The sequence below is a fragment of the Aotus nancymaae genome, unplaced genomic scaffold, assembly GCF_030222135.1.
Source record: "Aotus nancymaae isolate 86718 unplaced genomic scaffold, 86718_ANA_hifiasm-v0.15.2.pri h1tg000057l, whole genome shotgun sequence".
Taxonomy (NCBI): Eukaryota; Metazoa; Chordata; class Mammalia; order Primates; family Aotidae; genus Aotus; species Aotus nancymaae.
The window spans coordinates 63070035-63214213 of NW_026988471.1; the positions used below are offsets into that span (position 1 = coordinate 63070035).

A 144179-nucleotide genomic window follows, 5' to 3' on the forward strand; every position below is an offset into this window, starting at 1 on the left:
GGGAAAGTCTTCAAAGAATCTGTACCATAGTGAAAAGTACATAAATAGTGTGTGCTGAGAAAAATGAGCAGCCCTGTGGGCCAGGAGCAAAACTACTGAAAATAATTGGTAACAGATCATCAGCTTTCTAGGAAAAGGGCATTGTGTTTCTTTATGCTTCACTTTGTCAAGTTTGAGTCGTGCCCATTTCATAAAGTATTTGGCCTGTGCTAGGTGTTGTTCAAAATGTGAAATTCTTGCAAAATGTGAAATTCTTGTTTGATATCACAAGGTGACATGAAGCAGTGGATTAAAGGGAAGAAAACTATCATTTTAGAAGAACAACAGCAATTAAATACCTGAATGTACAAAAAAACATGAAATTACTGTTCATCTCTGGAAACCAAGTTTCATCAGAAATAAGAAAACAGGATACAATTTGAGACAAGTTCTTGTATTTTGGGCCTTTTCTTTGAAGATTCCTTGACTACCAGAGTTCTATAAAGGATCCAAATATAGCCTTAAGGGTTTTGTCTTGTTTGTTAAATTAATTCACCTGATGGCTGGGTGCAGTGGCTCATGCCTATAATGCCAGCTACTCTGGAGGCTGAGGCGGGAGAATTGCTTGAACTCAGGAGGTGGAGGTTGCAGTGAGCTGAGATCGTGTCACTACACTCTAGCTTGGGTGACAGAGCAAGACTCTGTCTCAAGAAAGAAAAAATTAATTTACCTGACAACATGTAGGTTTGAAAGATTAAAGCCAGCTGGGAGGGCTATACAGGCCAGGGATCTATTCATGGTTTCTGAGAGTGGGATCCCTTTTTAAAAACAGCTTTTCATGGTGATGACTAACATGACAGAAGGTACACTATCACAGACAGTAATCCTAAACCAAGTCCTTCGACGCAGCTCATTAGCTTTACTCTTTTGACTGTGATTATGTAAGATGCAGTTGACTTTAAGAATGGCCACTACTGAAATTTATCCTGTACAGCAAGATTTTCTTTAGGTTTCCTTTAGATACCTTTTATTTCTAGCATTAACTTTGGAGGAGGTTTTACTCCCCTAGCAGTGCAGCCAAGCTGACCTTCTCGACCCTGAATCCTGTTATTTATGGAATCAGTGATTCTATTCATTATTAAGTCACAGTAGGTCTGGCTTCACACTAATTTTAGAAGCTCTTTCGTCTTGTTACCAGGCAAGACAACAAATGGCCTGGTTTGCCTTTTGGGAGGTAAGAAACCAAAAGTACTCAGATATGACCTTTTAAAATTTGTGTTATCTTGAAAACTTGAGATCTTTCTTGGAAACATAGTGAAGAGGTCCATGATTGTTTTATAAGATTATCACACAATTGTATATAAACTCCCCAGAATCAGAAAAAAAAAATACTATGACAGTTATCTTAAATATTGAGTCAAGAATGCTTCTTAGGACCAAGGTGCTTCCATTTCCAGATGGCACCTTCAGAATTTCTTTGAGTTTAGCATTACTAACATTTTGCTGCTTTGATTGAAACAAGTTGAAGAAAGCAACTCAATGTAAATAAATACAAATGCTGTTAAATGTTCATTCTTTCAAGTTAGCTTTGTGCTCTTTGATTTAAAGGAAGGTTATGATCTCAAACCTAGAGGAAATATCATGTGTGAAGCCATGTTTTTCACACATACAATTGCAAATATTATAGGCCATATATATATATATATTCCATTTGTTTGTTTGTTTTCTCAAGACAGAGTCTTGCTCTGTTACCCAGGCTGGAGTACAGTGGTGTGATCTCGGCTCACTGCAGCCCCCACCTCCCAGGTGCAAGCAATTCTCCTGCTTCAGCCTCCAGAGTAGCTGGGATTACAGGCGCGCACCACCACATCTGGCTAATTTTTGTGTTTTTGGTAGAGACGGGGTTTCACCATGTTGACCAGGCTGGTTTCAAACTCCTGACCTCGTGATCCACCCACCTTGCCCTCCCAAAGTGCTGGGATTACAGACATGAGCCACCGCACCTGGCCTGGGCCCTGTAATTTAACCCCTTTACTATATTAAAGCAAATAATTAAGGATGTATGCAAAGATTTAGTTACAAGTTGATACAGTCAAAAATGAGAAGTAAACTAAATGTTCAACTTTAGGAGAATAGTTACATAAATAATGGTACATGCAACAATAAAATTCTAGCTATTTGAAAAGATGTTGTAGAGGAATGTTCAATGACATGATAAGATGACAAGATATACTGACTAAAAATGCAGTTTATGAAGTAGCATAGATAGCCTTAGTTTTTAATGCTTTTTGGGTCACATACCTCTTCAAGAATCTGAGTAAAAATATACATTTACCTTGGGCTTCTAGCTCCCATCTTATCTTTCCTCTGGTTGTTGTTTCAGCTTAGATAGGAGCACATTACTAGTATTTTACCTTTTGATCTTTCCAAGCTTTGCTCTTGGCAGTTAACCTATAAAACTTGAGTTTTCCCTGGTCGGCAATTGAGGTTAGGTAAATCATGAAATACTAAACTCTGAAAATTTCCCCTAAATTTTATGTAAACAAAAAGGCTTCATGCATAACTTGTGTAAGATTACATCCACTATTCATTCAGATACTTCTAATGTTCTTAGTGTTCATTTTTGATGGTCATTCATTCATTGTTGCAGATAAAACACTCCACACTGAGCTTGGCATGTAGTAAACAAACATGTAAATGTTAGCTATTATTTTCACTTACCGGCGTTGATTTATTCATTTACATCTTTATTGGACTGCTACCTTGAGCCTTGCTAGCCAGTGGTGAATAAGAAAGATATAGTTCTACTCTCCCTTAGCTTCCTTATGTTTATTGGGGGAAGCAGACCTCAATCAACCACTAGAGAAAAAAAACAAGGATAGTGCTATGAAGTAGTGATGGAATGCACTGGGAGAGCATACACTGGGGCACCCAGCCTCTTCTGAGGTGGCAGGGAAGCTGAGGCCCTCAGGGTGAATTAAAATTAGATTGTAAATTAAGGGTGGAATGGGTGCCTAGGGAACAGCATTCCAAGCAGAGGAAACAGCATGTGAGAAGAGCCCTAAGTCAACTTTTGTCCTGGATTCCTGTAGGTTTTCATAATTTAGAAAAGTTATACTCTTAGTCATTGGCAGTCAAGAGAGTTGAAAGTATAAACACTCCAAGATGAACTTAATTCTGTTTTCAAAGTTTGTCTTCCTTACCTCTGTGTAGAAACTGGAAGATTGGTTGTCTGTTACAATTGTGGCGAGATTCCCAACAGCTCCAAGGCAATATCGTAGGATATATTGTGGGAAGTAAGCCAGCAAGGTTTCAACTGCAGATCTCAAATTTGAACACCTGGCTCTGAGTCCTAAATTGCCCTGGAAATTTTAACAATGTTATCTCAAAATTGTATTTGAAAAATATTAAAGCAAAAGTGGTTCTGCTTGTCCCCATTGTGTGTACAGATGATCTGACTTGCTTCCTTTGAAGCCTGTTTGAACATACAAATAGATGCAAGCTCACCAGGAATTACAGATATGGAAGATAGCTTTGTAGGTGCATGTGATTGCACTGGACCCTCTTATCAAGTTTCACTTATATCGAGTTTTACAGCTGGCTGGAGTCTATGAAACCAGACTTTCTGGAAGCCAAAGTTCAGTGTAAGTTCAGAGGTAATGGATGTGGCAGAACCACTTTGCAAACATGAAAGATAGAAGGAAACATTATTTCCCTGTATTTAAGCATTACCGGCCTTTCAAAAATACTTTGCATTTTTCTCCCTCTTCCTCCGTAACATCATGTAAGATAGTATTGCAAACAAATGCTCAGACGGATGCTGAATTATTCATAAGAACAAGCTACTGATGTGGATTGGAGAAAAGAAATAGCAAAGCAAGAAATAATAATGTCATTGAGACTATAGAGTAAAAGGACAAAAGCAAATGTGAGTGAATGATGTTTTTAGAGAATTTTACCCCCAGGAAAGTTGTGTGCTGTTACTTGATTCATGTAGATTCTTACTTGAGAATAGAATTAACACCCGGAGAATTAGCTGTACTGTATTATTTAACATTTTATTTATAACCTTTCAGCAATTTTTATAATCAACATTATCCAGTCAAAAATGTTTTCCGAATCACGATCCCAGGCTCCAACAGCCATTTTTTTTTTTTTTTTTTTTTAAGAGAGATGATTTATAGTACCTCTCCAATGTTTGACAATTTGGAATCTTCCAGTCCTTGCCTATTCACTATTGTAATTTTACAGCAGACTACGTCAGCAATAGCAATTAAAAGACTTAGAAGCTCTATTCTAGTGCTCTTTCCAAAAGAAATATCTAAAGGCTGTCTGTTTCTAAGGACTTTATTGTTCTATTTTTTTTTTTGGATGTGCTTGGCCAATATAGTATTTAAATTTTGGCTATGAGTCAACAGGAATCTCCGTGGCTATCACTGGGATTGGGGTACAGGAAAGCCAAAACTCTTAGAGGGATCTTTCTCTTTTAGAAGGTTATTCCATGGTAGGTATGTGCTTTTAGAAACACATATATGTGATTTTAGAAGGAATTTACTACATTAAGCCTTCTGGATGAACCACATCTAATAAATACTCTAAATTTTCAAGTACAAAAATCTAATTTCCTTATCATTTAGCAAACCATATTTAAATTAAATGATAGCTTAAAAATTAAAATGTAGAGAATTCTTTTTTGTTTGAGAAAGAAAATCTTTTGTGAATCTTAAATAACTTTTTTTTTTTTCCAGTTTCTAGTCATTAAATTTCTTAGGAATGATTTTCAACCAGGACACCATATTTCAATTAAAACAAACTGAACTAAATGTAGTTAGGTATCCTGGAACAGAAAAAGAACATTAGCGGAAAAACTACTGATAACCAAAGTCTGTGGTTTAGTTATTAGTAATGCACCAGTGTTAATTTCTTAGTTTTGACAGTGTACCAAGGTTAGGTAAGATGTTGACACTAGGGGAAACTCAGTGAAGGGTTGACAGGAACTATATGTACAAAATATTTTATAATTTTTCTATAAATTTAAAATTATTCCAAAGTAAAACATTCATTCAAGACTTAATGTAATAAAATGTAAAGGAAATTGGGACGTAGATTTCAGGCACCAGAACTGAACTAGCTATTACAGTTGATCATTAAGTTTAATGCCAATCTTAGAAATTAAGATAATGCGGAGTGTCAGTAGATTGTATGGTTCTTGTAAAAAAATAATAGATTTATTACCTTCACTTGAAGTTATAAAATTTTCCAGTTTAAGATTTTAGAAGGAATTTACTACATAGATGCTTATGTAAGAAATCATGAGTAACTTAAAGGGTGATGTGTTCAACTACTATTTAAATTAAAAAAAAATAGATTTTTAAAAAACTTTAAGTTCAGGGATACATGTGCAGTATGTACAGGTTTGTGACATAGGTAAACTGTGTCATGGGGGTTGGTTGTACAGTTTATTTCACCACTCAGGTATTAAGCCTAGTTATTTTTACTGATCCTCTCCCTCCTCCTACTCCCTACCCTCCAACAGGTCCCAGTGTGTGCTGTTCCCCTCTATGTGTCTATATGTTCTCATCATTTAGCTCCCAATTGTAAGTGAGAATATGTGCTATTTAGTTTTCTGTTCCTGTGTTAGTTTGCTAAGGATAATGGCAACCATCTCCATCCATGTCCCTGCCAAGGATATAATCTCATTCTTTCTGGCTGCATAGTATTCCATGGAGTATATGTGCCACATTTTCTTTATCCAGTCTATCATTGACAGGCATTTAAGTTGATTCCATGTCTTTGCTATTGTGAATAGTGCTGCAGCAAACTTATGTGTGCATGTGTCTTTATAACAGAACAATTTATATTCCTTTGAGTATATACTCAGTAATGGGATTGCTGGGTCAAATGGTATTTCTGTCTTTAGGTCTTTGACGAATTGCCACACTGTCTTCCACAATGATTGAGCTAATTTACACTCCCACCAATAGTGTATAAGTGCTCCTTTTTCTCCACAACCTCACAGTATCTGTTACTTTTTGACTTTTTAATAATAGCAATTCTAACTGGTGTGAGGTGGTATCTCATTGTGGTTTTGATTTGCATTTCTCTAATGATCAGTGATGTTCAGCTTTTTAAAATATGCTTGTTGGCTGCATTTTTGTCTTTTTTTGAGAGGTGTCTGTTCATGTCCTTTGCCCACTTCTTAATAAGGTTGTTTTTTTCTTGTAAATTTGTTTAAGTTTCTTATAGCTCCTGAATATTAGACCTTTGTCAGATGCATAGTTTTCACAAATGTTCTCTCATTCTGTAGGTTATCTGTTTACTCTGTTGATAGTTTCTTTTGCTGTGCAGAAGCTCTGTAGTTTAATTAGATCCCATTTGTCAATTTTTGCTTTTGTCGCAGTTGCTTTTGTCACCTTCATCATGAAATCCTTGCCCATGCCTGTGTCCTGAATGGTATTGCCTAGGTTGTCTTCCAGTGTTCTTATAGTTTTAGGTTTTACATTTAAGTCTTTAATCCATCTTGAGTTAATTTTTATATATGATGTAAGGAAGGGGTCCAATTTAAGTTTTCTGCATATGGCTAGCCTGTTATCCCAGCACCATTTATTGAATGGGAAATCCTTTCCCCATTGCTTTTTGTTGGTCAAATTTGTTGAAAATCAGATAGTTGTAGGTGTGTGGTCATATTTCTGAGTTCTGTATTCTGTTCCATTGGTCTATGTGTCTGTTCCTGTACTAGTACCATGCTGTTTTGCTTACTGTAGCCCTGTAGTAGTTTGAAATGGGTAGTGTGATGCCTCCAGCTTTGTTCTTTTTGCTTAGAATTGCCTTGGCGCCGGGCGTGGTGGCTCACGCCTGTAATCCCAGCACTTTGGGAGGCCGAGGCAGGTGGATCACGAGGTCAAGAGATCGAGACCATCCTGGTCAACATGGTGAAACCCTGTCTCTACTAAAAATACAAAAAATTAGCTGGGCATGGTGGTGCGTGCCTGTAATCCCAGTTACTCAGGAGGCTGAGGCAGGATAATTGCCTGAACCCAGGAGGTGGAGGTTGCAGTGAGCCAAGATCGCGCCATTGCACTTCAGCCTGGGTAACAAGAGCGAAACTCCGTCTCAAAAAAAAAAGAAAAGAATTGCCTTGGCTATTCAGGCTCTTTTTTTGTTCCATATGAAATTTAAAACATTTTTTTCTACAAGTTTAGAATAGTTTTGAAAAACAGTTCTGTGAAGAATGTCAATGTAGTTTAATAGAAATCTCATTGAATCTATACATTGCTTTGGGCAGTATGGCCCTTTTAATGATATTGGTTCTTCCTATCCATGAGCATGGAATGTTTTTCCATTTATTTTTGTCATCTCTGATTTCTTTGAACAGTGATTTGTAATTCTTTCTGTGGAGATCTTTCAATTCCCTTGTTAGCTGTATTCCTAGTTATTTTATTCTTTTTGTGGCAACTGTGAATGAGAGTTTGTGATTTGGTTTGGCTTGACTGTTGTTGGTGTATGGGAATGCTAGCAATTTTTGCACGTTGATTTTGTATCCTCAGACTTTGCTGAAGTTGCTTATCAGCTTAAGCAGCTTTTGGGCCAAGACGATGGGGTTTTCTAGATATAGGAACATGTCATCTGCAAACAGAGAGAGTCTGACTTCCTGTCTTCCTATTTGAATACCTTTTTATTTCTTTCTTTTGCTTGATTCTTCTGGCCAGGACTTCCAATACTATGTTGAATAGGAGTGGTGAGAGAGGGAATGCTTCTGCCTTTTGCCCATTGAGTATGATATTGACTGTGTGTTTGTTATATATGGCTTTTATCCTTCAATATCTAGCTTATTGAGAGTTTTTAATATGAAAGTATTTTGAATTTTATTAAAAGCCTTTCTGCATTTATTGAGATAATCATGTGGTTTTTGTCTTTAGTTCTGTTTATGTGATGAATCACATTTGTTGATTTGCATATGTTGAACCAACCTTGCCTCCCAAGGATGAAGCCTTCTTGATCATAGTGGATAAGCATTGAAAACAAATGATGTGAAATAGATTTTAAAAAAAATTCATCTTCAAAACTGTCAAGTACCTAACTTTAAAAAACTCACCCATTCTTTTGGCAAAGGGGGTTGGGAGAACTAAGATGATATGCCCTAGGTATATTGCTTTTCAATTATCTTAGCTGAAATATGGAAAGTTAGGATTATTGTTTGGAGAACCTAAGTGAATGAAACTAATATATCCTTCAGGCTGTGTCTCTTAACTAAAAGGCATCACAGCTTAATCAGGGAGGGATCATAAACTTAGTGCTGAGTCAAGGGGCACTGATAAGTTTTAGGATGGCAATAAAACTGACAAAGATGTATTAATTTAGGAAACTTACAGGTGGTGGGTCATCCCTCTTCTACCCCAAGATAGGCTTCATGAGTCCTATTAAAAGAACCTTTATTTATTTTTATCCTAAAATGAATTTTTGCATCTGCTTAAATAATTGAAACAAGCAAATGATTGAGAGTTCTGCACCAGTTGGTATATAACAGGTGATTTTGGCTGAGACGTTTTTGTGAGTAACTATTGCCAGTCAACTATCCAGACCATGAACAAACAAACAAATAAGCACTTTAGTGTGTTCCTGTAGAATAAGGAGTAAACTTGTGTCTTGCAAAGGTTCAATAATTCCTCTGTGGTGGAGAATGCTAGCTGTCCACCAGAATCAGTGCTCCCATTTCCCAGGCTCCTTTGGAGTTTGGGAGCAATTGATTTGGGCAACTTTCAGCCTATTTACTTAAGAGTCATCTCTGGCCCTGGACTGTCCTCTTTCCCTTTCTGGATGGCTGGAATAGAGCAGCCCTAGGAGATGCATGTTAAGATGGCAAGAGGCACTTCCTGTACCAGCTCTCATAGGACTGTGTGGCTCAGAGCTGTCTGCCAAGCCTGAGCCAGTCATTTAAGGCCAAAATATGACAGAGGTGACCTTCTATATTCTCTGAGTTAGTGGGTCTTCCATCATAGCTACTTAGCCTACCTTATCTAATATATCCTCAAAAAATGGATTCTAGCAAATTGTGCTGGGGAGTATGAACTGGACCTATGATCTCCCATCTTTGACCGTAAATCTCTGCTTTAGGACTCACAAAGTCAGGTGTGTCTGTGGGCATGTGCTGTGGAATCTGCAGCACAGATTCCAGCTAACCCAGCCACCTGTGTAGAGGCAAAGTCCATCTCATTCCCCAGGTCAGGGCTGAACAGGGCATGGGGGAGAATGGCTGGCCTCTCCTTGTGAGAGGCCCTTGCTGGTTTTGCTGCTATATGGAAATATGAAGGACGAGGGTGGACAAGAAGAATTTGAACTAGATAGGCTGGAGCCTGTTCCTCCTATTTTGAGACCTATAACTCACCATGCTTAAGAGTGGAGCTCAGTCGGTGTTAAGCTCTGACCAACTGGATCAGCCTTTCCTCCCCTGAGGAGCAGCAGCAAGTAGTAAGGGAGAGAACATGGAGATTCTCTCTCCATCATTCCCAAGAAGGGAGGACACAGAAGCTCTGTAGAAAAGACCTGGGCAGGGAAATGTATATTGATTAGGGTAGGAGAAGGGGTAGAGAAAATATTGCCCTTACTCAAACAAATCAGCCATCAATTGTGCTCTCTGAGTTGATCTGTTGGATAAGCCTAATTGCTGGCATCCACATCAATTTCAGAGAGTGCTTGCCAAATATGAGGATTTTGGTTTCACTATTTGGTAATCCTGGCCTTTTTGGGCCACACCCTTTGGGAGAAGACACAGAAGCATTGAATGATAGATGCAAAGATAATAAATTGCCAGGAAACAGAATCACAGTCACACCCTATTCTTTCCTATGTCCTGTGATGGGTTCCTGGGTAACTCACAGACAGACCCACCCTAACATTTGTGGGGTTTGAGAGAAAAGTATCAACAGAGTTATTCAAATGTTTTGAATTGAGCTAACAAATTATCAAATATGTGCTATTCTTTGAACCTCAAATTGGAATATTTAAAAAAGCAAGAAAATTGTCTCTGAGCACTACTGCAAAGCAATGCTTTCATGCAATACTCTGTTCCATTCATGCTCCCTGAGGAAAGATTGGGCAAGTTGTCTTCTCTTGTGCTTTAGCCATTCAAACCCATACAACCTTTGCAGAACTGTCCATCTCTGAAGTCCGCAGCAGGAAGACCCACATTTCTGATGGCATTTGGATGTGAGGCAGGAGATGTGGGGAACATTTCCCTGAAGCCTGAACAGAGAAGGCGAGGAGATCTAATGTTCAGGTTCAGGGTCTCATTTGCAAGAGCTGAAGGTCAGAGCTATCCCTGTGTTCTTTAACATTATGTCTTTTTTGTGTTTGTGACACGTGGGACCCTCCAAAGCATGGTCCCCTCTTGCCTAGGCCTAAGGGCAGTATGTCTTGCATGTTCTTCCTGGATGCTTACTTGGAAGATTCGCAGTTGTGAATGGAGCCACTCCTGCTCTGCTGTCTGAGACTGTATCTGCTGCTCTGAGAGTGAGCTTTCTTCCTAAGGATTCTTTCATTAGCATCCTGAATGGAGGGCCTTGTCTTTTCTAGTTCCTGACAGCCCTTTTTCTGGGGAACAAGGGATAAGAGCCCCAGGGTTAGCCCAGGGGCTATTTGGGCAGCATTATCCTTTGTATTATCTGGAAGCATCCTTCCACACCAACAGTCAGCCAGAGCACCCAGGCAGAATCTAGGCATCCAAGTTCTTGACCTCTTCCCCAACCTCCCTTCAGTCCCAGAGAATTCTTTTTCATTCTTTTCCTTCAGGGCTGACTGAGTCCTCCAGCAAATATGCAGGGCTCCTTCTCTGCACCCCAGTAGCCAAAGGCCTGAGCTGGGCCTGAAGATTAACCATGGCCCCTTCCCCATCCCCCATTTCCACAGTTTATGCTCAACTGCATTGTCTCCCAATAATCAGACAACAGGTACAACTGCTTCATAAAGCTGTTGCAATTCCCTAATGATAAACTCACATCAGCACCAGGGAAGATGTGTGTCTTTCTATTCCCAGTGGCTGGAAGGCATCTATCTAACTCACACCATGGATATGGCAAATACCAAATGCTCCTCAGTGGGGCTATGTCCTGATAAGCCCTATTTAAGTTGAAAAAAATCATTAAGTAAAAAATGTATTTAAAGTACTGAACTTACTGAACATCATAGCTTAGCCTATCCTACATTAAAAGTGCTCAGAACACTTACATTAGCCTATAATTGGGCAAAATCATTTAACACAAAGACTATTTTATAATAGTGCTGAGTATCTTGGGAAATTTATTCAATACTGTACTGAAAATGAAAAACAGAATAGCTGTATGTGTACTCAAAGTATGATTTCTACTGAATGCATATGGCTTTTTCACCATTCTAAACGCCAAACAACAACAAAAATTCCTGTAGGTTGGGGACTGTTTATAATTTACACAGATGTTTAAAAGAATGGGAGGGACTAGGCTGGGCATGGTGGCTTACGCCTGTAATCCCAGGCCTTGGGAGGCCAAGGCAGGCGGATCACAAGGTCAAGAGATCGAGACCATCCTGGCCAACATGGTGAGACCCTGTCTCTACTAAAAATACAAAAATTAGCTGGGTGTGGTGGCGGGTGCCTGTAGTTCCAGCTACTTTGGGAGGCTGAGGCAGGAGAATCGCTTGAACCTGGGAGGCAGATGTTGCAGTGAGCCGAGATCACGCCACTGCACGTCAGCCTGGGCAACAGAGTGAGACTCCATCTCAAAAAAAAAAAAAAAGAATGGGAGGGACTAACATAGGCTCTACTTTACATCATTTAAAATCAAGATTTCCTCTTGTCAAAAGGTTATTTCTACCTACTCTAGATTTGGGCAAGTGCATTTACACAGGATTTATAGGATTTGTAGCCTGAAATGTACACCATGATTATTCAAGTGGTTTTTTTTGTTTGTTTGATTTTTTTAATGAACTCAAAGGCTAATCTGCAGAAGACCTGCAGATACTGAGATCAAGATGACACACTGTCCTTAACCACAGCTTTGGTGAAATGCAGTAGAACAGGATCATAAGGGAAACCTATCATCCTTGAGCCTAAGCATAATATTTAATATCATTAGACTGGGGGTTTGTCCTTGAGTATGTTGAGAAGAAAGCTAGTGTTCAATTTTGAGGGAAAAGTAGAAGACTTCTCTTGAAAATTGGGGAGTGGGATGACTCCTTTTTGGAGATGGGGTTGATTGCACTGAGAAATTTTCTCCTGAGAAATTCATACATATGTAATTAATTAGGATAGTTCAGCAAGGATTGAGATCCAATTTGAATGCTACATTCCTTTTTTGACCATCTTCTGATTTGTTTATGTATTTTGCTTTGAAATAATAATTGAGCAAAATAATAATTGAACTTGATATGTCCCAGGCACTTTAGTAGGCTCTTTCCCAATGTAATAGCTTACTTACTCCTTACCAAAAAACTTCTGTAAGATAGGTTTAATTGTGTTCATTTGATAGGTGATGGAGCTAAAGGTAGAAGAGGGTAGTCACTTGCCAAAAATCTCACAACTAGCAAATCTCAGAGCTGGAATTTGAGCTTGCAGCTCTGTGGTCCCAGAACCTTTTACACTAAGTCATACTGCCTTCTACAATACTTGCAAATACACAAGTGCTTAACCTCTGCTCCAAACAACTCATGCTAAAGAAGTTCAGGTCTGGGGTGATCAATGGAAGTTTCACTGCAAAGGTGAAATTAGGAAGTGAGAGCTGGTCCTGATACTAGGTAACACAGCTATATTTGAATACAGAAAAACATTTGCTTCTCAGAAAGTCTAGCCTGGGTAGAAACTGTCCTGGACTGTGGCAGAATGCAGTCCTATGGCATGTTGGTTTCATGTTCATGTGTAAAGTTAGGCTAGATTTTTATTTTTAATTCAGGAATTTATAAAACATCTTTTTTTTTCTGTTTAGGTTTATATTTGCTTCTGGGGCAAAATACTGGAACAAATGTGATGCAGCTGAGAAAGAGTAGCAGCTTTAATATAAGCCTTCTCTTTTCTCCTTGCCAGGCCAAAAGTTTCAGCAGAACACTCCAGTGCTCTGATTCCATTCGGTTACAGTTGCTCACCATTCAGAAGCCAAAACTCAAAAGGACAGGAGTTGGTGGGAGCAAAAGCAGGTTTATTTGGAGGGGCAGCAGACTGAGAAGAGGGTGGACTAGTGTCCTGAAGCACCATCCTAAGTCAGTACAAATTTTAGCCTCTTTTTAAATTAAGGGCAGGGGAAAAGGAGGGGGTCAGAATCAAGATGGTAACCAGGAACCACAGACATCTGTGTGTCAGTCAGAATCTGAGAGGGTTGGGAATTTCTTTGTCTTGGTCAGACCACAGTGCTTCTATAAATGTTTAACAAAACATAGTTGTTTACATACTTCTCCTTTAATCCCAGAGTTAGTTTAAGAAACTATATGATAGCTGTTTTTGCATATTATCTCAGTGTTCTAAAATTATCCTAGCCTACATGCAGGACTGGGTAGACGTCCCTTCAATAAAAATGGAGTTAGTTATGTTAGCTCTTTTGCTGTTTCATTGTTACACATTTGCTTTGGGGGCACAGCCTTGGTCCCCCATCCCCTATTTCAACTCTCCTGGGGTTCCCTATGTAACAAAATATACTTGTGAGTTTTATGTCACCAGGGAAAAGATTAGGGAATAGTATGTGTTCCACAACTTTTGGCAACATGAACTTTTATGAGCAGGACATTACCATTGCCTTTTCCATCATTATTGAGCTAATTTTGTGGTGCCAAATAGGGGATGATGATGTCACCTTGGAGTTGAGAAGTGGGACAGTGAAGTAAATTCCTCAGGGCCTCCACATACCTGCCTAGCTCTCCACACAGGACTCTGCATTCTTGGAAAGGATCAGAACATTCACTGAGGTGTTTTTTGTTTTTTTTTTTTAATGTTTCCTTATATCACCTCCTGGTTTTATAGTTATTCCATGTTTGTTTATATCACATGAATTAATCTTATTATAGAGAGCGGAGGTGCAATGTGACAGTTAAACAGGGACCATTGTGGAAGACAGTGTGGTGATTCCTCAAAGACCTACAAGCAGAAATATCATTTGACCCAGAAATCCCATTGCTGGGTATATACCCAAAGGAATAGAAATCATTCTATTCTATTATAAAAATACATGCATGCATATGTTTCTTGTAGCACTATTCACAATAGCAAAGACATGAAGTCAACTTAAATGCCCATCAGTGATAGACTGGATAAAGAAAATATGGTACATATACCATAGCTGTGTTACCTAATTCAGGACAAGCTCTCACCTCCTAGTTTCACCATGGAATATTATGAACCCATAAAAAGGAATGAGATCATGTCCTTTGCAGGGACATGGATGGTGCTGGAAGCTATTATCCTCAGCAAACTAATGCAGGAACAGAAAACCAAATACTGCATGTTCTCACATGTAAGTGGGAGCTGAACGATAATAACACATGGACACAGGGAGGGGAACAAAATACACTACACTGCGGGGCCTGCCAGAGAGTAGGGGATTGAAGGAGGGAGAGTATCAGGAAGAATAGCTAATGTATGCTAGGCTTAATACCTAGGTAATTAGATGATCTGAGCAGCAGATCACCATAACACACATTTACTTATGTAACCAACCTACACATTCTGCACATGTACCCCTGAACTTAAAATAAAAGTTGGAAATTAGAACAAAACAAAAACAGGGATTATTGGAAGCAACTGGATCATTTCTGTCACTTTCTAGTTGTATGACCTTGGGTAGGTTTCTCAGTTTCTCTGTAAATAGTCTATAAAATGGACAAGTAATTCCTCCCATCCAGGTTTACTAAGAAGCTTAAATATAAAACTGTATGAGAGCCCTTAGCAAAATGCTTACCATGTTGTAAATGCTCAAAAAGCGGTAGTGATTATTATTATTGGTTTGTCTTTCATGTTTCTAGTTTCTTGGTGAAAGAGTCATGACTATTTTTTTTCTTCAACAGCAAGATTGATGACAGTGTCTGTGTCTACACTAGGGTTACCTAATTGCCGATGTAGGCCGTGGACGCAAAATGTTCTTGCCTTTGGTTTTCCCCTCCCTTCCTTGTTTCTGGATGGCCTTTCCTCTTTCCCACCTCATCTCTTCTTCCACTGCTTACCCTCTACCACCAGGCTCAGGGTAGAGAATGTAGGCGTGCCATTACCAGTGTTCAGCATAATTTTAATGGAAAAACACTATTCTTCGTAACCCCACAATACTAGGCTACTTCTGTTAACAAAAAAACTAGTTATTGTATAGACCAAAAAACATCTGGTGACTGAATATTCTCAACTTTTTTCAATCAGTCATGCAACATACCCTCAATACAACTCTGAGATGCCTTGATAACAAACTAGCAAAAATGAGGATAAAACATTTTGCCCACTAAAAATTCCATTTAAATCCTTAATATTGACCCAAGCAAATACAGGGGTAGGAATGCTGGATGTTCAAGAGAGTTGTTTCTAACTCCAAGAGAAGTGGCCTGGAAGGGAGGGGGAGGTCATCACCAATGAGGTGTCATTGGCAGTCACGCTAACATGGTCTCAGCCATACTTGCTGACTCCTTTGGAAGAGTCATTCTACTCAGGGCACTGCTCAGGGTCTGGGGCAGCTCACCCCCACTCTCTATTCCTGCTGTGGCCGTCTGCATAGCCATGTCATTGGCCTAGCAATTCCTCTTCCTTTCCCAGAGAATTAATGCTTTTCTGGCACTTAGAAGTGGTAGTAGATCTGGAAAAGGAAACCAAAGTGAGGTCGAGAGGGTAGAGCCCAGTATGGGGAGTCACTAGATGAGTAAATCTGGGTTCAAGTCTGAGCTCTAATATGTCCTGGCTAGGAACCTCTGAGTAAATCATTTAGCTTCTTGAGCTCGATGATCTGTAAAACAATGCTTCCTTTGCTCATCATTAGATTTTGAGTGAGTACTGACTATGTGAGTGAGTTACTAAGTGAGATATTGAGTGAGTACTGACTATGTGAGTGAGTTATTGAGTGAGATATTGAGTGAGTACTGACTATGTGCCAGCACTGTTCTAGGTGCCCACTGGTGTCAGGGATGGGGCTGAGGGGCTATGGGTATAGAGAGTCCAGTTTCAAAATAAGTCAGAGAGGAATTCACTGAGAAGATGACATCTGAGTAAACACTTGAATGAAGTGAGGGTCTCTGGGAAAAGAATGTTCTGCAAGAGGTGGCTAGTGCAAAGGCCCTGCAGTAGGAAGGAGCCTGATGTGCTAGAACTCCCCGAGGAGGCCAGTGTGACTAGAGCAGTTGAGAGAAGCAGACAACAGCAGCAGATGGATCACAGGGGTCAGCTCTCTAGATAAGGCATGTGAAGCCACGTACTCCTGGGAAGGATTGGGCTATTACATTAAGATAGGTTGGGAAGTCATTGGAGGGTTGTGAGCCAAGGACTTACATTTTGCAAGGGTCACTCTGGCTGCTGTGCTGAGAATAGACCATAGGGAGGCCTACCCGGGAAGCAGGGAAATGGGTTAGGAGGCTATTGCCTCTGTGTGACAGGTGGTGAAGTGGACCAGGGAATAGCTGTGGAGGTGGTGAGAAAAGGCTGGATTCTGGAGATAGCTTGAAGGAAGAATGAATAGTGAGCATTTCTGATAGAGTGGATGTGGGTGTGAGAGAAAGAAAATAGGAGAACTCAGAGGTTTTTGGCCTGAGCAATTGGAAGGATTGTGTAGCTATTAGCTGAGATAGGAAAGCCAGGGGAGGAAGGGATGGGAGATAGATGGAGAGCTTGATGATAATAATAACTTTGCCCTGCCTCCCTCACAGGGCTAAATGTGATGATTTATGTATAATTTATCCTGCAAATATGCTCTATGATTACCGGTATTCAAAGGGCCCTCCCCTTTCTATGCAGAAGCAGCCTGTTCTCTGGACATGCTCCTCTCTCTCACTCTTCAGGTGGTGCCAGTTGGTGGGAGAGAATGTTCCTGGCATGTGGACTTGAATCTGGCAGGTATCATCTGAGCTATGTTTAGGTGGATATTTTAGGATAGGTCCTCACCACTCTGACTCAAGTATGACTTAACAGTTAATACCTTTATTTCTCCCTAAAAGAATATTGTTTCTAATTTTTCTTTTATATAGCAACTGATGTTGCCATGCAGATCCCTTGGTTGCTATGAGATGGTAACATCACTCTGCCCCGCAATTGGCCAGTGCCTCCTCGGCTGTGGTGCCTCCCAGGCTGTGTGGTTCTCACACGGGCCACCGACACGGAGCTGTTACTATGGTGAACTTTACAATTTCCTTTGATTGGTGGATTTCCGAAATAGGCCATCAGCGGAATTCATTATATTCAGCTAAGTAAAAATGAAAAATAAATACCATAATGTTCCTCCGTCACCAACATGAAAGAAATGTGACCCTTCATGACATAATAAATCGCTGTTAGGTAACTTAGGATCCTTCAGGGGACTGAAGTGGGACGATCCTCCTATGCCAAATTTGGGTGGGAAATATTTTCCTTGTTGCTTTGAGTCGACTCTTCAGAGTTAAGGGCAGTGGGCCAACCAGAGATGGAACTTTGGGGTTGGGAGGAGGTGTGTCATGGGGCACACACTGAAATGTAAACTCCGCTGTCTCTGGAGTGATGGGTGATGCTGGGGACTGGAGTATGGAGGGCAGTTTTACATCTCAGGACAATGTTTTCTCAGATGCTCTTCCAGAAAGGAAAGCCAGGAGTACTCCTGGCTGGAGGTGGCATGCCTGGGGTCAGAGTCAAAGTGGGGTTTGTACTATCTGAATCCTTTCTCCCACTCTCCCCAGCCCGGCTCAGTTTCTCATAGGCGGATGGGTGAGTCCTGGCCGATGACGCTTCTGCTCATCTCTACTCTTGGCAAATAGGAAAAGAGAGTGAAGGACTGAGTTTTAACCCTTCTAATTTCATAACCTGACTCTATAAGAAAAAGTGGGAGAAAGACGGAAAGACCTGAGAGAAGAGGGGAATTATTTTAAGTGCATCAGATCAACCTTTTTTAACAAGTCTTTTTTTGAGTGATGGGGGTGTGGGTGGGGGGAGGGGAAGGCCCAGGCTTTGAAGGCAGAGAGTCAGAGAACCACAAAAACAAAGCAGGTAACAGATTAGAGTGGTAGGGCGAGTGTTCGACACCCAGAGCGCATCAGTTTTAAAACTTCTTTTGTCTATATGACGAAACTACTTTTAGTAATAATCACAACGTGAAACAAAAAGAATTATGTCCAGAAAAGAAATGTTCTTTTATGAAATTTTGTGTCATTTCAATAAAAACTAAAAATATAATAAGTGCTATAATCCAAAAAAGAAAGGAAAGTTATGGTATAATATTTTTAATTTCATTAATGTACTTTTTTGAAAAAAGGATGAAAACTTATGCCTGTGTATTGGTCTTTCACAGTCATGAATAGTGATTTTCGGTTTCTGTTTTTGTGATTAACTTCAGCAAATTTGTCAATGACTTTGTCAAAGTTATTTTTCTTCCCATATTCATGAAGTTTCTGTCTGCCTTTGATCAAAGAACATTTTTCACTAATTTTAATTTTGAAAGCTTTCTTTCATGTGAAGGAACAGATTAAATAAATAAGAAAAAGCCTTAAACATAAGGCTACATTTGGCAGAGCTGCATAAAAATCCCATTTCACAATAAATTCCAGAAAATTTAAACACAATAAAAAGAACTCCAGGTAGTCACATAGAATGACAGAATTGAAGTAACTCAGGTTCTGTTTGACTTTACCATCACTGAGCTGTTGTTGTTTATTTCAATCAATTGTTTGAAAACAGAAATATGTAGTACAGGACCAGGAAGGCTGAGACATGAATTGTGCCCAAAGCAAGCTTTATTCTGTACTTACTCTCAAAATAAATGCATGGAGTTAATTCTCTGAATCAACTCCCATGTAGAATGCAGTGTTTACTAAGAAAGGCACAATTTTAAAAAGTGCTGAGTTGAAGCATACATTTATATTCCTAAAATTCAACTGCAACTTCAGCGATTGTGTAGAGCTTAGACCAACAAATGATTTTTTTGTTGGTGGCGGGGAGAGCAGTTTATCACTGATATTGTTTAGAATTGCTTGCAGTGGTGATAATAAAAAGCACACTGACTTTCAGTGGGTTTTATTATTGTTTTTAAGTCTCTTCCAGGCCATGCACCCCTTGATTGCCTGCCCTGGGAGGTGGACCCATCTTCTTGCCCTGCCCTTGGGAACCACACAGCAGGAATCAAGCATCATTAGCTTAAATGCCTCCTTTCTCATAAAAATCGTTGGTGATTCCTGCAGTTTTGTGTGCTATTTGTGCTAGCTCTTGTGTAGCCTAACATTTCTGCCTGAATGTTTGCCATTTTGTTCTATTTTGTGACATTGTTTTTGACCTCTAATTTCATCTTGCAGTGAACTCAGCACTGGGTTTATCTTTACCAGTGAAATGTGTGAGAAATGCTTTGCTGAATCTTCATAACTGGTTTAATCACATGGACAGTGGAATCAGAGACACAAAATTGCAGGAACCATTAGGGCATTATAATGGATAAGGGAAAGAGGAAGAAAAAATAGCAGAAGCCATGACTTATTCTTGTAGGTTTCCTTTGTATGATACTCTATTTTTTTTCTGTCACTGCATCAGACAGATATGTTTAGATCCACCATATATTAATAAATGGTTTCCTGGGTAGGGTGAATTAAAAGCTCTGGTGCCTGAAATTCTACCTGAAATTCTGGTGTCTGAAGTTCTGTATATTCCTTTAGGTTAAATATTGTTTGCTGTCCATGGGCCTCTGGACAGTAAGTACCTCTGGGAGAAATAACACACCAAGTCTTTAACACTTTAGTATAAATGAGTGTATGAGATTGCTTCCTGTTATCTGATTAACAGGCTGGGAACCTTGGGTATGTAGTCATGGAGACACCTCTAAACTCAGCCTTAAAGAAATTCCCACTCCTACTTGGAGGAAAACAACAGAAAAAGACCCCCTCTGTTGATGATAGGTCTGAAGGAACTGCCTATGTAAAGGATAGCATATTTTAATTTTATTTCTTTCCCAAGAGCAAGAACATTCTAATGACCTGCAACACAGCCCCTCACTTTGTCCATAGACTGCTGGAGTCTTCGTGCTGTCATTTGTGTCTCATTTTTATTCTATTCACATATGTCTAGGGAGAGGGTCCTTTAAGATTTCTTCTTGGTTCTACTTCAGGCTCCATAATAGCGATGGGTCCACACTTCCTAATACAGTGAGGGTAGGTGGCAGCAAGCCAAAGTCGCCTCTGTGGAGTGTGTGCACAGGAGTGGCATTTTCAGCATACATTGAAAAATCAGGAGCCAGCCAGGACAAAAGCCCAGAGTGACAGTGTGGCCCTGAGAAGGGTGCCTGCACCACGTTTAAAAAAAACAAAGCAAAGCATTTTTTTCTATTGAATTAAGGTTCTGTGCCAGCTTTTGTTCCTAGGAGCATCGTGTGTGGGTGTATGTGCGTGCCCACGTGCACACGGCTAGTTGCTCACACAGCTGCTACCTGATAAATCACAGAGGCAAGTTGTAGAAGTTGAACCCGGAGAGTGTTCAGAAGGCAGCTGAGAGTGCATTCACACGAGACTATCAAGGGCAAATGAAGTGGCCTTGACCTTGTTAGTAATTTGTCTCCTCTCAAGGCTTTAAAATATATTTGTGTCAATATATACCCTCAGGGCATTCACTAACTGCCTATTTGGATGGTTCTGTTAACATGTATTTATGCCGAACACAAGTTGTTAATAGGAAATACTAAAACAAATTTGGGTGTGGAATGTTTTTCATTATTCTCGAGTATGGAACCACATATATGAATACAGTATCGCATACATTCATATTCCATTTCACAAGCCGTTGTCTCTCACTATATGTAGTAGTTGTTTTCCTAGGAATATGTGTCTAAGTTAAATAGTTTTAAATAAAACGTATTTTTTTTTTTTTTTTGAGACAGGGTCTTGCTCTGTCGCCCAAGCTGGAGTGCAGTGGTGTGATCTCAATGCACTGCAACCTCTGCCTCTGGGGTTCAAGTGATCCTCCCACCTCAGCCTCCCAAGTAGCTATGACTACAGGTATGTGCCACCACATTTGGCTAATTTTTAAATATTTTATGTAGAAACAAGGTTTCACCATGTTGCCCAGGCTGGTCTCAAACTCTGGAGCTCAAGCCATCTGCCTGCCTTGGCCTCCCAAAGTGCTGGGATAACCGGAGTGAGCCCCTGCACCTGGCCAATAATCATACTTTAATTGCTCTAAAAATTTGGCATTTGTGTTGCAAAACTTTCCTTTCCTTTCCTTTTAATGAGTTAAAAATGAGAGGGTCATTGGTCATGTCATTTACCTTCTGTGGGCTCAGTATTCTTGTCTATAAAAGATGGTGAGTGTAATGAAAAATTTCTAGGATCCCTTTTCAGTTTTATCATTCTGGGTTCTAAAAACTGTTTTGTAGTGTGAATAATCACCTCATAATACATCCATTATCTTTTTAAATCTGAGGCGTTTACTCTTAGCTGCCTTAAGAGGGGTTCAACTGAATTGGGACTAGCAGGTTGTCTGAATTCGTTATTCATCTCCTTTATTCTTTTGGGATGAAGTGGAACAACTGATAAGTGATAAAGCTGTAAAAGCACACAAAGATCAACAGGAAGACAGAGACAGGAAGAGAAGTAGAGATGTGTCAGCATTTTCCCCAGACAGCTTGATCTCGGAAAGCAGAAGTAGAGTCCCTGTTGTTGGCTCACAGCTTTCGTGTGCTGACCTGTCGGCCACTCAAATGCAAGTGGCTGTGCTGTGGGTTTCTGTGCAGGAGAGGAGTCTGTGAACTATATGAGTTATAGGAAGTGAATCCACAGGTCAGTGCTGGAGCAGGGCCCTCCCATCTTTACCCTGTGAATTTGTCCCTAAACCAAAACATTCATTGAGTGAGTTTTTTCTTAGGATTTCTATTGTGGGAAATTAAAAGACTCTTCCTTGGTGATAGCAAAAATTAAGTAATTTTGTGGCATCTGTGGCTTTTGGTGGTATAAACCTACTCTTGGAGCAAGAGTCTATTGGCTAAAAATATTTATTAACATATTTTGAAGAGAATTGACAGCAGAATATGATTTGTCTCTAAATCACACAAATTACTCAATTTGTAGGTGTGGAACGACACCATTTGTAAAAAATAACTTAATTTAGTTTAATATCCATTTTCTGGGCACCTATGCTGTGTCAGCAGTGCACTAGGGATAAAGAGATCAAACCTTCTTTGCCATATTTTAATATTCCAGGTTGTTCCCCTTAGTGTCAGCTCTGTTTTCCAGACCACATGTTTATTTTCCTACCTAGCATTTTGTAATGTGCAATAGCACATCAGTAAATTCCAGTTTCTCTTTGGTTGTGAAGCAGAAAGCTTGCCAAGATTCTCTGTTCTGTATTTTAACTCTATGCTAGTCAGTAATTTTCTAGTAATGGTTGTTTTCTAATATAGCCTTCAATTCATAGTATGGCACTGAATAATTTGAACACTACTGGCTTGTCTATAGCCTTAGCACAATGATTATGGTAGCTGGTATCATTACCGTAGGAGGGGAGTAGAGTTTACTCTCATTGGTGACTCAACTCTCTTCATGCACAACATCAAAGGCTGTTTTATGTATAATCATTTCAAAAACCATAAACCTGTTATTAATTCTTTTAGTAACTCTTATGTCATCAGTAAACATACCTTGGCTATATTTTACCAACATAATTTTGGCTGAATTGATGGGAGTAAATACTACAAAGGTACAATCTAACCTGAAGTGGGATATACTCCTGAAAATACTGTCAAATGTCAGCATTCTCTAGACACCTCATTATTTATCAGAAATTAATAATTAGGGATCTAAAGCCACCATATGAAATTGTCATGAAAGTGGTAACTAAACCCTACATCCTGTAACAAGATAATTAAAACCTAAATCTGAATATGAGAGAAATAGAGTTTGAAGGGAAATGTGTAGAAAAGCTGCTAGGAAGTTATTGAAGGCAGATTCAATTTGCTTAACAATTCTTCTGTGGACGGCGGTAGTTGCCATCAGAGTGGGACTGCAAAGACATGGCACACCATATACATGTTAGCAGGGCACTTTGTCAATTGAATGCATTTAGTGTATATTGAACCTTTAGTCTGAGGGTCCATTTCTACCTGCCTGCCTGGAGGTCGTGTTCTCAGTGCTGCTTGGTCGTCGCTCGGGATGGAGGTGTGTCTGAGATCAGCTATGCTTCCAGCTAATGCTCCTCCTGCTTTCAGCAGCTGCACTCTCAGTAGACCTTCTTTTCTAGACTCCCAGGCTTAGTTGGAGCTGTTGTTTTGCTCTTGGATCCATTCTTCCTTCAAATCCCATGAAAAAGCTACTCGAAAGGAAGTTGTGAGCTCTTGCTTCTTTTGATTCCTGAGCAGGAAAGGTGACTCTACTATGATTAATGAGCTTGACTGGACTTTACCCCTGGACCTAGGCGATGATGTGGGCTTCCCAGAACATTTAGAGGAGGAGCAAGAGAAGATCCAGCATGCTGTGATGGCAGATGGCCTCCTGGAAAGGTCTGGGCCTGGAAGGGGCACTCTATCCCAGCAGGATGCCCTGTCAGGGTGTGACAGAAACATGCTGAATGGGACAGCTGCCCACCCACTCACCAATAATAATTCCACCCCTCTGCTAGCTGTATGTCCCCTCTGATTTAAGGATGTTCCTGCTAAATGTGGCAGCACCTAAATTAATGGGGAAAACGGCTTGAATAGGATACAGAAAGGAGCTTAGCCAAGAGGGAGAACCAGGCAAGAGGGAGATGGCCTGAACTGCAACCAGCCGCAGCTCTCTAGCTCAGAAGGGCTGTCATCAGCACCCAAACCACACTGAGCTTAGATGGTGACTGTGACCTTCTTGGTTAACTGTGTAGTGTTTATTGTACTGTATGGATTCAGTTCTTCTCAGTAAGCTTTTCTTTCTTTTAAGGAACATCCCCTCTTGGAGAGGAGAGGTCTCTGAACTGAGTGGGCACTTGACGCTTGTGTCAGCTGTGCCTGGACAGTAGCAGCTTGTCCAGGCTAAAGGGCTTGAGTAGGGGCTGGATCTAGCCTGCTTAGCTTCCTGAGCTGCACCTGGCTCAGGACTGGGTCAGCTGCAAGAAGGAGCATCTTTGTGGAATTGGTCTGCCTTCTTCTAGTTTGCAGAAAGGCCTCTTAAGGTGCTAGTGGTATGTGACCACCATCCCAGAGGGTCCAGGAGCCATGTGCAGTGCATCCTGGTACCAACAAGGTAGCTCATGGGCATACCCGAATGGAGCCCATTCCTATTTAGGTTGCTGCTTGCCACTCTTGTACCTAAAGAGAAACAAAACGTGATCTTCAAGAATTGGGTGAATGACTGCGCTGGTTTACTCTGTTCTTGATGAGACCTGAGAATCTCTCCAGCATGGGCTTAGGGAATGAACCCTTTACCCAGAGTCATCTCAGAAGACCTGAATTTTTGCCCTGACTCCATCTCCAACAGCAGTTTTATGTAGGGTGAGCCTTTTTTTTTTTTTTTTTTTTTTTTTTTTTTTTTTTTTTTTTTTTTTTTTTTTTTTTTTTTTTTTTTTGAGACGGAGTTTCGCTCGTTACCCAGGCTGGAGTGCAATGGCGCGATCTCGGCTCACCGCAACCTCCGCCTCCTGGGTTCAGGCAATTCTCCTGCCTCAGCCTCCTGAGTAGCTGGGATTACAGGCACGCGCCACCATGCCCAGCTAATTTTTTGTATTAGTAGAGACGGGGTTTCACCATGTTGACCAGGATGGTCTCGATCTCTTGACCTCGTGATCCACCCGCCTCGGCCTCCCAAAGTGCTGGGATTACAGGCTTGAGCCACCGCGCCCGGCCTAGGGTGAGCCTTTTAACCCAAACTTTAGATCCTTCATTTCCTTACCTGTAAAATGGGGATGAAAAATTTCACGTCAAGGGATTGTCTTGAGGATTAAACAAAAGAACTCTCTGGTGAACATTTTTCTGAGCTCTAATATCCTGAACAAATGCAAATGTTAGAAGTGATTATTACTTCCTGTGCACGCTTAGCCTCTGATTCACCTCGGGATGGGAAACCAGATGTTCTTGTTTTCTTTGTGCAGCGGCTACTTCAAAGTCTTGCGAAGTCTACTTAATAATGCTAGTGTGAAGTGAACCCCAGCATTCTGGAAGCAAGGCTGCAGCATGCTGTCTGTTGCTGTTTTGCTGTAGGAGATTTCTTTAGAGATAAATAGCATCAGTCATGGGAACTTCAGAGAGAATATCTATGTGCTATAAAAGAAGTTTCACTTTGTGAAGTTTAATATAATTATCTTTGTGAAATTTATGAATAAGACTAAACATTTGGGTGAGACTGAGACAAATGGCAATCTCCTGGGTTGCCCCACCCACCTCAGTCTCCCAAAGTGTTGGGATTACAGGCGTGAGCCACCGTGCCCGGCTTTTCATTCATTTTCATTTGTAGTATATCATTCTTATTTAGTATATCAATTTAGTAGTTACCGGATAAAGTAGTTACAATGCCATCTTTGGCACTCTCAAACTCCTTTCAGACCAATCTCTCTTTTGAGTCTTTCTCCTCACCCTCATGACCCTCTCAATTTTTTATTAAAATATTCCATAGGTAGATCTACAACTTATGTGATGGGCAGGTGAAGTATAGATAGCTATTAAGCTTAAGAAATTCCCCAACCCCAAAATACCTCCTGAGTATTCCATTGCTAATGATCAAAATTCTGTTATTAGAGATTAATTCCTTTAGATTAAGAAAATTTTCTCCCTATTAAAATTCAAGTCATCCCCGGAGAAGTAACTTTTAAAAGTGCTATACTTTCATGTGAAGGGCTCTATTTAGGGGACAAGGAACTTTTTCTGTTAAGGATTAGATAGTAAATATTTTAGGCATATGGTCCATAAAGTTTCTGTTGTGACTACTCAGCTCTGTCTTTGTAGGATGAAAGGCAGCCATAGATGGAACACAGACAAATAAGCACGGCTGTGTTTCTATTAACATTTTATTTACGACGGCAGGAGGTGGGCTGCTTTTGGCCCCTTGACTCAACTGAATCCTCTCAAAGCTGGCAACCAGCTGAGAGCCAGAGAAGGAGGAGGGGAGAAGGAACATCTGCATCTGGTGTCCCAGAAGGGGAGGTGGCCAGTAGGGTGTGAAGATGTGGAGCAAATAGCCACGGTGGACCCTCAAAGCGAAGTTTCCTAAGAGCTAGTCCTGTTTAGCCCTTTAGGCAATTTTTTCTGAGTGGAGATTATTTGACTCAATATGTTTACTACATATATTTCTACAGTTTTTTATTTAATGGTGGTGAGGTCACACATTTTTTTCATTCATTTTCATTTGATTTAGTGTTTCATTCTTATTTAGTATATCAATTTAGTAGTTACAGGATAAGGCAGCTGCCATTCTACCATCTAACATCTTACAGGATTACTCATGTCATAGAAGTTGCTCAACATTAAAAGGGAAATACTTTTGAATACAAATAAATTTCAGGCTGTATTACGCTCTCCTTCTCTGTTTGTTTGAACACTCTTTGACACTTGAATTACATTGCGGATGGTCTGTGAAGTGAGTGGTCTGATTTCCTAGAAGCAGTGCATAAAAGAAGCTTTTTCTTTTTTGTCAAGACAGCATTTTATTTCGGGATCAATGGTGGCTGATGCATGGTGCTTATTCTTAGTGGTGACATGTTCTTGAAGTAAAAAGAGAATTATTTGTAAGCCTTTTGAAGGCCCATTCAGGTGTCAGGCACACGCTGCAGAGCTGGGCTGTGGACCCAGCCCACGGAGGGGGTGAACATGCATGGTGTTTCAGGAGTAGGGTGGATTTGAGCTAAGACCTTACTTTCTCTGGCCCAGACCCTCCTGTAGCAGTCAGTGCAACATGGAAGACAAAAAATTTAGAATTAGGAATGAAGTCTGCAGCTGCAGACCAGGCAAGCTGGAATCATAACCACAGCCTCTGAGCAAATGGAAACTGACCACTAGGGTGGGAAGAAGAAGGGCAGTGGGCTTGTTGAATTGGTGCCTTCCTTTTTCTCTGAAACATGCTGGCTTCTTGCCTGCTTTGGGAATAGGCTCAATGCCTTGGAGACAGTCTAATTACTTTTTATACATTCATAAGGAATTTTATTTTTGGTAAAGACACTCAAACTAGAATATACTTGATTGGTTTACACTGAAAAAGTAATTTGGGACTCATCACCCAAATTGCATTAAAAATGCTGAAATGCGTTCCAGTTATTATCTAGTCTAGCCTACTTCTTACTGTATCAGAGAGATGGAATACCATCCAAATTACTAGGCCTGCATATATTTATGTTCCTAAACATGAACTAGTAAGAGAAAAACTCTCCTTGTTAAAGGGAATGTTAACATTCACTAGGAGGTTTGTACATGGACTCCTCCCCTCCTTCTCTAGAGTATTGTCAAAGATCTGAATACAGAAAGGACATAATACCCTCATCATCTGTGCTATGCATAGCTAACCCTGGAGCAAGGGGCAGTATTGCATCTGCATCAGTAAGAGGGCACACACACACACACACCCCCAAGTCGATCCTTGCTATTCATGGTAGCAATGTTCTATAAAGCTGTCACAGACATTGAATTAGCAATTGCTGAGCCATTGCTCCTAGGGAATATACAGGTTTAGGTTCCTATGAACCTCTGGTCACAACATGTTCATCAATTTATCAAGATATTACCTTGTTTTATGTGTGTTTCTGTTTAAAGACACCTTATTTAATATAAATTATTGATGCATTGACATTGAACTCATGGCCAAAACGTTACAACTCATGCCTGAATGAAGCTTATCTAACACATGTATTTTTCCTGTGAGGCACATCACCATCTTCTGGTGCTTAGAAACACCAGACAACACCTCAGCACTACACTCAAGGGTCATTTTAAACAATGAAATCACCAACAAAAAGCACGAGAATGTGAAAATCATGGCACTAAATGAACTGTGAAAAGGACAGTTGTTTACAGTATGAGAGCTAAAACAAGAAAGTACTGCCTTATTTGACTTCAGCTGAAAAATGTGTGCATTGGGTGACTTAAATTTTTCACTGCTCTGAGCATATCTGTGAAGAATTGCAGAAGCACTGCAAGTATTGGTTTTGGAGTTACAAATGAATTTTAGCAAGTAGGCAAATTTCCAAACACAGAATCCATCAGTAATGAGGATCAACTCTATATTACAAAAGTTTTTCAAGGAATTGGCTTGGGTGATTGTGGGGAATGACAAGTCTGAAATCTATAGGGCAGGCAGGCTGGTCTCCTGCAGGAGCTGGAGCTGCAGTTGACAGGTGGAAGTTCTTCTCCTTGGGGAAACCTGTAAATGATTAGATAAGGCCCACAGAGATGATCAAGAATAATTCCTTTACTCAAAGTTAGCTGATTGTGGATGTTAATCACATCTACAAAATGCCTTCACAGCAACACCTAGGCTAGTGTTTATTGAACAACTGGGTGCTATAGTCATGCTCAGTTGACACATAAAACTGACCGTCACAGTAACCAATTTAGAGCTCCTGGAAAGTGGCCCTGAAAGAAATCTTCCCTCTGTATTTTCCTAGAAGATGACTGTGAGAAAGCAGTAGCCCCTCAACCCTGTCTGCTGGCGTGGATCCCAGTGTTTGTTCTGCATACTCTGAAGCTCACTCTGTAGAGGGACCTTACTCAAAGTACTGACCATAGTGGGGGTGATGAGAGATCCTTTTTTTCAAAGCATTAAAAAGGGATAGAGATTTAAGCCTCTTCCCTGGACTCACCAAATATGACCTTGCTTTTTTTTTCTAGTAAATATTTTTCTTATGCCCATTGATTTAGGCTGTTTTTGCTGTGAGCCTCTTCCAGCAGCCAGTTGCTCAGCTTCTGCCCTGGAATTAACGAGAGGAATTTGACTGCTCCCCACCGGCAGCTGATGTGTCTTCTCAGCAGTATTATTGGGCAGTAGTGGTGTTACTGCCCAGGCTCTAGAGTACCAGGCTTCCTATTCCTCTTGGACCATGATGTTTAGGAGAAAAAGAAGGAGACAGCTTACGCTACACTCTAGCCCCTTGATATTCAAAGTGTGATGCATGAGCTGCATGATCTAAGAACGTATTAGAAATGTAGAACCCCAGACCAACTGAATTAGAATCTGCATTTTCTGAGACTCATATTCACAGGAAAGTTTGAAAAACATACTCTTGGTAGCTATCTGAAGACTTCCAGTCCTTCAGCTCTCATTGTTTAGGTCCTGAGCCCTGACCTATCTTTCCACCTGTTTCGAATTGGATATTCCAGAATAACCCTGCTCCCCCTGGCATGCGTGGATGAACACTTCATCCCGCTTCCTGCAACTGGCAGCCCTTGAATATCCCTACCTACCAGACTGGCCTGCATTTTTCCTTCTCTTGTTTGGGTATGGCATCCTATGCCCAGGTCCTCCCCAGGAACACTTCTCCTGCCCCATCCCACTCTGTGTTCCTGCCAGCCCTCTAATCCCTAGAACTCCTTTTGCATTCTACATGCCAGAATATGTAGGGAAGAGTGCCTGGAATTTCCATCTAGAACTGACTTAGATGAATTCAAACACTGGTGAACACAGTTCAGAGAGGAAGTCGGATTAGCTGAGAGCTTCAAGGAACAAGGGGTCAGTTTCTGGGTATCCCACTTCTGAAGTCACCTGAGGCAAACATAAGACTCCATTGAAGCTTCTACTGCCTCAATTCTAAGTTGATGGGAAAGCTACCTTTGAACATTGCTGTGAAACTCATTAAACCAGTTTGGAATCTTAAAGGTGCTCCATACATTTGCTTTTGAGGCCAGTTTAACAAGGAATCCATGGCCAGCAAAGAGTTATGCTGCTGACTTTACTAGAATTCTAATGGTCCCTTTTGTTTTTATTAAACATGGAATCCATTAACCTGTCATTATGGGATATCCCCATGCTATGGAGTCACATGGTTAATTGAGTGGCATACCTTTAATAGTATGGCCTGTCATTATAAAAGCTATTTTCAAAACCCCACATTTGATCACTCCCAAAGAAGGAGGAATTCTTACCATGAAAACCAGCTTTCAGCTTGCACAGTAATTACTCGTATTTCCTTTTCCTGGCATTAGGACTACAGGAGTAGACAATGGATTAGTTCCAAAAATAATCTCAAGGTTTTCCCACTTATAGTATGTCAATTTCCAGGCTTGTCTCCCATGTCTCCAGAAGTGGAAAAACATATACATAGTCACAAACCGAACAACCGACTCCAGCCTGCAATTTGCTGAGGGTCATTTTCTTGACTGGTCTGAATTACCACATGGTTAATTTGATTGCCATTGCATCCAGCTGGACTAAGTGCATGTCAATAGATGTGCAAAGTTACTTGAGCAAAGTAAATTAATTATACAAGTGAATTAACTTAAACATGCTTGGAACACCCTGAGCTAGGGATGCCATTGTTGTCCTTGTAAGTGGAGTTCATGTTCAGTTCACAACCCATACATAGCAGCCTGGGAACACTCTTTCCCTGACTCTGTGTATGGTTGATGCCTTGCCATCCATCTGTTTCAGCCTAAATATTACCTCCTCAAAAAGGCCTCCTTAACCATTTCGTCCTTACTCCCCAGTCACTAGGTTTTTTTTTTTTTTGGTACTTATAGTCTGAAATGATCTTTTTTAGTCTCTGCCTCTCTACACCAAACTGGAAGTTTCTGGAGTGGAGGGATGCTGGCTGTCTTGTTAGGGACCTATTTGTCATACAGTAAGTACTTAGTATTTGTTGAATGGGCAAATTAGATAGTATGTGCATTCGAAATCCCTAAAAAAATGGCAAATTATATTAGAAATATTTTATCCTATCACCAAAATGCTAAGGTAAACTTTCTTCCGGAAATTTTTGCTTTGTATCGTTTTTTCTGTTCCGTGTTTTACTTTGTCTTATCTTGTCTTCTCCCCCCACCCCATGATCTTGATTAAGGTACAAATAATAACCTTAAACATCCTTAAAATAACAGAACCAACTGGTATTTGAGTACCTACTGAATATCACATTGAAAACCATGGACCTTACATCAATGATAAGCTGAGACATAAATATGAAACATTGACAATTTTAAATTATTCAAGCTATCTCTGTGTTCTTCAGGGTTGAGAGGCAAGAGGACTGTCTTTCTTGACTTTCCATTCTTTGCTCAACATGCTCAAAATAAAAAAGACATACCTTTAAATATGTCTTTTTTAGTACAATAAAAATGTTAACACCAATTTACAGAAAAAAGAGCAGTCACAAGGAAATACATGATTAGTTACCAAATTAATTGTATAGCTGATCCTTGAACTACATGGGTTTGCACTCCAAGGTCCACTTACATGCAGATTTTCTTCTGCCTCTTACATCCCTGAGACAGCAAGACCAATCCCTCCTCTTCCTCCTCAGACTACTCAACATGAAGACAGTGAGAATGAAGACTTTTATGAGGATACACTTTCACTTAATGAATACTAAATATATTTTCTGTTCCTTATGATTTTCTTAACATTTTCTTTTCTATAGATTACTTTATTGTAAGAATACAGTGGATAATACATATATAAAATATGTATTAATTGACTGTGTATGTTACTGATAAGGCTTCCAGTCAACAGTAGACTGCAAGTAGTTATGTTTTGGGGGAGTCCAAACTTATATGTAGATTTTTTGACTGCAAGGGAGTTTGGCATCCCTAACCCTCATGTTATTTAAGGGTCAACTGTACAACCATGCCTGCTACAGAAGCTTGTGTGTTTATTTTGCCTGAGGTAGAGATCTAATGAAGGTTGGCACCAAATATCAGAGTCTGAAAGGGTATATAGTAGAATTGGCCATTTGAACCTAAACTGTTTCCACCAATGGGAGCATATCTGATGAGCCAGCTGGGCAAATAGCTATCAGATGTCCATTTGCATAAGTCAATTATCAAGAGTTCCTCTATGGGACAGGGCCAGCAGAATGGGAAGGAGAGTATGGAGCCTGTTGAGGCCCCTGCCAGTCAAGAGCCTCTGATCTGAGCCTGTGGAAGATGACAGATGCCAAAGGAGTGGCTTTCAGGAAGGATCTGAGTTACAGGACTGAGTAGTGTTTCTTGAAGTGCCTAGCACCTGCGCCTTGAGGACTCCAGAGGCCACAATGCTGCCACCTTATGGGGTACAGCCTTGGGTCATTAGGAAAGAGGCCATTATGATATTCATGGAAGGCTTGAGCAGGAGTGGCTCAAGTGCATAACATGGGGAGGAAGGTAAGTGGCTGGAACAGGAGAGGAAGAACATGGCAGGAGACACATTTGTGGGGTATTGAGAGGACACATCAAACATCCCCCAGGGTGAAATTTCTGGGTATGACTTTGAGGGGCCCAGAGGTTCTGCATCACTCAGGTGGGGCCAGATGGAATGTAGGGAGCTGCTGCTGTGATTCATAGGTCAATGGAGCTAGACAAACTCAGATTGTAGAATTGGGATGGAGATATTTGAAGAGTTGGTCACATAACATGGTGGAAAAATGTGAGCAAAAGGTTGGCAGTGAGAACATGCATATGGTATTCCAGAGACAGGGTCTTGTTGAGGGTGATGGGACATCAAGCTGTAAAGATGGTCTGCAGCCAGAAGCATAAGGCCTTTGCTGTCATCTGAGCGTTTGTGTCCTCCCAGGATTCATATATCGAAATCCTAACTCCCAAGGCAATTGTATTAGGAAATGGGGACTTTAGGAAAGTGATTAGGTCACAAGGGTGGAGTCCTCATGAATAGGATTAGTGCCCTCATAAAAGAAACCCAAAGAAGCTCCTTTGCCCTTTCATGATGTGAGATTACAACTAGAAGATGAATCCTCATCAGACATAGAATTTACCTTCATGTTGGACTTCCCAACCTCTAGAACTATGAAAGATAAATTCCCATTGTTTATAAGCTACCTAGTTTCTGGAATTTTGTTATAGCAGCCTGAACTGACTAAGACAGCCCTGAATGGCCAAGGGGAGGAGGCTGCCATTGGAGGCTGATCAGGAGAATGATACAAGGAAAGCAAGAGTGAGGGAATTTACCTGGACCAGGTGTGTAGCAGCAGTTTTAAAATTTGCTTTAGCAGTAGAAATGTTCGGTCAAATGAAATCCAATGAAGACATACACAGGTATGAAGTAGATCAGACCAGAGCAGCAGGAGGGAAGTAAAAGGCAGTGGGTACAGATGGGGCCTGGGGTGCAGGGCGATGCTCCACTGGTTGCTTTGTGGTAGTGGGATGGTCTGTAAGTTTAAACTCTTTTTTCTAACCTGTTTTTTTCTAATTTTCTATAAATTTTTTTTAAATTTTGTGATTTAAAAATCTAAAGCTATTTTTAAAACAAACAATCCATTGCTTTGCTTTTAGAATCAGTTCATAGCCTGTCCTCAGAAAAACTTATCTTCTTACTCTGGACCTCACATTTCCTTCTAGCACATCTTGCATGCTCTTTAGTAATTGTAGTTCAATGTACAGAGGCACCTACTGCCCCATGTTACCTCCCGAATCAGTCTGTAAACTGGCCAAGGTCAGCTTGTCTTACTCCATGGCTCCTTCCTATTCATTAATAGGCATTCAGTTAATGCCTGCTAGCTAAGGAAAGATCCTTTGCCGATCTTGGGGGAAACAGGGTTAGGAAACTTGTAGGTTACCATTAAAACCCCGTTTGGAATGTGGCCTACACCTTGGGAACTTTTGCATATATTTTCGATGTTGACTTGTTTTAAAATCAATTACCGAATTCCCACTGCTATCTGAATTGACACAGCCACTGCTGTCTATCTGTTGGGTCCTAGCCCAAAAGACTGCACCCAAGAGACTGCCACTTACTCAGGAGAGTGTAATCTTCTACTAATTAGGTTAGGATGCAGAAAAAAGTGTGGGAGTCTGGATGCTAATATAGCTTAGACTTGAGGAAATGCCAGAGTGATGGGTAACTTGCTCCATGTGTTACTTGCAGGCTTCAAACCTGCCAGATGTGTGTCTCATAGGCATTTGAAATCACATCATCACCTGCCCCTGCAAAGCTGTTTTGCTGTCTTACCCTCTCTCCTGCCCTGCTGTCACACGTCTGTCGCGCTCTCTCTCTCACACACACAAACACTCCTTAGTGTTGTGCTTTCCTTCGTTAACTCTTTCAATCAGACTTTGACTTTCTAGATCTGTATGTTTCAGTGACATCCTAGTCCCTTTTGGACATTGAACTTGCAGAGGTTTTCCCTGTATCTCCAGTTCTGGGTTCTTCTGATAAATGCTTAAGGAGAAACAAATAAACAAACATGAACAAAGAGATAAACAGCAAAAACCACTCCCCGAGCCCTTCACATGGAACTCATTCATTAGTAACAACAAAAGGCCCCAAACAACTAGAGATCAGCATGATGTATTGATGACTTATTCTTTTTAATATTAATGACAGTCTGAAGGAAGTTGTGGTGACAAATCAGGGATTAATACTGCTAACTCTTTGTGAATATCTGATCTATTAGCACCACTGGGCTTAATAGGATTCCTGTGTCTCAGTCACTGTCATCTCATTGTCCATATTGTACAATTAGAGATCAGTTTTGCAATGGCTGATAAAAACAAAGGCCCGGAAGCAAGGAGTTCCAGCAAAGAGGAAGGAAATGAAGCTTCCTGCTGGCTGAAGCTGCTCACCCAAAAGAAAAGGGAATTAGATAAAGCGAAAGGTATTTCTCGGAGATGGGCCCAAACCTGCTTCTGATTCCTTGTGGCCTCAGGCTAGCTCCAGCTATTAGGACACCATGACCCAGAGTAACTAAAGGGAATTATTGGCATCCTCCCACGAGCTTCTACCAAGCCAGTGCCAGAAACACTCATCTACTCCCTTATGGAAGATCACTGAGTCATGAGCTCTGTGGTTTGTCTGATTCTCCACCTCTGAAAGCAGCCGAGGCTAACCCACCTGGTATTCTGAGGACTATTCAGGTGAGCTAGGGGGCTTCAGTAGCAACTGGACTTCTGGGTGTGCCTCAGAGCAATTTTGCACTCAGGGATCATCTCTGGCACCACCTCTGGCTCTCTCAGGGTTCTGGGAACCAGTGACCAGAGGCTGGCTGGCTGTGAGATGTTCTTTCTCCTACCCCATGGTGGGCTCCACATTGTAGTCACTTCATGCCTGCTGCTAAAAACCTAGGCCAGGCTTATTACCTTTCATCCGGACCAAAACTGAAATCAGTTTGCATCCCCTGGGCCAATTCCGACTAATTGGTAGCGGCTACTGGTGCCCTGCGTTGTGAAAGATTTTGAGTTCAGTAGCAAAGTGTGGTTGTCCATTAGTGACGACTGCCAGAGGTGCAGGTGAGTCACTGCAGCTTGCATTCTATGTGTTTACTAATTCTGATCTGACCCATTACATCAGCCTGCGAAGTGGTGCACTTAACTCTATTTCCTTCCAGAAAGAAAGATTAATCTTCCAGGAGCATTCTTTGATAACAACCTTATCAAAAAAATTTCAACTCCACTCCACTTTAGCAACTCAGACCTGTTCTACATCTGTAATCAATCTACCTCTCTCTCTCTAGCATATATATACACACATATGTAATTACATATACACATGCAATTATATATGATTATATATATGTATATGTATGCATGTGTGTGTCTTCTGTGACTCTTGCCAGCAACCTCAACCTCCTTTCCCCTTCCTTTTGCTATGTCAGTTTAAACTTGCAAACTTTTCTCTGTGAATCAGTTTTCTCTGTGAATCATTTTCCCTATTTCTTCCTATGCAAGGACTCCTGAAGGGGGCTAGAGGAATACATACTCTTGTGATTTGGGTTCTAAACAACCTGGGGCCTTTGACCTCAGCTGGGTTCTTAGTGCAGGGACCTCTCACAGGCCCTTGGTCAGCATCCTTTCCTCCTGCCCTGTTTCTCTCTCATCCTAAACCCTCACCGCTGTGTTGCTGTCCCCTCTCAACCGTGACCACCTTCCTCTTAGCAGACCACCAAGGCTCCTGTCTCAGTCATAGTCTATATTCTATCATAGAATTATAGAATTCTGTGATAAATTCTATCATTTATTATAGAATGATGGTGTTCTGTAATAAAACACCATAGACTGGGTGGCTTAAGAAAACAGACATTTATTTCTCACAGTTCTGGAAGCTGGGCAGTCCAAGATCAAGAAGGTGCCAGCAGATTCGGTTCCTAGTGAGGACACATTCCTGCTTGCAGATGGCCTTCTTCTCACTGCGTCCTCACATGGTAGTGAGAGCGGGCTCTGGTCTCTTCTTCTTATAAGGACACCAATCTTATTATGAGGGCTCCACCCTGATGACCAGATTACCTCCCAAAGGCTCCACCTTGCAATGTCTCACATTGTGGATTAATTAAGGCTTCAGCATAAGAATTTTGGTCGTCGGGTGGGGGTGCACAAACATTCAGTCTATAGCAACTTGTATTTCACAAACTCCCTGAACTCTCACCTTCAGAACTGTAGGCTTTTCTGCAGCCATCTCACCTTCCAAGCCCTCTCTTGTATTTTCAAAGGAAAGGCTGAATTCTCACCAGCCCAGAGCCTTCACTGGTGCTCTAGCTCCAGGCTCTCATGGCCCTTTGCTGTCTCCATTATTCCTTTTCTCTTCTCTCCATTTCAGGACCCTCCCTTGCAGCACGGGAACATGGCCAGGAATCTTCCTTTAAAATAAAATGCTTTCTTCCTGCCACCGTCCCTCTCCTTCACAGCTGAGCTCCTGCAGTCTATTACCTCATGACCCCATCCACTTGCCTACCTTCTCTGTCCATTTTGCAGCAGGCACTATCACTTTTCCTAGCTTTCTTAACACCAGGCCTTCTGGGTTCTCCTCTTTGTCCCTTGATTAGGCCTCCTCTACCTCTATCCTTTATTTTTAAAATTTTTGTAAGATGGAGTCTTGCTCTGTTGCCCAGGCTGGAGTTCAATGGTGCAATCTCAACTCACCGCAGCCTCCGTCTCTCTGGTTCAAGCGATCCTCCTGCCTCTGCCTCCTAAGTAGCTGGGGCTACAAGAACATGGCTACACCACATCTGGTTTTTTTTTTTTTGAGACATAGACTCGCTTTGTCACCCAGGCTGGAGTGCAGTGGTACAATCTCAGCTCCCTGCAACTTCCACCTTCTGGGTTCAAGCAATTCTCCAGCCTCAGCCTCCCGAGTAACTGGGACTACATGTGCATGTCACCATCCAACCAATTTTTTGTATTTTTAGTGGTGATGGGGTTTCACCATGTTAGCCAGAATGGTCTCAATCTCCTGACCTTGTGATCCGCCTGCTTTGGCCTCCCAAAGTGCTGGGATTATAGGTGTGAGCCACCGCACCTGGCTGCCTGGCTAATTTTATGTATTTTTAGTAGAGATGGGGTTTCGCCATGTTGGCCAGGCTGGTCTCAAACTCCTGACCTCAGGTGATCCGCCCACCTTAGCCTCCCAAAGTGCTGGAATTACAGGCATGAGCCACCATCCTCAGCCAACTTCTATCCTTCAAATAATGGAGTGGCCTAGAGATTTGAAACTGAGTCCATTTCAATGCCAAAGGCTGATCTGTAAGCATCTTGGTATGCCCCAGTCCTTTCCAAGCTGTTACCAGGTAGGCTCTGGAAGGTGAGCTGTTGTCACACCTGGTGATGAGGAGGATAGAGAAACAGAATGATTACCAACAGAGGAAAAAGTATGAAGAACATTCACATTCCACACATTCCTCATCTGCTCTGCTGCTCCTGTGGCATCCTCTTTAGCCCTGTCTAAAGAATGTAAAAAATTTAAATTTCCTGTTTGAATATGATGTCTGTACTTTAATTGCAAATGTTGTCATGAAAATGGCACCCAAATGCCTGCTTACAATGAGGGCAGCAGCCAAAACTCACCTGCCTGCCCAGTTCATGGACCCGGCACATCCAAGGGACCACCAGGGCTTTGCTCCAAGGGGGGTCTGAGGAGAAGAAAGGGTTTTCTCCAAGTCCTGGACTTGGGTTAGAAGTCCTAACACAAAGGGGAAGAAAAAAATAAAAGACTGCTCTCCAACTCCTTTATGAGATGGAGAAAGCACCCCGAGTGGGAGGTTGGGTTCAGGGTCCCAAAAAGGGTTTGAGAATTGACCCTGGACCCTTCCCAATTGGTTTGGTTGGGACTGGTCTCAGGCTTATTGGAAAAAGCTGTAGATCTGAAAGGGTCTGCAGGGGAGGCCTGCCTCAGCACGGGGCCAGAAAACTCAGACCCCAGGGAGGAACAGCCTGAGCAGCCTCTTGGAGACTCTGGTGAACACTGCCATGCTGGAAAGCCAGGCAGTGCCTGAAATCAAATACCTCTTTGTAACCTGGGCTCTCGATTTCTTTCCCTGTGGACGGCGAGGCCTAGGAAATAAGCTGCCCTTGGAAATCCAAGCCCAGAGGTAAACAACTGAGAAGCTCACTAACCAGTTGGAGAAGTTTCACTTCCTCTACAGAATGTGGGTTGTGGAATAATAATGCTCTGCTTTATAAATTGCAGTCCAGTTTTGAGAGCCCAGTGACTGTAACCATTCATTTCCATAGACAATTAGTCTCTCAAAGTCCTTCTCCAGCCAGGGAGACTGGTGTCTGGCCCACACCAGCTCTGGGGGTGATCATGGACAAGGCTGTGCCACTGTGAGGCGTGACCCAATATGGGAAAATATAATCAGACCCACCATTTGAGAAACCAGAGTGCTTATTTCCTAAAGTGCTTAGTCACTTTTAGCCACTGATTGCCTCCTCTGTGATTGGGCCCAGTGTGAATCTAAGTGAATCATCTGTTGGGGCAGGGCACATGCTAAAGAGAACAGCAGGGCTTTTTACCAATCTCAGATCAATTGGTTACAAGAACTTGGCATCTGGTTGGTGCTCCTTGTACCTCATAATTTCCTTTCCCTCCCTCCCTCCCTCCCTCCCTCCTTCCTTCCCTCCCTCCTTCCTTCCTTCCCTCCTTCCTTCCCTCTCTTCCCTCCTCCTTTCCTCCCCTCCTCCCTTCCTCCCCTCCTCCCTTCCTACCTTCTTCCCTTCCTTCCTTCCGAAAAAGCCTCAGGAAATAAGATTTCGACTGTTTTGATAAATCAGCAGTAGCGGCTCACCTTGCAGTTTTCACAGCATGAATACTGAGGAGTTTGCTTTTTCCACACTTGGTGTTACAGATTCTTCCAATATTTAGCCTGTGGGAAGAATCCTCACTTTCCGGCACTTCCCAGGCTCCAGTGGAGTTATGGAGTAAAAAGAAATGGGAAGACAGGTGTTTGGGAGAGCCTCTCATTGAAAGTGAATCTAACCTAATTGCGGGTGCTCAGCTCCATTTGGAATGGGAGTTTTCTTACTGTTTTTCCCTTTGTCTTTGAGATTGGCTTTCATTACTTATTGCTTCCCTAAGTGGATGAAAACTGAAGACACTTTAATTGGGGACAGTGACTTTCCAACAATTAGGAATTTAATGTTTTTGAAAATTCAACTTGCTGGCAAGAAGAACATATTTTGTTCAAATTTTTCCTATGTTGATCCAGGAGGGCAGAGAAAGCCATTTGTTTTCCAAATAAAAGTTGTTCAAATATGGTCAAATAGTGAACTGTTACCCAGTTCTATTTTTTTACTTCCTATAGAATATGGGGACCCTTGTAGGTGTCACCATGAACCTGATGCTTATTATCACAAACATCGCCCTGTGGCACTCTTACTTTCCTCATTAACTCTCGTTGAGTGGTTTGAGATAGAAAAATTACTCATTCTTTTCAACAGTAGAGCCTCCAAAAAGAATGATTTGAAGGAGTTAGTCATGTCCCTTATTAACAGCAGAGCCAGAATATATGTGATGCATTATTGTACATTCTTCATTAGTGAATCTAAAGATATCAAATAAGATTTAATTTGCCTGCTACAAAGTTAGGGAAACAAATGAAAATACTTTATTTGAAAGATCTAATTAGTTTGTTAGCTACTTGCCTCATCACTTGAACACAAGCAAATAAAATTGCCACTTATAGAAACTATATGGTTTTTGTCATGTTATTTTATGTATTATTTTCAAAAAATTTATCTTAGCCAATAGATTTGCAGTTCTTTTTTCACTTTTTTATTGTTGTTTTTGGAACTTGGAATGTACAACTGAGAATTACAGTGTGCTTTAAATTGTACAGGTCATTTACCTTAAAAACTGGACACTCTCTCTGTCCACTTTAAAATTTGTTCACTATCTTCCTGGATCTAAGGATTCAGTCCTGACTGAATGTTTTATCTCAATCTCAGCTCTATATTATTGCATCGAATCTAGATTTCATGTCCCAAATTCCAGAATGGGACAGTGTAGGAGAAGAAAATGATTTATATCCGCTGCCCTAAACGGTCAAAGGCAAACTCACAATATAATCAACCTGTGAATGTTTAAAATCCACCTGGTTAAATTCTTTCCAATTCCTAGAACAGTCACTAATGCAAAATTAAAAATAAAAATCTTTAAAAATTAGTTCAACTCAGTTCCTTGGAGAAGTAATAAAGCTACTAATCATCTGATCAGAACTTCTATTTCCTTAAGAACTCACAGAATACTTATGACTTATTCATGCCTAACATATTTGCTTGTCTTCTAGGCATAAGAATATAAGACCAGTCTTATCTGTACATTTCACTAGTCAGGCAAGCAGGGTAGGGGACACTGGGTGAAATCTGAAACCAGAATTGCCTGATTCTTGTCACCTGGTTACATAATGTTCTTGTAACCTAAATAGACTTAATCTTGCCCCTTAGGACTTAAGGCATTCAAGGCAACATGGACCTTGAAGAAAACCAGGTGTGATTGTAAATAAATTCTAGTAACTATTGCCTTTTCTCTTATTAGCTACTTTTTCAATCCCCATTTTTGCTTCTAGGGCTTGTTAGATTAAAGTATGATGGTCCTTCAGTATCCATAGGCAGTGGGTTCCAGGATCCCCCTTGGATACCAAAGTCCCAAGACGCTGAAATCTCTTAAATATAATGGGGCAGTATTTGCATGTAACCTACACACATCCTCTCATATATTTTAAATGATCTCTAGATTACATATCATACCTAATACAATGCCTACACATCACTTCATTCATGTGGGTTCAATGTAGTACTTGGTACATGGCAAATTTAAGTTTTGCTTTTTGGAGCTTTGTAGAATTTCCTTTTTCCCAAATATTTTCTATCTTTGGTTGACTGAATCCATGGATGAGGAATCCATGAGTATGGAGGGTCCCAGCTCCTACTTGATCTACTCCTTAACTCTTAACTATATTGACTGCTATACAAAGAATACTCCACTTTGCATAGAAGAGATGTGAGGATGTGAGTTGCACTTGTGCAGCTGTGGTTCCAAAGTTGCAACTGGAAGAAGTTGCCCACCACTTGTGAAGGAGCACAGACCATGCAGCTGGCCATCTGAGCTGTTTGGGAGCATGGTGAAGACATGGCAACTGCCTGGCTGGCCGCCTAGGAATGCCAAGGCTGTGGCCACCATAAGCAGGTGGGCTAAGCTGCTGCCCAGCTTTCCCATGACCCCCTGCCACCACGGAGGGAAGGTACTATGAGATCACACAAAACATAGAATAAGCCTGGGATTCAGCGAAGCAAATACCAATCTCTCTCTCTCTCTCTATATATATATATATGTGTGTGTGTGTGTGTGTGTGTGTATTCTCTGGAGAACCCTAACTAATACAGTGCGAGAGTGGGCGTTGAACAAATGGGGTGAGATAACACAGTATTTCTGGATGTTTACTGATGTCCTAGTTTCCTGTTATTTCTTCCCTTTGCCTGTCTCAAAGGCCAAGCTGCTTGGCACTCGGTGCTGATTGCTTTAAGGTGAATGTAACAGAAGAAGTGAATCTTCCTAGCTCTGGTCCCTAAAAGGCTAAAAGCCTTCCGGGAACTGTAGAGGACTCCAGTCATAGACAAAATATTTGGGGGATGTGGGGATTGAGGAGAGTAGGGTCTCCTCTGGACTAGAAAAGATCCCCCAGGCCTATGGAAGGAGAGGTGGGGGGGACAGGAGGAGACCAGAGACGTTGTCTGTCCTGAGGTCCAGTGGGGAGTGGGGTTGGGAGACAGCTGTGCAGTGGGTCCGAACAAATTGTTCTTACACAGCCAGGCAGTGTCCTGGCTCCCAAGTGAGACATGAAAGCCGTAAGGAGACTGCCCATCATTTGTGAAGGGGCACAGACACCAGGAACTCATCTGAGCAGTGATCTATGTGCCTCAATGACCGACAATTAGGAGAGCAAAAGATGTCTCAGTGGACATCCTTGTGGATAGGTAACTCAAGACTGACAGGTGACTCAAGTCTGACGGGTACAACTTAACTGTTGAGGAAGTTAGGCAATGACAGAGAGGGAAGGAAACTCCAAGCTGGCTAACATATGTTTCTACCACTCCATAGAATGGGAACTCAATGCTTTAGAGAAAAATATAGTCTTGGTCACCTGAATTGTGACAAATAGCCTGCAAGAGAGGGAAGGCTTTGAGGAACTGAAAGATGGCTATAAGAGTAGAATCCAGTGACTGAGGGGGAGGCAGCCAGGTGAGACTGGAAGGACAGGTAGGGGCCAGATCACACAGGACTGTGTAATGCAGGCCAGGGGATTTGTATTTAAGTGACATGGGAAGCTGTTTCAGAATTTTCAAGCAGTTCCTATTCTTTAAAGATCACATTAATTGTTGCCTGGGGTTGGGGGGTGGCCTGGGCAAAGTTTAGGAGTGCAGTTGAGAGGCTATTGCAGTCTTCCAGTTGGAGCAGATGGTGACTGAAGCCAGGCTGGGGGCAGTGGAGCAAGTGGATGGGTTCTCGATATATTTTAGTGGTAGAAGGAGCAGGTCTTGTCATTGGGTTGGATGTGGGGATTGAGGGAAAGGAGGAATTGATTAGCAGCCTCAGGTTTCTATTTGAGCAACTGGTAGGAAAATGAAGCCATTTACACAACAGGGAAGTCTGGGGAGAAAACAAGTGCCTGTGAGGAAATCCAAACTTTTTGAGATGCCTGAGTGATGCGGGAATGGAAATGTTTGGAAGGTAGTAAGGGTTGGTAGATAAGTCATCGACTGCATAGGGAAGAGGTCTGGGCTGAAGGTAGGAATGTGGGTGTCATCTTCCTGAGCCTTTGCCATTCTTCTTTTGTCTTGTTTGCTTTTGCTGTTGCTTCTCCTCTTACCCTGCACCTGCGCAACTTCCATTCCTTCAGGTCTCAGCTCCGATGTTGTTTCCTTGGGGAGGCCTGTACCCCCACCCCGGTGTGAATTTGAATGAGTTAGGCTCTCCACCAGTCGTTCTGTTTAAATTTTTCCTTCCAAGCACTTATCATGGTTTGAGAAGAAAGATTTATGTTTGCCTCTTTTTTAGTGATGAATCCCAGTCCACACTGAAATGTGTTTAGAAAAAAATGACTTCATTTTTCTGTAGTGAAATCATTTAGGCCCTAAATTTGAGGAAGAGAAGGCAGGAAGAAGAGAAAAGAAAGCCCAGAGCTGAGTGCAGATAAATTGCAACATTTATGGATCAGATAGTAAAAGAATCACTGCCATAAGCAGCTAAGAAGAAGCTAGAAAGGAAACAGGGTGTCTGGGATGCCATGGGAGAGGGAGATAGGAGCGTTTCAGCATGTGTCGCTGTGTCTGATTCTGTTGAGGAGTCAAGCATGTAAGGACTGGCATGTCTGCTGGATTTACAACACGGGGACACGGGTCCTTGGTTCCAACAGTTTTTGTGGAGCAGTGTAAGTAGAAGTCAAACTGTGGCGAGTAAAGGAATTAATGGAAGGTAGGAATAAGAGAGAATATGTGAAGACAACTGTTTCAAGAAGTTTTACTGTTGGGAGACAGAAACTAGGGCAGTAGCTATGAGGGTATATGAGGTTAAAGGAGGATATCTCAAAGAGGCGTCATCCTGACATATATCTATGTGTAGATGGGAACAATGGATTGAAGGGGTGGGATGGGGAGAAATAACAACAGAAGGAATCAGAGGTGAACATAGAAAGAAGAGGAAGGGAGAGAGCAGGTGTAGGGGGTGTTAACATGCAAAATGGAGCAAAGAAGTCTTTGAAGCCCACCCAAGAGCAGCCCCCAGCCATGCCCAGATTAAGACAAGCCAGGGGGATCCTTTGCAGCCCAAAGGGGCCAGGGGGCAGAGAGGAAATGCCAGCTGCAGCTCTAGGAGGGGGAAGCCATGGCTCTGGCTCAGTGGTAGTCAGTGGGTCAGCAGCCAGTCCCTGGCCCCTGGCCAGGCACACATTGAAAGCAGAGTGACAAGTCTTCTGGCAGCATTGTTGGAGAGGAAGGACCATGTGAGTGAGCGCCGAGCAGCAGGAGGGCAGCCAGGGCCAACTTCAGAGCTGAGCAAACGCAATGGGAGCCTGGAGGAAGGGTTGGCAGGGCCACCCCCACTTCCCCTGTTTCTCTCTGCTACATCATCTGCGACCAAAGGGGTGGGAGTGCAATTTAACTCATTCTTTTACTACCTCTCAGGACTGCCGCTCTGAGTGACTGCCCCTGCTGCCATCTGGAGGAATCCACCTCCCCTCAGTGGCCCTTGTACAGAAGCAGATGGGCACAGTTGCTGGCTGCCCGGGAAGGAGAGCCAGGGAGACCTGGGAGCCAAGGAGCATCTGGCTTCACACTGACCTCACCCTCATAGTAGACAGCCCAAGCAAGGGAGCCGGGGACAGCCCTGGCTGTCCTGTGGGAGGTCTGGGCTGGCTGAGCAATAGTGACACACACAGGAGCAGCCCTGGGTCTCTGGCACTGCAGAAGCCCTGGAAAGGGTGTCTCATTCATTCTCCTGTGGATGCACATATACAATTATTCAGTGTCCTTAGCTGAGTGGGGAATTGGTAGATTTGAATCTTTCATTATTGATATTTTTTTTACCTCTGAGACCTCTTTTCTTCCCTCCTATCACTTTTCCCCTCTCTCAGATCAGTGCTGTTCAAACTGACCTGTGCAAGAGAATCATGGGGGATTGCATTAAAATGCAAACTCTGAGTCAGGAGGTCTGGGGTGGTGCCTGAGAGTCAGCATTTCTAACAAGCTCCATTTCTAATAGATGCTGCTGATGCTGCTGTTGCTGTGACCGTGCTCTGAATAGCAAGGCTTTAGAGGACCGATGGGCGTTAAGACCTCTCTTCCCTGAAAAATATATACAAAGGCATACATACAAACCCTTTGTTCTGGCGGGAGTCACATATCCACAGGAGGCCACCCCAGGATAGAAACCCCTGCCCTATATGTTTATTGTCAAATTGTTGCCCTACCCTTAACCCCACCCCAGGTGTTCTCAGACTTTAGAAGATATCAGAATTGCCTGGAACACTTGTCAAAAATACAGATACCCTGCCCTCCATCTCACTCCCAGAGGATCTGATTCAATAGGTCTGGAGAAAGGTCCAGGAATATACATTTTTTTTAATGGAGTTTTACTCTGCCGCCCAGGCTGGAGTGCATTGGCGTGATCTAGGCTCACTGCACCCTCTGCCTCCCAGGTTCAAGCAGGAATAAACCTTTTATCAAGTTGCCCTGGTGATTCTGATGCAGGTGTACTTATTGAACACACCTGAGAAACACTAACTTAGGGTTTATGGTTTCCCAGGAATGTATGTACTGAAATCTGAAAATGTAAGAATGAAGCTGTGATGGAGGAAAGTTAGGTGCTGAGGTTGCTATTTCTAGTCAGGACTACTGAGCATCACTTCAAATAATCCCAGTGTGTGATTACTTTGACCACGTATTTGATTGATCCCATCTTTCAGCATACAGGCTGTAGCTCCCTAGGTTGGTGACAATTATTTTTCCATCATTGCAAGTAGGTCTTCCTGGAGACTAAGGACACCTCCCTTCGAGCTTCTCTGTGCTCTTCTTCATGGAAAGTGCTTGGATGTTTCAGGTGTCTCCAAATGGAACATCCATGAGATGAGCAAACCTTTCTCTTGCTAATGTGGCAGGCAATTTTAAAGTAATTTCAACTTTTATTTTAGATTCACAGGGTAAATGTGCAGGTTTGTTACCTGGGTGTATTGCATGATGCTGAGGTTTGGGGTACCATTAATCTTGTCACCCAGGTACTGAACATAGTACCCAATTGTTAGATTTTTGTCCCATGTCCCCCTGCTTCCTACTCTAGTAGTTTCCAGGGGCTGCCATCTTTATGTCCATGAGTATCCAATGTTTAGCTCCCTCTTATAAGTGAGAACATTTGGCATTTGGTTTTCTGTTCCTGCATTCATTTAATTAGGATAATGGGCTCTGGGACAGGAAGGAATCTTATTCCACTGTGAGAAATGTTGCATCAATTTGCTTTATCTACATTGATTGTAAGACCCCAACCCACTGGGTTGGTGAGAAATTTGAGTCATTATTGGGGAAGTCTTACTACCTCCAGGGTGGTGTGAGGGCCCCATGTATCTTGTGCAGAACAAAGACCCACAGGTCTTTAACTCCCTCTGGTCTGTCCTCAAAAACCCGTTATCCAGCCTCAAAGGAACCCTTCAATCCAGTGACTTTAATTAGAGTGGCTGCTGTGTACTTGGATCTTTGTGGAGGATGGGAGTGCTACGCTTGGGATGCAGCATCCTATCGAGTTCCCAGACTCCAAGGGGACCCATTCAGCCATTCCCCTCTGGAAACCTTGCTACTTTCTCAGGCCTCTGCAAGAGAGCAGACCAGGAGTCAACCTGACCTTTAGGACCTGTGAGCCCATCACCTTCCCAGTCTTGGGAAACCTCCCTCATTTTGTCTTGCTGCTTCTGCTTTCTTTTCCTCCCCATGTAGCATAAACCTGTCAAGAGAAGCTCAGCCTTTTGAAAAACAAAAGCCAGACAGAGAGGTTGTCTGTAATATAAACCATGTTTGAAGGTTAAAGGGTATGATTCTTGTGTAAATATAAAATGAACATATGTCAAAGATTGTATTTAACTCCCATGAATGAGGGAAACAGTAAGATGTTAAAACTGGTTCAAAGGATATATGAGAATCTAGTATATATATGCAACTTAGTAAATTGTTGGGTTAATACAAAACTGGTTAATGTCCAACAGGGTCATAAACCACAGCTTTTGGGTTTCTCTGTTGCACTGAACAGAAATTATTTGCATCTCTACTGAACAAAAATCTCAAAGTTAACCTCACCTTTATAGAGTTGTAAAATAGCATTAACAAGTAGAAAGTCACCCCAGCACTGTCCTAAGATAACACCTAGTACGTATTCTCTTTTGCCCATTTCTAAGCTTTGGGTAATATTTCTGGCAGAAGAAACCTCAAAGGGCCCAGCTACCTTCTTGGAACGGAGGAGGAAAAAAATATAGCAAGAGCAAACTTCAAAATAATATTTCAATTATCCCCTCAAAGAAACATATGACTCCCCATTATTGTGACCCCATTATTATGCTAACAAAGTATCAGTCTTTACTCTGCCTCACTGAAGGAACTCTTCCTGCTAAGGGAAGGCAATGATAAAGACACAAAACTTCTTCCTGTCCCATATAAGATGCTCAAGTGGAGCCTCTGCCCTCTAGCATGAAGCACACTGGCAGATGCTTCTGAACAACACCTGAAAATGCAAAAAAGCCGGACAGAGGTAAAGCCCAGCCTTGACCTCATTAGTGTGAGATGTTAGACCTTCATTTTATTGCCAAAATCTACACCCTTATGACAGCTTAGCCATTTGTCCCATGCCTGGCTAAGCCACAAGCTGGGGAGAAAAGCATTGGATGCACTGAGGGCAAATCATGTCGGTGGCTGCACATTATTACATACAGAGGGAGCCAGAGAAATGCACTCATGGGGAGAATTCTTGCTTAAGTCAACCGCGGTGGCCTCCCCTGCTTCCCCAGGTCATGCTCTGCGCATTTGATCCACCAAGAGAAGACCCACTTCCTGTGAGCAGACAGTGTTTGCTTCCTTAGTTCTTGGGTTGCTCCATTCCCCAGTTCCCTGCTCTCTCTGCCCAGTCTTCTCTGTTTCATATGAAAAACATCTGGAAGTCAGGCTTCAGATAGGAGGTAATGTAGCCTCTGGCAGAGATCCTGAGAAAAATGTCAAGCCTCTGGTCCAACCAGATGTGCCCCGGATGGAGGAAGGTGGGTCTCACAGAGGAGAAACTATTATTATTCATCCTCTGTCTTTTTGATGGGAAGCCTAAGTTACACACTAGGTTAGGGGAGCAAGTTAACTCCGGAGCCTCTAAAATACTCAGTGGGCCAGATTCCCTAGTGGGAATCTGGGTTCCCAATTTGAAATTATTACTTTATCTCTCTGGAATTACGGTTCTAAAACTGTAGCAGGTGCTAAAATCACCTGGATAGCCCCACCCCTAAGAGTTTCTGATTCAGTAGCCCATGAATTTGCATTTCTAAGTTCCCAGATGCTGTCTATCCTGCTGGTCCGCAGACTTGCTACTTTGAGGAGCCTGAATAGCTTTAGCAGTGGTTCTCAACCCTGCCTGAACATTAGAAACATCTGGAGGAGCTCTGAAAAATCCCTATGCACAGGCCATACTTGATCAATTAAATCAGAATTTCTGGGAGTGAGGGTCAGGCATCAATAGATTTTAAAATTCTGCAGACAAATGCAATATGCAGTCAAGATTAAAGACTGTTGTTTTAGAACAGTGGTTCCCAACCCTAGTGCATATTTTAAATGCATGTGATACTTCTGCAAAACACCTATTCTTGAGTCCCATGCATAATACCCTTCTAACTGGTCCCCTGTGTGTTATCCACACAAACATTATCATCATACACACACACACACATGCATACACATGCACACACATCTTAAAACCTTCAATTGCTCCTTGCCTTTAGTGTAAAAACAGAAGTCAGAATTTTTGGACATGGGCCTTTGTATTTTTAAAAATGCTCCCAATGATTGAAATGTCCAGCCAGGATTGAGAATAACTGCTCTCGAAGTTCTCTTAATCACATTCTACCCATGCTTTCATCTTAGCTGGTTAAGGTGGTCTGCCTACCCAGGCCTGTAGAAACCCGCCTCTGGCAGCAGCTCCCTGCATTCATCTGGACCCCTCCCACTTCCTTGCCCAGCCTTGCAGTCTCCATTTTCAATGCTGCCAATAAAAAATGCCCTGCATTTTTGGCTCTCCAGAGCTGCCTTGGGGCTATTCCGTTTTGTGCTAAACATTGGGCCCCCTTCTCTGGCTTCTGGCTCTGTCTCCATTCTCACATATCCTGACTTGACTTTTGGCTCTGCACACTGTCTCTCAGCTTCAGCCTCTCCCCCATCCCTCAATATTGACTGTCTGCTTAGCCTCCCATCCTCCAGGTCAAGTCCATAGACCTTCAGCAAATATTTACTGATGGCCCCCAAGGTGCCAGGCACTGTCCTGGACATGGAATGCCATGAGAGATGAAACCGACATTGGTACTGCCCTTGTGGAACTTTACATTCTGGTGTGGGGGACAGACAGTGATCAAACAAATGGAAAATTGCGATGGTGTGATGTGCTGGGAAGGAGAGGGTGCCATGGTGTCTATCAGACAGAAACCTTGCCCAAGGAGGGATATGTAAGCTAAGATCTAAGAAAGCAGTAGGTGTTCCTAGGTGAAGAGGGTAGAAAGCAGGGAGGAAGAGATGGGATATGCAAAGATGGCATGTGGGAGGGACATGGTGTATTGGAAGACTGAAAGCCTGGGTGGCTGTAATGCAGGTTGTGTGAGATGATGGTAGACATTCTGTAACATATATGTACCCACTCCGTTGCCAAGGTTCTGCAGGCAGCAGCCATCCACCCTGGCAAGGCAGTCACTGATAAACCAGCTCTGGTGGTCCATGGTTTGCAGATTGGAACAAGTGGTATGTCCTGGTTATGTGTGCAGCAAAATAGGAATTTTGTTTTCCCTTTTCTTGCCTCTTTTCCTGGGGCTTTCTCTCACCCTTGCCAGGGGAATGAGGCAAATTTAATGGCAATTAGAGGAAGATATGGGTAACATTGTTTATTTTAGCTGGCCAACATCATCCAGAAGAATGTTCAAAGCATCCTTTATTTGGGATTTGAGTCATGAGTCTTCTAGTTCATATGCTATTCACAGCTGTTGGAGGTCTGGAGGAGGAGGATTCCCTCTTTTATTTCATTCAGTTGTCCCCCACATCCTTATCAGTAAAAGTGTTTCTTGCCATTTTAGCTCTCAGAAGCCAGTCTTATTTTGTCCAGCCACTAGAGAGCAATGACAGCAACAGCAAACACTCCCTTTGGGTCCTCATTCACAATACAGTATTCTAGGAGGAGGTGACTGATCAGCTGACTGCAGTGATGGAGAAAGGAGTGTCCCACAGGACTCTGATGCAGCAGGACCTCCCGAGCTTCTGACCCATGGGGCTGTGCTCCCAAGGGACATAGGTGTGTCTTCAAGTTCCAAGAATGAATGGGAACTGGCCTCTGCACTTGGCCCTGTGAGAACAGCCTAAACCAAGGGAGGGAAGATACTAAAATAAATAATTGTAATTAAAGGTAGAAAAAAGTGATGAGTCAAAAAAAGTTATAAATAGTATTTAATATTCAACTTAGTATTGAATTAAATATTGTCTTCTATTATTTATATTCACTACAAGTATCAAAGCCTTTTCTTCCCAAGTTGATTATGGTCCCTTTGAAGCTATGGTCTCTTTGAAGACAGGGACCATAGCTTTCTAAACTCCATTCAACCAAAGCATACTAAACACCTTTTTGTTTGTGAACCATCAGCATACAACCCATTATCAGATATGGAGGCTATCCCCAGTAATTACTTGCATTAAACTGAATTCCCTCTAGTAAGCAACTATTTTCAATGAACGAGTCTAGTGGTCCCAACGGAGGAAAACAAGGAAGGCTGAAGTAGTCCTGTCATGGAGAAGCTGAGCTGATGTCTAAAGCCTTTGGCTAAGCACCCTGATGTATTAGGCAAATCTCAGTATGGGAATCAAGATTTCAGTTTGTATCAGGCTCTACAACAAAAGAGCTATAAAACTTGGACAAGCCACTCAAATCCTCCAAAGCCTCAGTTTCCTCACTTGTCGAAAGAGGAGGTTGTTACTAGATAATCTCAACAGATTTTTTCTGTCCTAAAAATTGCATGGGCTTACAAAAACTGAACTGCCCAATATTTTTTCATATCCTAAAAATTTTAATATGTCTCTTCCAAATGAAGGTGTCTAGCCAGACGTGGTGGTGTATGCCTGTAGTCCCAGCTACTCAGGAGGTTGAGGTGGGAGGATTGCTTGAACCCAGGAGGTTGAGGCTGCAGTGAGCCGTGTTCATGCCACTGCACTCCAGCTTGGATGACAGAATGAGACCCTATCTCAAAAAAGAAAGTAAAATGAAATAAAATAAAGGTATCAACCTGAGGAAGGTACATTTAACTTTTTTCAGTCAATACTGACCCACTACCCATAAACACCTAAGAGAATCTGTACCCCATTCACTGTCCATCCTGAAGGAGTGGGTCTAGATAACCATATTTGTACCAGATAACCTTGCTCTCCTGGCCACACTGATTGGACTGAGGGTAGACATCTGATTGAATCTGGGCCAATCAGAATCTCTTGAAAATTTGAACTACAAAGCACTTAGCCTTGTCCTTCTAGTGGAGCTGACCCTAGAATAAGCTCAGAGGTAGACATGTGACACAGCCCTGGTCAATTAATGGACTCCACTTTTCTGGTTTCAGTGATTGGTTCAACTGTAGTCTCATGACCAAAACTGGGCCAACCAGAGTCACCTAGATTGGAGCCAGAACTACTGGGGGAAATGCTTTATCTTCCTCTGGGATTGCAAATTGAGAAGAGGAGCAATATTAGTCTGTAGCTGTTGGTTTCTGTGTTGCCATCCTATCCCCTGAAATCAAAGGCAATATAGATAAAAGCAGGGTGAGAATGACAGAGTGAGAGACACACACACATGCACAGAGAGATGGCTCATATTATTTAAGTTATGAAATAATCAGTTGTGTCTACAGCTATATATCTTTAGACTTTTCAATTATGTGATTATTTTATTATTTTTATTTTATTTTATTTTTTGAGACAAGGTCTCACTCTGTAGCCCAGACTGGAGTGCAGTGGCATGATCTCGGCTCACTGCAACCTCTGCCTCCCGGGCTCAAGCTATTCTCCTGCCTTAGCCCCTGAGTAGCTGGGAATACAGGTGTGTGCCACCAGGCCTGGCTAATTTTTGCATTTTTAGTAGAGACGGAGTTTTACCATGTTGGCCAAGCTGATCTTGAACTCCTGACCTCAAATGACCCACCCGCCTCAGCCTTCGAAAGTGCTGAGATTGCAGGCATGAGCCACCGTGCCTGGCCTGAATTATTTTCATTTTGCTGATGCTAGTTTGGTTTGAGTGTGTATCAACTCAGAGTCTTGACTCTATATCCCAGGGAGTCTTGACTAATCCAGTCATGAGGAATTGAAGCTAGAGCTGGGGCCATTACAAGCCAGAGCCTTGTGCAAGCCCAAGTTTTGGGAGAGCCAAAACAAGAGTCTTGCAGAGAAAGTCAGCCTGAGGAGAAGATGGGGAAGACAAGCAGAGTAAGGAAAAGACAAGAAAGGTCATGGTTTCAGAGTGTGGGTAAGAGAGAAAGTGAGAGAGAGGGAGAAACATGCTCTTTCTTTTTTGGCTATTGTTGCTGGTTTTGTTTATTTACTTGTTTTTGAGTCGGAGTCTTGCTCTGTCACCCAGGCTGGCATGATCTCAGCTTATTGCAATCTCTGTCTCTCGAGTTCAAGCGATTCTACTGCCACAGCCTTCTGAGTAGCTTGGAGTACAGGTGTGGGCCACCATGCCCAGCTAATTTTTGTAGTTTTAGTAGAGATGGGGTTTTGCCATATTGGCCAGGCTGGTCTTGAACTCCTGACCTCAAGTGATCTGCCTACCTTGGCCTCCCAAAGTCCTGGGATTACAGGCATGAGCCACCACACCTGGCCTATTTACTTATGTTTTATCAATATGTAATAGATGTACATATTTTCAGGGTACAAATTACCTCTACTTTCTAAACTGGTCTCTGTGAGATTCCCCCCTTTCCTTATAATTCCCACTTTTATTTGAGTTCTTTTTAGTGCATTTCAGTATCTGTAACCAGAGTCCTCAACCAAGACAAGTAGGAAAACAAAGCTTCAGAGATGACCACAGTGCCGCCAAGCCCAGAGGAAACCCCAAAGAATGCTGTGAAAACTAAGTGTGGAAGCAATCACACAGCACCTGCAGCAGGGTTCACTCCACCTCATCGATGGACTACTTAGATTCTTAATTTTAGCTGGGCATGGTGGCAGGTGCCTGTAGTCCCAGCTACATGGGGGCCTGAGGCAGGAGGATGGCTTAAACCCAAAAGTTAGAGGCTGCACTGAGCCATGATTGCACCACTGCATTCTAGCCTGAGCAACACAGTGAGAAACTGTCTCTAAAAAATCTAAAAATAAAAAAATTACTTGATTTCCAGGAAGATGCTTTCAGTTCAAGATTTTGAGAGAGAAGCAAACAAGGTCTAATGAGGAAATGTTGCATGCTTGGGACTCTGTGTAGCACTCTTAATTACAACTGACCTGCAGAGAGCTTTGATAGCCTGAGGTTACAAATAAAATTAATGACCATGGTGGGAAAGTTACTCAGGACTAAAGGCTCTTGGTCCTCACAACCTCTTACAAATGATGTGCCTTTAGATGATTCTTACGCTGTGCAATTATTCTTCATTTCATGTAGCCATCCACCTACCCATCAATTCTACAAAAGTTTATTTAGCACCTACTGAGTAACAGGCATTAGAGAGGCCAAGGCCTATGAGACACTCCTGTCCTCAAAGGGCAGTGAATACTTCTCAATCACAGAACGTTTACATCTTGTATTTGTATTCATTTGTGGGATTTATTTTTGTGTAATCTCTTTCTCCCATTATATCAATTTTATAAGGACAGGAATCATGGGTTTTTGCTGTTGTTGTTGTTGTTGACTCTTATATCCTAGAACCTGGTAGTATTCCTGGCACACAGTAGGCACTTAATACATATTTGGTGAACAAATTATGAATGAAGGGCTTTTAGTCTATTCAAGACATTATTGTTTTCTTTCTGTTTTAATCATGTTATAATCTACCCCCAAAAAAGATATCTTCGTAGGACCATCAGGCAATAGTACATTTGGAAATGTAGGTGGCTTCTGTCCTCCAGAATGGTCTACAGTATGTGGCAACTGCAGGCTCTGTGACGGATGCCTGAGCTACTAGAACTCAGTAACCAAGAATCTTCCCTGGGATGTAGATCTTCGGTGTCTAGGGACATTCCTTTCTTGGTAGCTCTCAAATTAAAACTGCTCAGGAGAGAGAGTACAGAAAATGCAGCTGACTCATTGACCTCAAGGAAACTGAGCATGAAAAGCAGATGTGGATGTGAGAAATGACCATCTCGACACCAGCAGGAGGAGGGAGAGAAAGAGGACAAGGTACTGCATGCACAGCTGTGCAGGATGGCCTTGCACAAGGGCACCCAGCCAAGGGGGCAAGTGGGGGCTGAAATCTAGCCAGGCTCTGCTTCCAAGCCATGAATGCTTTCAAGAGGTTGTGTCAAAGGTGGCCCAAGGACCAGAGGTGGCGCAGTGAGAAGTCCCCAGGTTCTTAAGAAGACTGACAAAGTAATGAGGGAGGGTGTGGAGAGCACCTGAACTTCGCATTCAATCAGAAAGCAGTGGGTTGGGGTTTTGTCCAGTGTGATGGCCTCACTCTGTGAACCATGATTGCCCCTCCACATCCCCACCCTTAAGCCCTGCTCCTGCACATTCAGTTCTCAGAGTGACAAAGGCTGACTCCTAGCAAAAGCAGGAAATATTGTAAGAGGACATCTAAGATCAAAGCTGTCAGTAAGAGGCAAAGAGCCACTCTGCTACCCTGAAGATGGAGGATGAAGCAGTAGGTAGCTGGGCTGTTAGCGGGCCTGCCCAGCTCTCTGTACAGGCTGGCAGTTTATAGCTTCCTTTGCACAAATGTGGATAGCCTCTATTGACACTGGAGAGAACTCATGCACACAGCCTAACAGAAAAACAATTTAGTACCAGATAGCTTTAAAACAAAATTCATCTACATCCGCCCCTATTCTGCTCTTCATGGTGCATGGAGACTCCAGGGCTATTTCTAGCTCAAGATGCAGGGGTGCCGATGAGCCGTGGGGTTTCTGCAGCTGATTCCTGATAGGATAGAGCTGTTGCCACCCCACAGAGGTGCTAGGGACAAGCAGCTTAACTGCACATGGCCAGCACATGGCAGGTGGGCGGGAGGACGTCTGGCTGGTTCAGGGGGAGGCGTGGGGGATGGAACAGCTCTGAAACAGCATTTTGGAAGCAGTAAGCTGAAGATAGTGTGGCTCTGTGTGCCTCCAACACCACCTTTCTTCCACAGCTCTAGGCTTAAAGGGGAACAAAGAAAAAGGGAACATTTTAGGGATATCAGTGCAGCTCCTGCACTTGCTTCTCTTGCTTCAAATCTGGAATGCCATTTCAGCAGCCAAGATGCAGATGCACTTCTTTTTTTAAAATTGAGAATGTGACTAACAGAATGAATAATCTTAAGGAGTGTGGTCAAATTGTAACAAAAGCCATCAAAACATCAAAGGGAGGAGGGGGAGGGGAAAGATTGGCTTCAACAGTAAAATTTTATAGGCTTTGAGATCAGATGAATTTGAGTTTTATTCCTGCCTCTTTCATTATCAGCAATGTGACCTTGGGTGGCTGCTTAATCTCTTTGTGCCTAGTTCCTTCATTTGTAAAGTGAGGATAATCCTAGGGGTAGCATGACTGAAAAGCATTTTTATTTTAGGGGGGCGGGGGGCTGCCCCTGCATGGTCATGCTTCTGTCCATGGTTCTGAATGCTCACTTCTTTTGAGCTAGTCAGTCCTTTCAAAACCCAGGATACTGCTGATTCTTGTTCAATCACTCCTATGAGAATATTTGTTGTTTTTCTTTGTTTTTGTATTTTATCTTAATGGAAAGCTTGCATTTTTTACACATTCAAAGAATAAGTAGCAACGTGACTTATGTTACATTACTTACATAATCTGCACATTGCCCTGTTTTCAACAGCTTAAAACATTTTTGCCTTCTAGGACGTGGGGTGTCAGACACTGCTCCCCCGCAAAGCTAAGTCTAAAGCAATAGTAATACATACTTCAATGGTTTTTGTAAGAATTAAGCATGTAAATACTTCAGCTCCATGCCTGGCATATAAATACTAAGACAAAAAGTGGCTATTGTGGCAGGTTTGTGTTTGCAAACATCAAACTTGAGCACAAAAGTTGCTCGAAATTCTTTATAAATCAAATTACATCCCACCCTGAGCCTCTACTTTCTACAGATTATTAGTAATTGGGGCAGGAACATTTCCTTTAAGTTATGAGACGGTCTTAGGGATTTTATACAGAGCAGAACTTTCCAGACAAGCCTCCCTTGTCTTCAGTCCACACTGGTCACCCAGTAATGTGCTCATTGTTCTAGTACTCAGAGAGAAGCTGCTCTGATGCTTCTATTCTTGCTTAGGTTCAGTGTTCGTAGTGGTTGATAGCCCCAGGTCCTGGCATCGAGCTCCCACATCTCTCCCAGCCCTCAGCCTTCTGATTTGCCACCTAACTATTCACTTCTGAGACTGAGACATCTGCAAAGAAGCAGGTACCCTACTACTTGGGAGCCCATGAGTCTCCTGGAGCCCAAACCATCATTCTCTTCCTGAGCTCAAGGACTGTTTCCTTTTCCTGGGAAGAGAGAGGGAGGAGGAGAAGACAGCATCAGCTTGTACTCCTCCAAACACTGAGTAATCTCCCCTCAAGTGGGTAATTTCTCTGATTAAAGATGAATTACCTTTTACTCATTTACTTTCTTCTTATTATTATTGAACAGTATATGTTATCTTATCACAGGAATTTAGGACCCCCTTTGTTATGGTTTTATTTTAAGAGTCATGAATGCCCTTGGAGTTCCATTCAATCTGACACCAAATGAAGATCTAAACGCTAGAGCAGAAGGGCTCAGGTCCATTGAGAAACAGAGCTTCATCTTCTAGTTATTTGTTTTAATGTATTGGTTTACTCCTCTCTTCAAGGCATCACAGTGCTTGACTTCACTGTTATTCTCTGTGAAATGGCCTCTGCTTATCCTTCTCTGTTAAAGAATTTTCCTAACTCATCCATGGGCGATTTCACCTGACTGCACTGTGAACTGGGGAGAGAGTATGGATCTGTAGGAGTTTGATTGTCTCAAGAAAGGAAATATGTTTGCCTGGAGTTTCTCTAAAGAAGGCAGGCAGCAACACAACCCTGTGGCCTATATGTAAATAATCTGACTTTCTCTCCAATGTGGTTAAATCTTCTGATTTCTTACTCAGCAAGAGCTTGCTGAAAACTGACATTGTAGTTGCTGACTGGGATCACAGCTCTGCAAATTATTTCTAACAGGCATACGTTATTATAAAAAAGGGTCAATCAAGGTCAGTATGATGGGCATTTGTCTGATAGCCTTAGGCATTAATGGGCATTTTTGTTTACTTCAAGGAGGAAAAACAGAGGAGGGGATAAAGATCTCTGATCTATAATACAACTTGAAACATCTTGACTATTGGTTAATGTCATAGATGTTTCTTAATTTTTTCATCCATGAAGAAAATGACTGATAAAATTTATGCAAACTTAGCAGTCAGCCATTAATAGGTTTATTTCTGCTGTTTTAAAATGTCTGTTGAGTCATTAGAGCGTTAATACATTCAAGAGGTAGCAGTGGCCCATACTGACAGTCAAATATGTAAGCAAGCCCTAAAAGAGGAAAAGGATGGAAATTACCTAGGCAGACATGGGCATCTATAGGGAAGAAGGTCGTAACATCTTTTTTATCACAAACTTTCTGAAGCTCTGGTTAATCTGTGAAACTGGGTTAGCTGTTCTATAGAAAGTTAGGAAGGACTTTGGTTAAAGATAAGAGACACATGAATGGAAGCTCTTCACTCACTCCAAACACCTAAGAACTTCTGGCTAAAATATCATCAAAATGTTTTAAATATTTAACTAAGCATGAAGTCAATAAAGGAAATTGCCAGTTTTAAAAGCAAAAAGAGAACTTTCAAGGTCAGAGGTGCATAAGAATTTCACTGTGCATATGGTGAGATCTAAATTCACATTGTCTATAGAATGTGGACACCCAACTTGTGATACTAATGTTAAAAACTTGTCTCAACCTTGATGTAAAAAGAAATTATATAATTTCACTAAAAGATCGGTTAAAAAGACCCGAAAATGAAAAAAAAAAAGTCATGTTCAAGGATAAAAAGACCCAATATCATGAAGATCAATTTGCCCCAAGTTTATCTATTATTTCAATCAGAATCTCAAGAGGAATATTTTATGGATATTATGCAGACAGATCCTAGCTGCTTATAAAATGTATATGGAAAGGCAAAGAACTGAAAGAGGAAAGAGAATCTTGAAGAAGAAGGAAGGAAGGGACTTTTCATAGCAGATATCAAGAACATACTACAAAACCCCAGCAGTTAAGCCATGCAGGAGGGGAGGATTTATGAGAAATAAACAGAGAGACCAATGCAATGGAAAAGAGCTTAGACATAAACTCACATATGAGTAAAAATTGATTCATAACAGAGCAGCCATTGTAGATCAGTAAGGAAAGGAATGGAATGCCCCAAAATGGAGCTGGGACAATAGTCACACACACACACACACATACACACACACAAAAAAAAAAAAAAAAAAAAAAAGAAAAATTGGGTTTCTGCCTCATGCCATATACATAAATCAATTCTAAGTAGATTAAATGAAAGTTTAAAAATGATAAAACTTTAAAATGTTATTAAAAATATAGACTATTTGTATGACTCAAGTAAGAAAAATTTTCATAAACAACAAAATGCTAAAAAAAAAGTATAAAATATTCATACATTTGAATACATGAAATTTTAAACTTTTGTTCATTATAACATTAGGAGAGTGAAAAAATAAACTGAGAGAAGATATTTGAAACAAAACAAAGAATTAGTATTTCAAATATACAAAGAATCTCTCTGAATTAAGAAAAAGACACACAGTAGAAAGAAGGGCAAAAAGTCATGAATTTATAGGAGAAAACAAAAATGGCTAATAAGCACATACAGAGAACATTAGCACTGCAGTCATTAAGGCCATTGATGAATACTCCAGTTCTCCTTTCTCTGCTCACATGGTAGAATTGCACTTCACTGAGTAGACATGTGACTTGCTTTGACTAGTGACATGTGAATGGAAGCTTTGTACTCTCTAAGCAGTTGCTGCCACTCAACTCTCCTCTTTTACTGACTGATAATTGGACAAAATTCTATACTCACCCAATGGTACACCAAGTGGTGATGTTCCAGACAGTGGATGCTCACCTTGTCAGCCTCCATCACTGAGTGAAAAGACACAGAACTGAGCCATCAACCAGTTAATGATGAAATAATGATGAGTAAAAGGCATACTTTTGCTGTTGGAAATTACTATTATTTGAAGATTGTTTCCATAGTAACCTAGATCAATAGTTCTCCAAAGTTTAGAATCATCTGGAGAACTTTAAAACAAAAACCCCAATGCCAAGGTTGAATTCCAGATCAATTAATCCCTGAGAACAGGACGCATCAGTAATTTTTTAAGCTCTCCAGTTGGTTCTGATGTGCAGCCAAGGTTGAGAATCAAAGACCTGACCAGCCTGAAGGAGGCTATAAAAAGGGAACATTCAGACAACAAATAAAAGCTCTTGAAAATTTAAGGTATAGTAGTAGAAATAAAACGCTCACTAGAGGGGCTGGAAGATAAAGTTGATGAAAGTTTCTAAGGAGTAGAATAAGAAGACAAAGAGTTTAAAAGAGGAAGAGAGAAAAATAAAATTTTAGAAAACCAGTCCAGGAAATCCTAAATCTGAGAAAGAAAAAGAGAGTTCCAGAAAAAGAGAACAGAGAAGGATGAGGACTAAATAGTCAAATCATATAAAATTATTTCTCTAAACTGAAGGACATTAGTTAGACTGAAAGGCCCACTGAGTGCCCAGCAAGAGAGATGAAACTAGACTCAGGGAATGGAGACACAATGATCTAACAAGCTTCCAGGGAGAGAAGGAAAAAAATCACATATGAAGGATAAGAAATCAGAATCTGTTTAGCTAAGGACAGTGGAACAATGGCTCTATAACTGTGGAACAGAACTAATATATCCAAGTTTGTATTCTCCTCCCAGCAAAATTATCAATCAAGTGTGAAGGTAAAATAAAGATTTTTTTTTTCTTTTCTTTTTTTCTTTTTTTTTTAAATTGCATTTTAGGTTTTGGGGTACATGTGAAGAACATGCAAGATTGTTGCATAGGTACACACATGGCAGTGTGATTTGCTGCCTCCCCTTCACCTATATCTGGCATTTCTCCCCATGCTATCCCTCCTCTATTTCCCCCCAACAGACCCCAGTGTGTAGTGCTCCCCTCCCTGTGTCCATGTGTTCTCATCGTTCAACACCCACCTATGAGTGGGAACATGCGGTGTTTGATTTTCTGCTCATGTCAGTTTGCTGAGAATGATGGTTTCCAGGTTCATCCATGTCCCTACAAAGGACGCAAACTCATCGTTTTTGATGGCTGCATAATATTCCATGGTGTATATGTGCCACATTTTCCCTGTCCAGTCTATCATCGATGGGCATTTGGGTTGGTTCCAGGTCTTTGCTATTGTAAACTGTGCTGCAATGAACATTCGTGTGCATGTGTCCTTATAGTAGAACGATTTATAATCCTTTGGATATATACCCAGTAATGGGATTGCTGGGTCAAATGGAATTTCTATTTCTAGGTCCTTGAGGAATCGCCACACTGTCTTCCACAATGGTTGAACTAATTTACACTCCCACCAACAGTGTAAAAGTGTTCCTATTTCTCCACATCCTCTCCAGCATCTGTTGTCTCCAGATTTTTTAATGATCATCATTCTAACTGGAGTGAGATGGTATCTCAATGTAGTTTTGATTTGCATTTCTCTAATGACCAGTGATGACGAGCATTTTTTCATATGTTTCTTGGCCTCATGTATGTCTTCTTTTGTAAAGTGTCTGTTCATATCCTTCACCCACTTTTGAATGGGCTTGTTTTTTTCTTGTAAATCTGCTTTAGTTCTTTGTAAATTCTGGTTATCAGCCCTTTGTCAGATGAGTAAACTGCAAAAACTTTTTCCCATTCTGTTGGTTGCCAATTCACTCTAATGACTGTTTCTTTTGCTGTGCAGAAGCTCTGGAGTTTGATTAGGTCCCATTTGTCTATTTTGGCTTTCGTTGCCAATGCTTTAGGTGTTTTGGTCATGAAGTCCTTGCCTACGCCTATGTCCTGAATGGTTTTGCCTAGATTTTCTTCTAGGGTTTTTATGGTGTTAGGTCTTATGTTTAAGTCTTTAATCCATCTGGAGTTAATTTTAGTGTAAGGTGTCAGGAAGGGGTCCAGTTTCTGCTTTCTGCACATGGCTAGCCAGTTTTGCCAACACCATTTATTAAACAGGGAATCCTTTCCACATTGCTTGTTTTTGTCAGGTTTGTCAAAGATCGGATGGTTGTAGATATGTTGTGTTGCCTCCGAGGCCTCTGTTCTGTTCCATTGGTCTATATCTCTGTTTTGGTACCAGTACCATGTTGTTTTGATTACTGCAGCCTTGTAATATAGTTTGAAGTCAGGTAGTGTGATGCCTCCCGCTTTGTTCTTTTTGCTTAGAATTGACTTGGCTATGCAGGCTCTCTTTTGGTTCCATATGAAGTTTAAGGTGTTTTATCCAGTTCTGTGAAGAAGGTCATTGGTAGCTTGATGGGGATAGCATTGAATCTGTAAATTACTTTGGGCAGTATGGCCATTTTCACGATATTGATTCTTCCTCACCATGAACATGGAATGTTTCTCCATCTGTTTGTGTCCTCTCTTATTTCATTGAGCAGTGGTTTGTAGTTCTCCTTGAAGAGGTCCTTTATGTTCCTTGTTAGTAATAAAGATATTTTTATATATACATGGTTGCAAAAATTTTTCTAAGAACACTTTCTCTAAAAACTACTGGACATCATGGTGACTACAGTTAATAACAATGTATTATATATTTAAAAATTGCTAAAAGAGATTTTAAGTGTTCTCACCATAAAAAAAGATAAGTATGTGATATAATGCATATGTTACATAGCTTGACTCAGCCATTCTACAGTGTATACATATGTGGAACATTTGTACATATTTATGGTGTACAACACAGATCATTTGTATGCAACATGAAACATTTGGGACATTTGTATACATTTATAGTGTTGTACATGATGTTTTGATGTGACATGTGACATCAAAACACCATGTTTACACTATAAATGTATACAATGCACTTATATAAATGTATAAATGTATAAATGCACACACAATGATTACACACAGTTGGTGTTGTGATAATGCACTTCCATGGAATCAAATTTGCAAAAAAAATACATAAAATGGATTAGAACTCTTAACGTCTTTATACATTTTACACATCCAATGTTGAAAATGATGCAAAAATGAATACAAAGCATAGCAAATTGGCTTGCTGTGTGTGAAGGGCAGAAGCCATACATAGTTGAGAAATTTGGCGGGGGATTTCTTGCATTTTTTGCCTGTATTGTCACTTTTTCAATGATCTTCAAATCACTTGCTGCAGTTGTATTTGGAGAGTAGTTGTGGTCTACAAATTTTGTAAGCATATGCTGTGGATGTAAAGAAGTCTGGTTATTGCTTGGCTGTTGCAATTAAGTGATTTTCCGCTTTTGAAGCACCAATAATAATTGGCTTTTAAACTTCCATCTTTCACCATTAAGTAGCCTTGTACACTTAATTTATCACAGCCTTTGTGCAAAGGAACCATTTTACAGATTTCTTTCATGTGTTATAAGGAATACTGTAAGAAGAAATAATACTTTGCTTCCTCAATACCAAATCTGTATTAGTCAGAGTTCTCCAGAGAGACATAACCAATAGGATATGTGTACAGATATAGTAGAGGAGGTTTATGAGGGGAGCTGGCTCACAAAATTATGGTGACTGAGAAGTCCCATTACAGACTGTCTGCATGCTGGAGACTCAGGGATGCGGATAGCATGGCTTAGTACAAGTCCAAAGGCCTCAGAACCAGAAAAGCCAATGGTATAACTCAGTTTGAGGCCAAAAACATCAGGCCCCAGAGGGTCACTTGTTTGAATCCTGGAGTCTTAAGGCTAGTAAGCCTGGAGTTCTGATGTCCAAGGCAGCAAAAGAGAAGTTTGCCCCAGCTTTCAGAGAGAGACCAATTTTCCTTCTATATTGTCCTTTCTGTGTCCCCGAGTCAATAGGATGGTGCCCACCAACACTAGGGGCAGATCTTCCTCACCTGGTCCACTCACACTCACACACTCATCTCCTCTGAAAACACCCTCACAGCCACACCCAAAATCATGGTTTACCAGGTTTCTAGATATTCCTTAATCCGTTCAAGTTGATACCTATAATTAAGTCCACAAGACCATCCCTCGTCACCTTGACATTCATATGCATTTCATTAAATTGTATTTAATTTCCAAATAAAGACAACAACAAGCTAACAGTTCCCCCTAACATGATGCAACTAACAGGATGCAACTATCCTGCATACAACTGAAAACACACTAATCCTTTCTCCAGAATTTGGATTTTAGTATTTCAATATTCAGGATTGTGATTTTTGAGATTTTAGACATTAGGGGTTTAAGACTTTGAGGATTTTAGACTTTAGGAATTTTGATCATTAGGAGTTCATCATTTGGGATTACAGTGTTCAGCACTGTGTCTTCTTGGATTAATCATTGGCACCATTCATTGACCAATATCTCCTTTTTTTTCCATTTACCTCTGCCCCTAGCCTTTAGTAACCACTATTCAACTCTCTGCTTTGATGAGTTTAACTTGCTTAGATTCTATATATAAGTGATATTAGATGGTATTTGTCTCTCTGTGCCTGGCTTATTTCACTTAATGTTCTCTAGGTTCATCCATGTTGTCTCAAATAACAGAATTTGTGGGCCATTTTTTAAAAGATGGAATATTATTCTATTGTGTATATATGCCACATTTAAGAAATTTATTCATCCATTGATGCACCATGGACATTTAGATTGTTTCCACAACTTGGCTATTGTGAATAATGCTGCAATGAAAACAGAACTGCAGATATCTCTTTGACATATTAATTTCAATTTCTTTGGGAATATGCCCAGTAGTAGGATTGATGGATCATGTGGTAATTCTATTTTTAGTTTTTTGAGGAACCTCTATACTGTTTTCCAAGATGGCTGTACTAATTTACAATACACCACAGTGTATAAGGGTTCCCTTTCCTCCACATCGTCACTATTTGCTTTCTTTCATGTTTTTTATAATAGCCAAGCTAGCAGTTGTGAGGTGATAGGTCATGGTGGTTTGACTTTGCATTTCTCTTATGATTAAAAATGTTAAGCACTTTTTCATATATTTTTTGGTCATTGTATATTTTTTGAGAAATGTCTATTCAAGTCCTTTGCCCATTTAAAAATTGGGTTATTTATTTTCTTGTTATTGAGTAGTGTGAGTTCTTGTGTATTTTGATTGTTAGCCCCTTTTCCAATGTATGATTTGCAAATATTTTCTCCAAATATGTAGGTTGTATCTTTTGTCTATTAATTGTTTCCTTTGCTGTGCAGAGCTTTTTAGTTTGATGGAATCCCACTTGTCTATTTTTGTTTCTGTTGCCTGCGCTTGTGGGGCCATATTCATGACATCACTGCACAGAGCAATGTCATGGAACTTGAGAAAAATAATGATTAATTCCATGGAAAATAAAAACTGCTATAGGAAAGGAAACATATTCTTAGTACACTACATGGCCCAGCAATCAAAGATACTTACATAATCACAAATGACTCAATCAAATTAGAATATGATTATATATACCCTAACAAATTAGGATACACTCAAATTAGGATGGAGTATGAGGGAGGTTGAATGGCTGTGATAGGGCATGAGAATGAAAGAGAATGAATCTCTTGTTTTCACAGTGGAATAGAAGCATAATGTCAACCACTAAAACAAACTATAAACAGACAAGAAACAACAATACAAGTGTGTTATTTAGAGACATAGCAGCAAATTCCAAATCATCAGCTGAAATGAGCTGAAAGTGACTTCTGTGGGGAAGGGAACAAAGGATTGCCTTCTAGGACTATTTGTCTCTTTTAATGATGAACATATATAACTATAAAAATAAAAGTGACTGACCAGTAATAACAAAAACTAAATAGAAAGTCTTTAAAAAGCAATTGGAGTGAAAATCTCAAGAGATAGATTAAAGAGAAGAATAGACACAGCTCCCTATGGAGTTTTTTGGTCCAGCAAGTAAAGTAGGGAAAATTAGAATGAGATCATGTGGAGCAAGGATCTTGACCAGGAAACCAAGGCCTGCTGTGCAGTGGGGAAATTTCTAAACCAGCTACCACTGTCCAGCCTCCTTCTACAGTCTGCTAAAGTACCAAGAGGGAGGGAAGGAGGGCAACCAGTGGTGCTACCCTTTCTCAATCTTTGGAGAGAGACTTGATTTCCAGCATCACCTCCCTGCCCTGCCCACACCAACAATAACCATTAATACTAATGTTCTAAGCATTTTACATATATTAATGTATTAGCATTTCATCCTCACAATCATAGTATGAGGTAAGTATTATTACTATTATAATTAAAACTGAGGTCTACAGAATTAAGAGCACCATGCTTAGAAATGGAAGATTTGGGATTTGAACCCAAGTGGTCTGTCTTCGGAGTTCACATTCTCAGCTGTTGTGCTACAATGCATCTTGCTACACACACACACACACACACACACACACACACACACACACACACACACACCACTAAAGTCTTTGGGAAAATAGCAAGGAGTTTATCTTTGAAAACAAGAATTCTTTCTATATCACAAATGAGAATAAGCTGAAAGCAGAAGGAACAGAGGGATGCATAATTATCCATTGACTTCATTTATTCCCTACCTAATTTTCAACAAAGATATGAATCAGCTTCTAAAAATGTCATACATAGTAAGTAAAAGAAATGAGCAAAAATTTTAAAAATAGACTCAAAGAAAGTAGATAAGTGTGCCAACTGAAAAATTCAAGAAGGTTGCTGTATCTGAAAATAAAACCTGTTTATGAGCTTCCTGGCAGCCAAGACAAAGAAAGAAATGTAAGTAATTGCACAACTGTCATTATAAAATAGGAGATAGTTGATTGAACATTTATGTGATAAGCAAGTTAAGTACATGATAGAGGAGGAATAGTAGGCAGAATATCATGTAATTAGTTATATATTGAGTTGCCGTGATTTTGAAAAAAGTTACCACTTTTCTTTGAATAATTAGGAAAGTAAATTTGGAAAAGCCTCACATGGCCCTTATGTTTATCTTAAAGATATATGGACCTTTTTAAGGTTCACAACAGTAAAATCACAACTCAGATTGCTGTCATGTCATTAGAGCCATCCTTACGATGAATCAAGCTAATGCCAGGTGAATAAGGAAACCAACCAGCAGAGGTCCAGGTGGGACGCAAACCCAGACCTGGAAAAATGGAATGTAAATGTGTTTCCTATGATCGTGGGGCTTGTTGGCTATCCACACTTCCTCTGCTTTACAGAGGAATTGGTCATGCAGATTTTGTAAAGTGTGGTGTTCTTAAGTCGAACTGGGATGAAGGCCAGCGGTATACTGGCAGCCAAGCGTGGCAGACATCTGAGTTGAGAATAGAATTCTTAAGGTGCTCCTGGATTCTTGGGTGCTCTAGGATGACAGCAGCCACAGCTACAGTGATATTTAAGAAAAAGAAGACAGCCAAGCAATGAGCAGCTAAAGCATTAATATTTGTGTTTTTCTTCTCTCATTGACCTGATAATCCAAGTCTCCCGGACTATCAAGAAGACTTGGATATTAATAGAAATTCAAATAATCATTTGACATTACCAAGATGGTACCTGATGGTACTGAGCCACTTTTAGCACAAGTCGTCACATTCTCCCCAGTGGCCCACCTTCTCTCTCTCTGCCTCAGCCAAACTTTGTGAAGGAGTTGTTGACACCTGCTGACCCTACTTCATCTCTCATTTAATATTCCAGCGAAGTTGATCTTGGCAGAGTAGCTAGTGACCTTCTTGTTGCCAAGTGTGCACATCTCAGTTCTTGTCTTACTTGGTCTCTTTGCAGCAGAGGATTTACCTTTTCTTTGGAAACATTTGTTTCTCCTGGCTGCCACAACTCCACAGTCTCATGCTTTTCTTCTCAGCCTCTTTCCATGGGGCCTTGGGTTTTCATTGCTCTCCTCCTGCACGGGAACCTGGTGCCTGTGAGCTCTCCAAGGGGAGCGCTGGTCTGTTTGCCCTCCAGAGTTCCTCCTAGTACCTAGCAAAATGCTGGACATGTAGGAAGTGATCAATAAACAATTTTGAAACAAAGAAATGTAAGTTTTATTCATATTTATTTTGAATTTATATGTCCTAACAACTAACAAAAGCAGGCTTGGAAGTGGTTTACAATGTTACAATGTATCTAAAAACATAACAAAAGCTTTTTTTTAAGGTGGAGTCTTGCTCTGTTGCCCAGGCTGGAGTGCAGTGGCACTGGCTGCAACCTCTGCCTTCTATTTTTCTCCAGAGATTTAGCAATATGGATTCATAAAAGCCCAAACTTGAAAGTGGGGACGATCTGTATTCTAACAATCAGAGCCCCTGGGAACATGTGATGTTAAAGTCCCAAAGGGAGGCCAGGGAGGACTTCTGCCCATACTTCCTTCTCCTACCATGTTTGGGTTACATCTAAAGAGCCAAGACAACAGAAACCATGTTCCAAAATGAGGCTCACAAAGTCAGTAAAGAAACAGATTATTATTAGTATTATTATTTTTGAGACAGAGTCTAGCTCTGTTGCCAGGCTGGAGTGCAGTGGTGCGATCTTGGTTCACTGCAACCTCTGCCTCCCGGGTTCAATCGATTCTCCTGCCTTAGCCTTCCGAGTAGCTAGGATTACAGGCACACACCACCACACCAAGCTAATTTTTGTACTTTTAGTAGAGACGGGGTTTCACCATGCTGGCCAGGCTGGTCTCAATCTCCTGATCACAGGTGATCACCCGCCTTGGCCTCCCAAAGTGCTGGGATTTCAGGTGTGAGCCACTGCACCCGCCCACAGGTTATTCTTAACCTCCTCTCCAACATTCATATTAAAGATAGAGTTGAAAATGGGGCTGAAGGGGCAAGGTTTCCAGGGAGGATTGTTGGAGAAATCTCCAGTGTCTATGCACACAGTGGGAAGAAATGGAGGATGCAGCTCCTTTCTCTCACAATAGAGGGGCTTAAGGAGAACTTATGTGTATCACTTTCAGTTTGTGGGGCAGAGTGGATTGGACCAGCCTTGAAAACCTGAAAGGGCTTCAGATGGAGGAGTGCAGACAGATGGCTCTACTGGGCTAGGGGAAATGGGGAAAGGATGAAGGCAGGGACTCAGAAGTTGACTCACTGAGTCCCCTATAGGAAAAGGAACCTCAGCCAAGAGGAGCAGAAATGTTACCGGATTTCCAGGAACCAAGAAAGCGTGGGCAACTGCTGGGATTGAGATGCATTGGCCTTTGACCTGAGACCCACAGGTGATGATGAGGGGGAGGGAGTTACTGAGGAAGATTGAGTTTTAATACCAGTTAAGTCCTGAGAAGGCCCACCCTAGAACTTTCTGGCAGCTTTCTCTAGTTCTCCTTCCTCTTCTTCCAACCCTGGGGAACTATAGTCAGCAGTTGAAGGGAGGAGAGGGGAAGGACGGAGAGTCAGTCACAACTACCTCACCCCACAGTAGGCCTGAGCTGGGAGAAAGATGAGGGCTCGACTTTAAATCCAGTTTAGAGTTTTTGTTATTCCACAGGACTGGACATTTGATTTCCGAATTGAGATTACATCTCATGACCTCAATGACTGTAGGACTCTTTTAGCTCAGAGGGACCAGAAAAGTCAGAGAGTCTGCCAGAGTTTCCCCAGGACCAAGGAAGCTCCCACAGCGCACATTCAAAGGGATCCTGGAAGACCACACAAAGCTTCTGCGTGATCCCAGCACGTGATAGCGGGACTTGAGCAAGTCCAAGTCTGCCCTCCCCTGGAGATGGGGCAGTGAGGGCAGAGAGTCCACTGAGGGGTAGGCTTGGGTATGGAGCATATTTAGAGAGGGACCCTTCCCTGGAGACAAGGCAGGAAGCCAGGCTCACTCAGTGGCACCCAGGAGTCTGGGGAGTGATGGTGACGACAGCGAAGAGGCTCCCAGCAGGATGGGGCCTGAGGAAGCCAGTGCCTCTGCAAAGGCCTGCAGGTCAGGCTCAGCTGGCAGGGGCCATGCCGAGGGGCACCTCCTTCAGCAGATAACATAAATGGAGGGCAAGCCAGACTCTGAGGGAAGTTAGCCCAGCAAGGCAGCCCTTGTGCCCCAGGCTCAGGGAAGGAAGGTGAGTTCAGAATCACAATCAGAAGAAGGTGTAATTAGAAGCTGCAAGTAGATACACATGAGGGTGTAATACCTGCCGCCCGCAGCTGAGAGTGCTCAGAGCACTCTGGAAGAAAGCGCAAATTCAAAGTAATATTATCATCTTAATTATAATTAGAACCTGCAAGTCGAGTCTTGAAAGGCATTTATAGCATATCCTTACTTGTTTATGTCAGCTTCCCAGAAAGAGGGGAAAAAATAGACTTGGACTTTTAAAATTTGGGCAAGAAATAGATCAGTCCATGCGTCAGGGCTGCTGTCTAGAGCCACCTATGTCAGGGACGTCCTTTGGGGCTCAGTGTATTAAAGCTCTGCCTAGAGCCTAAAAGCTCAACATGGCAGAAAATTGGCTTTTTTTTTTTTAAGCTTTAGAGGGCTACAAGCCAATTGGAAGCTTCCACCCACTGTGAAGTAATGAGACTAGTAAATTACCCCTGACTCAGGGCCCACTGAGTGATGGGTCTGTAAAGCAGAGCATGAGGAGAGGATGGTCAACGAATATCCAGGGGAACCCCAGTTGTTCCTGGTTATCCCCTGGCTGATTGTCTGGGCTGAGGATAGTTCAGACCTGCGAAGCTTTTTCCTCTCACTTTCCACCCCTCTTAGAGGACAGGAGGCATCAGAGAGGGGCCCGAGGGAGAAATGCTACCCCTTATTTAGCTGGTGTGGGAAGCTCTGCTGAAAAACCCATGAAAGCAAGTTGGGGCTGATGGTCACAATGAGGTCTCTGCTTCTGTGGAATTCAACCGCCCACGCTGCTCCCGTGCCTGGTCCCTGTGAACAATCCAGAAACAGCTGTGATTGGCAGAGCCACTGAAACCAGAGCTTAGTAGATGGGATGAAAACAGTCACACCACTGTGAGGTGCAGCTGGGTTTGCAGGCTCCCTGACGGATGGAGAAAAATGTTGCATAACAGCTTATGAAAAATTGGCTTAAAAAAAAACTGCATACCTGGGTCATAGTCGATGAGAACTAACGTAGCTGCTTCTATCCCATCTCCTCTTCCCAAAATGTAGGCACCCAATCTCCCTTGGCTTCCCAGGGCCCCTTTCATGCCCAGCTCTGCCCTGTCTCATGCTTGAAACTCATTTCTTGATCCCCTTTCCCTTTTCCAATCAGCTCCTACGTTCCGTTCCTAACTTACCTTCCCTTGGACTAATTCCTTAAAGACTCTGATAGTTTGAAAATCAGCAGCTTGGGATTAATATATTTCCTCTTCCAGATAACATTCCATCTTACCTGGAGCTTCACACATTTGTGCCCTCACCTAAAAGGAGACTGTAGGGAATGTTGGAGGTGCCGCCTACCCACTGGGGAGTGGGGGGTGGGGGGTGGGGGGTGGGGGGTGGGAGGTGGGGGAAGCAGTTTAGTGCAGTACCAGATGCATGCAAGTCTAAAGTCTTGGAGCATCAGGACTTTTTTTTTTTTTTTCCAATTTTGCTCTGAGCTTTTTGGCTACTATCCTTGCTCATATAAGTTTTTCTCTTTCTAAGTTTCTAATTCCTAGGTTTGTCATGATTCACATTTAAAACAAACAAATTTTAATCATTTGCACCCCCCTACCCCTTAACTGTTGTGGCAGCTTTTCCCTGGGTGGGAAGAAACCTGGAGTCTGTTCCAAAAACTTTGGAAAAGGCAGCCCTGATCTCTCCAATGCTCACTATATGCATTCCATGCACAGAAGTGGTTTACTGCAGTAAAGAGTATTTTGTTACGCCTTCTGGGTAATTTTGTGCAAAAATTTACAATGTCAAGGGAACATAGTTATTAGGAGCAAACCGTACAACTCCTTATCTGTTTTTCCACAGGCGCTAGCCATAGGGGTTCAGAGCCAAGTGCCAGCTCTTCCTGCTAAAAATGTTCTCAATTCGGTCTCCGCCAGCAGTGAGGACGGCAGTGTGAATGTGTGAATTCTTGCTCCAAACTGGCTCGAACCACATTTTGTAAATGTCATTTCTTGGGATGCTGTTTTATCTGAGAAATCACATTTCACCAGCGGCACTGAGACTAGCTGATGATGCCACACAAGTTTTGACTCCTGCAGGGAGAAGCTCTTTGAGGCCCTTTTCAATACAGCTGACATGTTTTTCATTTAAGAGCCTTTTTAGGACAAGGTTAAACTCTCACGTCACTCTATAAATCTTATGAAATGAAAATCAAATTCAGTACAGTTACAAGCTGTTCAAGTCTAGCTCCTTTATAACATTTGATGTAACTAACATAACAGAAAATTTTAAAACCCTATTTCTTGCTTTCTACCAAGGGGGCAATATGGACTCAATACATACAAAACGTAGAACTGAAAATGAATTACATGTTTAAAATACAGATTTTTACATAGCAAGACAACAGTCCTGGACCTTCTCCTTCTAAAAAATTAATGTTATAATCTCCAAAGCATTTTTGGTCATGCAAAGTCAGCATCAGATTTTACTGAACATCTAGAATTGATGTATAAACCTCAAATTCATAATTCCAAGATAAGAGACACTGCCTTAAAATGGAAGAAGTTGTCTTCTTCCGGAATAATTAGATATATTATTTTACTTGGTAGTGGTTTGCAATAAAAGAAAGAACCAGAAGAATATACTTCATACATTCTTCAATCATATACTCTACTGTTTTAAAATGAATTTAATTAAGGTTTATACTCAATACAACTACTATACACATATATTTAAATAAAATATAGTTTTCCACTAATTGCAAGATTTAGTGAAAATGTGTGGCTTTGGCAGGCAATGAATAATAAAACGAGTATTCTCCATGTTCAGTAAAGTTAAAGTTGGGGTTGAAAACGACCATTTATTTATTGTTCATACAATAAAATCTTGTTTGCCTGGTATTCAAACTACTAGGAACATCAAATAAAATAAATGCTTTGGAAATGTTCTGCTTTTACGGTTGTTACGATGTGACTAGTAACTAAGGTGATAAACAGGTGTACGTAACTAACAAAAGCAAAAACTTCTAGGTTGTACATTAACAGCTGTGTAGCTTCAATTCACCCCAGGCTCTTTGCCATTTGAGGATATGGTCCTCTGTGCAGTTTCATGCTTCCTGGGAGGATACTGGACGGTTCTGAAGGGTGGGTGTACCCATTGCCTACGTACAACACCCCCAGAGCAAAGAGGTAGAAAATGGTAGTGGCTGAGTACGTGGACTCCAATGCTAGTCAGTCTGGGTTCAAAGTCCAACTACACCACGTACTCAATGTATGACTTTAGGCCACATTGTCAAACTCTTTAGCCTCAGTTTCCTTCTTTGTTAATATGTAAATAAAGTTACATCAGTGGATTGTGAAGACTATACTAATGTAGAGTGTCTAGCAGCACGCAGGCACATAGAAGGCACTCAACAAATGTCAATGATTTTTATTCCCAAATGATCCTTTTCAATGGGTCCCAACCTTCAGTCTGTATCTTAATTTGACTAGAGATGTGATAGAACCATATTCAGGAGAATTACCATAGACACACCTGTCACCTTTCTGTTACCCCAGGTGTAGCTCCTAAAATTCCATCACTTGAAAAAGTATAAACAGAGAATACATTTGGATGTTAAACACAAGTGTTACTATTAGCAGAAACAACATCTAACACCTTCCTGCAAGTGTTCCATGTGCTGTCTCAGGAGCCAGTTGGGATATGGGGTTCTGGCCCATCTGAAACCTGGAATTCCCAAACTCCTGTTCCGAATGTCTCCAACCACCAGGCTCACCAATCTACCTTGGCCCTCTACCAACTACAGATTTTCTCACTCCTCCTAATGATTGCGTACTCTTGATTTAAGAGGAGCAGTTCTCCTTTAATCCAAGCCAAGTTAGAGCCAAGTTAGAGAAACCATGAAAGAAACATTCATTTCTCTTCCCAACTTGGCTGTCAGGTTTTTGGGAGTTGGCCAGGAGGAAAGATGGTCCCACGAGGAACTGCAAAACCGAGTGTCAACTGCCTGGATGCCGCAGGCCCTGCAGACTTCTGGGGTAATGCTTTTCCCTAACATTCAAGTGAGGTGGCAGGAACCCCCATCCCACATTTGGTGGAAGCCAGCGTGCCTCTCCCTGCAAAGTTTGCAGGAACCCTCAAGGAGCTTCCTGTTCTCCTAGTCACCTCTTGTTCAGATTTCTCCACTCCTCTGTACTCCTGAGTGAACCCCGTGCCTTTCCTCCTAAGACTGCTGTGTTCTCCATATTGCTTTGTCCCATGTTGGACGCTGCCCCAATTCCTTAGTTTTCTGCAAAGCACCATCCACACAAGGCTGGGCTGTGCAGCAGCGTTTGGAACAAGCAAGGAGTTGCTTGGAGTACAGCTCAGCACAGGGACAAGATGCCATTGCTGAGAAAGCCCGTCTGTTATTGCTGCCCTGGGAACTGTCCCGCTGACTATATTACCCCTTAGGCCCATCCTAATGCTGTTTTCTCAGGTCCCTCCTTCTCCTCTCCCCAGGCCCTTCTCCCTACTTTAGGGGCCGGTCTTCTCCCCCAAATACTGATTTCTTTCTTACGCATAGAATCTGGCTTTCCATTCCTTACCCACTAAACTCAGGTCTACCTTTGCAGACCGACCAGCCCACCAAAGTGCTTTGCTGGGCAGATGCCCCACAAATTCCTCTGCCCTTAAGCTGCACAAAGATCTGACAGCAGCTTCGAAATTCATACATAGGATGTTTGTTTCCCCCAGTCTCTGTAAGAGGGAGGAGGACTGTATACCTGCTAGGATAGAAGACAGGTGTGGCTCAGAGTCACAGAGACCCAAAATGACGGTGGCTTACGTGAAATGGAATTCTTATTTCTCTCACGCATAGATGTCTGAGCTGGAATTAGGGCACAGCTTCATGAAAGCATCCTCTGCGACGCGGGTTCCTTTTATGTTATTGCTGTACTCTGCCTAAGGTATTGTCTTCGTGATTCCAGATGTCTCACGGCCACACCCTGGGCCAGCCAGCAGGAGGGAGTGAAAGGCCCTTCTCTCAAGGGCATAGCCTGGAAGTTGCCTACATCACCGCTCTGTTGGCCAAAACTTTATCACATGCCTGCAATATAGGCTGTGAATTAGAGGCTTCATTTTGGGGGACAATTGGTCTAGCTAAAAATCAGATCTACCATAGAACTGCACTTTCCAATAGAGTGGCCACTACCACATGTGGCCATTTACATTTGAATGAATTAAATAAAATTTAAAATTCAGTTCTTCAGTCGGCCTAGTCCATTTTAAGTGCTTAATAGCCACATGTGGCTCATGACGACCACATTGGACATTATAGACATGGAACATTTTAATCTCAGAAAGTTCTACTGGGCAGTCTTGCTAAAGAAAAAGCATGAAATACTAGGTGCAATTGGTGGTTATTGTCACAGGCACTATACAGGTTTATTCTTCTCCTTTGAAGAGTAAGTCTCTTGCAGTTGAGGATTTTTCCAGCCCAACAGTGTGACCTTGTGCAGCAGTTGCTCCCTTGTTGGAGTGTGCCCTGCAGCTGCTCACCAGGCAGTGATCATGAGTGAAGGGCATGGCACATACCTGGCATATACTAGAGAGTCAGTAAATGTTGGCTCCCTCTCCCTGTGCCACCATCCCCTCATACACACTCACAGCCCCCCTCCCTTTTACGGAACTTACAGAGTCTTGTGTCTCACCCTGAAGGTGAGACATTATTAACCAGCCCCCCGCCGCCCCCCCACCGCCATCATCGCATCACAGCAGAGAAACTGGGAGACTCAGCCTTTCCAAGGCGAGGGAGTGAGTTGTATGCCAAGGTGGGACTTCAGCATAGTAAGTGTCTGCTTTGATGCAGTGGGAAGCCCGACAGTGACAAATGACCATCTTTCATGCCTTTTTAAGAATTTGGGGAAAGAAAAGGATCCCGTGTGCTTGCACGAGAAAGGGAGGCTTGTTCTCTCCAGCTAAGCCAGCTCTCAGCCTGGAGTCATGTTAGTCTGGGACAGCATTTGCTTGGGATCTTGTGGGCCACCAGAGAACCCATACCAAATCTTTTTTCTGAAGAACTGCTGGATCCTGGGATCTGGATCACTTTGTCGCCTTGACTTCCAGGTGCCCTGTGGCGTTACGCCTCCTCTCTGGTGACCAGAAGCCTATATCCTGTAACATTCTAGAGCCCCTAGATGGTGAGGAAGGAGGTGGTAGGAGAAGGGAACAAAGTGAGGGAGGAGACCAGGAGGCTCAACATTAGTCCCTCACATCAATAAGTCTGTATTTGGGCTCTTGGGCAAGAGGTGAAAAGCATGAAGTTGCTAATTCTTAAACTGTGTAAACTCACACACCTGTTTGAGAATTTGAAAAAAGCTACAGACTGTCTCCCTCTTCTATAGATGTTTCTAGATGTTTTTATATGTTCCTATAGAAATGCAGATACATGCCAACATACAAAAACATCTTAGAAGTCTCAAGGACTCACTTAAATTATGTTACCTTGGCTTAGAATCCCAAATAATCACTATGATTTCGTAAAGTTTTATAAGAGAACATTATTAGGCTTAAAGAAATCCTCCAGAGCCCTAAGCCTGTAAAGGGCCGGCCCTGGGTGGAGCTCAGTCATAAAGAAATGTCACAGCATTCAGGTTCCATTTTGATTTTTTGGACTCTGGGGATGTGAGAAACACCTTCTCTAGGATAACTCCCCAGGGACAAAGGCAGCCACATTCATCAAGGCTGAGATAATACCTGAAGATGCAAAAATTACTCAGATCTGAAGATAGGGAAATTAAAATGCATGAGACGTAAGACTACATGAAGCTCAACTACCCAACTTTCAAGTGAGAAAATAAAATTCCTGATTTGAAATCTCTGGGGAGGAGAAGTCTTTGCTATATTATGAGAGCAAAAGATCATACATGGTTTTTGAGGGGCTTCCTGAGGTCCCTTGGCTCAAATGCAGAGAGTGAAGCGTGAGTAAAGGGTGGAGTGAAGCGTAGGGCAGGCCACAAATGCAGTGACTATATTATTATGACGTGTGCTATGTCATTTGGTCTGCCGTCAATGACACTTTTAGTTCTTCTTGCTTTTCCAAATCTGTAGCTCCTCGGGCAGCTGGTGTTCAAAGCCTTATAAAAACCCTGTTCCCCTAAATCAGTGGTTCTTATCTTTGTTTGCACATTAGAATCACCTGGAGCCTTTTAAAATACTGCCTGCACATCACCATTTGATTGGTCTGTAGTGAGACCCAGGAATCCCTTGCAACAAAAGCTTCCCAGATGATTCTAATGCACAGCTAGGGATGAGAACCATTCCTTTAGTGTTGCTAGAAATTACTGCAGGTATTCTGAAAATCTAGAGCATTCAGATACTTAACAATCAAAGAAAAGCTAAAAGAACTGTCTTTTTTTCAACAAACACGACAACCTTAGAGTTAGGAAAACTGCATTGTTAAAGAAGGTTGACCAGGAAAATGGGTTTGTGGGTCTAACTTTAGTCCTCTTTTCATTCATTAAATAACAGAGCCTGATTAGCTTCAGAATGTGAACTTCTGTTAAATACTTAATAAGATAAGAGTTTCCAGGGAGAAGTAATCAAGAATGAGTTTAATACTATTCCAATTAGGTGTGGGTTAAATAACGTGCCACATAAAAATTCAAAGCCAACAGAGCTAAAGAAGGCCATGGAAGTTCCTTGTGGTCAGGATGGGGGTTGCTCACGGCAGGAGGGTCAGCACTGTCAGCCACCATATTGCTCTGCAATAAGGCCTGGTGAACGTGCTCTGACAGAGTTAGGTGCTAATCCAGTAACTTGTGAGTTAGCTGTCACCTTTCTTTCAACTGTATTATTCTTGTTTTTATTAAGCAGAGGGTTAAGGGGGACTCTGGGGTCTTTTCGATCACATGCACAGAGCAGTCAGTGAGATGGATGTCTTAGTTTGGGTTCCCCAGAAGCATGCTCGCCAACAAGGATTGAGGACAAGAGTTCATTTGGAAGGTGATCCCAGGAAACATTAAGGGGGAAATGGGAAAGGAGACAGGGAAGGAGAAAGGCAATAAAGAGTGTGTTATTGGCTGGGCACAGTGGCTCACACCTGTTATCCCAGCAGTTTGGGAGGCTGAGGCAGGTGGATCACTTGAGGTCAGGAGTTCGAGACCATCCTGGCCAACATGGTGAAGCCCTGCCTCTACTAAAACACACAAAAAATTTACCTGGGTGTGATGGTGTGTGCCTGTAATCCCAGCTACTTGGGAGGCTAAGGCAGGAGAATCACTTGTGCCCGAGAGGCAGAGGTTGCAGTGAGCCAAGATTGTGCCATTACACTCTGGCCTGGGTGACAGAGCGAGACTCCATCTCAAAAAAAAAAAAAAGAGTATGTTATCAGTTACCGATGAGGGCAACTAGGGGTAAGTCTTGCTGTGTAGACCGGGGGTAAAGAGAGAAAATTACTTGAATATGGTAAGATTCATGACACTCGAGAATGAGATCACCTGACCCAGTCAGGGTTTAGTCTCCTGACACTGCCGTTAACTACTCTACCCCTGTCAGCAAAGCCCTTGGCTGTGTCCTCCAGACCCAGCTCAAAGCACATATTCCTTAACAGCGATTTGATGCTTATTTCTAATAACCAAAGAGATTCTCACCAGTGAGGAGCCAGAGTTGGGCCAGTATCTAGGGTGCTGTGGTTTGAATGTGTGTCCCGTCCCAAAGTCATGTTGAAATTCAATTGCCATTGTGACAATAAGTGATGAGACCATGAGGGCTATGCCCTCATGCATGGATTAATGCCATTGTCATGGGAGTGGGTTCATTCTTGTGGGAATGGGTTCCTTATAAAAGGACAAATTTAGCCCCTTTTGTCTCTCTCTCGCCCTCTCTTTGCCCTTCTGCCATGGGGTGACTTAGCAAGAAAGCCCCCACCAGATGTGACCCCCTGATCTTGGACTTTCCAGCCTCTAGAGCCGGAGAAAGTTCTCTTCATTATAAGTTACCCAGTCTATGGAATTCTGTTATAGCAGCACAAAGCAAACTAAGACATAGGCTCACAGCAGGGAGAGGTGAGGAATTGTCTCAAATAAGTAAGTGAAATTCGAATGCAATCACTTAGTGTGGGAATTCTTTGACACAGTCCAAAACACACCAACCAACCTACTAAATCTTAGGGTTTTAAAAAATAATACTGTGTAAAACCGGATAATCTCACCCCATCCCTGGCCTTTGTGTAGAGTGGAGTCCGGGGTGAAGCAGGTGTCAGGAAAGCTGCCGCCTAGGTCCTGTATTTGCTCTCCTTGTTTATCTCAGGAAGGGCCATCAGGCAGCCCAGCAAGGCATTTGCCTCTTTTCTGAGAAGTCACTCTGCCTCTCACATTCTTCACCAGATCCCTTAGTTAACAACACATTGCAGTGTCGGGGCAGAGAGGACCTCTGAACCATGACATACAATTATTGCTTTTTCTTAACTTCAGAATGCCAAGAGAAACTTCAAATAAATTTCTAGTGCTTCTTGAAATACTTTCAATAAAGACATACATTAAATACTTTATACTTCCTTCCAAATTATGATTTTTAGAGACAGAAGTAATGTTACCTTAGAGTCTTGCCCAGTTCTGACAGACTTTAACAATTATTTGTATGGCCTTTTCTGATTACAAAAATAATTCTGCCTCATAAAAATTCAAATCCAACCGAGTAAAGGAGACTGTGGTGTGGGAGTCTCTCGTGGCCAGGGTGGGGGATATGGACGGGACAAAGTCAGGAATGTCAGCAGTGCACGTTACATGGTAATAAGACCTAGCGATGTTGCACTTTCACGGGAGCACAGATGTTAAAATGACTTCATCAGCCTGGCCTCCTCCAAACGTCCTGCCTCCTGGGAATTGGGAGGCAGAGGCATTTGGGCTCTTGGCTGGTCCCTTTACACATAACATGCAATATCATTCAACAAACACTCAGTGAGTACCAAGCAGTGAGAAGACCCGATGAGCAGGGCAGACCCCAAGATGCCTGCTCTCCAGAAACCCTCTTCTGTGTTGAGAGAAGATGGAACTAAATTTTTAAAAAATCTCACTCCTCCATGCACAGCCATAATCAGAGATGAGCCCCCTCAAAGAAGGGAGCCCGGCTCTAAGAGAACACGTAGCAAAGGGCTCTGCCCTAGACTAGGGGCTGACAGGACTTCCCTGTACCGTCAGAAGGAGGAGACATTAACTAGAAGGGGAGGGCAGTGGGGTGCGAGGCCATGGGCAATCCAGAGCGCAGGAGCTGCAGGTGCAAGGGCCTGTGGTAGGAGGCGGTCTCTGCAGATCTGGAGACTGAAGGAAGACGTGGGAGCTAGGGAACAGACTGGTGGGTAATGTGGTCAGATCAGGCAGGGCTTGTGCTAAGGGGCTTGCGAGCTGAGCAGAATGCTAAGCAGGGTTTTGCGAGTGGGCGAGGCAGAGGGCGGTTGCGGTGGAGGGTGGATTGGGCAGGGGATTGTTGATGGGCGTAACCCCAGTGGGTGGGCCAGTGCAGCTGTCCTAGCAAGAGCGGGTAGAGGCTGCCTGGGGCTGGCAGACAACCAGCGTTTGCTCCAAACCTCTTATGGCTACAAACAGACCATTACTGTTGCAGCCACTGGCTTCCAGGATACCAGTCCACTGTACCAGCCCAAAGGTATCCGCTGCCCTGGGGGAGCTTTCCTGGGAATGCGCACATCCTTATTTAGTAGGTCTCAGGAGGGCTCAGGAATAGGAAGTTTAAAAGCTTCTCCAGGCAGGCATCTGTATTTTTTTCATTTTCTCCACAAAGATTTTCCTGGAAAGAGGGTGTTAAACCCTGAACCAAGCACTAAGCGTTCAGTTCCACCACCTCCATCACATGGTGTCAGCTCACAAGTCTCAGTCCCACCGTCTGTAAAATGGAGGTGGCCATTTCTCTCTGTGCCTCATGGGGTTGTTCGGAGAATCTAATGAATTTGAAAGTGTAACACAAATACCTGATATTCTTGTTCTGTAAACAAACAATAGTTTTTAATGTGAACAAGACATTCTGATTTTATTAGTTGGTATTCTGGCCCTCCTTTCTCTAGGCTATGCTGGACTAGTGAGGGCTGTTTACACAGCACTGGTGCTTGCTCCAGACTCCTCCTCCTTCCCCTGGGTCCCGAGTGGCTTCCCCTCGTTCCCGGCCACAGGTGCTGCTTCCCTCCCACGGGCTCGTGAGGTCATTGCTGCTGTAGCCTGCACCACTGGGTGCCCTGCCTTTGGCCACACATCACCTAACGTTTGCTACGTGCCAGACGCTGACCAAAACTCTTTACACAGATTATCAAAATCATTACCTCCCCCTAAGAGATGAGGAAACAGGCTTAAATAGGTGCTCACGTGGCCAGGAAAGAGGGGAGCTGCTATCTGAACCCTTAACCACTCTGTAATATCATTGTTTGTAGGAAGGAGACATTTCCTTCCTCCCTGGAGTGTGATCCCCACAGCTAAGGGGTGGCCTTTATTCCCACTTATCTGCCCTCTTATTCTTTGTGTCCTAGAGGTCCAACCATTAGGCTCAAACTTTTCTTTTACTCTTTCTTACAGAGAAACAAGGAACCATCAAGCAAAGAGGACGTCTGGGGTGAGTGTATAGATCCAGCCTTGACCCTCTTTAACTAGTGGAGATGCTCATAAGGTGCGAGCTTCCTGAGGACAAGGGCCCCTCTTATTTGTCTCTCTGTGAATGGCACAAAGTAGGTGTTGGGTAATGTTTGTGATTACTGAAGCACTGGCAAGATGTCTAAGGGAAGAAAAGTGTTGATTAATCTAGTGCTGGCTTCTGACACCCTACTTTGATTGGGGGCCATAGCAACGTTAACCTTAAAAGGTGTGTGGAGCTTTACTGTGTATAAAATGCATCAGCCTACCATGTTCACTCTGCGAGATGATTCTTATTCCCATTAGAAGGAAGATAAAGCGGAGGTGCGGGAAGTTAAGTGACTTGCAATGCTATGGAATGATCTGACAGCACTGGCACTGGAGTCAGATGGGTTTGAGTCCTGGCTCTTCCTTGAACTAAGTAGTTGCCATGTGGCTATGTGGCTCTGAGCTAGGTCCTTACACCCTAAAAAGTCTACTTTTCTCATGGGTAAAATGAAGGTGATGATGGCACTGTTTACATAGGATTATCTTCAGGACTAAATGAGATTATGCATTTAAAGTGTCAGGCACATAGTAAGTGCTCAGTAAATATTGGTATTTGCTAGTGGTCGTAGAGCTGGAGCTCTAGTTGTCTGACTTCAGTCAAATGTTCTTTGCCCTAGATTTGAAGTCTATGATCAGCATATTTATACTGAACAAATGCATAGCAGAGCATTGAGAAGGCATTTATGACAATATTTACATAAAGAGTTGGCGTTTGCATTGATAGAACCAAAAACAAAGCCCTCAGAACTGACCAGGGAGAAGAACCATGGATGTCTCTGAGAAACTTGGATCATTCTTTCAGGCCTGAGAAAGGATGGTCTCTGCTGCCTATAATGCTAATGTTCAGCATATTGACCCTGGCTTGGAGTTGCCAACTGATTTCAATTATTGCTTTATCCATCATTTGAGAATGGAATATCACTCATTTGTTTAACAAACATTTCTTGGGCACCTGCTCTGTGCTAGCCACTGTGCTGTGAGTCAGGATGTAATGGAGACCAGAAGAGACAGAGCCTGTGGCTGCACAAAGTCCCCAGTCAGGTAGGAACACTGGAGGGGCTGCTCTCAGCCTTGAGAATCTCAGCAGCCAAGGAGCCACACCCCTGGTGGGTCAGGGACCTGCTCAGAGGGGTGATGACCAGCCTCTGTTATGATTTATTTTCTCTTACTGGTAAAGTTGTGAGCAAGTCTCAGCTCTCGAAAATATAGGTGAGAAGTGGTCACAGAAACAAAGCTGGAGAGAAGGAGTCCTCTTTTTGGGTAGGGTCCTAGGATCCATGAAAACATCTCCAGATGGCAGATGATCTGGAGGGAGAATCCCTTACCTTACCCTCATCTAATCGGACCATCTATCTTTCTAAATGCTATCCCAAAGGATATGTGTCTTGGCTGGATGAGATAGTGGAGGAAGCCCCTTTGATTTTCCTGATGAGATTCTCTCCCTTCAAGAGAAATGGTGGTTTCATAGAGAGATCTAAATTATCCAAAATTAACAGCTTGACATTTATGGTGTTAGCCTCATAACTACTGAAACAGAGACAACCAGAGCTAAAGCACTGGTTTTAGGCCCTCTTCCTAGGACAATATGCTGATTTCCAAAGGAAATGCATTCTTCCATCCAGATCATATCTTCTGGCTGTCCCAAAGCCAGCAATGGAGCTGGCAGGAGAGACTGAGGTGTGATGTGTGTCATGCCTTTTTATTTATAAGACCTACAAATGCCATACTTGACTCATGGAATCAGTTTGGGGATCAAATGAGATCATATATGTAAAACAGCAGAGTGCCTGACTTGTGACAAAGAACATTTGCTAACCATTTGTGGTGGATGTCTGGTTTGGGTCTGCCTAGCACTCCTATCTCCTTTGGGGCACAGTCCCCCTTCCATTCCTTACTGCCTTGGTGGTCATGGTATCCTTTCTCCTGAATGTAGCAAGAGAGAGTTAGGCCCACATGCAAGGACTTGCAGAGATGAGAACAGGATAGACACAGAAAGGGTCCTGGCACACGTGAGACCAGACGTGGTTCCTAGATCCCAGATTTCTATAGCTCCTTTTTCAATTCTGAAATTTCAGTATTTCAACTCTGGGTCACCTTGGGCCAAGCCACAAAGGTGAGCAAAGAGTTTCCATTTTACTTAAGCAGCTTGAGTTGAGTTTCCATAATTTGCCGTTGGTCCCATGAGACTGTGAGGGCATGATGCCATGAGTCCCTGTGGCAGGAGAACCGGGGACAGTAACCTTTTAGGTGCCCACAACTGAGAAGTGAGAATGTTCTCAGAGCACCCCTGGGTCTTAGTCACTGACATTTAAACAGGCTGCAAAACATCTTTCACCTGCTTCTCGCTTGCCCTCTGTGAGTTACATATCATGGCTTACCACCGAAAGTAACACCTCCCTTCTGAGTCTCAAAGACGGCAAGTCAAGCTGAGAACTTGGAGCTGTATATTAATGAGAGGAACCTCCTACTGGTTTAGATCAGGAAGGACATCCAGCGGTCTGCTCAGGTCAGTCATGCCCCAGGCCAGCATCTGGAAGGACAGCAGAGTGGGCTCAGTGAGCAGTGAATATAACCCAGAAAATAGATGTTAGTCCCAAGGGCAGTCTCTGGGCTTCATGCATCTTTGGACTCCCAGGGCTAAGTGCTGCATCAAGGAGTCTGAAATTCTCTATTAAAGGTCCCAGTGAATGGCATGGAATCTGCCCCAGCTGGCAGCGTGTCTTGGCTGCAATAAATGAGATTCTATGGGGCATGGGGAAAGGCATGAGAACTTTAGGCTCCTGAGGTCAGGGAGACACAGCCAAACAGCTCAGATACCAAGTGTCTTGGCAGGCACAGAGGGGTGTGACAGGAAGGTGAGTGAGGGGTGGGGTGCATTTTTTGCTAGTGTGTCCAGTTTTGTTGACAAGGTAGCATCTGAGCAGGACTTTGACTAACTGGTGGGATGCAGGCTCGGGGGCACCTTTTGTGGAAATGAGTGATATGGGCAACATGTGGACCTGGGCTACCATCAGCATCATCTGGGAACTTGGTAGAAAGGCGGAGTCTCCAGCCTGCCCTTTATCTACTGATTTGGGACCCAGCCTGCTGGATTTTAACAAGTCTTACAGGTGATCCTGACGGCTGCTGCCCTAGTCAGTGTATAGAGTGCTGACGGGACCAGGCGGTCAAGCATCTGATTGCGGGATCCCCAATACCAGATTTTAGAACCATGTCGTTTTTCCATACCATTGAGAAGCTTGTGAAAGTTTTTGAAGAAGAGTGAGCCATTCATTTATTCACTCAGCTAATATTTACCAAGCACCTACCACGTGCCAGACCCCACGCTGGGCACCAGTTTCCAACAGTCAATGTGCACACATTAGCTCAGGGCAGCTTTTAAGCAATGGCTTATCTAGAGACAAGATTGCTATTGTCTATCTTTTCCATCTGATTTGCAAATGGAACATACACCTGCTATGCTCTCCAGAAACAACTCTGCTGCTTGTCTCTGACAAAAGCGCTTTAGCTGAGCATTTACGGAAGTTTCTGACACTGGTGGTGTGAATGGATGACAGAAAGCAGGTGCATGTGCACACGCAGTTTTGAAGGGCTGGGGGCCAGTGGGAGAAGGCATTCTCTTTCAGGTCTGCGCTGCTCACGAGGCATTTTAAGACGGGCCTGACAGCCTTTGGCTTTTGCCTTGTGAGGGTCAGTGGGCTCCAGGTGTTTCTCTGTTGATCTAACAGTTTCAGGAAGCCGTGGGCTGGGAAGGTGAGGTTGAGCGAGGGGAGGAGCGGGGAAGGGAAGGAGGAAGGCTGTGGGTAGCTTCTCTTCTGTTCTCACATGACAGTTCTGATGAAATTAGAGTGTGATCTCAAAGGCAAGCTGATCTTTTCATCTGAATTAAATGAAACAGGCCAATACACTCTTCTGGAAGATCAAACATGCCCAGGACAATGTTCAGCCCTCTTTGTCCCAGTTTGGGACAAAAACCAAACTGGGGAAAAGAATGGAGAGGCTGGAGCACCTGCTGGGGCCCCTTCTCTGGCCACACGGCTCCTCTTGGGCTCTGGGCAGGCTGAGCTTGGCGGGCATTGCCCTCTGCTGGGGCAGATCAGGAGAAATGAGCTCAGGCCAGGGATAGTCCTATCAGGTGGCAGAGGACAGGATTTGGAGGAGTCCCAGGGCTACTACAGATTGAGATTTAGCACTCTGGCCTCTTAGAAAACAGCTGGGTTTCTGATCTGCCCAACCCGTCTCTCCTGTCGGGAGCCTTCTTTGCATCCCCTAAAGATTCCAATTCCTCTCCTACTCCAGTCTGTTCCCTTCTTTCTCTGAATGGTCCATAGCTCATGCCGGCTCTGAGGGCAGAGGGAAAAGGAACAGAAGGGAGAAGCTGAGGAATCTCTCCTGCCCGGCACGGTTGGTATCACAAGCTCTATGTCCAGTTTCCTTGTCCTATATTTGGCAGCACGACAGCAGCCTCTCTGACTGATGCGAGCCCCTGTTCTCTTCACTCCCTGGGGATTGTTGATAGGAGGCCAGCATTTCAGTAGGCAGTGCATCATCAGCCCGACCACGGATCTTATTTTAAACTAATTACATTACCGAAGGGTGGGCGGAGGGAGGCGAGGGGGTAATTATAATCGGGAAAAATTTTTTTAAAGGCCTAGTTTCAAAAATCTCAGACTTAATTTAGTAAATTTCAATTACAGAGAGTCGCTAAGCTGAAGATCATTTGCATTACATCCTTAATTACTACTTCATTTGTATCTGAGATCATCAATAGAGATTCTTGGGAATGTGTACTCAGAATAAGTGATTGATCCTAATGAGGCCTTTGTTCCTCCTGAGCCTCACTTGGGAAGCTATTTCTTCCCTCTTGGAGAGGCACAGAGTTTGCCAAGCCGGGTGGAGACACCCTAAATTAGAAATGGAGCCTGTGAAGACATAGGCTGCAGACTCAAGCTCTGTCCTCCTGATGTTCCCCATCAGGCATTAATTGCTCTCCCCTGAATGTATTAGCACTGCCGGACTATTATGGTGATTGGCCTCCGGGCCCAGCCACAAACGTCCATCTTTCTTAGTTGGCAGCAGAAGAAATAGTCTTTTAGGACCTTCCCCTTGCACATGATGGATGCTGTCCTAGACCTTCCTGCTTCTGTGTTTCCCACCACCTTTAAAGAAAGTGCATCCAGCAGTCCTGGCCACTGGGTCTTTATTGGAAAAGCTGGTTTCCAAGATGATTTAACTGGAAAAAAATGAAAATCCCACAAGAACTGAAGACTCTCTATATATGTGTGTGTGAGTCTGTATTAAGACCCTCTTTGTAGAAGGAGACAGACTCCTTGTGGGGAAGAAGGAGAGGTAGGGAAAGGACGAAGTGAGTAAAGGCTGTCTTGGCTAAATCCTGCATGCCCACAGTTCCTTCACTGTGTGGTACCTCACACTCTTACAGGGCTTTACCCAGCACTTGTGCATCAATTAACTTACAGGTAAGAGAATCATTGTCCTCATTCTCTCAGTGAAGAAACTGATACCTACAGAGGTTAAGTGACTTTGCCCAAAATTACTGAGCTGAGGAGTGACAGAGTGGGGACTTAAGTCCCATTTTGTGCTACTCCCATACCCCTGAACCACCTCCGTGGTCTGCCAGCAGCCCGAACGTTCACCCATCTATGGAGGTCAGCGTGTGGGTCCCACTGCAGCCTGCTGCCTCATTTAAACTTTTTTCTGAATCTGTACATTTAAGCAAACCATTTTGTTTCAGAGGCATCCAGAGAGTGGCCTTACTTAACCTTTTTTTGGAGACGAGTCTATTTGGTGGAGAATGGTGGAGGGGCCTGGAGGGAAGGGAAGGGAGGAGCCAGTAGGGAATTTTCCCAGTTTTCCACCAGATGAGGCCAAAGCCCAGGAGTCAGACAAATCCATGATTCTCCTGGCATTCTGCACAGTTGCCAAATCCTGCTCTTTGCTCTCATTATTCCTCTGGGGTGGTTTCCAAGGGTGGAGAAGTGTAGGCTGAGGAAGTGTCTGTGTGGAGGGAGGGCAGATGCTGTGAGGAGGGAGGTGTTTACACCAAGTGTCCAGCCAGGCCTTGGGGTCGTAGGCACCGTCCCAGAGCAGGAAGTATCTTCTGAGCTAGAAGCCCTCAGTTCAGAGGTTCTTTGTCTCCTCAAGAACCTACTGGACATTCAGCATCCTCTGCAATAGCCGCTACCCCTGGCAGTGCAGATGGAATACTATAGTGAAATAAACACATTTTTTGGAGCTCAATAACTCTGGGTTCAAATCCCACCTCTGCTTATGAGCCAGAAGATCTTGGGTAAGTCTTGTAACTTCCCTAAGGATCAGCTGAGATGACCAGTATCCACTGCATTGTGCACTGACTGTTCTGAGGTTTAAATGAATCATGTTAAATAAATAGCAAATGGTGGCTTTAATTAGTAGAGGGTCAGGGACAGCCAGGAAGTGGCAAGAAAGGAGGGCGGCTTGTCCTGCAGACAGTGACGGGGAGCAGGAGTGGATTCCACAATGAAGCAGCTTCCAAGGGCTTTTTGTAAGCAGCCCCTATGCTGGCTCTGGGAGAGCTCTGAGAAACTAGTTTGGAAAGCATAGAAGTCATAAAATAGCACAAGTATTTTTTTCTACTGTGAGCAAAAATATTCATGCAGACAAATCCAAGCCAATCTTCTGGGACTAAGACTCTAAATATTACTTGTGAGTCACCCCAGCTTCCTTCCAAGAGAAAGACTCCCCTATCCCCTCACCCAACACCCCCGTCCGTGACACATTAAGATTGTAGCTTTTCAACTTCTCCCACCAAACTCTCAGTCCCTCATCGTGGGCATGAGGACAGCCCTGTGTGCAGAAAACGTGTTTCTCCATTTGAGTCTCTCTCTTCGTTAATGCCGATTTCCAAAAAAAAAAAACAAAACCACCTCATCAGAGCAAGACCCACGTCAAGCTCCACAGCAGACACTAGGTGGCGCTAGACCCCATGTTATTAAGGCAACGCCAAAGCTGCACCCTTTTCTGGAAAAATTTCTGTTGTGAGATCCTCTTTCCCAGAGTCCTGGGGGACCATCTCAGTTTATACCACAAACTTAAAGTGCCACCAGAAGATCGCATACTATCTCAGGAGCCCTGGCTTTGCTGCTAACTTAGATCTTTTCACGATGTGGCTGTAGAAGGAGTTTCTAGACCTGAGGCTGGAGACCCCCAAGTCCTTCGCTGAACTATAAATAATATTAGGAACAAGTAGCCCATTTCAACTTCTGCTCTGCTCTGAGGCGCAGGAAGGAAAATAACTTTTTCCCTTAAGAGGAGGTGGAGAAAAAAAGAGGCAGAACCTAGAAGCTCCTTTGTGAGGGCAGCCAATCATCTTCCCTCCCCTCCCGGGAAGATTGAAGGCCGAGCCTGACCTCAGGTCATTTCCTTCGAGGGCCAGCCCCTTCTGGGGTGAAACATGATACTCAGTGCCCTTCTGGAGGTAAGCTGTAGCTTCTTTTTTTCTCCAGGGATCTGAGCTGAGGTTGCCCTGAAATGCCTGTGTAATTTCATTGCTGAGAGCACACCTTCAGGTATTTCGAGAGCTCTCTATTGCTGTGACCCCAAAGCACTTATGAACAATAGCAGCAACTGGCAGTTATAAAGCTATTTACAGTTTTCTAAGCATTCTGAGCACTCTTTATGCCTGGAGAGGCAGGTTAGTTGCATCTTCTGTTTGCAGATACAGTGACTGACACCCCAGGGTCTCATTGGAACTGCTGGCACTGATGTTGTGTCTTGGAAATGATGATGATCGTTGTTGCTTATTATAATTTTCACTGTTATGTTCCCTTTGATGTGTAAGAGGCCAAACAGAACACATGCTTAAAGACACAGCTTTTGGTTAATGGGTTTCCTGTTGGCTGAGTCTATCTGGGCTGAATGTGGAGAACCACTGAAAAGAGGTGAATGCCCTGAGCAGAACTTTACCTTCTCAGCCATATGAGAGTTTACTGCGGGGGGGAGTTGCGCTCTACAGAGTGGAGGGCAGGTGTGTGGGGAAGGCTTTCTCACCCCTTCCACCGTATGAAGACATAGGGAGACGATGCCATCTATGAATCAGGAGGCAGGCCCTTCCAAGGCCTGATGCTAGCACTTAGATCTTGGACTTCCAGCCTCCAAAACTGTGAGAAATGAATGCCTGCTGTTTAAGCCACCCAGTCTGTGTGGTTTCTGTTAGCACAGTCCGAATGGACTAAGAAAGAAATTGGCATGCCTCTGTGATGGCGCAAAGACATTGAAGCCCTCAAAGAGCTTTTGGTGCAATGTGGTTGAGGCAAGTTCAGTATATGTAAATAAAAAGAAAATAGATGACTCAAGTCCTAGCAAGAGTTCAGAAATCCAATATCCTAGCTTGGCTGTGCAGAGGTTTCCTTTAGGGTGAAGAGGAGGGAAGGAGGTGGAGGGGGCTGGGAGGAGGTAGGAGGAAAGGCCCTGTTAAGTATTCCTGCTAGGAATACCTGGCGACATTTGCTGGGCTTTACTTTCTGCATAAGAGGTGGTTTTCTCCAAGGTCACATCCAGGCTCTCGATGTCCAGCTGGGGTGTCATCAAAGGCTTTGGGCACCAAGTGCCTGGCTGACGTTTTGCACCTACCGGATGCTCATAAGTCCAACCTTGCCAGGGACTGCCTTGAGCATTGTTGAGATCACTGCAGAGACAGCCTGTCCCATGGCCCATGAAGTCAGAGAGAGGTCACCTAGGAACCAGTGGGCTTCACCTTCTGGCTCGCATCCCCACAAGGTTCTACTCCCCAGGTCCTCAGAGGCTTGGGTGAAGTTCAGGCCCATCACCTCCCCACCCCCACCACAAACTCTTCCCCCTTCCCTTCCACCATACTTTGGGAAAAAACTTCTCTTCTATCATATTTGCTTCAAGAGCTTTTCTTTTAAAAATAAACGCAATTAGTTTTATAGGAAATGAATGTACATGTAGAAAACCAACAAAAGGATTTATGGTAAAAAATAGGCCTCCTTCCCACCCCTGTTCCCCAGCACCCAGGTTCTCTACCCAGAGATACCCCCTGATAACTCATTGTGGACAAAAAGAGCCAAACTCTAAAATATTTGGAGAGATTTATTCTGAGCCAACTATGAGTGACCATAGTCCATGACACAGCCCTCAGGAGGTCCTGACAACATGGCCCAAGTTGGGCGGGGTAGGGAGACATGAAACTTCGATCAAACATAGTTAAGAAATACATTGATTTGGTCCAGAAAGGCGAGACAACTTGAAGGTGGGGGAGCGATGGGGGCTTCCAGTTTATAGGTAGATTTTAAAGTTTTCTGGTTGAGAATTGGTTGAGTTTATCTAAAGACCTGGGATCAATAGAAAGGAAATGAGGTTAAGATGAAGGCTTGTGGAGACCAAGTTTTATTGTGCAGAGGAAGCTCCTAGATTACTTCCGAGAGAGTAGGTTGTAAAATGTTTCTTATCCCACTTAAAAGGGTACCTGGCTCTTAGTCGATGATCTCCTGGGTCTGGAAAGCAAGAGGAAAAATTGGGGGAAAGGGGGTTCTCTATCAAATTTCTATAGATTATAGATTTTTACCACAAGAGACAACCTTGCAGGGCAATTTGAAGATATGGCAAGATAATATATTTGGGGTTTAAATATTTATATTTCCTTCCTTATTTGTTATGTGATGTTATGCCAGAGCCAGGTTGGAAAGCAGACCACCTTATTTGGGGGGATTAAATAAAAACCCCTCTACATGGTGCACGGTGGCTCGTGCCTATAATCCCAGCACTTTGGGAGGCTGAGGTGGGCGGATCACTTGAGCTCAGGAGTTCCAGACCAGCCTGGCCAACATGGTGAAACCCTGTCTCTACTAAAAATACAAAAATTAGCCAGGTGTGGTGGCATACACCTGTAAACCCAGTTACTTGGGAGGCTGCGGCACAAGAATCGCTGGAACTCAGGAGGCAGAGGTTACAGTGAGCTGAGATCACAGCACTGCACTCCAGCCTGAGCAACAGAGCGAGATTCTGTCTTACACACACGCACGCACGTGTGCGCATGCGCACACACACACACATCCCAAACGAAAAAACCCTCTGATGAGACTTTATGGTTTGTAGGATATGACTCCCCAGGCCCCCTCAGGTAGGAATTTGGGGAAGATTAAAACAATCCGAGTTTAGTCCTCACCATTCTCTAGGTCTCCCTCTTATTTCCCTACCCACACAAGCCTCTTCTGTCCATTCTTTTCTTGTTTCCAGAATGTTGTTTTTAAACAAAATTGATTCCGTTTGCTTCTTATTGTCCTCAGGACTTGCCAAATGCAAACTCCTTAGGCCAGACTACAGGTGCTTTCTGATCAGGCCATGCAGACCCCTCCAGCCTCATCACACGCAAAGCCAGGCCCAACGACTGTCAGCGACATGAATCTGTGCTCTTGTTTACCACTGTGTATTTTTATTTTTTCCTGGATGAGACATTTTTTGTGTTGTGGTAAAATATATATAGCATAAAATTGGCCTTTTTAACCATTTTTAAGTATACAGTTCTGTGGCATTAAGTACATTCACGTTATTGTACCACTGTCACCACCATCCATCCCCAGAACTTTTCCCCGACTGGAGCTCTGTCCCCACTAACTTTCCATGCCCTTCCTCCCCAGCCCCTGACAACCACCATTCTACTTTCTGTCTTTATTATTTGAATATTCTAGGTGCCTCATGTAAGTGGAATCATAAAACCTCTGTCCTTTTGTGATTGGCATTACTTAGCATGATATCCTCAAGGTCCACTCATGTCAGAATTTCCTTCTTTATTAAGGCTAAATGATATTTTATTACATGTATATCCTACCCACTGTATAGTTTTAAAAATAATTATTAATATACTTCATACATTTCTGTTCTTCCTCTGTTTCATGTTTACCAATTTCATTCCCCCAGAGATAGCCACTGCTTACTAATTTCTGGTATTTCCTTTCAGATAATTTTTATGCATATTCCAATAAAATGCAAATATATTCCCCCTTTGAAATCAAATGATAACATGCAATTTATTCTTATCTGCTTGTTTAAAATTTAGTAATATATCCTGGAAACCTTTCTGTAACAATACATACAGAGTTTTTAAAATTGTTTTTTTTTTTGTAGCTGTGTATTCAACTGCACAGATATATTGTAATCCAGTAAAATTTTTTGTAAAGGACCAAATAGTAAATATTTTAGGATTTGTGGGATAGCAAGTCTCTTGGGAAACTGCTCAGTTCTCTGTTATGGTACAAAAGAAGCCCCGGAAACCATGAGTAAACATGGTCTCCAGAAAAACTGTGTTCCAGTAGAACTATTTACGAGCTCTGATTTTAGAATTTTGTATATTGTTCATGTGTCACAAAGTATAATTCTCTTTTGATTATTTTCAACCATTTAAACATGTTAAAACCATTCTTCCCTTGAAAGTCCTACAGTAACAGGCAGAAGGCCAGATTTGGGCCCCTGGTGGTAGTTCGCCAACCTCTAATTTATTTAACCAGTTCCTATTAATAAGCATTTAAATGGTTTCTAATCTTTTGCTGCAATTTATAATCTTGTATATATGGCACTTCATATGCATGCAAATATATGTATTTGTGGAGTAAGCTCTAAAAAGTAAGATTGCTGGGTTAGATAATATATGCATTTGCTATTTTGGTAAATATTACTAAATTGCCCTCCTAGGGTCTGTGCTAGTTGACATACCCACCAGCAATATATGGAAATGTCTGCATATTTTCAAATTTGGGTTTTTGCAAATCTGAGAGATGAAAAAAAAAAACAAAACAAGGCATGTCAGTACTTTTAATTTGCCCTTTTTTTATGAAGAGGTTGAACATCTTTTCATATGTTTAACAGGCATTTGTATTTATTTTCATTGTTCTATGAGTCACTTTTTCACATGCTTTGCTCATATTTTTATTGGTCTTTTCTTTAGAGGTTTATGTATCTTTATAATTTAAAGAAATTAGCCATTTGCTGAGTTGCATGTATTATTTACAGATTTGCATTTGTTTTAGACTTTGCTTATATACAGGTTTGATTTTTGTTTGTTTCATATACAAGAGCTTAAAAAGTTTTTTTTCAACTTTTATTAGTTGACTTTATCAATTTGCTATTTTATAGCTCATGATTTGTGAGTCAGGATTAGGAAAGACTTTCACACTCTAAGAATATAAAAGATTTTCCCACATTTTCTCTTGGTACTTGTGTGGTTTTATGGTTTACCTTTAAATGTTTAATCCATGTGGAATTTATTCTGGTATATGGTGTGAGGTATGACTCCATCTTAATGTTTTTCAAGATGGCTACCCAGGAATCTCAACACCACTTATTGAATACTCACTAAATTTGGAATGCCCCCTTTATCATATACTAAATTCCTGTATATATTTATATTCTAAAACTGTTCCATTGGTCTCTCTGTCTATTCATGTGCTACTACTATGAAGTTTTAATTCTCAAAGTACTCTTATGTTTTTAGTCCAGGGTTACTGAACATCTTGGGCCAGATATAATTCTTTGTTGTGGGGGGCTATCTTGTGCATTGTAGAATGTTTAGTAGCATCCCTGACCTCTGCCTATTAGATGCCAGTAGCAGACACTTGCACACACACACACACACATACATGCACATGCACACAATTGTGAAAAGCAAACAAAAAGTCTTCAGTTGTTGCCAAATGTCCCCTGGGGGTCAAAATTACCCTGTTGGTCTATTCATTCATCACTGTCCTTTTTCACAGCTTCCTGTTTGTTTACTTCAGCCTTGTGTGTTTGCACATGTTGTTCTCTGTACCTGGAATGTCCTCCTCTTACTTTCTCATCAGAGATCAGCTCAGGCACTGCCTCCCAGGAAACCTTCTCATGTCACCCTGTGTATTAGGTTGTTCTCATGCTGCTATAAGAACCTACCTGAGAATGGGTAATTTATAAAAAAAAAATTAATTGACTTACAGTTTCACATGGTGGGGAGGCCTCAGGAAACTTACAGTCATGGCAGAAGGGAATGCAAACATAGCCTTCTTCACATGGTGGCAGGAGAGAGAAGTACAATGTGAAGAGGGTAAAAGCCTTTTGTAAAACCATCAGATCTCATGAGAACCCACTCATTATCACAAGAACAGCGTGGTGGATACCACTGGGTCCCTCCCACGACACATGGGGATTATGGGAACTGCAATGCAAGATAAGATTTGGGTGGGAGCAGAAAGCCTAACCATATCACCCTGATCCATCTCGTGCCCTGCCCAATCCAGGTGCTAACCCCCGTCATTCTCTATGGAAATGAGCCTTTTGCTTGTCTCTCATCCCTCACCAGGGGTCTCATTCATGTCTTTATCTCCAGCCTGTGGCTGAGCCTGGCACAGGGCAGGTGCTCTATCAGTATTGTTGGATGAAAGGATGAGTGAATACCTCTTTGACCCATCTCCCATTAATAGTGGATGCTCAATTAAAGAAGACATGAGTAAAGGATGAGATGTTAACTCTTGTCCAGAGTGAAGCCCTGGTGCTGAGAATCAACAGGAGGTGGGGAGAGTCTAGCATGTGTTGAGTGCCTATGTGCCAAGCATGGTAGTAGATGAGACGTCTACAATCTCCTTTTCCAAATCTTGGCTGTCCACAGCTATCAGGATGCACTCAGCTGCTTAGAAACAGGAAAACAAGGTGAGCTGGGAGCACCAAAGGGCCCCTGCAGTTTCCTGGGAAAGCAGGATAAACAGTGTTGAGAGCATGAGCCCTGGAGTCAGACAGCTTAGGTCAGATCCTTACTCTATCTACTTACCAGGTATTTAACCTCCTTAAGTCTCAGTTTCTTTATTAGTAAAATGAGGATAAGAGTACCCACCTTGGAGGGCCTCTGTAAGAACCTAAAGCATTTATATTCTACTGAGGCATAGTAAACATTCAACATATGACAGGCTCTTAATATTATTTCCTCTTCTTTCCTCAAACTGTATAAGATTTTTTTTCTAGCTGGGCATTGGTTTAAAAGTCCCTGAGACTATGGTAGATCCAGGGTGGGATTGTTTTTTCAGGGGTCCTTGCAAGGAACTAGGAAAACTCTGGCAGGAGCATCCTCTGGGAGCAGCAGGGCCACCTCGGTGGGTTGTTTATAGTCAGATAGGTCCTCCCAGTTCCCACTACCCTGAGAGCATTGGGGAGAGGAGAGCAAAGTGAAGTGATTACCCAGTGGAACAGCCATACTGAACCCTGTCTGTGAAACAGTGGTGGGGTTTGGAGACCTCTTTGCCACTAACTGAAGTTTTTCTAAGCCCATGGGCTTAGGGGGCAGAAAAGCACCAGGTACTGCATTAGAAGTGGCCCTCAGGCTGGGTGCAGTGGCTCATGCCTATAATCCTAGCACTTTGGGAGGCTGAGGGTGGAGGACCACTTGAGCCCAGGAGTTCAAGACCAGCCTAGGCAGCATAGCTAGACCCTGTCCCATTTATATTAAAATATATATATATATATATATATATTTTTTTTTTTACAAAAGGTAGGCTGTGTTTATTAGAGTCACAGTCAAGACCACAAAAGACCCATTTAAAAAAGAAGTGACCCTGAAAGAGTTAACATGAAAAGTATTTGCTAAAGATCTTAAAAGAAGTAAATTTTTCTTTGTTACTTGCATAGGAGAAAATAATAAGTAACACCTGCTGAGCCCGTAAATGCAGGCATGGTGCGCTAACTGGTTTACATGGAGTTATGTGACCCATCTGCATGTCTCCTCTCTCAGACCAGGTCATCGTCTGATGATGGGGCGGGGGCACAGTTGCTATACCCCCATTATAAATTTCTTTATTAACCTTAGTCCTCTTTACCTGTAATCTAGAGGCTTCTGAGCAAGTGCCCTCCTGTCTGCCATGCTCTCCTCTGGGCAGGTTTAGCTGGGAGCTGCAAGCAGACAGAGATGAGTCAGACATGAGTACAGTCTCGGTCTTTAGAGGTTTTTATCCCACAGCTGATTGTGGCTAGAGGAGGTGGGGCTGTTTTTAGCCCAACTTGCAGCCTCACCCCTGCTGCTTGCAGCACCATCAGGAGCATACCTGCTCCAAGAGAGAAAACAGACTTTGGCCACAGAAGAACACATGCTTCTCTTTTGCATGTCCTTGGATGCCTGCTTGGAAGTGTATAGGTGCTGAGCAGATGCTGTTCATGGTTTGCCCTGGTTATAGCTGCATTTCTAGGGGTGTGACCTAAGCCAGGCAGTGGGGGTGAATAGGGCTGCTGCTTTCAGAGGTTCTTCCAAGAAGGGAAAATGGTGTGCCCTTTGATTTTATTTTCACCACAATCTTTGTCCAGGCCATCCATCACCTTTCCCCCCTGACTCTGCAACCCCTTCAGGGGTGTCTCTGCCCCCAGCCTTTGCCTGCCCCATACAGGCAGCACTTGATTGCCCAGAGTAGCCTTCCTCTGACTGTTTTCATCAAGTGGCTATAACCACAGTGCTCACCCGAGCCACACTGGGGGAAATTCAAGCTTCTCCTGTCCTTTTCCTGAAATACTCATGACCACCAGAGACTGTTTTTTCCAGTATGTCTTGTGGAAGGGGGTGTTACTGAGGATTAAGCAAAAAACTTTATTTTTGTATATTTAAACTTATGGAATAAGTTTAGGAAATACTAAGTTAAGGGGTTAAAGTGTTGGTTTTTCAACTGCAGGACTTCTCAGACTCATTGAGATGCTGATGTATACAAGTGGGTATGGGCTGCATGTTTCTACCTGCTGATTTGACATCGAACCCTAGATAGAGCATCTTGCAAGACCAGTGGTCCACAGAATCAGCTTGAAAAACACTGTCCCAAAGAAGTCTCCTGAGCAAAATGCATTGCTGTTGATCTTTCAGCCTTTGTCACCGCTGTCCTTACCCTAAAGGGCTTTCCTTCAGCCTCTCGACCCATCCAGGTTCCCCCAGTGATTTGGAACCAGGACAGACACACTCCACTCCTAGTAAGCATTTCATAGCCCCCACCCAGTCCTCTCCTTATCATTCATTCTTTCATCAAATATTTTTGAGCACTTCCTTTCTTCCAGGCATTGTGCTAGGAGATATAGTAGCAACATCCCAGTAGGAAACAGAGACAGGTAAGTAGATGGGTTTAGTACAGTGTGAGAGGTACAACACAAATACTCAATCTGGACAGATCCAGATTGAGTCCTGGACAGTTGGAAGGACTTCCAGGGGAAAAAAAGGGCATCTGCATTTCCACTTAGCAATTTTTCTGTATTGGTTTGTCATTTATTCATTCAATCACCAAGCATTTATTGTGGGCTGGGCACTGTGCAGAGATAGTAATAAGACTTGATCTGAGGGCTATTAGGAGTCACTAAAGGGATTTTAAGCAGAGGAAGAATCTATTTGCATTGATAGATGTCACTTTGATTGTAGGAAAAGTGAACTGGCAGGGACAAGGCTTGAGGCAGGAAGCCAGCTGAGAGACCACTGCATGAACCCAGATAAAAACGAGGACCTGGACTGGAGAAGTAGCAGGAAAAGTAGATTTTGACAGCTATCTAGGACAGGGCCAACAGCACTTGGACAGCAATGGATTGTGGGGGAGTGAGAGGGAAGAGTTTACGATGATGTCCTCTCCCCCATCCTCCTTACGTCCCACTCCCACTCCTGTTTCTGATGAAATGTTCAAACAGGAGTGGGGGTGGGATGTAAAAAGGATGGGGAACACAGGAGGAAGGGCAGGTTACTGGGGTCCGTGGGGGAGTGGAAGATGATATGTTCAGTTTTAGACATGCTGAGCTCATGATTCCAATTCCTTTGGACATGCCAGTGGAGATATCTGGCAGGCTGATTTTTCTCATGAAAGAAATCCCGTCTGGAAATACAGATCTGAGAAGCAGCAGCAATGTATGGGTGGTCACCAAAGCCATGGACTCAGTCAGCACCATTAAGCCAGAGTGACAGGTGAGATGGGTGACAAGGGCCACCCTTGCATCAGGTGGGTGACAAAATAAAAATCAGTGTTGCAGCATAGGAAGGACTGCCAGAGAGAAAGGAGGTGAACCAGGAGAGGATCTAGGAAAAGGACGCTGGGCAATGAGAGCTTGGAGTGTGCCTCTGCACCAGGGAGGAGCGGCTGTGACTGGCAGATACACATGACCAGTCCAGGTGGAGGGTATGAAAACTTGAGGGAAAGAGAGGGACAGCAGGAGGTCCCTCTTTTGTAAAACAGGCTTTCTCTTAGGCATAGCCTTCCAACTGATCTGCCCTACTATCCTCATCCCACTCTCCACTTCATAGCCAGGTAGGTCTTTTCAAAACACATCTCTGATCTTATCACCCTCTCTCCCCCAGATCTATTAAAAACCTTTTGATAGTTCTATGGCTCTTAGAATGTGGACCAAACTCCTGCCTGGCCTGACCTCTACTTCCTTCTCTAGGTGCACCTTGCACCAGACCCTCTTGCCCTCTCCCCTGCAGCCACCTGGCCTCCATTTGGCCTCACAGGCTTGTTGCATGGGTGTTGCAGTGTTTCTCTCAGAACCATGTCCACCCTTCCTGTCCCCTGATCCCCTGGTCTGCTCTGTGTCACTGGGGACTGTTCCAGGCTCCAAAGCCAACTGCCTTCCAGTAAAGTTCAGCCAATGGGGAGTGGAGGAGGGCAAAAGATATTGGAGGTGAAAGAAGGGAGAAGTCAGAGTATTTCTCCTCCTGCTGCTCTTCCTCAGGAGACTCTTCTGTGGCTGCAGCTCCCACTACACAGCCATCTCTCTGTGAGTGCTGCTACCCATCTTGTCAGACCCCTCTTGGTTCCAGCTTATCTTGTCTTAGGCTACAGAAACCATTTCTTTCCTTGTTCTCTAGCTTCCAGGGTGTTGCTATTGGTTGAATTGTGTCTCCCCTGCAAGTTCATGTGTTGAAGTTCTAACCCCCAGTACTTTAGAGTGTGACCTTATTTAGGGATGTGATCTTTAAAGAGGTAACCAAATTAAAGCAAGATCATTAGGATGGACCCTAATCCAATAGGAACAGTGTCCTTATAAAAAGGGGAAATTTGGACAGAGATAGACACGTATAGAGGGAAGACAATGTGAAGAGACGTAGGTGAAAATGGTCATCTACAAGTCCAGGAAAGAGGCCTGGAACAGGTCCTTCCCTCACAGACCTCAAAAGAAACTACCCCTGCTGACACTTGATTTTGGACTTCCAGCTTTTAGAATTCTAAGATAATACATTTCTGCATCAAGCTACCCAGTCTGCAGCCCTAGCAGGCAAATACAGTAGTCCCAGCTTCCTGGAGTTGCTACTCTCAAGGTTCCCCTGGGAGCTCTTTCAACTCCTCTGATTCCTCATATGAAATCCCCTCTGTCAGATCACCTAGAGTGGGTTTTGCTTTCCTGACTGGGTCCTGACTCATATGCCTGCCATGATCCTTTCTGCCACAGAGGACATAGTGTTTCCTCTGCCTGGTATTTTTCTCCCTCCCATCTTTACCTAATGAACTTTACCTAGTAAACTCACCTAGGTCATGGGTAAATGTCACTTCCTCAAGAAGGCCTACCCCTAAATAGTCATTACCAGCTCTTACGCTCCAAGTACCACCACTCACGCAGTTTTGATTTTATATCTGTGTGTGATAATTAATGTTTTCTCCCCAGTCCATCAGGAAAGGTGGTCTTTTTTTTTCTTACCACTTATCCCCAGAGCCTAACACGATGCCTATAGTAAATATTTAACACGCAGTCATGTGTCACTTAACAACGGGGATACGTACTGAGGAATGCGTTGTTAGGCAGTTTTGTCATGAGAACATCAGAGTGTACTCACGCAAACCTAAATGGTGTAGCCTACGACACACCTAGACTATCTGATGTAGCCTATTGTTCCTAGGCTACAAACACATACAGTATGCTACTGCACTGAATACTGTAGGCAGTTGTAACAATAGTATTTGTACATCTAAGCACATCTAAACATAGAAAATATACATAAAAATACGATACTATAATCTATGAAATCACCATTGAATATGTGGCTCCTCATTCACTAAAACATTGTTATGCGGCTCTTGACTATATATGTATTGAGTGAACAGTAGGAGAGTAGTATGATTTTGTAGATAATGCTAGTATTTATGAACCAGCTGAGTACTAAGCATCTTACAAATGTTACATTTAATCTTTTAATCCTCATAACAATTTGTGGGATAAGTAATATTATCTCTATTTTATACATGAGTAAATTCACTTATGATCTCATAGCTAGTAAGGATTTGAACCCGGGCACTCCAGCACCAGAGCCTGAACTCTTAATCACTTTGTTATTCTGGCCTATGCTGTTCTTTCATGGTATAGCAAGTCCACAAATTTTGTTTGGTGATAGCTTGCTGTTATATCATGCCTTGTACCTCTTACTTGCAATGAATTATATTTAATTTGACATCATACTAGCAAATTTCCTGGACAGAATGTTTTCTATGCCAAATAGCAACCCAATAATATGCACTTTGAATCTGAGCAAAAATTTGGTGACAAACCTATAAATATACAGTCCCAGGATGGTGAGGTTCCTAGGTACTCTGGGACTCTGGCTGATACTCTGTAACTTCCTGGGGGCATCCTCTGGCTTTCTTATGTGTTTATGGCATGTGACATTACCATGTGACTGCAGTAGCCTGGACTGCCTCTCCTGTGTCCAGCAGCTCTTGACACCACCTTATGTGTGGAGATTGCCCTGTGTGCTCAGAACACCCCAGGTACTATGGGGAGATGCCCTGGACCAAGACTCTTCATATTCCATGAGCATTACAGCTCAGAGGAAATCAATTTACACTGGTTCATTTGTGGTTTAAGAATGATCCGGCTAGGTGCAGTGGCTCACACCTATAATCCCAGCACTTTGGGAGGCTGAGGTGGGTGGATCATTTGAGGTCAGGAGTTCGAGACCAGCCTGGCCAACATGGTGAAAACCCACCTCTACTTAAAAAAATATATAAAAATTAGCCGGGTTTGGTGGTGGGCACCTGTAGTCCCAGCTACTTGGGAGGCTGAGGCAGGAGAATTGCTTGCAGCTGGGAGACAAAGGTTGCAGTAAGCTGAGATCGTGCCATTGCACTCCAGGCTGGGCAACAGAGGGAGACTCTGTGTCTAAATAAATAAATCCTATATCTTCTTCAGATCTCAGACGAAATAGCAGTTTCTTGAGGGCACAGCCCATGTCCTGCTGTGGTGCGTATGGAGGACCATTGTGGTTATAGCTTTTCCTTGCTCAGCTTACTTGCCCATCCTCCTTTGCATGTTAACAGCTACCCATTGTTCCACTGAGGGATTTTTCCTGTTCTATTCCATGTGGTGGAGTGAGGCACAGTGGCATTACTGTTGGCTATTGAGATTGAGTCAGGGGTGGGACCTGCCAGATGTAATGAAAGGACTTTTCCTCATGTGGTCAACCTGCTGGGAAGATGGGAGTCTGTGGATAGCCATCTCATCTGTCTGAAGCATGAAGATGAGATATGCAAAGCCAATAAACTGAGGAGACAGCGCCTGGCAACCTCATTCAAGAGCTATATCCCACCATCCCTGAAGCCAGTGAATGCCCCGTATTCCACAATCATGCAAGCCAATAAAGTCCTCTTCTGCAGCTGTAGCATGTTTGAGGTTGGTTTCTTCACTCATATCTAAAACATTGCCACTGATAGAGTTGTGGAAACTTCTTCCTATTTCCAGTGCACCTCGTAGTCTCTCTTCTACAACTTCTTTTTACACCAACTATGTTTTAAGCTCACTCCCTTATTATACATTGTCTTGTCCGATCACCTGTATCACAACGTTTAATCTCTGGGTTGGTTATTAGTCTGTTGTTTCTCAGCCCCACGCTCATCCCTCTGACTCTGGGCGGTAAGGCTGAAAACTACATTTCCCAGGCTCCCTTGCCAGCTGGCTTCCAGTAAGAGGCTCTGGCAGAGAAATGGCAAAGGAAGAGAAGCCACTGTTCTCTCTGTCCCCTTCCCTGCTTTGTGGGCACCTCTGAAAATTTCTGAAATCCCTTGCTGACCCCGGCTTCAGCCTAAGCAGCCTCTGCTCAGTGGTCACAGCTCTAGCCTGGGTGGTCCCTCTTCAGTGGTTTCAGCACTGTCAGCAGTCGTAACAGCACCTCAAACAAAGCAACAGCGTGTACATCAGCACTCCAACACCACCTTCCCAAACCACCGTTTTCCTGCCATTATTATTCTCTGGTTACCTTACTTTATATTTTTGTTCTTTTAGCCCTTTGAACACTTTTGTAACTAATTTTCTGTATGAAACACTCTATTTGAAACATCTACCATGATTCCTGTTTGTCTGAGTAGAACCCTGATTGATACAGTACATATTGTACACTATCTAACTCACTAGTAATTTCAGATGTGAACTCAGTTTCTTAACAGGATGATGAGTTTCTGTTGGGCAGACTCCATGTGTGTCTGTCACAGACACAGTGTAGGACTGAACATATAATGTGGATCTGTACATATTCAATGATATAAGACAACCCTTGTCTCGGTGACATCTACAAGCTTCATGGCCCACGAATATAGAAACATTCTCAAAGTGATATTGAAGCCATATTCAAATTAACACAATTGCGGCTCTACTCATTCCAAGTTGGGAGCATATAGAATGACAGTGTCCTTTAGTGATACTGATCCAAGCACACTTTCTGGAAGAGGAAGAGTCTCAGGCTAGAATGGATGTGAGACATTTCCTTATCACCTCTCTGATCCTGGTAGAGTGATGAGGTAAACTTGTAAGGAAAATCAAGGTGAAGCTAAGCTGTAGTTGGCTCTACATCTGACAAATGCATTCATTCATTCAGCAGATCTTCATGGAGGGCCTACAGTGTGCAGATGCATCATCCAAAAACCCTATCATCTGCTGTCATTCAGCATTTTAGTCAAGTCATAGTTTTTTGTGTATTTTTTTGTAATGTGTGCACCTGACAGTGAATCATGCCTAAAATCTACATTTGTTCATATTTCAAATCTTCAAATACCTGAGAAGTACAGTTGTAACTATCACTTACAATTTCTTGGCCAGTCTTTCAAGGTAAATTGCAAGCCAATCTCCTGGAGACACCTTGCTTTTTTCTATTGTCTGACTGTGAAGGATTTAGATTGCCTGGATCCCAGCCCTTCCATGTGGCCTTCAAAGAACTGGACCTTGATGACAGCCATGAGCATGGCTTTTGACACAATGGTGCAAGGATCTGTGTGACCTCTAATCTCACAAGAGTCCTTGCTCAGACCCAGAAAGGACTTCTCTACAATATAGAAGAGTGATTGCCTCCAGGCTGCATGGGGACAGCTGTCAACATGGATGGCTTGGTCCTCAGCCTACAGAGTTTAAAGATTTTTTTTATGTTCTAATAAGAAACTGTGAGAATAATCTAAATGTATACCAGCAGGAGTTAGTAGTTGGAGTGTACCCTTTTATCCATGGGTGATATGTTCCAAGATCCCCAGTGGATGCTTGAAACTGAGGATAGTCCTGAACCCTAGATATGCTATTTTTTTTGATCTGATAACAGAGATGGCTACTAAGTGACTAATGGGCAGGTGGTATAGACAGCATGGATATACTGGACAGAAAGATAATCCACATTCCAGGCTAGACAGAGTGGAATGGCACGCAATTTGATCACACTACTCAGTAGGATGTGCAATTTAAAACTTACGGGTTTTTTTCTGAAATTTTCCATTTAACTGCAGTTGACCATGGGTAACCAAACTGCAGTTGACCATGAGTAACTAAAGCTCTGGGAAGTGAAACCATGGATCAGAGGGAACTACGTACATATCTTATTATAAAATATTATGTTGCCATTTAAAAATTGTGATGAATATATATGTACTGACATGGAAAGATGTCTGAATTGTATGGCTAAGTGAGAAAAAGCAGTTCCAGAATAGCAAATTTAGTTTAATTCTGCAATATTAAAATATTTTTAAAGGTGTATTTTTTAAAGATATATAAATATGTGTGTGTACATTGTGTGTGTGTGTGTGTGTGTGTGAATGAATAGAATAGGGATGAGAAGTCTGTACCTAGATTCTCTGGAGTGCTTACCTCCAGAGCCAGCAGTAAGAGTGACAGGGGTGCTGAAGGGAACGTTCTCCAATTTGGGGGGTAGTATGCTTCCGATCACTTAGATATTTACAGTTAGAATATATTCACATATTAGATAATTAACTTTTCAAAAAAAGAGAGAGACATAACGAACTATTATTAATGTTGAGGGAGTGAGGAAGATGAAGAGGGGCAGTCAATGAAAGGGCTCTTTCATTTTTTCCTTGATATAGTTCTGTATTAGAATTCGTGAACAAGAATGCACTCATGTATTTATTGTGTGGCTATTTTTTGTCATGCAAAGGTTCATTAATGTATTCCACAGCTAATAGTTTTTACTCTTTACTCAGTGCTTAACACCAAGCTCTGCTCCTGATCTGTCATTCTCACAATATTCCAAGTCACATATCAGCATCCCATTTTACACGAGAGGAATCTGGGCCCAACAAACTGCTTAGGTAATCTGTCCAGCTACCCATCCAGCTAGCGAATAGTGGGGCTAAGATTCAACCAGGGCCACCCAGTTGCAAAGCCCACACTCTCACCTGTCACACTCCACATACTGGGCCACGGTGGCAGGAACCAGGAGGAATGAGGCTTCTCTGCCTTCGCCTAAGTAGAATCTGGTCAAGATGGAAAATGTGACAGAAAGGTTAAAGAAATGGACAGACTGAGCAAAATAAGCAAAAACATTTAATGGAAAGAAATGCTCAGAGAAATAGCCCTAATAAAGTTGAGTGACACTGAAATGACGGTCAGAGGTGTTTAGGTGAGCTGGAGTGCCCATGAGCATTTTCCTTTGATTCTGCACACCCAGAAGCTGTGCGTCACATTGCAGCTCTTCCCAGATGATTCTCATACTAGCCCAGCAGAGTCCTGTGGTTGGAAGGGGCTGAGAGAGCTCTCAGAGTCTATTCCCTGCCTGCAGGAGTGAATAACTGAGGCACAAAGTAACTTAAATCACGGGATCAAAGTCGCTTTTCCATCCCAACCCCCAAGTCAGCAAAAGAGTTGGAACTGTGCGCTGGAGTCCAGGGATGAAGTGACAGTCACATGAGTCAGCGTGTGGAAAATTATATTCATACTACAACTCTTTACAAAGGAAACAACTGCCCATGCTCCTTTCCAGCTGTAAAACATCTGGTTGGCGGGGGAGGATGTCAGCTGGGGAAATGGAAAGGAGCCACTCTAGTGCCCTTTCTGTTAGAGTGGCCTCTGCAGGGGGAATGGAGGCAGACTAGAAGGGGCTTGGGGGAGTTGGGTCTAAGTTGTTTATGCATTGTCAGTGTCACTCTCTCTTGCCATGATCCCCCTCGTCAGGGCACAGCTCCATTAGCAGGCCCAATCAGACAGAGTGCATTAGGAATGATTAAGGGCCTTGCAAGAGATTAAGAGAATTACATTTGTATACTTCCTCTAGCCAAGGCTGAAGGACAACTGCTGGTGATTCTCTGAATAGCTTTACACGTGCAAAACAGAGTTACTGAAGTTGGTTCCAGGGATTAGAGCTTTGAATGATGAGGATGTAATGCAGAGACAAGTTCTTTGAGAAAAACAGTTCCTCAGTCATGGGCATTAAAGGGACTGCAGATGGTTGGGGAGGATTTGAATGAGGATACAAGTTTGACAACAGAGATCCAGGAAGCAATCCACTGGGCAAGGCTTGGCTGTGGTTCACTGTGGCAAACCAGTGCAAAATGAAGGGAACACCAAAAACTCGGTAATTGAGATAAATAATATTTTAATGCCATGTTTTTAAAAAATCAGAATTAGTGCAAAAAACCTGATGAACAAAATATCAAAATTTAAAATAAAGACCAGGGCTTGTTTTTATTTTATTTATGAGCCATACTGGAGCCTGAGACAAAGGAAAAAATATGCTCCTTGGCTTTAGTGGAAGCAAACTCATCCATCCTGTTTTCCAAACCTACTTCTTTGCTTATCTCCACTTCGGTTGAGAGAATGGCCATGTTTGAGAATTTCTCTTGACATATCACAATCTTAAAGAATTTTTTCAAAAACTTAAGCTCTAATAAAATTATAATTCATTTTTGATATAAATCAAATATTTAAGCCTAAAATAATTCTGTGATTTTTAGTATACCTACTTTTCAATTTTTCAGTATTTTTCAATAACTTTAATGTTCTAGAAAAAATTAATCACTAAAAAATTGCATACAGGGCTAGGCACAGTGCATGCCTCTAATTCCAGCACTTTGGGAGGCTGCAGCAGGTGGATTGCTTGAGCCCAAAAGCTCAAGACCAGCCTGGGCAATATGGTGAAACCCCATCTCTACAAAAAATAAAAATAAAGAAATTAACTGGGCATGGTGGCATGCACCTGTAGTCCCAGCTACCAGAGAGGCTGAGGTAAGAGTATCGCTTGAACGCAGGAGGTAGAGGTTGCAGTGAGCTGAGATTGCATCACTACACTCCAGGTTGGGCAATAGAGTGGGACCCTCCTGTCTCAAAAAAAAAAAAAAAAAAAAAAAAAATGCATGTGGGAGTGCATACGTTGCTTTTTTCCTCAAGCTCCAACATGGCTCTGCAGGTCTCTAGTGGTAAATAAGCCCCAGCAGATGGCCTCCAGTGGCAAATGGGTGTGTCTGCCTCAAAGGTACTGGTGGTTCTTGCTTATTTCTGCCTGTCTGGAGTCCTCTTCAGGAATGGGGATGCAGGAAGGCATCTTACCCCATTTCATACCTTCCTCAGAGGCCATGAGATTCCTGGAGACTAGGGGCAACATTATCCTCCTGTTGCTGCCTGACAAATGGGAGTCCCTGGCCTCTGGGGAGAGGTCACCCTGAGTCAGACACCAAGGGCACAGAGAACTTTCCTGACACAGAACCTATGACCGTGAATACTGTTCACCAAGCAACTTAAACTTTTTTTTAGAATTTCTTGGCTAGAAGGAAGTTTCTGTGGCAAACCAGTGCAAAGTAAAGGGAACAGCAAAAACTCAGTAATGGAGATAAATAATATTTTAATGCCAAGTTTTTTAAAAATCAAAATTAATGCAAAAAAATCTGATGAACAAAATATCAAAATTTAAAATAAAGACCAGGTTTGGTTTATATTTTATTTATGAGCCATATTGGAGCCTGAGGCAAAGGGAAAAATATGCCTCTTGGCTTTAGTGGAAGCAAACTCATCCATCCTGTTTTCCCAACCTACTTCTTTGCTTATCTCCACTTCAGTTGAGAGATACTTTAATGTTTTCAGCAACTTTAATGTTCTAGAAAAAATTTACTAAAAAAATTCACACAGGGCTAGGCGTGGTGGTGCATGCCTCTAATTCCAGGACTTTGGGAGGCCGCGGCAGGTGGATTGCTTGAGCCCAGAAGCTCAAGACCAGCCTGGGCAATATGGTGAAACCCCATCTCTACAAAATATAAAAAATAAAAAAATTAACCGGGCGTGCGACCTCTACGTCCTGGGCTCAAGTGATACTCTTACCTCAGCCTCTCTAGTAGTTGGGACTACAGGTGCATGCCACCATGCCCAGTTAATTTCTTTATTTTTATTTTTTGTAGAAATGGGGTTTCACCATATTGCCCAGGCTGGTCTTGAGCTCCTGGGCTCAAGCAATCCACCTGCCGCAGCCTCCCAAAGTGCTGGAATTAGAGGCATGCACCACTACGCCTAGCCCTGTATGCATTTATCTAAATTAAATATAGATATAGACAGGCTCACATGGTTTAAAATTCAAGATAATATAAAAAGGTAAACATTGAGGGGCTTGGGGCAGAGCAAGATGGCAGAATAAGAAGGCTCCCCTGATTTTCCTCCCTGCAAAGAAACCAATTTAACAACTTTCTACATAAAAAAGCACCTTCATACGAACAACAAATCAGGCGAGCACTCACAGTACATGGTTTTAATTTCACATTGTTGAAAGAGGCACTGAGAGGTAGGAAAAACAGTCTTCATCGCTGATGCCACTCCTCCACCATCACCTGGCAGCAGTGGCTTGGTGTGGAGAGTGTCTCTGTGAGCTGGAGAGAAGGAGGTTGCAGCATTTGTGAGGCACTGAACACGGTTCTGCCTTATTACAACAGAAAACAAAACTGGACCAAACTTTCCTGACGCCCACCCATAGGTGAAGCGTTTAAATCAGCCCCAGCCAGAAGGGAATCGCCAATCCCAGTGGCCTGACCTTGAGTTCTCTCAAGCCTTGCCACTGTGGATTAAAGTGCCTGGGGCCCTACATAAATTTGAAAGGCAGTTTAGGCCACAAGAACTCCAATTCCTAGGTGAGTCCCAGTTCTGAACTTGGTCCAGAGACATCAGATTGGGGGAGCATGCAACCTACTGAGACACCAGCTGGGGAGTTAAGGGAGTGTCTGTCACTCCCTTAACTCCCTCTCCTAAGCCCAGGCTGCACAGCTCGCAGCTCCAAAAGAGACCCCTTCCCTCTGCTTAAGGAGAGGAAAGGAAAGAGCGGAGAGGACTTTGTCTTGCATCTTGGCATCCTAAGCTCAGCCACTAGTCAGAGTTATGAGGCCCTCTTTCCAGATCCTAGCTCCTAGATGACATTTCTAGACACACCCTGAGCCAGAAGGGACTCTGCTGCCTTGAAGCAAAGGGCCCAGTCCTAGCAGGATTCATTACTTGCTAATTGAAGAGCCCTTGGGCCCTGAAAAACCAGCAGCGATACCCAGGTACTACAGGGAGGGCCTGGGGTAAGACTCAGACTTGTTGGCTTCAGGTGAGACTCCACACATTCCAAGCTGTGGTGGCTATGGGGTGAAACTCCTTCCACTTGAGAAAGGCAGAAAAGTAAAGGGGACTTTGCCTTACACCTTAGGTACCAACGCTGCCACAAGTGGGTAGAGCACCAAGCGGGCTCTTGGGGTCTCCAATTCTAGAATTTGTCTCTTGAATGGCATTTCTGGACCTGCCCAGGTCCCAAGAGGAGCCCACTGCCTTGAAGGGTGAGTCCCAAGCCAGGCAGCATTCACCACAAGCCGACTGAAGAGCCCTTGGGCCCTAAGGAGACATTGGTGGTAGTCTGGCAGTACACCCCATGTGTCTGTAGTGGCCATGGGGTGAGGCTCCTCTGCCTTTGGGAGGGGGAGGGAAGAGTGAGAAGGACTGTGTCTTTGGGGTTTGACTGCCATCTCAGCCACAGTACAATAGAACACCAGATCGATGTCTTAGGTTTTTGACTCTAGTCCCTGGCTTCTGGGCAGCACCTCTGAATATACCTGGGGCCTGGAACTCACCACCTGAAGGGAAAGACACAGGCCTGGCTGGCTTTCTACCTGCGGATTGTACAGTCCCAGGGCCTTAAGCAAACATAGGCCATGGCCAGGGAATAGTTACAGTAGGCCTTGGGTGAGATCAGTACTGTGTTGGCTTCAGGTCTGTGCAATCATAGTGGCCACAAGGATGATTGTATCACTCCACCCTCAGCTCCAGGTGGCTCAGAACAGAAAGAGAGAGATTCTGTTTGTTTGGGAGAAAGTAAGGGAGGTTGGGCGCGGTGGCTCACACCTGTAATTCCAGCACCTTGGGAGGCCAAGGTGGGCGGATCATGAGGTCAGGAGATCAAGACCATCCTGGCCAACATGGTGAAACCCTGTCTCTACTAAAAACACAAAAGTTAACTGGGTGTGGTGGCACGCACCTGTAGTTCCAGCTCCTCGGGAGGCTGAGGCAGGAGAATTGCTTGAACCTTGGAAGTGGAGGTTGCAGTGAGCCAATATTGCGCCATTGCACTCCAGCCTGGTGACAGAGCAAGACTCCATCTCAAAAAACAAAAAAAAAAAGGGAAAAGAACAAGAGTCTCTTCCTGGTAATCCAGAGAATTCTTCTGGATCTTGTTCAGGACTATCAAGGCAGTACCTCTAAGGGATTTTAAGAACCACAACATTGCTGGGCTTGGGGTGCCCCCTAAACCAGATACAGCTTAGATCACAACAACTAAGTCCTTTCAAATATCTGGAAAGCCCTCCTAAAAAGGATGGGTACAAACAAGCCTATAGAAGACAGTGAAGACTACAATAAATACGTAACTCCTCAATGCCCACACACCAAAGAACATCTGTAAGCATCAATACCATTTAGGAAAACATGACCTCACTAAATGAACTAAATAAGGCACCAGAGACCAATCCTGGAGAAACAGAGATATGTGACCTTTCAGACAGAGAATTCAAAATAGCTGTGTTGAAAAAACTCAAAGAAATTGAAAATAACACAGAGAAGGAATTCAGAATTCTATCAGATAAATTTCACAGAGAGATTGAAGCAATTAAAAAGAATCCAGCAGATATTTTGAAGCTGAAAAATGCAGTTGGCATGAATGCATCAGTCTTTTAATAGCAGAATTGATCAAGCAGAAGAAAGAATTGGTGAGTTCGAAGACAGACTATTTGAAAATACACAGTCAGAGGAGACAAAAGAAAAAAAGAATAAAAAATATAAAGCACAAGAAAGTTATAGAAAATCAAGCAGATTTAATCCAAAGAAGACTACCTCAAGACATTTTTAATAATCGAACTCCCAAAGGTCAAGGATAAAGAAAGAATACCAAAAGCAGCAAGAAAAAATAAATAAAAGAAAATGGAGCTGCAATACACCTGACATCAAACTTTTCAGTGGAAACCTTACTGGCCAGGAGAGAGTGGCATGACATATTTAAAGTACTGAAGGGAAAAAACTTTTACCCTAGAATAGTATATCCAGTGAAAATATCCTACAAGCATAAAGGAGAAATAAAGACTTTCCCAAACAAACAAAAGGTAAGGGATTCCATCAACACCAGACCTATCCTATAAGAAATGCTGAAGAGAGTACTTTAATCAGAAAGAAAATGACATTAATGAGTAATAAGAAATCATCTGAAGGTACAAAACTCACTGGTAATAGTAAGGGGGAGGTGGAGATAATGATCGGATACAAGAAAATAGTTAGAATGCATGAGACCTATTTGATAGCACAAAAGGGTGATGATGATTTAATTGCACATTTTTAAATAGGTAAAAGTATAATTGGATTGTTTGTAACACAAAGGATAAATGCTTCAGGGGATGGATACCCCATTTTACATGATGTGAGTATTATGCATTGACCTCTGTAACAAAACATCTCATGTACCTCATAAATATAAACACTAAGTAACCACAAAAATTAAAATCTTAATATTACAAAAAAGGTAAATTTCGAGAACCTTTTCTCCCAGCCTTATGCCCGCTACTCTGCAAATAAGTAATTACTTTTAGTAGTTTTTTGATAATGGGACTTCTTTAAAAATGGTATTGAAATAGGTTTTATAAGTTAGACTGGAACCCATCCACCTCTTTCTGGAAGATACTAGCTGGTACCGAGCACTGAGCAGGGTGGTCATGCTTGGGGACCTCAGAGTGCACAGGCAGAGGCAGCCCCACAATCTTGCAGACTGGCATAGTGTCTAGTGTGGGTGCAGCTGGATACCCCAGAGCCAAGCTAACAAGACATGGATCTGAGGCCGTCAGTATGGTTGAGGTTTTCCCCCTGTGACATCTCTGTCTAATAATAATCCCCAAGGAAAGGGTATCAGTGTTTCTTGGAAACACATGACCATGTCTGTGATCTGGCCCACATTCAGCCGCAGGCAAACTTCTGCATACTCAGGATTACACACATCCTCACAACGGAGATGACATTCCAAACCACAAGCACAACTCTTTGTTTTTGTGGTCACCACATACAACAAGATAGCAGTTGATTTCCTTCATTCTCTTGGTTATGGTTGAGGAGGTCAGCCAGAGAGTGGGAGGGAGGAGCCCCTTCCGGGGCCTGGTCCCAAAGGACCCGGAGCTGGAGTGGGAGCAGAAGCTGGGCTGGGAGAGAGCACAAGGCAAGCTGGGGAGAAATGCTGAACCACCCTGCCACCTTAGCTTTATAATGTGTCAAAGGCGTCTTTTCCTCGCACCGCTACTGGCCACATCCCTACTCATCACTCATCTATAAGGTTGTTTCCCAGTGAGTCACCTGCCAGGGCTTGCAGGCAAGCTCCCAACTCCTTCTGGCCTCAGTCAAGAGCCGTTCCCAGACTTCCCCACTTATTCCCACCCTCCACAGGGCCTTGGAAATGTCACTGAAAGCTCTCATGGTGTGTGAACTTCCCGGTGCCACAGCACATCCTGGAGATAATGGCCAAGGGAAGCAGACCACTTGCCCATTGCCCTTTCTGGGCCATCTGTCTGATTTGAATTTAGGAGGACGTGGAAATGATCGGGCAAAGACAAACCAAACAGAGTTTGCGGTTCCACCCTAGAGCAGCGTGTCATTGCTTACCTAGCTTAGAGTGGATACATTTTTCTGTTCGGTTCAAGTAGCATTAATTAATATGTTCAGGAAAGTGATGCTTGTCATGGGGACTGAGGGAGAGAATTTAAGGAGGAGAGAGAAAGGGTGGGAGCCAAAGTTCAGAGAACAGGAAATGTCTTGAGAGCTCTGGAAAGACAGCCTGTGATCAAATGTGTAGATGTGGAAGGAAATTCACATGGGGGAAAGGTGCAGTGCAGGTTGAACTCTGTACTGAGGGTACTAGACAGGCAAGAGGCCTCACACTTGCGGAAGCCTCTCCCCTCCTTCATTTGTTCAATGCATATTTGCCCCTACTTCATTTATGGGCACTCAAGAATCAACTAAGACAATGTCCTTCTCTGCATATTTTTCTGTTTCCTTGGATATCCCTTCCTCAATTTTTGAGAAGAAATACAAGGTTATAAAAATCCAAATAAATTTTTCTCTGGAAGATTGATTTCACCACTAGCAGTTTATTTCCAGAGATATAATCCAGTAACTATGTCCACACAGCACTCTTTGTAAGAAATTTTCACAGATCACAGTCACTTGCTTTTTTGAGGGTGACTGGTTCTCCATTTTGTCTGTTCGTGGGATAAAGACTAGATCACTACTTCATGAGTTAGACAACAACAGAGTAGAGGAGTGTTACTTTGGTTTTCTTCATGCTGTTTGGGACTCTTGCTGTACTTTTCCTAAAACTATTTTTGAGGCCACACTGACAGAACATTCCTTTGTACTCTTGCTGCTGTCTGGTAACATTTACTTTCATCTTATGGATTAAAGAGAGCTCAGATTTCTATATTTTAATAAATGTGACCCAGATAGTGGTAAACCGCCCACACTTCACCCGTAACTGTTTCAGATGTGATACGGTGCATCCAAATAGGCCTTTTGAAATTCTGATTAGCTCAGGGCAGGGGAGTGTAAATTGCCTACATTCCACTGCCAGGCATCTCGCTGTTGGAGGCTTCTCCAGCACCCCCCAAGCACAAACCACCTGGGAAGAAAGAACAAGAAGTATTCTCCCTCCCAGCTAAGTAGAATAAACTTTAACTTCTGTCCTTCAGCACATGAACTGTAACTAAATACCTGTTTCACCAAAGCCAGATCCTCCCTCCTCCGGAAAGTGTCCTTATCTTCCCAGGGACCTAACTCCTTGGGATACCCCCTTTTTCTCCTTTCTACTGCCTTGTTCCCTCTCCCTGGCCTTGGAGTTATTCCCATCTGCATAAAAATGCACACTAAAAACTCCCTTCTTCCCCTGTCCCCCGCTCCCCACCGCTGCAGCTGCACTCCTCTGCTCCCACCACGCTCACATTTCTAGAATGACTCCCCTGTTCACTGCTGAAGCCTCTGCCTTCGCTGAAATAGCTGAAATGGCCCTTTTCAAGGCCCCAGTGACTGCCCTGTTCCACATCCAGTGGTCATGCTTTTGTCCTAGTCTTTCCCCCTCCCACTCCCTCCTGCTGGACCCCTGCTTGCCTCCTGGGCCAGCCCCTCTCCTGCTGCCCCTTCTCACTCCCACCACATCTGCCCAGTCCCCTCCACCAGCTTTTAATAGACCGGGCAGCCCAGGATTTGGTTCCAGCCTCTGCCCTCCTTAGTCTCCTCTACCTGAGGCACCTCATCCTTGTCTGGGGATTGAAATGCCCTCTTTGTGCTGTTGACTCCCAAATGTCACTCACCAACCCACACCTCTCCAGTGCGAGAGTGGCTCACCTAACTCTCTGCCTTTGGGCTTCTCCCCATTCAGTGTCTTATGAGTCTCCAAGTCTAACCCATCCAAACCAAGGGACAATAGGCAATTCTGAGCATTTGGGAATTAAATAAATTTATTATTGCTGCCTTTGTTCTGGGTGATGCTGCCTGCTGATAAAATCTGTGTGTGTGTGTGTGTGTGTGTGTGTGTGTGTGTGTGGCACCTGGAGTTCTATTCCCACTTACCGTGTATCCAGTATCCTGAAAGGCAGCTGTGTGTCATTTTTCCTGAGCTAATTCCTATTGAACTGCCTTTTCCTATTGGTTCTGTGATACTGTGAATCACTGCCCCCTAGCACCTCAACACCAACAAAAGTCCACATCCCACATATTTCCTGGAATGCTGGGAAATGCTCTCTAAACTATGATAACTGTTTGCTGGGACTGTAGGGCCAGATTATACCCTTTCAGATAGGGGTGGAAATAGAGTTTCTCCCTGAAGGAAAGAGATGTTTCATTGTCTTTCAATCCAGAAGAGTTGATTCTGGGCCTTAGATATAAGCAAGGTAAACCATGATCCTCTCTGTGTTCATGGTGTCAATCAAAGCCTGGAGAAATTGAAGATGTCAGTAGTAGGCTGGTCCCTGAGTTACATGAACATAAAACAATATTTGAAAGCTCTTTTTGCTTAAGTCAATTTACTCATGAGTCCAGCCCCATCCTGGCTGTTCCCTAAGGTCCTGAACTCCTCAATCATGAATGCTTCTATTCAGGGGACACTGGTATAAGAGTACACACGAGAGGGGAACGTGAAGCTCTGGCCAGAGGTTCTCAATTGTGCTACATGTTGGAATCACCTGGAGGGCTTTAAAAAGTGCCGATGACTGAGACCTTACCCAGAAACTCTGATTTACTTTGTCTGGGGCATGGTCTGGTCATTGATAGTTTAGCAAAATCTCCTAGGTGATTCTAATGCACAGTCAAGATTAAGAGCCCTACTCTGGACCATGCTGGCACCAACTTTACAAGGTTCTTTTCTTCACCACATGCTGATTTCCAGCAGTATAATTTCAGCTTCAGAGGGAAGCTAGGGCTCGCAGCCATCAGATGGTACTGCCTCATCATGTGCAGTGTAGGGCTGTGTTTCCCCTGAGAGACTGAGTTATTTGAGGACTGCGGCCGTGTCATTGCGTCTGTTTCTCATATCTAGTACATCATGGGAGCTCAATACATGATAGCTCAGTGAATGGATGAACGTGAAGCAAGATGAAGTAGACAGTTGCCCCAGTCTGTCCCCATGCCCTCGAGTTCACCTTCTGAGGCTGCGTCTGCAGTGTGCACTCTGTATCACAGTCCATCCGAGCTTGAGTCTCCGAGGTTCCATGTAGGGCACTCCAGGTGGGATAGTTCTCCACGCTCCCATTGTTCTGCTGCTGCCTCCCCCAACAGGGCAGGGAAACTCACCACAATAGGCTGGTTTCCTATTTGCGATGGTGAGAGACTGTCACTACAAGGTGTTTCATCTAGCCACTCCACGCCCACTCTCCCACTGGCGTAGGAATGTGGCACCCTGAACACTGGAAGGTCTGGAACCTAATGGGTGGTTCTGAGAAGGCGTTATGGATGGCTTCCCTTTGAGATGTGTCAGTGGTTTGACATTGTCATCTGTCAATCTCTGAGTCTTAAGATGACATCACTTAGCTGGGGACTCTGGGAGTGGTGGCTGTTGGTGCCAGTATTGTTGGTGCTTTGCCTTTGTTTAGCTCAGTTCCTGTTCTGAATCCTTCACGATGGGGTGTTTTAACCAGGGACTCATACATGGCTCCTGGGGAGGGAGACGTGACCTTCTGAAATCACATGTCAGTATGTTCCAATACACTCTACGCACATTTCTCTAAAGAGAGAGAAACTCTCAATTTTAATCAGATTCTTAAAGTTGTCCATGACCACAAAAGATTTGACTCATCTACCTCTCTCTGTCTTTCCCAGTTTTAACTTCCTGCTGTTCCCAGAAGGCCTTGAGAGGGTGAGTTCTAACATCATTCTGCCACAAAGATCTGGAATGGGGTTAGAGGGGCCTGTGCATGTAGAACAGGACTATGAATTAGTTGGTTTTCTGAAAACTTAGAAGGTAAAGGGGAGCATTATTAGTGGCCATCCTTCACCTTCCAACATGGACATTGATGCCACATGCACGTGCATGTGCATGAGTGTGTGTATGCATATATGAGTGTGCATGTCACTGGCAGGGCCCCTCATACCAAGCACATGTGTAACATCTGACAAGCAGCCGTGTCTCATTTTTTCTTGGCTTATCCTGGTTGACTGGCCAAAGGTTTCCCAGGTTTTGTGATGCTTATGCAAAATGGCCAGAATGGCCTCAGAGAAGTGGCGTGTGCCCACTTCCTGCCCTCCTTGAACTACTCACACAACCCCCTGTTTCATCCCTTTCTCCAGGGTGGATTCTATTTATTTGCAGCAAGATGCATGCAGTGTTGCCTTCTCCTCCCTGGTACTCTGAGAACACTCTCTGAGGCTGGGCGCCACCCCTACCTGTGTGTGCCTCACTGGGCAGCAGCTGTGAATGAAGGGAAGCCTTGTCTTCCCTCTGGCAGAGGCAGCAGCCCATGGAGCAGGTAGCCAGCCCGGTGCAGACTCAGCCCCATTCTCTGTGGCAGTGGAAAGAGTGACAAGCATGGGCTTTAAACTGGGAAGCCAGTCTGGGGACTGCTAAGACTCTAATAAGGCAGACTCAGAGCTACAGTGACCACGCCTAGGACTGAGTAATGCCGGAGTCAGTGTGGGCTGGCCAGCAAACGCAGAGTCAAACCTGCTTGTTCGCTGGCTAGCCTCGGACTCGGCCCACAGCTGCTCCAGGCAGAGCGGAACACGTGGCAGCCGTGCTCCCTGCCCTCCCTGATGTCATGATTTCCAGGCTCCTTTTCCACTGCCTTCTCCCGCATAGCCCTGTATTTCCTCCTGGAGAATATCTCTCCCTCAGGCAGGGGAGCCTCCCTCATCAGGCTCTTGGTGCTGGCGTAGTAAAAAAGCAGAATGCACCAGGGGGCACTTGTCTCTGCAAATGCTGTGGTCTGATATGAGGGCAGTAGCTCCAGTGTGAGGAACGTGGATCTCCTCGGCTTTGCTATTAACTTGATTGAGGGGGCCCAAACCTTTGGGCCTCTCTCCTTGCCCAGATTTTTCTATGTGTAAACCTCATGCACATATGAGCACGTACTTAAGTGCATATGGTACTGTATCTGGTGCCTGCCCTCAGAACCAAAATATGTGTAAAAACCTTGTCTGCACACAAGAATAATGACAATTATTTTGCAACAATAGCTGACATTTATTGAGCACAAACATGCTGGATACCTTGCTAGCCATTTAACGTGAATTATCCATTTTAATTTTCATACTACATATGAAGTAGATACTCCTGTTATGATATTTTACAGAGGAAAGTGAGGTTCACCGAAGTTAAGTAACTTGCTCAAGGTCATACACTAAGTGGTTGAGCTGAGCATCAAATCCAAGTTCATCTCTACAGCTGCGCGCGTAACCATCATCAGGAACTGACCCCGTGAGGATGTCAAGGCACATGAGCAGCCCGGGAACGGTCCCAATAGCAGGTGACACAGGAATTCCAGAGAATGAAAAAGGCTGGTGGTAAGAAGAAGGTGAAAGAACAGAGTGGGAAGGAGAAATGTGTGACAGTTCTGAAAAAGAACACCTTTAACTCTGCCATGAAAATCTGTTAGTTCCACTTAAAGCTTGATATTGAGAAGGCTTATAGGGGATGCTTGTAATAATCTCAAAACTATACCCAATCTCCCCACTTTTTCAGATCCTCCCTGCTGCCAGTGTCAGAGCCCCTTGTCATCTGCTGCCAGCCCTAGCCCATGCCAGCTGATTTCCAAGGGAGAGGTTCTGGCTGCCCTTTGCCTCCACACTCTGTCAGTGCCCCGGCCAGATCCACTCAAATCCCTCCCCACAGCCCACCCTGCCAGCTGGGGGAGCTTTGCTTGGAATAACCTGCTCCTGTGGCTTCCTAAGTGTCCTGTCCTCAGGCTAACAGAGCCACTTATATCCTTCAGGAGCAGGAAAGCTGGGAACGTATAACCCCCAAGGCCACCTGCAGCCAGTGATTGACAGCCATATGACACTCAGCTCCCTTGCCTCAAGGTGGAAGAAGCTCAGGTGTCATTTCTACTGCAGAGGTCCTCAGCGGCTGGGCTGCTGCTGACTTCACCTGAGGTGGCACCCTTGCTTTCCTTTTCTGTCCCACTCTCCACATTCCCTTGTGATTTCTCGTGGGAGCATGCCCGTCATAACCTTGTGTGTACAAACCCTCATCTCAGGGCCGGCTCCTGGAAGCAGACTGAGTCTAGTGAGGCTGTGGAGTTCCACGGACATATTCAAGGAGTCTGAATGGACTTGAACGGACTAGGCACCACGCCAGCCTGAGAATCTGGGGCCTTCACTGAGTCAAAGAACCCCTGAAGGAAGAGGGAGCAATTTCAGAGGACAGGGAAGTAGCCGGCTGTCACTCCCCACCAGGGGAGGGCCTACTGTGCCCAGCGAGTTGGATGGCAGTCAGCATGAAAGGGGGAGCGGTGGTCCTCACTCCTGGGCAGGACTGCAGCCCTCACCCCTTGCTCACTCCCGCATCACAAGCACAGGAGAGGCTAGAATTCGTGAGGAAGGAGGAACAGAGGAGGGGAATGCTGGCTCCCAAAGGATAAGTAAAAGAGGAGGAAGTTCTGGGGGTCGGCGGGGGGACAGGCTGAGCGATGAAGAGCAGTTCCTCTTGGGCCTTCTGTCCCTCAATGGAGCTAGACCTGGGGTTACAGCCTTGCAGCCCCCTCACTGACAGTATGACCCCTCTAGTCCACCTAAAGAGCCTTCACCCCCTGCCTAGAGCAGCCACTGAATGCGAGCCCTTTCTTCCTTCAGTGACTCCTACTCCCTTAAACCACAGCAGACCAAGGTGAGAGTAGGTTGTGATTTCCATGAGATTACCTCACCCGCAGAGCTGTGCTCCCCAGAGCTAAAGTAAGGGTGCTCTCAGGAGACCAACAGAACACAGGCCTCTCTCTCCATGGACATTCCGTTCACCCCATACATATATGCTTGGGCACGTGCGCGCGCGCGCACACACACACACACACACACACACACACAAACCCCTGTATTCTCTCTTCCACTCTTCCATGCAGTGAAGGCCTGCTGGTTTAAGGTGTTGTACAGCCAGACTCCAGGATTCATGGATTTTCCTGGTTGAGTAAGAACTGGCTGGCAGCCTGACAGAGCTAACCATCAGCCCAGGTCACGGGAAAAGTGGTGGGGCTGCGAGAAGGAAAGTGAAGCACCCCAGGACCTTGAGACCTGCCTGACAGCAATGAGCCACTCCCCTGCTTGAGTCATCGCCACTCTCTCTCCACGCCTGCACAGAAAGAGTGACCTGCCTCCTGGGGAATGCAGGTGCCTCCCTCCACAGCCTTGTCCCAGGAAAACAGCTGTTCTACCTCTGGGAAGAAGGAGTCCCCTCCTTGGCCCTGCAGGGATGCCGTCTCCTGCCTTCTTCTTCATTCCCAAAGCTGTGGCAATTCTCCTTCCCTATGTGATGCCAGGCATGGTCTTTGCTGGCAGCCATTCTCCACTCGTGGGTGTTCACCGATCATGAACCAGGAATGTGCTTCCTCCTGTCAGCACAGGATGGTCCTTGTATGGAAACACACAATTCCTCCTCCCACTGTCGGAACTTCCACTGATACCTCTCCGCACAGCCAAGCTCAGGCCTCAAAGTAGGCTAAGCAAATCTTCAGCAGGGAATGTAGAGTTCCTAGGGTATATTTCCCTCCATTTGGGGAAAAGCAACAAATTTATATTCTCTCAGTAATAATTCAGTCAACCCTCAGGGCTACCATGGACAGTGGTGTTGGTTGCACCCTGCACAAATATACCCAGCTGAGGGGATGAGTGGAGGCTGAAACTCAGCTAGAGCTCACATGCCACACTGTACACTCTGGTATGGGACTGCATCCATTTAAAGTTTGTACAGAAGCACTCCTTGTTCACTGGGCTAGGTACCCAGAAGGGGCACCTTTTCCTAAGGCATGCAGGGCTCACTATGGGCTAGCCTCTCCCTGCCAACCTTGCTTCTCTCACCTCCTGTCTTTGCCCATTCTTACAAGGCAACATGTGTCCCCTTTCACCTCCTCCTCTTCTGTCTGAGAACAGTCTGATAGGATGAGAGACCCACAGATTGTCACTGCCATTGAGAAATAGTGCCCATGTGCCTTTTGAGTTCCTATCCTCGATGGACAGCCACCCCAGCCATACTGGGCAGAGCTGTCAAGGCTGGTTTGCTGGTCCCTTCAGCCTGGTTCTCCTTCCTGATCTTCCTGTCTTCCTTCTTTTCCTCCTATAGTGTCCAGCAAGACCATCTCTCATGAAGGTTTCTCCTGAGGTGACAGAGTCACAGGAGGTGAGCAAGGACTAACCTGAAAAGATCTCCTCTAGCCCCGCCCTGCCCCTGTTATAGCCTCAGGCAATGGCAGGTGGAGCTCGTTGCCAGGCCTGGCTCCAGTGCCCTCTTGCTCTCTTCTATGAAATATTTCTCTTCACTTGTAGCATTGGATCTTCTGCCAGGCTGTGAGCTGGAACTAAGCATCCCAGCTGGGGGCACTGCTCAGCACAGAGAGGAGATGAAGCAAAGTTTGCAGAAGGTGGCTGCTGGGGCAAATGGCCTGCACTGGCTTCAGTCTGATATGGTGGAGGGTGTCAATGCACATCCCAGACAGATTCTCCATGCTCCTTTATCCCCCGCGTTTTCTCTTTGCAACTTCCCTCCTCAGCTGTTTGCAGGAAGCAGCAATTAAGAGTTTGCCTTGTGTTGCTGGAGCTCCTCGAGCTTAACTCTGAAACCCTCGGCTGGTCAGACCTCCTGTGGGTCCTACTGAGGGGTGGGGGCTGGGTAGAAAATGTAGAGCCAGTTTGGTTCTCCAGGTGGGGCCCACTCCACATCCCCAGGCTTCACCTGTAGCACAGGAGGGGCCAGGCCTGCTCATCTTCATGTGTGCCCTGATTTAGGGACTCTGCCAAGCTCATAGCCAGGGCTCAGCTTGTTCCAGTGTCATACTGGGGGTGTGAGCACAGCTTAGTAGGATGGGAGGCAGGGCTCAGATAGACCCAGACCATGGTTTGTAAATATCATGCTCCACTAAGAGGAATCAGGGGACCCTGGAAAAACAGCCAATTCTAGGGCTGGAGCGGTGATACATGAGCTTGGAATACCTTGGCAGTGAGCCAGGTAGTACTCAAAGCATGACAGGAACATGTCAAACGGACAGAGCAGCCAGCTTTAGGGAGCTCCCACTGGCTGTGTCCAGGACAATTCGAGCATCAAAATAATGATAATAATGGATTCTAGTCCATTTACTATGATAGGAATCTCACAGCCCATACCGGTAAAATAAATGAATATGAATAAATTGAATGTTCAGTGAAAAACAGGACATTTACATAATCTCAAAGTATTTCCTCACAAAATACTTAATTACAAAAGGGAAAATAATAATTTACAGTGGAGAAACTGGCAGATACCACCTTAATTAAGTGACCAAAGTAAACCTCACCAGTTATGGGGCAAATAGAAATCATGTGCCACTTGGTAAAATCAACGTCAAGAGCACAGAAGGACTGTTGTGATGTGACTATTTGTGTGGAAACACGAGACTACAAATTCTACAAAGTGAGTGGCCTACGATTTCCAAAACTGTCAAGGTTTTGAAAATCAAGGAAACGTTGGAAAAACTGTTTCAGACTAAATGAAGGAGACGAAGGAGACTTGCCTGTTAAGTGCAGTGTGTGATCCTGGCCTCAGTCCTTTTACTTCAACATATTTGGGACTGCCACACAACTTGAATTTGACTAAGAATTAGAATGATAGTTGTATTAGTCTGTTCTTGCTATAAAGAACTACCTGATACTTCCTTATGAAGAAAAGAGGTTTCGTTAACTCACAGTTCCGCAGGCTTAACGGGAAGCATGGGTGGGAGGCCTCAGGAGATTTACAATCATGGTGGAAGGTAAAGGGCAAGCAAGTACATCTTCGCAATGGCAGACCCCGGAGCAGGGGAGAGAGAGGGGGACGTGCCACACTTTTAAACCATCAGATCTCATAAAGAACGTCCTCACAATCACGAGAACAGCATGTGGGAAACTGCCCCCATAATCCAATCACCTCCCACCGGGTCCCTCCCTTGACCTGTAGGGATTACAATTTGAGATGAGATTTGGGTGGAGACACAGAGTAAACCCCATCAGTAGCGATACATCAATCTTAATGTATAGATTTCAATGGTGGTTTGTGGTTATGTCAAAGAATATCCTTATTTGTAGGAACACAATAAAGTATTCAGGGGTCATGGGCATTATGTGGCAAATGTGCTCAGTTGTTTTAGGGTAAAACAGTGCTGCTCTTACAAACGTTCTGTGCATTTGAGATTGTTTCACAAAGTTTTAAAATCTTTTAATTAATTAAATGAAACCTGTACCTACAATTAAATTCAGAATTGAGACAGCTATTTCCACAGAAGCTTAAGTGTAAAGAAGTTAGAGGCTTTATGTGGATACAAACTGAATATCCGAATAACATAAAAATAGCAATGATATTATATAGCTTGAAGTGTTATTTAGATTAAAAATAGTCATGAGATTGTGAGGGCTGAAACGTGTCTGTTTTATTTACTGTTACTGTATTCTCAGCAGAGTTTGGCATTAATAAATATTTGTTAAATAAATGAATAATATGTGGCAAATAATAAGCCCCAATATATGGTAATATTTTAACTGTTGTTGCTACTTATAAGGATGCAAGTCAACCACGTGAGGCTGCCAAGATGTTGGTCTTAGGGTGGCGCAAGGTAGACAGTGGCTCAAACACATACCGCAATAGTCCTGCCAAATCGGGACAATCATGCTCCGTTCTAAGTGCAACACTTTAAGGTGTATCAGATTTAATTGATCGCAGCTGTAAATAACAGGACTTGGTTTACAATGTCTTAAATGCAGGTTTCATCTTCTCATTACACCAAAAGTCTGGAAGAAGGCAGCTGGTGGTGGCAATTCTCACTTCAACAATGTCATTGCCTGAGTCTCTGAGATATTTTTTTGCCTCTCTCTCATGGTGATAAGATGGCTATCCCAGCTCCAGGCATCTGATCTGCTTTCAAGGGGGCAAGAAAAGGTGAAGAGACTGTGCTAGTAGCATCTATCACTACAATTCACTACAATTAAAAAGGCAAAAACTTCCTCATATGCCCCTCACTAGGTCTCTGCTTATGTGTGAATGGCTAGAACTGGGTCACATGGCCACCCCTAGTTACAGGGAAGATTGGGAAAGGCAATGTTTTGTTTTTCATTCTTTACATTGGGAGTAGCCAAAGCAAAAGAATTGCAAACATTTGTGGAACTGGCTAATGAACAGTATCTGCCATAGGTCGACACCAACCAAAACATGTCCAGAGAAACACGATTGGGATGCTGAGGGGTGTAGAGGTCATGTCATATACGGGTTGGTGGAAGGAGCTGAAGATGCTTGAACTGAAACAGAAACAAATGAGGAGGATGTAGCAGTCACCTTATAGACCTGTCACACGGAAAAGGAATTGACTTTCTCTGCACTGATATAGAAGACAAAAGTAGGACAACAGGTGGGAGGTATAGAAGGGGCCCCTGGTCGTCGGCTGGCCCTCCTTCACATGGCTGCTTTGTGAGGGACTGAGAGACCTTTGTCTGGGAGTGGCCGGCAGTTGTTGGACCGTCGCATATCAGGGACATCCTCCATGGCATGGGGGACTAGAGTGAAGCTCTAGGGTGCCTTCCAAAGCCCAGATTCACCGACTTTTCTGTGACCCAGTCAGAAGCCAGGCCCATGAAAAAGTGGGCTGGGTTCCCACTGTGCCTTGTTGCTACTGCATAGCTTTGTTTTCAATAGCACCTTGGTAAAAGAGAGAATCTTTCTTCTGAAGTCAAAGCACTCATTTATTTCTTTAGTCACATCCTACTGGGATTCTTCCTTCCTGTACATAGCTTCAGGGGTGTTTTATCTGCTCATTCACTTGAACTTGTGCATAACTGAGGAAAGAGCGGTACCTCCTAACTGACGAATGCAACAGGAACTTTATGCTGGGCAAAGAGTTAGAGCAGAAAGAGTGGCATTTTGACCCTGGGCTTGAGTTGTCCTTAGAGACGAAGATAATGCACTATCAGCCTGACTCGCGCAGTTGTAGGACCAAGTGTTGTTGAGTGCTTTGAAAATCTTCAAGTGCAGAATTAATGACAGCCATTAAATAGATATGGTTATTCTGTTTTCCATCCTGTCACAGAGAGAATATCAAATACCTGGATTCCCAACTGGAGAACCTTTAAATTGGTGAAAAAGTCTATCTCTCCACAACAAGTGTTTTCTCTTCATTGGGCCTCCACTAGTAGTTGTTTGAATGTTTCATGAGTTTTGCTTTGAACCTTCTAAATTGGCAGTGATTTTTCTGCTTTTGTCTCCAGAGGCTTGCTCCAAAAAGATCAGTCTGTGACTTAGTTCTTCCCCAGCCCTTGCAGCTGCATCTCTGCTCCTGCAGCCCAGCCCTTGGCCCAGAATCTGACCCAGAGGGGCCCAGGAAATGTAAACCACCTTTGGGAAGAATGTGTTTTTCATGATCCAAATAGGCAAACATCACCTGCAGAGGAGCAATTTAAACTGCAGTTGCTGAAGAGAAGAAAGATAGGGAACCGGTGTTAATCGCCCATTGAACATTCTCTGCCAGGCTCTGTGCTTTGGGCTTACATGTTAGCATGTTTAATTCTCAAAACAATTTGTACAAAATAAAAAGAATCGGCCTTATAGCACATAAAAGGAAATGGAAGCTTCAGTTAAGTAGCTTGTCTGAGGTTACATATTTTACAAGATTGTGTTCAGTTTTTGAAACAAGAGTTTGTGACCTCACAGCCTGTCAGTATATAAACATCACACACAGGATGGCTAGGCTCAGGCTGGATCTTGACAGGTTTAGAATTAGAATGATAGGAAAGGAGGCAGAGTGGACATGTGGCGAGGCTAAGAGCCTGGAAAATGATCATTATTTAAAGATGCCAGGAGTTCTTTAGCTGCTGAAGGTGGACATTTCCATTCACCTTTGGGAAAGAATACTTCTCTGTTTGGGGAACACGGCTGCTAGAATGGGCTTTTTGTGCTAAAAAGCACTTGTAGGGTTGACGGAAATGGTTTATGAGGGACTTGGGGACTAGACTGTGGGCAGCTTTTTCTGGATCCAAGGGAATTAGGTAGGAGAAGATGCCGGCACTGCTCTTAGGACACACGGGTCCCAGGTGAAATTTCTATAGGGTCTCTGTCTATCTTAACCATTCGTATATTAACCACATGTAATGCATGAGTCCATGTTAGATAGAGCCATTTACAAAGAAAAATTCAGAATAAAGGATAGAAAAGAGATACGTCTGTATGTGTTGTTGTTTAATCAGTGCACCTGAAGAGTCTTTGTAAGGTACCAAAAAGCTAGCAACGCTGTTGTGACTCACAGTTCTATGGCTCTTTGGAGCCCACTTGTAATTTTTTTTTTTTTTTTTTTTTTTGAGATGGAGTCTCGCTCTGTTGCCTAGGCTAGAGTGCAATGGTGCAATCTTAGCTCACAGCAACCTCCGCCTCCTGGGTTCAAACCATTCTCCTGCCTCAGCCCCTTGAGTAGCTGGGATTACAGGTGTGCACCACCACACCTGGCTAATATTTGTATTTTTAGTAGAAATGAGGTTTCATCATGTTGGCCAGGCTGGTCTCGAACTCCTGACCTCAGGTGATCTGCCCACCTCAGCCTCCCAAAGTGCTGGGATTACAGGTGTGAGCCAGTGCGTCTGACCCACTTGTAATTTAACAATGTAGAAATTCTTACCTCTGCAGTTCCCTTTTAGTTAATACTGGTGATATCATAACTCATGACTGTATCATACATCCTGCCACCTGGCTGCCAATCGCCCTGGCTGCCAATCATCTGGGCTTCATTAATGATGACCACAAATTAGATTCTTACTCAGAATATGCAGGAAAGTGTAATTTGTCTTCTGCTCACTTTAAATTTACTGATACAAACTGTATAACAAAAACATTCTCTTCCCATCTTGTATTCTCCTAAACTCATGAATCTAGTAATCATTGTATTCCTACAATATAATATCTTTCAATGTTTACTCCACTCCCGCTTTTCAAACACTGCCACCAGCAGGGAGAAGAAATGGGAGGAGGGGGGTGCGCAGTAGGGACAGAGCCAGAAGATCCATCCCATTCATGTAAAGTCAGTCCCTTGTCCCCAAAGGCTTAAGACCGACCTGAGACATCAAGACATCATTGATGGTAAAGGCCCATTGGCATTGAGGAGCAACAACCTCTAAATCCCTCCAGGAGGTAGACAAGGCCACCCATGGGGAGGGTCTAACACATGCCCTAGGGCCTGTGGGAGGGTTGGGTGACCACTCTGTGTGCCAGTGATGGTGGAGTGCACACAGGATGGAAGTGGCACTGCAGTGTGAACACCCGTGGGTGAGCATCAGTGCACAGCTAACACATGCACAGCTCCAGCCCAAGTTGGGTGGGCCATGGGTACCCTAAAGGCCTGATCTTGTCCTTGCCATAAGTAAGAATTACTACAGATCAGTGTGTTCTCACCTTTCCCATGGCCCAAGCTCCCATGAGCCCTGAAAACAATACTGCACCAGTCAATGAAAGCAATCCACCCACCAAGCCTTCTTCCTCTTAGGAGCAAGTCCTGGGCACAGGTCCCAGGAAACACCCCAAATTTAGAGAAGGGCATTCCAAAGCAGAGGGGTCGTGTGTGGGACAGATCCACTTGTCTGGATCTAGGGGTGGTAGGAAAGCTCTCACTCCCTGGCTCTGCCTCCTACTGAATACCTCTGGAAAGAGGCAGCATGGAGAGTCTGCAGAAGGCATCTTCACACAGTGGCTCTGAGGCGCACTGGCCGTCCTCCCTCTGATGGCTTGGAGGATAGAGGAGCAACCAGAAGTAGCTGGAAGGGGTAGCTGGTAGTCACAGGATGGTTTACGGGCACATAGTGGTATCTTTTGAAGAACTTCCAGAAATTCTTGGAAGACAATTCAGAGTAGGCAGAAGTGATTGGGGGATAAGGGACTGAGGTCCCTCAATCCCCCTTCATGTGGGGATTGCAAGTTTGATCTCATTTTGTACTTGAGGTGATGAGGCCTAAAAGATAGGTGATTTTTAAAAAAATCTGACTTGCTTTGATATTCATACATATTTATATAAATATTTGCACAAGAGACGTTTCAAGCCTTCTTTTAATTAAACAGTACATTGTGATTTACTTCTGAAATAAATAATTACTTATTCATTCTAGTTTTTTTAATTTTGGAAGTAAAATTTACATCAGGTAACATGGGATTACAAAGGTATGAGTCTTAGCAGAATATACAGCTGGGTAACCACCATCCCAATCAAGACACAGACTATTTTCATTAACCCTGAAAGTTCTCCAGATGAACCCATCCCCATGGGCAACCAGTGTTCTGATTTCTATGATAATGAATTGGTTTTGTAGGTTCTAGAACTTCATGCAAATGAAATCATACACTATTTACTCTTTTTGGCTGACTTCTTGCACTGAACATGTTTTTGAGATTGATCCATGTTGCAAAAAATCTTTTTTATTGCTGAGTTTATTATTTTTACATTCTATTGTATGGATGAACTGTTCATCTATTTTCCTGTCAGTAGATCTTGGGTTGTTTCCATTGCCCGTAATGTTTTTTTCTTTTAGACAGAATCTCACTCTATCGCCCAGGCTGGAGTGCAGTGGTGCAATCTTGGCTTACTGCAACTTTCACCTCCTGGGTTCAAGTGATTCTCTTGCCTCAGCCTCTGAGTAGCTGGAATTACAAGCATGCGCCAACCATGCCCAGCTAATTTTTGTATTTGTGGTACAGATGGAGTTTCACCATGTTGGTCAGGCTGGTATCAAACTCCTCAAGTCAGTGTGCCTTGGCCTCCCAAAGTGCTAGAATTACATGGGTAAGCCACTGTGCCCAGCTTATTGCCTATGGTTTTAAGCTGTTTTCCAAGTGCCTTGGAATCATGGTGGGGGTCTATCACCAAGTTCCAAAGCACAGGGGTTTTGTGTAAAACAAAAACTTCTATTTGTTTTATTTAGATCTTGGGATCTCTGTGAAATAGGTTTGGCTGCTAACATAGAGTTTAAACTGCTATAACTCAAACTGATGAAAAAAAAATTGTTTAGCTTTTCAAGGAGCTGGGATTCCCTTTCTTGTCCATCTTTTGGTGCAGCATCCATGTTGAAGGAGAGGCCAAAAAGGTAAGTCATACACCAGTAAACAAGGTGCAGCCACAGCTGCCTGACGATTGGCTGCCAAGCAGACCTGTCCAGATATGCCACTTCAGCTCACTTTGATGAGTAACTCCACTCATGGAACAATAGCCCTTCTGTAATTAATGACATTCCCAAAATGAATTGGACTCTGACTGTCTGCCACATTCTAAAACAATGAACCAACTCAAGGCTGAGATGGGAACCTCTGCTTCAGCTGAAGTTTAGGTCAGACATGTAAATACAAAGGACTAAACAAAACTTAACTGTCTGGAGTGTCTCCAACTCATCATTCACCTAGAAAGTGGAATGTGGGTGACATATCTCTCATAGCAAGAAAGTGAGGGAGGGGAGACAAGCTGGGCTTCTCAAGGCTGGCCCATCACCTGGGTTTGCTGAGGCCCAGCTAGGAGAGTTGGACAGAACAGGAGGTGTGGATATCACATAATTGGATTTTCAAAGTGAGTTTTCCATTCAAGCCCTTTCTTCCTCTCTATACCCAAAATATTGGACCAAGAGGAAATGTAAGACTGGGTCCGCCAACCCAGCTCTCCAAAGAGATCCACAGTGACTCATTTATATTCTCCACCATCCGCAGCCAGTCTCACTTCCCTTGTTGCCACCTCCTCTAGGTTCATAGGAAGTTTTATAGCTTCTACTTTTTAACCAATAAACTCAGAAATACATTTGCTACCCAAACATCTCCAGTATCTAAGACCTTGTAGTCTGGGCAATCTGTTCTTCTTGGTCATTTTCCTTATCATAATTCTATTCCGTATTTATATTTCACTTCATGCACTATGTATTTCCTATATACTACTTTTAATCCTTTGAGGAATGAGGTGGGGTATGAATAAATAAATAAGTAATAAGGCCTCACCTTGGAGCTAAATTAAAACAACCCACGTCTCCTCTGTACCCCCACCCAGTATGGGCAGTTGATACAATACCTCCTTCTTCCTGCAAAAAGAGTGGGCAAAGAGGAGCGTAGTTGCCTCTGGGGATAATATTATCCAAGCTTCTCACCCTTTGGACTTCTATTCATTGATTATTTCATTCATTCAACAAGTATATATTGAGCACTGAATATATGTCAGGTGCTGGGGGGACAGAAGCAAGGTTGCTGCTCTCACGGAATCTTCACTGTAGTAAGGAAGACGAGACAAGCAACTGAACAACAACAAAAATCACATGATTTCGGATAAGTGCCGTAAAGAAAATAAATGAGGGCAAGGTGATCATTGCTTTAATGAGGGTGGACAGGGGAGGCCTCTCTGGGGGGATGTTTGAACAAAGACATGAATAAAAGGAAGGAGGTGAGCCAGAGAAGGGGCTGCTACGCAGAAGCAGCAACCACGCAAAGGCCCTGGCTGGAATGTGCTGGATGCGTTCTGAGAATTTTGAGGAAACTTTGGAATGTGGCTGGAGCCTGGCAAGTAAGTGGGGGAGGGGACAGTAGTAGGAGATGAGAAGCCAGATCATGTCAGGTCTCATATGCCGCGAGAAAGAGATTGGACTTTATTCTGAGTACAGTGGGAAGTTATTGAACCTTTTGAACAAGAGAGTGGAGTGAAGTGATTTTTAATTTGAAAGGAGCTCTCTGGCTGCTGCTTGCTGAGTTGACTAAAGTGGAGCAGAATTGGAAGCTGGGGGATTAGTGCGAATGCCCCTGCCAGAGTGCAGGGAAGAGATGCTGGCTTGGACCAGAACGCTAGTGGAGGAGATAGTGAGGTGGTCAGATTTCACTAAGAAGGAAAGCACCATTAATTCGACAATGGCACGCCATCAGTTGTCAGATGTGTTCTGAATTCATAGACTTTATCATATGAGGAAAAAAGTGTGTCTGAGAATCAAAATGTGACATTCCAAAAGTAGAACCCAGAAGTCTTGCTGACAGATTGGATGTTTTAGGGGCAAGAGAAGACTCAAGGGTGACTCCTAGGTTTTTGGCTTGAGCAAATGGGCAGACAATGGTGCTACTACTGACTAGGAATGAGAAGACCGAGGGAGGCACAGCACTGGAGACAGGGAGAAACGGCAGGGGGAGTGAGAGTTTGTCACCATATCATTGTGAGCTGCCTGTTAGACATCCAGGTGGAGATGTGAGGCCACTTCAGCCAACTGAACTCGGATATATGAGTCTGGAGCTCAGGGCAGGTGCAGGCTGAGTGTATAAATTTGGGACTCCTCAGCACTGAGATTTTTTTTTTTTTTTTTTTTTTAGTACTGAGATTGTTAATAGCCATGAATTAGGGTGCAATCACTCTATTCTTCTCAATCACCCCACTCAGAGACCTTCTCAGCCCAGTGTGCTGCAGAAAGCAGAGTGGGGGAGCAGGAGGAGCCTATGTCACGATGCACCCCGTCTTCTCCCCAGGACCCTTCTACCTGTCCTATCTAGGGTTTCTCCAAAGAGCAGAGCCTGGACAAGGACTTTAATGCAGAGTTTATTTTGGGAAGTGAATTCAAAGAGCCAGAGGAACTTGGATAATGAAATGAGAAAAGAGGGAAGCCAATCTGAGGGCACTTGATGGAGCTGGTCACCACCGTGGTAGCTGAATCCCACTGAGATCTTCTGAGGAGCCATGTAGAATGCACCTTAGCATTCATTGTCCACCTGAAACTCAGGAGAGGGGAGAATTCATCCACCCTTTCCCCGGCTCCGTTGGCCAGCGGTTGCCCCGGGGGGGTTAACTCTCTCAAACTTCTAGGTGCATGCCTGTTCCAGCAAGGCTGAGTGGGCTCTCCCTGGTTTCACAGTTGATGGAGGTAGGAAGTCCTGGGATAGAAAGTGACAGATAAAGAAGCAGCTGAGGTAGGGGGCTGCCAGACTACACCAGCACACAGCTGGTTTCAGCAGAGCAAAATGCGGGCCAGGGGATGTGAGCCAGCATGTGATAGGTGTCTGCCAGGGTACCCTGGAGCCCTGTCGCAAATTTGAGTCAGCATTTGAAGGAGGGTGCCCATGAGGGCCTGGGGATACTTGGGACACAGAAATGCAGTATAAAATGAGACAATTATGCAAGGTCAACTGAATTGTAATACTTCATCCGTCTGAATTTCTGGAGGCAGGAGGCTTTTCAGAGCTGATTTGCTTGTTACTATGAAACAGGATTAAAGTGCTTCATTCCGACTGTCTCCCCTTTCCATTTCTGACACAGAGAACGTTCCTCCCAGGATGGCAGGTAGCCCCTAGAGTTTCGCAGACTCCCAGGTCCTGTTCATGTGTGTTTGTGACTTGGAGACATGTGGCTCTTGTCCTGGTCTATGGGTCTTTGGCCTCTCACCCAAAAATGGATGAGTGATACCTTCCATGGCCCAGAATTGATTTTATTTGGTCCAGCTTGAGGTCATATTACCTGGGAGTTGACACCATCAGCTCTGGCTTAACTCTGTGCTGGTACTTGCTATAGTCAAAGCGGGATTCATGACCGGGGGGCATCTCCAGGGCGTCCTGGGTGCTCCAAATGAGCTAACTCTGGAGTGCAAGGTTGTGCATCAAGGATATAGGATTTCTTGGTGTGCTCTGATCTGGTCTTCATGAATGTTTATAGTAGTCACACTCCACCACCACCACTATCACCAGCACAACCATGCCACCACCAGTATCACCACTCCCACCACCACTGTCACTGCCACCACCACCTCCCCATGCTACCGCCGCCGCCACCACCACCACCTCATAGTACAGCAAAGCTTCAGTAATCATTATATTAGTTAATATTTATCTTAAGTGCCTATTTATTGCATGAAAACACTATACTTAGCACTTTCCGCATAATAGTTTATGTAAGCCTCACAATAAAGCTGAGAGAAGGGCACTATTATTATCATCATCCTTATTTTATAGATAATAAAACTGAGGCAAGGAGTAGATGAGTAATTTGCTCAAGGTTAACTGGGTAGTAAGTGATAGAATCAGGATTCAAACCCAGGTGGTCTAGCCTTGGAGTCTACATGCTTAACTCCTACTCTCTGTGGCCATGTTCCTGCAATGCAGTCCCATGTCCGATGCCAAGGCTGATGGGTGAAATACCTGGTAGAATGTTGAAGGGAGGGGCATGCTCTCTATACCCTTTTTCTGCATCTCTCAAAGCTGGGAGATGCATATGGTGGTGAGTCATTTTGGACAAAGCAGATGAAAACAATTCATAAAATTTAGCTAATCAAAAAACAGGAGGAATCTGGGTCCCCAACATGATGAAACCCCTTTATCAGTCCTTGACTGCTTAGGGGAGAGAAAAATCAAAATCTGCTTGGTTTACACCTCTATTATTTTGGTCCTTAATTACAACAACTGAATCTGTATCTCTAATGACAAAGTGGGCAAAAATCTGGATAGCCAAGGTTTGCCAGCAACACAGCCAACTGCCACCATCTCAGAAGCTCTGTCTTCAGCTTCAGCATGCCAAGGGCCTAACTCTGTGTGAGGCTGGGCTTTCTGAAGACTCCTGCACTACCAAGCTGTACAAACCAGACTCACAGGATAGAAGTGGGGAGGGGCCCATCTCCACAACAACCAGGCGGTGATGTTTATATTTATGAAGACTCATAACTGCTCCTGTAGTTTTTATGAGCATAAAACAGAAAATTATCAAACCAGAGCAGAGCTTCCTCAGCAAAGAGCTGACACCCCAACAAAAGGCCTCACCTCACAAAACAGGGTGTGTGTCTTCTTGGAGACTATAAGATCACAGGAGAAACTAGATAGGCCATCTAATCTGATCTGAAGGCTGGGAAAGAGAAAAGGAGAGAGAGGTGAAGGAGACCAAAGCTGAGTCAAAAGGTTGGAACGTGATGGTTTGGGAGGTGCAACGAAGGATTCAGAGTGTTTTTCAAACCGTTTTTTAATTGAAAAATCAATGTAATAGTGAAGTGTTTTTTTTTCTTCTTCATAGAGAGAGGTCTCGCTTTGTTGCTCAGGCTGGTCTCAAACTCCTCTGCTCAAGGGATCCTTTTGTCTCAGCCTCCCAGAGTGCTGGGTTTATAAACATGAGCTGTTCTGCCTGGACAGCAGTAAAGAAATTTTTAAGCCTCTATAATTTTGTAAATCCTTAATAGAGCTTTAAAAAATGGTTTCTCTATTTATTTTTGTACCCATACTTATCAAGCTTATCTAAAAATATATTCAACTTTTTGACTTCTCATTACACTTATCTATATTTCTACATATCTATTGCAGTTGTTAGGAAAGTCACTTAATCTCACAAAATCTCAATTTTCTCATCTTTAAAATGGGGCTAATTATACCTAGAGGAGTTGTAATAAGGCTTACGTAAAGAGGGTCAAACACCTAGCAGCATGCCTGCCAAAGAGTATGAACAGAGGCCTCCTTTTTCTTTCAAGAGTTAGATAAAGTTTCCCCAAAACTCCCCATTCAAGGCTTCTCTCTTCCTTCATACTCTGTGCTCATAAGGTACTTCTTGCTTGTTCACATTAAACCAGTAAATATGTGACTTAAATGAAGGCCTGAATACATAAATAAATTGTAGTAGAGTCATTTGATGGAATATTATACAGCAATAAAAAAGAACAAACTACCACCATCCACAAAATATAGATGCAGCTCCCAGTAAAAATGTTGGGTGAAAGACATTAGACACAAAATAATACATATTCTGTGATCTCTTTATATAAAGTTCCAGAGCAGGAAAAACCGATCTACGGTGATATATGTTAGAACAGTGGTTACCTCCTGGTAACCACTGGGAAGGGACATCAGGGCAGCTTCTGGGGTTCAAGTAATGTCCTCTATCTTGATCTGGAGGTGGTTATTGAGTGTGTTTACTCTGTGAAAATGCATCACACAGTTCATCCCTGATTTGTGCAGTTTATAATATGTTATATTTCAGTTGGAAAGTTTCTTTCCAAAGTGAAAATTTGGGGTATCACAGGAAAAGACACTAACACAGGATTCCTGGCTTGCCCTGATCACTACAGCCCCACCCCATTCTCTGCCATCTCTTCTCTAGCATCCAAGCACATTTTTTCTTTTTCTCAGGTAGGCAGTTTTTCCAACACTTAGGGTCTTAGGAAAGCTCAGAGTCTATTCTTAGGCATCACGTCAAGGAATTTCTTCCCCCAAAAAGTTCTCTTTGCATTTATGTCATTGCGATGAACTCCTTTATGTGTATGTATTTTTTATTTCAATGAACTTTCCAGAGTGAGAATCCATCCTTACGACTTTGTATTCATATGACTGCTTTGCTTTCTAAGATGGCTGTACCCAGTCACAAACCCCCAAGGCATTTTATTCACACCCAACACTTAAGTTTTCTCTGGTATGAGAACCAGGAGAAAAGTCCAGTCCTGAGGGCACTGGTCTGGCTACTCCTGGGCCCCATGTCTGCAGAGAAAAGTTCCCCAAAAGTGATGATACTTTTCAAGTACATGAGGTGCTTGTTCATCTCAAACATGTCATCATCCACATTTATGCATTCCAGACATGAAGTGTCTACTTGGCGCCTGGCATGGGCTGTGCCCTGGGATGAGCATGGCAGTGGTGCATAACCAGCACGGTGATCCCTGGCCTCTGGCAATGTGACCTGTGGATGACGAGTCCACTCACAGGGCAGTGGCTTACACAGACAAGAGAATCCTCCACTGCCCTGTGGCCATCCCATCATTAGAGGAGATCTGCCAGACTCAAAAAGGAGTCTAGAATCACAAGCATCACTGTTAGAGAGGGTGAGTTACTTCCTGGCAAATGAGTTCCAAGAGGCTCTGCCCCTTTTCTCTTAGTAACAATTCAAAATTCTCAGGAAAGATTGTGATTGGCCCTTGTTGGGTTATCTGCTCATCTCCAAAACCAATCACTGAAGCCAGGATAGTGGACTGATATAAGGGACAGCTTCCATGTGGACCTCACGGTTCTTAGCGAAGGAAGAGTGGCACCCCAAAAGAAGGGGACATTTCCCAGTGGGAAAGAGAAGTGTTGGACATACAAAACAAAAAACTGTTTTTAAGGAAGGGTGAGCACATGCATGCACGCCCAGAGGGGTAGACTCTGTCTTAGCTTGGGTTACCCTAGAAAGAAGGGAAATTGCAATTGTTAGGAAAGCCACTTAATCTCACAAAATCTCAATTTTCTCATCTTTAAAGTGGGGCTAATTATACCTAGAGGACTTGTGACCCTGAGATAGAAATTTGAGTGAAGTTTCTTTGGGATTGGATCCCAGGCAGCACCAACCTAGAAGTGGAGAAGGGAAAATTGTCAGTGAAAGGGACATGCTTGAACCAGTTGCTGCCGAGGGGAGCTGGGGCTTAATCCTGCTGCAGAACTCTGGGAGTCAATGCAAGACAGTAACCCCAGGGTTATCTCACCTGAGAGCTGCTTCTACACCAACCACCACCAATCACTGGTGGACGGCTCCTCCGGGGATTGGGGAGCGTTAATTGTTAATTCTCTGAAACTTCTGCCCATTGGGCACTCAGACAATGCAGGCTCCAGCTGCCAGAGAAAGCCCTCGTGCAGTTGGAGGCCTGGCTGGTGTTCATACAGTGGTAAGGCCCAGGGAATGTTGCTGGAACACTGACAGTGTCCGTTTCATACATGCTTGTGTTCCTGGGGAGAGACAACTGTGGGAGGCCCTATATCTTTATATTTAGCAGCAAGGGGATAAGGAACTTGTGTAACCTCTCAGGGTTCATGGGGATGAGACTCAGGTGATGATGGCTCAGGAGGGAGAGCTTTATCTGCAGATCTATCGTTTTCATCGGGGAAGCCCACTTTTAGTGCTAGGGAGGGCTGCCGGGCGCATGACCATGAAGAGGGTGTTTTTGAGGACAGTCACATGTATGGAGCATACTTCTTAGTTTCTTTCCCTACAGGATGCAAACCTAACCCTGGCCTGGCCAATCAGTGCATTTTTACCCCCTACCCATAGCACCTGGTTCAAAGATGGACTTGTGGCCCCAATCAGTAAAATTCAGTTAATCCTAGAATGTTTGTTAGAGTGGCCAGGAAAAGATCTCTCTTTCTGTAGCAGAAAGAAATGGGAGACTGTTAGCATGTGGCTATGGAGGTCACTCTGTAAAAAGAGCCTGCCTGAAGAAAGGTCACAGGAAAAACAAAAGAGCCCAGACTGGAGAGAGTGAGGGCTGGTGACAGCCCATGAGCTGCTAGATCCAGCTGTGCCTGAAACCCACCAGATCCACCCTTTGACTGTTAAGGTATGTGTGTTAAAATGAATTTTACTGAAGCAAATTTTGTTGGTTTCCTGTCAGTTGTCCCTGGAAGAATCCTGGAAATACAAGATGTGAACTTGCAAGACAGTAAGATTTCCAGGCAAGCCCTGGCTGAAAGAACTGGGAGAAGTGTCAATTGCTCTTATGTTTCTAAGAACTAATTTCCTGGTGCTTTGAAGAGCAGCTATGAGCATCTTAAGGGTTACCAAGGAAACAGGATCAGTCCTTAGAAGTGAGTTTAAGGCTTTCCTTCTTTATTTCTGGCAGATAATTGACAGTACTCTTGCTTGATAAAATCTATATTGGCTGGTTAAAAAAAGAAAGTGACCGTAGCACCTTCCCATGAATTATTGGTCCATGATAGATTTAGCCAGACTTTTCTCTGCCTCTTACAAAGGCAATTAGGATGATATCAGATAAGATCTCATAATAGTAGCTAACATTTTTGAGCACTTGTGTGTCTGGCAGAGCTCTAAAATGTTGCATATGCATAAATTCATTTAGCCCTCACAGTTGAACAACCTACATGGCAGGCACTATTATTATCTCTGTTGTATAGATGAGGAAGCTGAAGCACAGAGGTTAAGTCACTTCCACAAAGTCACACAGTTAGTACATATTGGAATGAGGATTCAAGCCCAGACCTTCTGAATTTAGAGGCTACATTTTTTTCTCATCACCACCCCCCACCAGGAGAAAGGGGGAAAAAGCCCTACTTTTCATTAATCTGATGACACGAGCCAAGCATGTCCCTAAGCTACTTCCACAGGTGCAATGGGGACTGTTTCTCTCAGGATGAGATAGGCCGGGAGCAGACAGGCATGCTGAGGGCAGGAGCTGCTTTGTGAAATTAGTTGGAAATACATTCCTGGGGAATGTGGGGTCCAGCTACTGCTCAGTGACCCCTTTCCTGGTCCCTTTCTTTCTCACTTTCCACAGTGGCCATACCAAAGTGCCCTTTGTCTTTGATTCCCATCTCCCCCAGTTTCAGCTAATGGTCTCATCACCCCCTGCACCAAGAAAACAGGGGCCATGGGTCATAACCCCTTCAACTATCTGCTCCTGTAAACTTACCAGTATCTCCAAGCAATTTTGGATTCTTCTATTCAGACTAAGAGGATGTGTTCCTCATCTCAACCAGGACTTTCCCCCTGATCCTGTTACCTGCTGTCTTGGAGACTCCCAGGCCTGGTTAGTTTATCTCTGCCCTGGCTCCTGCTCTTCAACCAATAAGCCTGTCCAAGTCCCTCCTAACCTAAAAAAAAAAAAAGAAATCCAGCCACCAACCCCTTTTAATTGCCACATTTTATGAAAGAGGCCTACAGTGGTGTCGCTACTTCCTGTAACCCAGTCATTCCTCAGCCACTGTAATCTGGTCTCTGACCACCACACCCCTCCCTTTACAAACAGCTCTTGTGGTGATCATGGAAGACCTAATCTTACTGAATTCCCTATGGTGTTTGAAGCCCCTTTCTCCTTTTGTAAGCCTAAGCAGTTGAGTATGGTGGTAAAGGGTGCTGCTCAGGAGACAGACTGACCTGTGTGACCTTGGGCAATGAGCAAGTGACTCACTCTCTCTGAGTGCCACTTTCCTCAGCTATACAGTGGTGGTGATAATGCTCTCTACCTGCTAGGGCAAATTAAAGATTAAATGAGAGGATAAGTAGAAGGCCAGTCATCTGAATGTGCCATGCATTCCCTCTGTTCATCACTGACCACCTTCCTTGGTGCTGACTTTAGAACCCCCAGATAACCTTTGCAGAATTATCTGCCCCTCTTAGCAGTGGTAAGGGAGTACAAACACTAGCAAGAGAAAATGTGCACCCCAGCGCCCTTGGCATCAGCCAGTCAAGTCCTATTCTCATTCATACTGTTTGATCTGCAGTCAGACTCTGAGGTCTGACCATTTTGGGGTATGGACAAGATCAGATTCCTGGGCCTGCAAAGGGTGGCTGGTGCTTACCCTGAGAAGCCCTGGCTGCCTGAGGAGCTGGCAATCTAGGGAACCCGCCTTGAATGAGGGAGAAGGAAGCATGAAGAACAACCCCCAGGTTTCTGCTTTGGGTGCCTGAAGAACTCATAGGCAGAGGGGCAGACCTGGGAAAAGGGGCCTTCTGTGCAGTGCAGTGCTGGAGAAATGGAGAGGTCCAGGCATCAGTCGTGTGTCACACAGGGTGCAGCCGTGGTGCCGTCAGCATGTGAACAGGAGGAGGCCCTGCTTCCTGTTGCTTTCTCCCTTTGCTGCACATAACTGCATTTCCTCAATTCAGATCAAGGCAAAATTTTCCATTTCTGATGGCTGCCGTTGTGTTTGCTTCCGCCATCACAACCTGAGACCCACTTACCTTTTCAGCTTGACATTTCTTGGACCACCTTGAAGGTGTGAATTCAGACCTCAGACCAGCATGAGGACCAGCCCGTGGTCCACATTCTGAAAGAATATTATTTTCTTCCCTCCGCCTAGTGCCTGGCAGGTGAGGCTTTCAGGTTTCCTTGCTGGCCTGGCAGCCGTGTGAGTTCATTCCTTGTTGACTCTTCCACTGAGAGTGTAGCTCTTTGGTGTCCTACACCCCCTCCCACCCCCCTCACCTTGACTGATTTTCTTTCTTAGAGAGTATGTATAGTAACGGCGGGTCTTACAATCAAGTACCTTAGATTAGATGACACGCTGTACCTTCCTGAACACAGAGATTTGATCTTGTTTTTCCCTACTGAAAGCCTTAGTGATTTCCTTTTGCTTGGAATGTGAAGGCCAACCCCACGGCCGTGAATACAGGGCCCATTCTTATCTCTCATCTCCTGACACTTGCCCCTCCTGCCGCACCCCATGCCCAGGAACCTCGGGTCCACTGACACCAGATGACAGTGATTACCCAGCATTGCTGCAGGGGCCATTTTGGAGGGTAACACGGGATGATGCAGGGAACCTCTGCCTCAGAAGTCACAAACAACCTGCATCCGGAGCTCCCCACCCCTGTCTCCCCGTTATGGCTTATATTTTGTTTTCTAATAAGAAAAAAAGGTAAATTTTTCAGGTTTTAGCTTACAAATGTAGAACTTTTTGAGGAAAAAAACAAGACTTTTAAAAGTAGGATTAAATTTGAGCAATAAAAAGAGTATGTTTGGGGAAAATGATAATATTTTATAGATGCTTGGGATGCAGACATTTTCAAACCCACACTTAAATGGTCTCTAAATTTTTAATAGAAGAGTTTATCTTAATAAACGTAATACCAAGTTCAAGCACCAGCGTTCTACGATAAACGAATTTTATTGGTTTTCATTTTTGATTTTTCACTTTTTATTTTGAAATAATTATAGACTTACAGGAAATTGCAAAAAAAACTGAGGTTCAGGGTACCCCTGAGATTTGTTCTATTTTTTTTTTTATATTTTTGAGACAAGGTCTCACTCTGTCGCCCAGGCTGGAGTGCTGTGGCATAGTATCGACTCACTGCAGTTTCTGCCTCCCCGGTTCAAGCAATTCTCCTGCCTCAGCCTCCAGAGTAGCTGGGATTACAGGTGTGCACCACCATGCCTAGCTTTTTTTTTTTTTTTTTTTTTTTTTTTTTTTTGTATTTTTAGTAGAGACAGGGTTTTGCCATGTTAGTAAGGCTGGTCTTGAACTCCTGGCCTCAAGTGATCTGCCCACCTTGGCCTGCCAAAGTGCTGGGATTTCAGGCATGAACCACCATTCACGGCCAAGATTTTATCTTAACAGAGGCTACAATAGTAACCACTATAACAAGATATGTCTCTAACATTGAAAAGTTCAAAGAAAATTTAATAAAGAGGCTTTTATGCATTTTATGTCTCCCATTAAATAAACTTGATATTGAAACTTTTCCATACTCACTTCTGTTACCTCCCACTTCCCCCAGGGCTGATGAGAGACTAATAATTCACTAGATTATTAAAATTAAATATCACATCTCTAATAAATTAAAATTAATTAATTAACTCTAATGCTTTTCTAGAGGAATTGGGGGCAAAGTGTGTCTGGAAACCTGTTATTTTAGAAAAAGAGCTTACACACCTGGGTCTGTGTGAATTTTCTGCCCCTGCCTCTAGGGCCTGGTAGGATGGAGGCTGACCAGATATTTCTTCCTCCAGGAAGTCTGCACTAGAACTTCTTTCTCCTGAATCTCATCTGGGTTCCCCAGGCTAGCACAATAAATCTTCTCAACCATGTTAGAATTAATTTTGTTTGTTGGTCTCTTAGTTGAGTATGGGAAGGACATTAAGTATAGAGGGGAAGCTGGTGTTTTTCTTTCTTTCTTTCTTTCTTTTTTTGAGACGGAGTTTCGCTCTTGTCCCCCAGGCTGGAGTACAATGGCTCGATCTTGGCTCATGCAACTTCTGCCTCCCAGGTGCAAGCAATTCTCCCACCTCAGCCTCCTAAGTAGCTGGGATTACAGGTACATGCCACTGCCACCACGCCCAGCTAATTTTTTTTTTGTATTTTGGTAGAGACAGGGTTTCACTATGTTGGCCTGGCTGGTCTTGTACTTCTGACCTCAGGTGATCCACCTTCTTTGGCCTCCCAAAGTGCTGGGATTACAGGTGTGAGCCACCATGCCTGGCTGTGGGAAAGTTTTAGCCAAAAAAAAAAAGTATCTCAAGTCCCACCTACTCCACTCATCCTTTTGAGACTCAAACTTGTCATCTGTAAAATGAGTACAGCCTAGTGCAGAGGAGCTACAGCAGAAAATGCCTGTGCCTGTCATTTAGCACAAAGAAAGACATGATTAAGATTACTGGTAGTGAAAAGAAAAAAAAATGTTATTTTAAAAATTGCAATTGTTTGAATAAATGCCTTCAGGAGAATGAGAGAATTCTCTTAGAGAGAGAACTGCCCTTTTGTCTAACAAAGTGCTTTGCTTTCATTCCCCCACTCGGTTGTAAAAGTTGAGGCCCTGGCCAAGTGTGGTGGCTTACGCCTGTAATCCCAGCACTTTGGGAGGCAGAGGAAGGTGGATCACCTGAGGTCAGGAGTTCAAGGCCAGCCTGACCAACACAGTGAAACCCTGTCTCTACTAAAAATACAAAATATTAGCCAGGTGTGGTGGTGCACCCCTATAGTCCCAGATCCCCCAGAGGCTGAGGCAAAAGAATCAGTTGAATCTGGGAGATGGAGGTTACAGTGAGCTGAGATCATACCACTCCAGCCTGGGCAGAGTGCCGTCTCAGAAAAAAAAAAAAAAAAAGTAGTTGAGCCCCACCCACAACATGGTTTAGAAGGAAAAGAATGAACTAAGTATAAAACAATAATAATAACAAAGTAAAATACATCCCTTCCTTTTCTTCTTTTTCTGGTACCTTCTGTTTCTTTCCTGAGCCATTTGATCTTGAGGCCATCAGTGACTGGGGTGAGGTAGGAGTCCACAGTGAGGGGTTCTCAGTGGCTGGGAACAGTGTCTTCAAGCCCCAGTGGGGTAAGGAGGGTGTCTGCATGGAAGGATAGCCCCATGCCCAGTGTCAGAATATGCATATGGTGAGCAGGACATCCAGATGGGAAAGAGGATGGTGGTAGAGACGGAAGACTGATTACACATGAGGATGGATCAACTAAGCTGTGAAAGCAAATCTCCAGACCCCAATTCACTATGCCAAAAGGAAAAAATTAAGCTGGAAGCTGAGTCATGCAAGAAGCTGCCTTTTCTTTTGTTCCTAAGCACACAACTACAGATAAAAGATTAACTATCTCCACAGGTAGCTGCTCTATTTTCACCTTATCTTAAGTAAAGTGCAGATTTACTGAGCGCAAGATGAATACAGAATTGACTATTCCCCTACCTGCTCCTTTTCTCTTGCAACAGATAGACTCAATAATGTGACTCTATCCTCCCTCTGGCCCCTCCAACAGCTTTTCCTCTTTAAGTATCTGAAGCCCTCAAATTCACCTTTGGAAAAAGGCAGGCCCACAGGTTGTTCCTGCGGATTTATGTTTCTTTTTTCAGGGCATGTCCTTGACCTTGGCAAAATAAACCTCTAAATTGATTGAGACCTGCCTCAGATACTTTTTGGTTTACAAAGCAAATACATTAAGGGTAGTGGATGCCACTGTCAGGAAAGGGAGTTACAAATGGGAAAGAGAGAAAACAAAGCTGGTGGTGGTTGGATTGTAATTGTAGACATCAACGTGGACTCACAGTTTTCCATATATATAGATTTATGAACAAAAATAAACATACATGTGTATATATGTTGAAAGAGAGATTGCTAAACAGTATTTCACGGTATGAATATATAATACCACAATTGTTTATCCATCCTGTTAATAGGCATTTACGTTATTTCCAGTTTCGGGGCTACTATGAATAAAGCTTCTATGAACACCTTTACATAATTCTTTCTGGATATATATTTTCATTTGTCTTAGGTAAATACCCCACAAGTGAAATGACTGGGTCATAGGGTAGGTCTATGTTTAACTGCATAACAATTCTTCAAGTGGTTTTCTGAGTGGGTTGTACCATTTTCACAACCAGGAATGAAAGAGAGATTTGGTGGTTTGACATCCTCACCAACATTTGGGGCTTTCAGTGTTGCCACTTGAGTAGGATTAAAAAGATATCGCATTGTGATTTTAATATGTATTTTCCCAATGACTAGTAATATATGTATATTTTGAGACAGAGTCTCTTGTCGCCCAGGCTGGAGTGCAATGGCGTAGTATCGGCTCACTGCAACCTCCACTTCCCAGGTTCAAGTGATTCTCCTGCCTCAGCCTCCCGAGTAGCTGGGATTACAGGCACGTGCCACCATGCCCAGCTAATTTTTCTATTTTTAGTAGAGATGAGGTTTTACCATGTTGGCCAGCCTGGTCTCAAACTCCTGACCTCAGATGATCTGCCCACCTCAGCTTCCCAAAGTGCTGGGATTATAGGCGTGAGCCACTGTGCCCAGCCCATGACTAATAATAATGAGCACACTTTCATGTGCTTATTTGCTGTTCATATGTCTTCTTCCATGAATTGTCTGCTCAAATCTTTTGCCCATCTCTTTAAAATTGGGCTGTCTTTTTGTTATTGACTTGTGAGTTTTTCATATATTCTGGATACAAGTCCTTTGTCACTTACATGCATTGTGAATATTTTTCCTACTCTGTAGCTTGCCTACTTATTTTCTTAATGGTTTCTTTTAATAAGCAGATTTTAATTTTGATGAAATCTAATTTCTTTTTTTTTTTC

The 144179-nt window shown here is 43.4% G+C and overlaps 3 long non-coding RNA genes across 3 annotated transcripts; 1 reads left to right on the forward strand and 2 right to left on the reverse strand.

The window, feature by feature from the left end:
• Positions 1–20998: 20998 nt before the first annotated feature.
• On the forward strand, positions 20999–118480 carry LOC105734416 (uncharacterized). Its single transcript, XR_010337947.1, has 4 exons — positions 20999–21117; positions 81184–81220; positions 116356–116392; positions 117825–118480. It is a non-coding gene; the product is annotated as an uncharacterized LOC105734416 (long non-coding RNA).
• Positions 87689–89922, reverse strand: LOC135269730 (uncharacterized). The gene is made up of 3 exons (XR_010337998.1): positions 89778–89922; positions 89248–89441; positions 87689–87867 (listed from the first exon to the last, which is right to left on the reverse strand). It is a non-coding gene; the product is annotated as an uncharacterized LOC135269730 (long non-coding RNA).
• LOC135269731 (uncharacterized) lies at positions 92603–98853 on the reverse strand. Its single transcript, XR_010337999.1, has 3 exons — positions 98679–98853; positions 95156–95455; positions 92603–95009 (listed from the first exon to the last, which is right to left on the reverse strand). It is a non-coding gene; the product is annotated as an uncharacterized LOC135269731 (long non-coding RNA).
• Positions 118481–144179: the final 25699 nt, after the last annotated feature.